Source organism: Callionymus lyra, chromosome 1 (genome assembly GCF_982586985.1).
Source record: "Callionymus lyra chromosome 1, fCalLyr1.hap1.1, whole genome shotgun sequence".
Taxonomy (NCBI): domain Eukaryota; kingdom Metazoa; phylum Chordata; class Actinopteri; order Syngnathiformes; family Callionymidae; genus Callionymus; species Callionymus lyra.
In genome coordinates this window covers 13,664,796-13,792,365 of record NC_141818.1, presented here as the reverse complement: position 1 = coordinate 13,792,365, position 127,570 = coordinate 13,664,796, and the positions used below count along the sequence as shown (strand labels likewise).

The 127,570-nt window shown below is 37.9% G+C and overlaps 6 protein-coding genes across 9 annotated transcripts; 4 read left to right on the top strand and 2 right to left on the bottom strand.

Moving 5' to 3' along the window:
• Window positions 1-6,511: 6,511 nt before the first annotated feature.
• Window positions 6,512-19,518, bottom strand: nol6 (nucleolar protein 6 (RNA-associated)). Its single transcript, XM_087794477.1, has 26 exons — window positions 19,397-19,518; window positions 19,108-19,320; window positions 18,917-19,033; window positions 18,659-18,838; window positions 18,406-18,574; window positions 17,543-17,674; window positions 17,296-17,459; window positions 17,095-17,215; window positions 16,936-16,994; window positions 16,745-16,846; window positions 16,544-16,659; window positions 16,266-16,443; window positions 15,527-15,649; window positions 14,145-14,293; window positions 13,770-13,845; window positions 13,532-13,672; window positions 13,026-13,143; window positions 12,751-12,905; window positions 12,510-12,673; window positions 11,483-11,635; window positions 11,308-11,405; window positions 11,037-11,161; window positions 8,708-8,797; window positions 8,433-8,633; window positions 6,828-6,929; window positions 6,512-6,740 (listed from the first exon to the last, which is right to left on the bottom strand). The coding sequence occupies exons 1-26, from the start codon at window positions 19,430-19,432 to the stop codon at window positions 6,591-6,593; spliced, it is 3,432 nt and encodes a 1,143-aa protein (XP_087650603.1). The 5' UTR covers window positions 19,433-19,518; the 3' UTR covers window positions 6,512-6,590.
• LOC148088117 (cocaine- and amphetamine-regulated transcript protein-like) lies at window positions 10,429-11,035 on the top strand. Its single transcript, XM_087794494.1, has 3 exons — window positions 10,429-10,593; window positions 10,668-10,751; window positions 10,831-11,035. Exons 1-3 carry the CDS (start codon window positions 10,453-10,455, stop codon window positions 10,936-10,938), a joined length of 333 nt encoding a protein of 110 aa, XP_087650620.1. The 5' UTR covers window positions 10,429-10,452; the 3' UTR covers window positions 10,939-11,035.
• An 818-nt stretch (window positions 19,519-20,336) lies between the features above and the next one.
• Window positions 20,337-21,467, bottom strand: LOC148088115 (uncharacterized). Its single transcript, XM_087779208.1, has 3 exons — window positions 21,222-21,467; window positions 20,952-21,158; window positions 20,337-20,879 (listed from the first exon to the last, which is right to left on the bottom strand). The coding sequence occupies exons 1-3, from the start codon at window positions 21,465-21,467 to the stop codon at window positions 20,337-20,339; spliced, it is 996 nt and encodes a 331-aa protein (XP_087635334.1).
• Window positions 21,468-23,008: 1,541 nt separating this feature from the next.
• wdr54 (WD repeat domain 54) lies at window positions 23,009-26,267 on the top strand. The gene is made up of 9 exons (XM_087802901.1): window positions 23,009-23,478; window positions 23,585-23,647; window positions 23,722-23,788; window positions 25,072-25,128; window positions 25,205-25,332; window positions 25,405-25,505; window positions 25,576-25,738; window positions 25,803-25,877; window positions 25,938-26,267. The coding sequence occupies exons 1-9, from the start codon at window positions 23,254-23,256 to the stop codon at window positions 26,067-26,069; spliced, it is 1,011 nt and encodes a 336-aa protein (XP_087659027.1). The 5' UTR covers window positions 23,009-23,253; the 3' UTR covers window positions 26,070-26,267.
• A 17,952-nt stretch (window positions 26,268-44,219) lies between these two features.
• On the top strand, window positions 44,220-84,199 carry rhobtb4 (Rho related BTB domain containing 4). 4 transcript variants are annotated; one of them, XM_087794456.1, is made up of 13 exons: window positions 44,220-44,292; window positions 44,716-44,795; window positions 48,605-48,696; window positions 67,309-67,510; window positions 67,660-67,763; window positions 71,301-71,486; window positions 72,107-72,917; window positions 72,987-73,206; window positions 75,052-75,170; window positions 77,208-77,358; window positions 78,015-78,103; window positions 78,181-78,286; window positions 79,040-84,199. In XM_087794456.1, exons 4-13 carry the CDS (start codon window positions 67,319-67,321, stop codon window positions 79,216-79,218), a joined length of 2,157 nt encoding a protein of 718 aa, XP_087650582.1. In that variant the 5' UTR covers window positions 44,220-44,292; window positions 44,716-44,795; window positions 48,605-48,696; window positions 67,309-67,318; the 3' UTR covers window positions 79,219-84,199. The 4 variants fall into 4 exon arrangements, with proteins under 4 accessions (XP_087650582.1, XP_087650573.1, XP_087650563.1 ...); XM_087794447.1 differs by lacking the exon at window positions 44,220-44,292 and having other exon boundaries at window positions 44,566-44,795; XM_087794437.1 differs by lacking the exons at window positions 44,220-44,292; window positions 44,716-44,795; window positions 48,605-48,696 and adding an exon at window positions 60,236-60,634.
• Window positions 84,200-94,051: 9,852 nt separating this feature from the next.
• On the top strand, window positions 94,052-127,252 carry LOC148088112 (uncharacterized). Its single transcript, XM_087794597.1, has 16 exons — window positions 94,052-94,341; window positions 115,498-115,553; window positions 115,899-116,011; window positions 116,326-116,400; window positions 120,554-120,697; window positions 120,789-120,866; window positions 120,959-121,110; window positions 121,330-121,384; window positions 122,382-122,456; window positions 122,531-122,636; window positions 123,683-124,165; window positions 124,252-124,665; window positions 125,253-125,351; window positions 125,415-125,539; window positions 126,900-126,945; window positions 127,005-127,252. Exons 1-16 carry the CDS (start codon window positions 94,247-94,249, stop codon window positions 127,139-127,141), a joined length of 2,253 nt encoding a protein of 750 aa, XP_087650723.1. The 5' UTR covers window positions 94,052-94,246; the 3' UTR covers window positions 127,142-127,252.
• The last annotated feature ends 318 nt before the right edge of the window (window positions 127,253-127,570 follow it).

Here is a 127,570-nt window from a genome sequence, read left to right as displayed (position 1 = left end):
ACTTAAAAAATGAAACAAAAACAACTTGCAGACAGAAACAGAAAAGTGTTTTTAAGAAGTATATTTAAAAATAAAAACTTAAAAGATTTATGTTCACTCATATTTATTTATTTAAAAAAAAACATACCATTGTTTTAATGGTGTAATTGTGTGAATGTCGAAACATTAACCACGTCTGAGTCTTCCACCGGCTCATTCCCACCAGTCGAGACACATCGTCCTGATTCTTCTCTGACCCGTTCTTTTGTTCTCACGTTGAAACCTCATCACTTCATATTGTGCAGGTTTCAATAGACAGGTGAGAACACGACTGCCTCCATATCAGCCCGAATCAGTGTTGCATTTCTCCTCCTTTTATTACTTTTAATGCTGGAAAATCAACTTTCTTTCCTGGACACCATGAACTGTGAATACACTCAATGTTTTATTCTTCACTAGTCTTATTCAAAAATATTCCACTGCCCTATGTTACTGAAGGAGGAGATAAACAAAACAATGCTTCTCTAAATTACAGGTGTAATAAATGTATCATCGACCCAAAAGGCCGGAGGCATCTGAATCAGCACTGACGTTACATTTACCTGCGTCAGGAATGTTGCGCAACCGTCCAACCGGACCTGTTGCACTGAAAAGTTTCTGGAAGTGACAGCTTCAGACTTGTTGATATTAAGTAGAAAAAGGTTCGAATAAGGCAATGAGTTCACTGGCGATTAAAGGAGATAAAAACATGACATTGTTATTATTAATGCACATGAGTGGTGCAGGAAAGTGGTTTCAAGTGAAAATAACCATTTTAGTTTGCATTTATTTATTTAAGTAATTACTATCTCTTAAAGTAACAATCAGGTTTTTATTTTAAGTTTTTTTTTCTTCCAATTTTGGGCTTTTTTGAGTATATATCGCCCATCGACATTATTTAAGAGAATATATATATATATTTGTAAATATTAATTTAATTTAACATATATAAAATAAAATAAAACGTTTTTTCGCAGGTTGAGTGACAAGTGTTGATGAAGGTGTGAAGTTTTGCTACGACACCTGAGACGACCCAGAGGGTTCGTCGACGTGGGGGTCACTCTCTGGTCATTGGGGTGATTGTGGGGGCGTGGCCTGCTCAGTTTCGGGTTGCTAACGTAATCAAAGGAACGTCTTGATGGGATTGAAAGTGGACTCTCCTCTTTTCTCTCACTTTCTCTATCCCTCCATCTACCCCACCTACCTTTTTTTTCTCTATCTATATCCAGCGTCTGGTTCTGCTCGAGGTTTCTGCCTTCTAAAATGAAGTTTTTTTCCTCAACACTGTTATTCGCTGGGATCTGTTTTTCTTTTTTCCAACACACTCTTACTTCAACTGTAAAGTGTCTTCAGGTAACTTTGTTATGATATAAAACTTAAATTCAAATTGAATTCAAATTTTAAAAAAGTAAAAGAAGGGATTAAAAAGGGAAACGGACGATGGTTACAGCAGAAATAATTGACTTTAGTTGAGGAACTGTTAGAAATTGGTGACATCAATTCTTTATTATTATGTAACATTTTAAAATAAAGAATATTATGTTCTGTACTTCTGTAGTTTTTATTTACATATATTTATAAATATATATATATAAAAAAAGTTTATTGTACTATTTTTTAGCTGCTTTGTTCTAATGTTTTATTATTATTATGTAATAGTTATTGTGTTTATTAATTGCAAATATGTTTGTTTTATTAATATTTAATTTTTCTTTATTGCTGTTTATTATTGTTATTGTTTGTAATATGTGTACTGTATGTCATAATTGAATGTGTTACATTTATCTTTGTACTGCTGAAACAACTCAAATGTCTTTGAATACAGTTAAATCGATCAAATAACTCTGTATAAATCAAACATTTTGAAGTAAAGCCTCTTCTGTGAGACGTGAGAGAAGATCCAGTAACTACATCTAATAAAATCCTCTCTTCAATGTTCCAGACGAGGCGATGACTGACGGCAGCTCGAAGGCGTCTCCAGAACCTGATTTAAGATTCTTTAATAAAAAAAAAGTTGCATCAAAACTTCCACGATCGTCCAGGTTAAATAAGAGGACAATTAGAAAAGACGAGGCTGCAGCACATCCTGTCAACAAACGTTTACGAGACTGTGACGTCACCACGAGACGGTCTCCCCTCACTTTCAGTGAGTCACTGCAGAGGTTTGTGGGAATTGATTTCTGTCTTTTTAGTTCTCACACTCATCACACTCATGATGGACGTCTGAGCGATTTGTGATCACAAAGAATCTCTTGGTTCATTATAACTGGATGTTTTATCTTCACTCTTGATAGATTAGATTAGATTAAAACATAGATAAATGGATAGATAAGATAAATAAGACAGACAGAGACAGAGACAGACAGACAGACAGACAGACAGACAGACAGACAGGCAAATAAATAGATAGATAAGACAGACAGAGACAGAGACAGACAGACAGACAGACAGACAGACAGACAGACAGACAGACAGACAGACAGACAGACAGACAGACAAATAAATAGATAGATAAGACAGATAAGACAGACAGATAAGACAGACAGACAGACAGACAGACAGACAGACAGATAGACAGATAGATAGATAGATAGATAGATAGATAGATAGATAGATAGATAGATAGATAGATAGATAGATAGATAGATAGATAGATAGATAGATAGATAGATAAGAAAGATAAGAAAGATTTACCTTATAATAACTCAACTGTTATCGACTAGTTACGCCATAAGTTTAATGTGAATTAAAACATGAAATAAATGTTTATTTAAAAAAAGAAAAAACATTATTTTAACAGTTTCTGATTAAACACTTATTAAATACTATTGGAAAAAAAAAAATCTCATCATCTCATATTGTGTGGGAATTTACCCGCTTGAGATCTTGGCTCACTCACGGGTTTGATCTGCTGCTTGTGATGTCTCTAAAACAAACAGGGTCTTTGTATTAGCCAGAACATGTCATCATTAATAAACGATGATATACTGCATCAATATTTAATTATGATTATATAATTTTGTTTTTTAAAAAATGTACGAAAACCTTTTAAAAAAACCTTGTGATGCTAATTCATGATTACAACGAAGTTTTGAGTGTTTCTTTGTGTTTGGTTTCCTCCTTCAGAAAATAAAGATGATGAGTTGATGAATCAAAATAGAAAAAAAAGGTCAGACAAGTTGGAACAATGCTGACACTCAATTCTGTTTAACTGAATTAAAAACGGCAAATTACATTTATTAAAAACAATAAGGATCTGAAGCTGCAATTGCCAAAAAAAACAAAAAAAAAAACGATAAAGGCGAAGAGTCTTCTTTGTTTCCTCTGACAAATCATGTTTGTTTAAACAGTAAATGTATTTAAAACATTCCTGGAATGTAACACCAGCATACATCAGTTGTTCATGCATCACATGAAGAGATAAATCACCAACTTAATTCACACGAATTCAAGTTTCCAGGGATGATTGGAAGAAGATAAAGAGACAGGATTAGACCATTTCATAGGCTCCGGAATAGAGTTGTTTTGCTTCGCTTATTTTTAGTGTTTATCAGCAAATCCTTGATACAATCTGAATCAAATATTCAGTGCGTGTCGCTCAGAGGTTTTCAGTAGAATTTTCATAACTTCGATAAACAAAGAACAGGATTGTGGGTAGGATTTCAATCTGAATTCCAAAGGTAGTACAACTTTAACATTGCTCAAATAATTCAAGGTTTGTATCATTAAGTGTTTACCTTTTGGAGCATATGTGGCGAAGACACTAGGCCCGGGGGCCAAATCAGGTCAGTCAAGTCCTTTTACATGGCCCGCTGTATTGTTGGCCTCCAATAAAGGTAGGTTAATGTTTACGTTGACATCTTGTGCTTTAGCGATGCTGGTGTTACGGAGAAAAAAGGGATACATAAGATAAATCGAGGCTCAATCAGACTTAAACTACCCGGTGGTAAAAATATACATTTTAGTTTTTCCGACAACGACTCGGACTGTGTAATTATTTCTGTACGTTGTGTGATAGAGTTCGACGCAATTCTTGTTTTGGGATCCGTAAAAAGTATATTATAGAAAATATCTCATCCCTAAGAATAAATGTAATTATATTAACATGTTTTCTTTTACATCGTTCAACCGTGAATATGCATTAAAGCAAGCTTGAACATCTTTTGTTTACTATTGGATTATAATTATTATTATCTTTAAATGTATTAATTCTATCTTAAATTTACATGTTCAAAATATCCTTGAGAATTTGTTTGTATTTATGGTTTTTAAATGTATTCAAAAAATACTTTTGTCTCAAAAATGAGCAACATTTCTTCAAACTGTTGCTCTTTACGCAGCTGATGCTATATCGAGCGCTGTCATCTTAAAAAACCAGTGTTTGGACTCAACATAAACTAAACTAAACTAAACTAAACAATGAAAGTCAGAGGCTGAAACTGATGCGTATTTACCAAACTTTCTCAAAACATGACTACGATCACTACGATTTATCTTAATTATCTTTGTGTATGTATTCCTTTTCCCGAACAAATGTATTTACTTCAACGTTAAACTTTTATTAGAAGTCTCTGTATGAATTTTAGACATCAATAATCTCTGTTCCTTATTTTGTTTTAAACATCTTTATAGAGGAATAAATGAACATTGATCTGCTTTAAGCAAAAAGAGTTTGACACACGTGGACGAGGATCTAATCCTATGTTGCCTGTATTGTCTCGATTCAAACCAAACTATTTTAACATCTTCACTAACTTGTTTAGCAAGTATTTGTTATCTGTTCATAATGACGAATCAATTTGCCAGTGTGTCAAGATTGGAACCTTCCACTCGCTCTTGTTATTGAGCAGAACACGCTTCCTCAGCTGTCAGCGGCTGCTGCTGACTCACACGTGTATTATCTCTGCCAGGAAGAATTTTTATATGTTTCATCACAACAATCCATCATCCCCTGCAGACACATGCCGAGCTGCTGATACACACCAGAAACACGCCGTTCCCTGCATTAAATACATGGTTATATGTTTATATATCAACTTGTCGACTTTGTGCAGGAACTTTTATCTTAAGGTTCGCATCCATATTCGACTAAACAAGATTTTGCATTGAAGCTTAAATTAATAATGTTTAATTAAGAAAATTTTATTCTGAGATGGAATAATAACTTAAAAAACAACATATTTAATGTCATATTTCTTATACTTTAAATCCAAATATGTCTTATCTTACCAGCACTTAAGGACACTTTGAAACTGTCATCATACTTCTTAAGACCTTTTTATTTGTTCAGGCTTTTCCTTGATTTTCTGGAACTCCTGTGTTGTTGTCAGTGTTATCTTGACCTTTAAAGTATATACTTTATTGAATATTGTTTTGATTGTTTAAGCGCTTTGTGACCTTGGTCTGGAAAAGCGCTATATAAATACAAATTACTTACTTTATTTATTTGGTGTGAGAGACGGGGACACCCTGGAAAGTCACAGCATACTTCTTTCCCCCCTTTTATCATCATATAAAAAAATAAATATATACATTTTTTACAATATCTGACCAAAAAAAAAAAAAAGAGTTAAAATGAATGAATAGAAAAAAAAATCTCACCGTAAGACTTGTTTATCTTGGTGTCAAGAGTCTCTTCCTCCTTTTTGTTTTTTTTCAAAATGAAAACCTCTCAGTAATAATCCATAAAACTCCAGTTATATAAACATTTTCTTTCGGCTTCACAGGGAACATTCAGACGGATAACAGATTCCGCATTTTGGGAAGAAAACCAGAGTACCTGGAGAAAATCGCACCCTCGGCCAACATTCTCGACTTTCAGACGACTCATCTCTCAGACTCGTTCAACCATGAGACACTTGGAGATTAAATCTGAGACGTTTCACAACATGGGAAAAGACCGAAGAAGCAGCTTCTGACCTCAAGTTGCCCAAAAATTCTCATCCGTCTCTTGAATCAGCCAAAGGTTGTGAAAGTTCATTAGAAACCCATGTTTAGTTCGAGGAAAAATAGCAAAAAATGTTAGTTCACAAAGCTGTAAACTGTAAATCATTGAAGACATTTTAATTTTCGGGATAAAAGAAAATGTGTTGTGTCTCTCGTTTTTTTAAAACATAAAAACTTTTAGGAGTACACGATGAATGACAAGAGGCTGTAGAAAAGAGAGAAGACAAAAGATAAGGTGGAGAATGCAGACCACGATAAGAGACTTACAAAAAGTGTTTGAGGGGTTTATACAGTTTCTCATACTCAAGATATGACTCACAATTCTAGAGCAACATCAACGCAGTGATAAAGAAGCATCATTCTCCTCCACCTACTCTCAAACGTGTCCCGTCTTCTTCGTAATTTCCAGAGAACTCATCTTGGTATTGAAAACTATTCAAGAGGAAGACACTTGTAAGACCATGTTGAGAGCTAAAACCACTTGTTCCGGCTGAACTACTTTGCAAAAAATAAGAAAACACTCAATTCAAACACTTGTCTTAAAAGGTTCATTTATTGACGATGGATTTATCTTCGAGTTCAAACAAAGGCTCTGAAGGTTCACTTGGATCTCAAACATACGTTCGCTACAACGACCAACTTTCCACTTTGGATTCCACGGATTTCACCAGACCCTTGCCCATGACACGGAAGTCTTCAAGAATGGCCTCCACGTTGGGAACAGTCGTCACCTCCTCTCCCGACACCTTCGCAGTCCTGGCGGACACCTGGGACGTCTGTGGGAGAAATAAAACAAACAGTGGAGCAGTGAATAATCGCTGAATCATGAGATTTCTTAACATGATTGTGAACGGAGCGGTTACCTTGAAGGGATTGGGAATAAAAGATTTTGGTTTCCACAGAACTGTGATGACTGTTCCTCCGTAGGGATCGCAGAAGAACAACGCCAGGTCACTGAAGGCCTCCTGCAAGTCAAAGGCACAGTTTCTAAATAAGAAGAAGTGAAATCAACATGATCCAGGTGTTCATTTCACTTCCTTTACTCATTTCCAGTTCGTATGTGAAATTAAACTAATAAAGACATTTAAACATGTTTCCAAAGAATAATCAAAGACAGGAAGAAAGTTCAATAATAATCTTACAGACAATATATATAGAAATACTTTTGGGACAAAGATATATTCGTAGTACTGTCGAGTACTTGACTCTGTTGTTTCAGAATTTACAGACCACCTGACTCATGGTGAAATCGCAGCTGCTTTAATTATATTCAAAATAAGTCCGAACATCAGCTTTAAATTGTGCTGGAGTCGACTGCATCCTCTCGTCCTCAGTCATCGCTAGGATCTTGCAGGAATTAATTGTTCCTATGGCTATGAGGGATATTTGGACTGTTGACATCTGGCGTCCAGATGTTGAATTACAACACAACAATAAAAAAATGTAAAAAAAACCAACGCAAACGTTATAATGTTAAATTAATATAATTTATTCATTTCACACACACTCTATTGAAGTATAAACCATGGCTGTGTCCCAAATCGCGCACTTCTGCACTTAAACTTGGTAAGTTCGTCCCAAACCGCAGTGTGCGTTTGTTTACTGCACACATATCGCACAACAGATACCGGCGTAAATGTCTACAGAAAACACTCATTTTACCACAACAACAATAATAACACGATGAAGCACAACTTAATAACTTGTTTTAGTTGGTGAAAAGTGCTGTCAAATGTCAGTGATAGGGTTCCAACGGCTGTTTTTAATCAGCGTTAAAAAGTAGTAGAAAAAGAAGCTGTCGAGTCATTTCTGTGTCAAGTGTGTAGCAGCAGTGTTTGATTTGAGACAGTAATGCATGTCGAAATGTTGCGCACTGGCCAAGGACAAGTGAATGTTGCAATATTCAAGTGAATTGACACTTTCTCACATCACTGTTGTATGAACAGCAAAGTGAAACTATTCTTGATACAATAAAGTAACAGTTCACCCAAAATTCAGTCATTTTCTACTCACTCTCATGTCAAACGGTTGGGATTATTTTCATAGTAATCCCTTCATTTTAAGAGTTATAGACAAAAATATATGTACATTTTAATGTAGTGACTGCATCCGGAAGACCGGAAGCTCCAGCTACAAACAAGCTTAAAATTTATAGACCTATTGAAGTATTTTCGTAACAATTGTAGAGGCTTCAATACAAGATGGACGTTACAGACGAGCAGTACGGACGTATTTGGATGATTTTAAGCGTCTTTTTGGACGAAGATAAAGACAAAGACATGTCACTACGAGGTTATGTTTTTTTTTAATGATATTCTAGACGGAATACTTTATATCTGAGGGTGAATGTACTATTTAATAAACAGCTAGTTAAACTGGACCAAACACGGCAGAAAGAGGGCGACGGTGAGTCGTGTTGACTCCTGAACTAAAATGACCTATATCACCGATGCCGAGACGAGACTCACCCGGAGCTCCGTCAGGTAGATGGTCACAGGGTTGTAGTCGATCACAGGCAAGGCGGTGCCAGAGTGCTCCCTGGTGTCCGAGCACACTCCTCTGCTGAAGGTGACGGTGGGAGGATCCACGGCCAGGCTGAGCAGTGGAACCTGCTTGGGGTTGAGGTGGATCAGCACGTCGTAGACCTCCAGAGGAGGACGCATGACGACCTGCGCCAAGAATTAAAAGGTTTAACAAGATGGACGAAGAAGGAACTTCTGAGAGTAGCTGGTGCTTCACTGACCCGGACGTCCTGCGTCTGATCTGCATCCATGAGCTGCTGCTCCAGCACCTTCAGACTCTCTGCAGCCACGGTCACGATACGCTGCAGCATCTGTGGAGAGGCAGACATGTTGTGTTGTTGTGTTATTTATTAGAAAGAATTAGGAATAATACATTGGCAATTCAAAATAAATTAAAAAATGTAGCTTTTAAATGGTTAAATGTAACAATGTCTGATAAGACCATTTATTTTAACGTGTTCCAAAAAGCAGAAATCTATTTAGAGATATTTTTACAAAAAAAAACGAAAGACAGTAGTGGGACGATATGCGAGAGCGTCTGCTCCCTGGTGGTCAATACGTGGTACTGACAAATTGCACTAGTCGATGCAGTTTGAAAGAATAAACGGTTAAAAAAAAAGTAACTCTGGCAAATTGATCGTAGAGAACCTAATGCAGTTAACTGTCAAGTTAAAAATGAGATCAATAAAGAACAATAGTTTAAGTGAAGACACGGTGTAAATACACACTGAAGGTCTCATTCATAAATGTGTGTGTAAAACATCAACTCTGGGAACTTAACATAATCGTGGGATCCATCAATATGAGTAGCTCTGATCTTGTTTTAGATACTAAAAAAAAAATCTACTTCCGAGTTTCTGTAAATTCAAGAATGCACTAAAATAATCTTGAACAACACACAGATGCCTTTGAAAATGGGATTTAAACATGACAAAAGACAAACTATGTTAGGGGTCCCCAACCTTTTTTGCAGTTTTAAAATCCAGCTTATGTTCATGATTGAGATTTATCCATTAAACTCAACTCAATAGATTATGAACAGCTACATGATGAAATAACAATAATAAAACACAATAATATAGGTATAGAGCTTTCCTCGATAATGCAAGCGATGCTCTCCTGTGACCTGTGTCCATATTGATCGCCTGATAGGAAAGTTATGTTGCGATGATTACGGGCTCGGTCACATCTCTGTGCTTTGACCGTCCATTTATACCTCCACAACTTAGAAGAGAACAACGTGTCTTTCTTAAACCAAATTATTTCTCTGTTCGTTGCGTGTCTAACATGTAAAGAATCTACGCAGGGATTTATTTGTGCTTTACAAAGAAGACCCTAGTATGTGCAAAATAAAGTTAAGTTATTTTATCAGGTAATTAAAAATATGTTTTCACAAAGCTAGATACACTTAAATAGTCAACACTATAAATATGAACATGACATAGTTTTAAATTAAAACACAGTATTAGCTAATATTTTCCTTCAATATAAAATAGATGAGTTTATTCCAGCACATACAAGTGTTAGACAATTGAATTAAAGAACAGAATAATTAAAAATAAAGGATTATAGTGGTTGATATTATTATAATAAAATACAAAGCAGCAGAACATATGTAGTACACGACCCTCCGTTTCTCATATGCAGGCATGACGTACAAGTAAGTCATGTTTGTGAGCGTTGTTCATCATACAGGTTTCGATTCGCAACAACTCGACAAAGATCATCATCAAAATGATGTTGCCACGTGAACTCAGCATCCACTATGAAAACACTCGCACAGAAACGTGACCCCGAACCCTAAATCAAGCCCCTGATGACGTCTCCGCACGAACGTCACACATGGGAGAAAGTTCCTGCCCTGTCCTGTCCTGAAGGTATAAAAGGTGCTGCTCGTGCTGGGGTCACTATTTTGAGGGGTGTGTGTGACGAGGAACAGGAAACTTATCTGGGTCAACGCTGCACCATGGAAAGCTGGTGCGTGTTTACGTTGTGCGCGCTACTCTGCGGGAGCTTCTTCAGCCACGCTTTCATCACAAATGAGGAATACAAAGAGAAATATTCACCGTATTTCCGGGCCACGGAGGAAAACAACGAAAAGCAACTGGTGAGAGCAACTTAGTAAAACTTTATGCGATACGATAAATGTGTATTTGACTCACAAAACTTGTGTATTTGCAGATAAACAATCTTCACGAGGTTTTGGAAAGACTTCAAAATAATCACTTTTCATCTTCCAGGAGAAAACATGGCCATCTTCCCATGGTAGGAAATAAAATTGAGACCATAATTGTGTTATAAATCTTGTAGCTGCAGCAGAACTAAAACTGTTTTCTCTTCTTAGTGTGATCCGGGGGAGCAGTGCGCACTCAGGAAAGGATCAAGAGTCGGAAAACTGTGCGACTGTTCCTATCCGAGAACATGCAACTCTTTTCTGCATCGTTGTTTGTGATTCATGTACTTTTGTAAAGAGAAATATTTTATATACGCATTTGTCGAAAATCTCTTATATTTATTTTTTCTGTAATTAAACACTTGTTTTCCACTGACCTGCACGCTTGGCTTCTTCTTAGTCCACATGGAGAGTTTTTTATCTGTAGGCGTAGCAATAAACAAGACCGGCAGAGACTCCCTGGTGCCCATGAAGTCGTTCTTGATCTCGGTGTAGTCGGCGGCTGCACGTGACAGAAGAGGGTAAACAGTCAGACTTGGCACAGAAACGTGAAACGCAGGATGCGAAAGTATGTCAGGTGTGTAAATAAAAAAACGAGGTCAGGCGGGATTTGTTTGTGCGACACCGCGGGGGGCAGGAATGTCTTGCCTGTGAGCTGGTTGTTGAGGTTGACCACCAGCGGGTTGTTCCTCCAGTCAAAGGAGGAGAGCAGATGAAGGAAACGAAGGAAGCCCACCTGAGGCGAACTGAAGGGGAGAAAAACTGCGTCAGTGGGAAAGAAATAAAAGGCGAAAAGAAAAGAGGGGTAAAAACAACTGGGTACCCGGGAGGGGTGAAAGGTGCCGGTCGGAGGAAGAGGGACGCCACCAGGAGGTCTGCGGCCTCTTCTGTCAGGTCGTCGCTGAATAGCTGAGAACCTAACCAGCGTTTGGCCAGGCGGCACGACGCCCCGAAACACAAGTGTTGCTGCTGGAGACTGAGAGGAAAAAAAAGATATATGTCAAAGACAAACAAAACTTCAATCGCAATTTCATTGGAACAGAATAAACCTGCTGTGTCGAAAATACAAACACTCTCCAAAATACTACAGTGGAACGGCCCGGGGAAAGCACATACCTCCACCAAGGAGCTTTGATGAAATCAATAAAATAGCTTGACTCAATAGTTTTTTTCGCCAAAATAAATTCTGTAATAAAAGTTGAAATGAGTTTTCCATTGTAACACGTCACGTCAGTTTTATTTTGGGGTCAAATGTGTGTGCATGAGAGGGAGGCGCAAGGGGTGAGAGTAAAAGCTAAGCATTTATCAATGATATTAACCAGGAAGTTAAATTAAACAAACAAAATGTTTAAAAAGGTCCAAACAGAGAAAAAACAACAATGCAATTAAACTAGTCCGACACTAGGGGGAGCCAAAAGCATTTCTAGAAAACACAACGGATAGGACCTTTAATATATATATATTTTTTTTTAATTAACATACCTTCACCAGTTACAAACACATAAAAAAAATAACAGTCACACGGTATTATAGTATTGTGTTCATCCTGTGATGAGGAATTCATTGTCCAACAGTTTTTCATCAAGAAACTGAAGATCAAAAATTAATTTGTTGCGGTTCATTAAATATTGGACCTGATAGGACCAGAGCTGCACTGACTAAATTTATGTTTAAGTGAGTCATCCTCGTATTCTTAACAAAGATTTAATCTGTGAATTCAGGGTTTATTATTGACATAGTTAGTTTAAACTTTCTCCGAACTACATTTTTTAATGACGAGCTGCACAGCCTTTGATATATAGTTTCAACTTCTAGTTTCACAGAAAGATCATTAGACATGATGGATGTACCCGTGCAGTGTGCTGGTGAGCAACGGCTTGTGAAGGGTCAACTTCTCTAAAGCCTGAGCCTCCTCGTTGTCTCGAGAGACCAGCAGCCCTTCAGCCGTCACACTCTCCCTCAGGACCTGGGGCTCCCGGTGATAGGCGATATGAACGCGGAATGCCAAGCCATCCTGGAGTCAAAAGATGATTTTTTTTAGAAGCAGAACATTTATTTTTTTCAGTGGGAAAAATACCCATGAACGTATACCTTCCACACGTCGACGTGGGTGGGAGTGGGCCTGCATGTCAGACTGTGGTGCTTCTTCAGCAACTCTGCCATAGTGATGTGGAACGCTGCTTTGATGTGGCGAAGGGCGAGGCGGTCGTGAGGCCACTTCCCACTCCCCTCCATGTGACAGATCACTGCGAGAAGCACAATTGGACTTGAGATGCAAGTAAACACGCTCCAGACGCGACTATATCAGCTGGTTTGTTGTTGTTGAGCAAATATATATCTTGGGAGTAATCGAGGTATTTACTGACCTGTTATTGGCTGAATGTAGACGGGGCAGGGTTTGTCCTCCTTTGGCGTCAACGATCTGGAACATTTCTCTCGATCAAAGAAAGAATAGTCCAGTTTGAGTGGTACTGGAGGGAAAACCTGGGCAAAAGTAAACAAACACAGACGATCAAAGGAAAATCGTTTCAACCAAATATGTGTAAATCCATTAATTTGATTGATTGATACATATGTGTTGAGGTATGAGCATGAACACATTTGAGAACAAGTGTGTTTTTATCAGAAACTCTTAGTGGCGTCAGTACAGAATAAAGGAATGAAATAACATAACACACAAAATAATCAATGATCAAGGTCAACTACATTTCTAGAATGAAGATATAAATGAATATTTTAGGAATTTAAAGTGTTTATTTCATCACGACTGCTCCCTCAGAAAACAGTGTATATTTTTTATATTTGTATTTCAATTAAATAACGTTAAATAAAACACATCATGTGTGTTCCATCACAGTGGAGTTGGGTCTACCTGTGTGTATCTAAGAGCAGGGTGAGCTCCTTGTACTGAGGTGATGGAGAGAGGAAGGCCCTCCAGGCCCCACAGCTTCCTGCTCAAGTCATCGTAGGACTGGACCACATGTAGACTCTCCTCTTCACCGGTGGTCGGCACCTGGTCAGGTATAAAATTTAAAAAAAGAAACAAACCTTGTTTGGTAAAACAAAAACAAATACAAATAGACGAGATAAATAAAATAAATAAAATTCACCTCAGTCTTTGACTTGATGACATCATCCACCAACCCACCAATGTAGCGAATGCTGGTCTCAGGGATTTCTGCATGGCTGGAAAGAATTTAAGTAAAAAAAAAAAGTTTCAAAAATGTCTCATATACGTCAAATTAATAATGGTTAAAGCTGCAAAGTTGTAAAACTTGTGTTTGGACATCGATGAACAATCTTTTTGATTGTTTAAGCGCTTTGTGACCCTGGTCTGGAAAAGCGCTATATAAATACAAATAACTTACTTACTTACTAATCACAGCTTCAACAAAACGCCACCTAGTGGCCTAATGCGAATACGGCATGTGCACACAAATGTTTTAAAAAGTGTGCAAGGATGATCAGATAAATAAAATACTTACAGCTGCAGAAGATGGGCGATGATTTGTTTGGGGATGAGATGTTTTTGGAACATGGTCTCGCCGCTCCACAGGACCGCCTCTGTAATGGCGCCGTCCTGGAAGCGACGAAGCTCAGACCGAGCGCCCCACAGCTGGCGGAACTTAGCCGCCTTAGAGATGGACAAGACAGAAATTAATGTTGAGGCAAAGAAAAAAAAGGTAACACACATCTATTACATCTACAGTAAATGAATAGTCAGGAAATGACTTAAATGCACAATATACTAGGGATAGACTGATAATTGGCCGGACTGATTATATGCGCCGATACTAGCATTTTGAGGCATATCGGCATCTGCTTTTTTGATAATCTGACAACTGATAAGAGATCAATTTAAAACTGTTATTTTGGCTCTGATGCACAGAGCCTCTCTGACTCCATTCACTACTCACTCAACCTTTCCCCATGCCTCTATTATATTTAATAAAAACATTCTTAAAGTAGGTATTCACTATTAATCGTTAAAAAAAATAATCACAATCTCATCATCAAGTGACAACGATTATTATTAATAAATAAAATTGTACCGCATTTCGATTGGGGACGTCACCTGCATAAAAACAAGCGCTCCCTTTCTCCCTCAACAAGTGATATCGGCGGAGATAACGAGAGCAGGTGAGAGCGTGAAGAGAAATGAAGGCGAAAAGTTGTGCAACACGTTTAAATCCTGAAATAAGTTAGTAAATAGAATTGAGGCGTAGGTCTGCCCGAGTGTCTGCGTGTGTGCTCGCTGCTGGCATGTTTGTGTGTGTTACGTCAACGTTTCTTACCTTTAACAATCACACAATTCTCATAGAACAAATGAAAATATATTGATGTGTATGACAGAGGATGTACTTATATATGACAGAGTAACAAGAGCAACTGTGCAAACATCCAAGTCATTTTATTTGTAGAGTGTGTGCAGTGAAAGGCAGAATGAGTGACCAGTGTGTGTACTTTTCTTTACTCTGCACTGAAGGTTGATTTATTATTGACTAATAAACATATGTTTACCTTACTTTTAACACGTTTTTGCAGGTTTTTTTTTAAGTATTTGTCGTGAATAAAGTTTGTCTGTTCATCATTTTATGTTTAATAAAGTGCAATAAATACTTACTGTATATTGGGGGGAAAAAAAATCGTGATCTCAATTCTAAGCAAAAAAAGATAATCGTTTTTCTCATCTTGTCCAGAATCATGTAGCCCTAGCCTGAAGCCATTTAAACAAAGTTAAATGTATGCCAATATATTAACTTTTACTGCATATGAATATCGGCTCCAAATATCGGTTATCGGCCTCCTTGACTACTAATCGGTATCGGTCCTGAAAAAAACATATCGGTCTATCTCTACTATATACCTTTGGGTTGTCAGCAGGTGGGCCTCGCTCCAGAAGGTTCGCGGACAGTTCTGGTCTCAACAACAAGCCAAACGAGAGAGGAGGTTGAGATTTGTGCTTTGGTGGTTCCCTTTCCACCGACCACTGAAAAAAGAAAGTTAGATATTAACAAATATATTTAAGAAATTTAAACCAAAGCCATATAAATAAGCCGAACATGTTCATTTGAATTACAGTAAATGCTAGAGTTATGTTCTGAAACCCTCCTTAACAACATTTATTTGAACATCCAAACTCAACATTGCATGAGGTGTCAAACCCTCTTAGTAACACTGACCTGAACAGCTACTGTAATACTTTGCCGCCCAGCCAACAAATCCCAGCAGCCAATCAATTTTGACTTAAATACAGTATTGTAGCGACCAATCAACCATCACTAAAAAGAGCATCGTTTAGAAATGCATCATGGGAGTTTAATTAAATCACAGTTTGAACTGCATGAACAAAGTAAGGAGATTACTTAAGGATGTTCCTGACATCAGCTTATTATAAAATATTTAAATCATCAGTACAGTTGCAAAGAAAATTATCTGGAAAACAGCGACACCGCAGAGGGTCAACCAAGACATGGGGAGAGATCAATGTACATTGATCACACACACAGGTTCAATTATTCCTTTGCCTCTTTTATAAGCATCAAAAACAATGTCGCAAAGGGAACTATCCCACTTGGGACACCATTTGTCGAGGTCTGGCTCACCTCAGGATCAGGGGAGAGGGAGTGCGTGAGCAGGCTGATCCTCTGACCCAGTCCTTGTTGCAGAAGTTGAAGGAGAGAAGGCAGCGCGGCGTGAACGTAGTCGCCACTCTGGTCCATTAACTCGCTCAGGAGATTCAATTTCCGGCAGCTGGACTGAAGCTTCACTGGTTCACACAGCCTAAGCAGAGGGGAAGAGAAGAGAAAAGGAAGTCCAGTTACAAATGGATGAATAAGAAACCACTTTATAAAAGTGTCTAAATGAAAAAACAAATACTTACTGGAAGACATGGTCACTTCTCCGAATCATGGGTTTAGAGGTCATGAGGAGAGCGTGAAAACCGTCCACCGTGGGGTCATCCCAGAACTGCATCGACACCGACGCCTCATGTTGTAGCTGGAGAAGAAAAAACACATTTAATTTTAATTCAGAAATGACGATCAAAAATATAAATCCTAACTGTTAAAAATCTTGTTAGTACCTGTCGGTATGTGCAGGCTGTCATGTCCGCGCACATGTTGAGGTGTCCAGAGGGGTCGACGAACACGACCTGGAATGAATTGTGAAAGTCTGCGAGTGCAGGCTGTGGAGAACAGGAAGTAGCACAGAATTATATATTAAATATGAAGATCAATAATAACAAAACATTTTTTTTTTAGCAAAACTACTCACAGCTGTGGAGTCTGGATTTCTTGCCAGGCTAATTCCATTCACCGTCAGGTCTGTGGTTGCTAAGATAAACAAAAAAATTGGATATATAATTTTTAAAAATCTACAGTAAAACAATTTTTATTCAGTTTCAGACATAGGCAAGATCTCCATTTCGCTTACCAAGAAAGTTCAAAGTGTTCCGAAGCAGCTGATAGGCCGTCATGGAGTTGCCGATTCGGTGTGTGGTCAGCAGGTATGCCAGGAGCATGGAGGCCAAGAAGCCGCTGAAACAACCAGTTCCCTGTGTAACAGTGTTTAAAGCTATGAGAAAACTTTTCAAAATTGAACCCAAACCAACAGTACTAATTATAGATTTTAAACCTTGTCAAGTTCTCGTTGATGAAGCCAAACTTTGAGCAAGGCCACGCCTTCAGGAAAGGCCGAGCACTGTGAGCTGGCAGCAGTGAGAAACTGCAGGTGAGCTCTGGGCAGCAGATCCGCCAGCAGGGTCATGTTGTAATGTGGAGTTGGAGGCTCATCGGTCTCTGTTTGATTCCAAAAAAAGCGTTGGCAAAACAGAAACTTTGTCGTTAATTAACTTCTATATATACATGTAAGCCAATCCTACCAGACATCTTGTTGGACAGCTCGGTGTACCACTCTGTCCGGATGTTATTCATCTCAGGGTGGAAGCGCCTCGGCTTGAAGAATCCAGGTGGAAGACAAACAAGGACCCGTACAGTGAAGACACTCTCTTTACCTGCAACACATGTTTCAATCAGTGACAATAAGGTAATCCTATTACAGCAATCCCTTCTCGTAGTTACCAGACCCAAATTCTTTATTCTTGATCACTGTAGTATAACTCTGCAAGTCACTCTAGTATAACTCTGCCAGTTACCATAATATTAGTTTGCAATTAATGTAGTATTACTCAGCCAGTCACTGTAGTATTACTCTGCCAGTTACCATAGTATTAGTTTGCAATCAATGTAGTATTACTCAGCAAATCTGTAGTATTACTCTGCTCGGTTTCGAAAGTGTTACTCTCCCTCAGAGTAACACTAAAAAGCTGCCCCATATTATTCTGTAATTTAAGCTAATTTTAAACCCTGTATAAGTTATTTAAGAATAAAATTGTTGCGCTTTGAACCTTTACTGACAAGTCTTGTATCCGAGTCCAACATCAAATCACCAAAACACACAAGCCCCATTGGTCAACAGCAGCTCCGCGTCACTTGCAGACATGAGATATATATATATATATATATATATATATATATATATACACACACACACATTACGAAAAAAAACCCTGTAAATTGTTATTGATTTTTCTAAAACTGTTATGATTTGATAGCTGTGCAGCAGTCTACCTGTAGACATTGACAGGCCTAGTGATAACTAAACACAGTTTTCAGCTCAGAACCTTTGCAGAAAAGTGTCAAACACAAAATTAATTAAACAGTGAAAAAAAAGGTAGTAAAGTACCTGCAGGGCTCAACAGAAGAACAGGATGAAGTCTGTTCCCATGCAGACACGAGTAGCGGACGGTTCCGATGTCAGAGGAGGATCTGAGATGCTGAGCCAGACCCGCGAGGTAGAGCGCCCTCTTCCTTGAATACCGCTGGTTCAAGAAATCCTTGGGTTGAAGGACCTCCTGAAGAAAATCATTAAAGAAAACAATAGATATCAAGTCTTCTCATTCTGCTGTCAGTATTCAAAGAAAAATCAACGGACTCACCGTCGGGATGGTGACGCCTACGTCGACCACGACTCGTGGTTTGATGCAGGTACCGAGAGGGTAGCTGCCGATGACATCGATAGAAGCCGGAGGCGCCATGTTGAACTTTCCCTTGGTGGTCTTGGGGACAAGAATGAACGGGACCTTCACTGTTCCCGACAACCATGACAGGTCGTTGATCTGATGGGGTTAGGACAGAGGAAAATAAGTTAAAACGCATTTTTGAAACACACCAGAGTTTAAATCCAACACACTTGCCTCAACTTTCGGTGATGACGGTACATTTTGAAGACATGCAGTGACCGTCTGGACGAAAAAATCAATTTGACTTTTCCTCTTGTCACTCAGCGTGACCTCCTTCAGAAGCTCCTCCATCTGCAAGACATTGACATGACTTAGCTTGGACTTACATTTACCTCAAGACAATCTCTTGTTGTGGTCCATCCTACCTGCATTTTGAGAAGGCTGCAGTGGAACAGGCTCTCTGCCTCCTTCAGCTGGTTCAGTTCCTCTGCTGTTGGAGGTTTGTACAGATCACTTCGAGACAGTTTGCTGGGGCGACCGACAGCCTCGTCAGATGGATCCTCGGATTTGCTCCTTTTGGCTTTGGTCGGTTCCTCGTTTTCATCCTCCATGTTGTCATCCGAGTCTGATGGAGTCATCTGAAGAAAACGCAGAAATAATGGATTTACAAACATCCAGCATGTTTATTTATTTATTAAAAACTATCAATCTCACCTCTGCCAGCTCCGCTTCATCCATTTTGTTTTTCATATCCAAATACGTTTAAAAAGGGGTGATATTAATACAAGTCGAAGACATTCAAACACGCGCAGACGTCCATGTATTTCTACCGCACATGTGAGTCCGGGTCAGTGAAACGTGCTTGCGAAGACAACATGACCCTGATTGGGCGAAGTGTGAAGGAAGTGAGTCGTGATTGGCTGGATCGCAAGCTGGGTCTTTCCGGTTGTTGTCAAGATAGGTTGCAGGAGCATAACTCGGACGTACACATCGACCAACTTTAAAATAAATGTAGAAAAGAAGATAAACCGTAGAGTAAATTGATATATGTATATTTTTATTTATATTTTTTATTTACATTTAAAATGAATTAATAAAAAAATAGAAATTACTTAAATAAATAAAGATAGAGCTAAATAGAGCTATATATGGTGTACGCATGCGCAGCTCTTCTCCACTGCAATGATTTATTAATTGTCTCAAGTATATTTTATACATTTTTAATGCTATAGTTTGACAATTCTGATGATGGTTCAGAGCGATAAAAGCTAAAACAGTTTGCAAAGAAAGAAAGACTATGGTGGCCCAGAAGTGCAAAACAAATTTACAAATTCTAAAGCAAAATTACACTCACCTAAAAAATGTTTACAATTTCCTGAAGATAATTACAACTACCTAAAACAAATAAAGCAACTCTTGAAACAAACAATTGACAATATCACAATAGCAATTAAATTCAGATTTCATATAATGTAATTTAACTTTGCCTGCATTTACATCATCATTAGTTTTGGAAACAGGAGGAAACAATCCTAAATCACAAAAAAAAAAAAAATTTGCTAACAAACGGTAAATAATACGACTAAGCATAGAGAGCACACAGCATATTTTACAAAATAAAGGTCACAATGTATAGTTTTAAAGTGAATTCCTTTCAACCGACGCCAGCGAGAGAGGAATGTTTCAATTGAGGTCTGCTCAGTCGTGCTGTCCGATGAGGCATCGGCGAGACACGCTTGTCTAGATCCATTGTCTCACAAGATGACGACAACTTCCCCAACCACACCGCTGCTCCATTCTTCAAGTCGATCTGTCCGGGGTGATCCTCATAAAGCACGACTCGACCACGATTCTTATCGGTTTTGTTTTTGTGTTTCTTGAAATTCATGTTTGAGTCGCTCGGATCCACAATCTTAAACTCAGGGACGATCCAGCGATGAGATAAATCCAGTTTTGGGATCACCAAACTTTTTTGATGATGGACAGATCTCACTATAGTTTTACTCTCTATATCTTTTATCTGTGTTGGCTGAGATGGACTTTGTTTGTTTTCCATGAGTTTGGGGAGAAAATGTTTCTGCTTTCGAGTCAAGTCTGGTTTGCTGGCTCGTGTCTTTTTCTCTATTTGTTTAGCATAAGTTTTCAACCGCACCGCTTTTGTTTCTCGCTGTGCTGCAGCTTCATCCTTCTCCTCTTTCTGCCAAGAAGAGACATTTTTGTTTAGGTTTTGTCAAATAATTACTTTAAAATCTAAAATACTAGTAAACACCTGCTGGTGAATCGGTGTCGGTGAATCTTCTATCACTTCCACAGGTAAACACCCTCGCGCCCAACTGTCGACGGTCGACGGTTTAGGCGTGGAGTCTTCGGTCATGGATGATACCCACGCTTCTTCGTTTTCATCCCGGCATATGAAGTTCTCCTGCACAGCCTGGATCAGGAAAGTCTTGGCCCAGTTGACCGTAAATGGGACCACCTTCATAAGACAAATCAGAGAAAATAATTGATCTTTGACCTCAGAAATGTTCTGGTGTGTTACCTTTTTTTTAAGATCGCTCTTCAAACAGCCATCCATGACTTGACTCAGTAGCTCCGACATGATCTCCCCGACCACATCCTCTGTCTCCTCTTGGATCAGTAGGTTGGACCACTGCCTTACAGTTAGCCGGCCCGGAATGATGTATTGATCTTCTGGTTCTGTGGCTGCAGGTGGGCTGATGACAGCAGAGGAGCTACGCCGACCCTGCTCGGCTTGAGGTTTGGCTGCAGATCGCAAGCGGGACATTTTTTGCTTTTGGGCTAGAGAGAATCATGAAAAATAAATTTAGCAGAGGTTTTTATTGGTAAGAATCTGGCAATCCTATTCTTATCTCCATACAGGGGCAACAATAGAATATATTGAAATACTGTAGGAACAAGGAATATTTGGCTATATATTGAGTACTTGAATCTGGTATTGCAGAATCTACAGATGCCTTGTAGAAGTCGTAACTGCTTTCATTTGATTTGAACCGAAAAAATGTAAAAAAAAAGAAACAGTTTTAAAAGTGCTTGAGTCGAATGCATCCTCTCATCCTCAGTCATCTAAGTGATCTTGCAAGATTTAATTGTTCCTTTGGCTGCGGAGAACGTAATAGCTGCTGCATGTTAATGGTAAATTATGTAATTATTTAATTTCATACACACTTTTTAAAAATGATTAACCATTGCATAATTATGATGAATATAAAATGTGATTTGAATCCACAAAAGGAGAAAAAACCACACAATGCTTTTAAATATCGAATATAGTATCTTGAAAAAAAATTGCGATGTATCGCCCTAGCAACCATATTATTAACAGAAAACAAAAGTTCCCTATTCGCTGTTGGAAGCTGTGTTTGAAAAAAACTTTTACTGTATATTAAGATAAATTTAAAAAAATTGATATCAAAACAAAAAATTAGATGAGAAAAAGATTTTGATTAGTACTGTGGATTGACATTCTGCATTCTGCCAACTGCTGTCATTTAATAAAATAAATATTGTTACTCCAACCAAGCACTTTTTTTATTCATCATTACCTCATTTAGTATTGTGTTTATTTTATTATTGTTTCATTGTTTTTTAAATTATTGTTATTATCTTTCAACACATGGACTGTGTTTCTAAATGTGTGTTTGTATGGTAATCTTTGTATTTATGAGGGGCTGCGCTAATATAAATGTTCCCAATGTGGGAAGAATAAAAGCATTTTATATGTTTTATCGTATCTTAATCAGTGAATTAACAGACTGAGAATTTATGTTGCATTTTTCCTTGGAGCAAATGCACGGAATGAAAATACCACCAAATTCCAATCGTAATATGAACTAATGGACCCTAGGAAAGAAGTGATTTAAAAAAAACAAACACTCTGTGTCAGCAGTAATTGATAATACGTTCAAGCATTGCATTGATCAAATATGTAAGTAAGTAAGTCATTTATATTTATATAGCGTTTTTCCAGACCAGGGTCACAAAGCGCTTTAACAATCAAAACAATACTCAATAAAATATATACTTAAAAGCTCAAGATAACACTGAGAATAACACAGAAGTTCCAGAAAATCAAGGTTAGCTTGCACTAAATAAAAATGTCTTACGAATAAAATATGTATAGATATATATAAAATATGCTGTTTATTCCCATTAGCTTGTTTTTTCCTCCTGTAAACTACGTGTGAAAACAAAAACAGTTCTCACCTTCAGATCACGCCTGTTGCCAGTACACCCAGCGCGGTTGCCAGGCAACCCAACACTGGCGTGACGTCAGACGCAAAGAAGACGTAGTCTCTATGGTTCCGGAGGACGCTCCGTCTTCTTCGCTGCTAACCACAGTGCACAGGTAGTTGTTTATCACGAAATAACAACGCATTTACGATAATATTTCAACGTTTAATAATTCGCACTTTAAAAACTTACTATGACGTAACATGTCGCGCGTCATCCCAGAGGTTTATCGCCACCTAGCATGTTGCTAATGCTAAACGATTAAGCTGGTGCTGCAGAACAACAAGGCGGTTTAAGCGAGTAGATCCAGGGGTTCCAAGATGTTCCACAAGGAGAAGAGCATCCAGATTAAAAACAGCGCCTCGGCGCTGTACAATAACCTGAGTGTGCTGCGCATCGCCCCGCGGCGCCTCACCTACTTCACGGTGGTCCACGCCAACGTGGTCAACATGGTCAGCGCCTCCTGGGATGGACTGGACTGTTCCCACCGACAGCTGCTGTCCAAGGAGCCCAACGTGGCCACCAGTCCCTCGCTCATCATGCAGGTCAGTCTGCAGAGACGGAGGTGCCACGAGAGATGAGGCGAAGAAGAGAGTGCAGACAGGGTGGACGGGTGATTTGTTACCAGAAGTTTGTTATGTTTTCTAACAGGCTGCGTTCTGTGGGCTGCCGTCTCGGGAGCTGCTGGTCGTCACCTCCCAAAAAGGCATACAGGTGACTTAGAAGATGATGACATATCGTTGATCTCATGATGTCGTGTTTTAATGTTTTTTTTGTTTTTTTTGTAGATGTATGAATCTGATGGTTCCATCATGGTGTACTGGCACGCCCTGGACACGCCTGAAACCCCCACAGGTGAAGAAAGTTCTTGATCTGTCCCGCCAAGTAATGTTTTGTGGCGTGCATGCAAACACTTTCCCGAAGTAGACCTTCAGAGGGATCAATAAAGTTGATCTATCTAAAGTTGATCTAACCATCTATGTAGGAACATTTTAGTCAATACAGATTGATGTAACGTTGATAGAGTAAAGTATAGAAGATGCAAGTGTTTCATAGGGATGTGTAAAAACTAAAAAAACAGATATATCGTGATATTTTCAACATGATACTTTATTGATATTTGACAGTATTGTTAGGGCTGTTAGAAAATATCAATACACGGATAATATGCAATGTATTTTTTTCATGATACTGTATCGATATTTGACACTTCGATATATATGTATATATATCTATCTCATATAAACAGTGATTACATATTACATCCTTCGCAGCTATCGGAGTAATGAAATCCTGCATAAAAACTGAGGACGGGAGGATACGGCAGACACCAGCAACTTTTTAAAGTTGATATTTGGACATATTTTCGTTTCAGTATCGTAATATATGTCAATATATTGTATCGCTGTCCCTGTATCCTGATACGTATCGCCAGATTCTTGGCATTGTTTTATTTTTACCATTTTTTTCTTTAAAAATATTTGGCTTTCAAATTATATTTATTTTTTAATCATATTAATTTTAGCTGAAGGAACAGGGAAATCGTGCAAAATCCCAGTGATGACTGAGGACAAGAGGATGCCATTGACTCCTCTGTTTGATTTTTGTGTTAAATGTAACTTCCGGTCGCTAGATGGCACTAGTAGTTTCGTCCTCCGCAGCCAAACGAACAATCACAGCGATGACTGAGGACAAGAGGATACAAACGGCACAAGCTGCTTCCAAAGCTGGTGTTTGGACATATTTGGGTTTTAAAACAAATGAAATCAGTGACTACTTCGTCAAGAGTCATGTTGTCTGTAAATCCTGCAACGCAAGAGTCAAGTACTCGAACAATACTACAAATCTTTGTTCCTATAGTATTGCAATATGTCGTATAGTTTCCCCTGAATGGTTTCTTGCCAAAATACGCCCCTTATTGCTAAGAATCAACTAAGAAACAGAGATTGTTGATGTCATCAATTAAAAGGAAACATCCAAAAGCTTACTAAGCAGAGTGTTGGGTAATATAGGACAAAACACAGATAATTATGATGGATTAAGCATCTAAGGTTAAAAACATAATATCGCAATAACAGTTGTTGAAATGAGTTGAAAATAATTTTGAAGTTAAGTCACAAACACTTGTTTGTTTGCAGCTCAGGCTGTGTTTGCTCGTGGGATCGCGGCAGCCAAGGACAACTACATATGTGTAGGTGAGTATTCAGCACCATTAGTTAGACTCACGGTTTTGCACACCGCACCCTGTTTGCAATAATCCTGCCGTTCCAGGATTGTCCACGTGTGGGATCCTAGTGTTCGATGTGCCGAGTAAAGGGAGTAACATCACGCTCTCGGAGGTCCTGGAGGAACACAAGGAGTCCATCACGGACATGGCTTCGGAGTGCTCGGGCAGCCAGGTGGAGGGATTGAACATCACTGTACGACATGGATGGGAATCAACTAAATGTATGTTTCGTCGCTCTCTTCAGGAGTGCATCGCCGATCTGGTCAGTGCCGACGATGGTGGCAACATGTGTGTGTGGAAGGCCGGAGAGGAATTCCAGCTCCTAAATAAAATCCCAGGATTTGAGTAAGAATCTTCTTCTCAACCTTTGACCTTACATCCGATTGATCTAAATCTGTACTTTCTTTCCTCCTAGTATGACCTGCTCGTCCGTCAAACTATGGAAAGGCACCGTGTTGGCCGGGTACGGAACGGGTCAGATCCGTATTTACGAGGCCGTGACGGGAATCATCCACGCTGAGATCAACGCTCACGCTCGCTGGATCTACTCTCTTGACATCGCTCCCTTTTCTGGATTAGTAAGATCTACTCAAGAAACCTTTGTTTAGTTGATACATTTTTGACTTTATATGTGTTTTTTAGCTGCTGTCTGCAGGCGAGGATTCTTTGGTCAGAGTTTGGCATCTCACGTTGACCCCGGAAACCAACTGTGTGGAGGTAAATCTTTTTAAAACTCAACTAACTTTCTTTAAAAAAACTAATTCTATCTGATTTTAGGTTGTCCATCTCCACAACGAGTGCGTGACGGACACGCAAATCTGCGGCGCCAAGTTCTGTGACGGAGACGGCTACGCCTTCGCAGTGACGGGTTATGATTTGAGCGAAATAATCCGCTTCACACAAACATAGAATCCAAATCCTCATGGTTGATAAATATTATATCATGTGTTATTTACAGAAACAGAATGTATTTCAGAGTCGGGGAAGTTAAATGTCATTGAGTTTATACAACATATGTTTATCATAAATTGTTGTTTTACGAAAATAAATGTAAATTATTGAGATTTACATGTGTATGAATGTACTTTAAATAAATAATAAAGCGTTTATGTCACAAGCGTGCACTTCCTACATATACCACTAGGGTACGCTATTGCACATTTAGTTTCTTAAACTTGATATGTCGTTGTCATGCACAACCGCTCCAGTAGAGGACGTAGAATAAACAATTAGAAGGGAAGTTCATCGTTTATTTGGGAGATTAAGTAGAAATTACTGTAATTACTGTGATTTGCAACCATCCAAATACTTTCCTTTATTTATAACCATATTTATATTAATCAGAAACAGCAATTGCTGGTGTTGAAAACACAACTCTGGATTTGTTTTTTAAATAAATAATGAAAAAATGATGGATACATTTAAAAGAAATCAGGTGAGAGGGGTCCGCGACGATCCTGCCTGCACGCTCGATGTCCTGGTAGCGTACGGTTCCTGAAGAGATGGAATCACCTTCTCAGCAGAACTGATAATCCGCTGCGGTCTGTTCTGATCTGTAGCAGTTGCAGCAGAGAACCAAACGGTGATGAAGAAGTTGATGATGAACTCAATGTCAGAGTAAAACTGCACAAGCATCAACTGTGGGAGTTGGAATTTCCTCGACTGATGCAGGAAATACCTCCACTTCTAAGCTTCTTCATGATAAGACAGATGATCATCTCCCACTTCAGATCCTCAGCTGATGGATGAACGCCACAAAATAAACACTTTATAGATAGATAGACTTTGTGTAACTAAATACTGATCTAATTGATGCGATTAATGTAGCTAATGTACATGAAAATACATCTATTAAAAACTGTGATAAAAAAAAAGGTGTAAAAATGAAAAGTTTATTTAGAGTATACATTAAAAATGTAGACAAGACCAAATGTTATATATGTAATTGAAAAATAAAGTACCATATAAAACCCCCATAAATAAAATATATATATTTGTTTCACTCTGTTAACTCAATTAAATACAGAATGAACTTGAACTTTAAACGTATCCACACGACTACACAATAGCCGCGCGTATCTTGATCCTTGAACTAACTACGACTGTTGATCCACTAAGAACATCTGCAAATATTTGTGTTTAGTAATAAACGCCAGCCTGTGTAGGATCTCTTCAGTCGGCGTGTTGCTAAATATTTGCAACCCACTGGATTCTAGATGCCCTTTTAAGAGTAAATATATATTTTCCTGTATTTGTTGTTTGCATTGCATGACTTTGGCATTGAAGGTCCAACAATGTTAACAGAGGATATACAAGTGTAGAGCAGTGGTTATGTTTCGAAACTTATATGATGAAGTCTTGAGCAAACAAGAGTGTGTTTTGTTCCGCAGTCCTGTGTTCACCCAAAACAGCCTGTGATGAAGATAAGGAAACTGCTGTTGCTTATCACAGGTCACATGACTATATTTAGTCTCCCAGTCGTCCAGGTATGGCTGTGATACCAGCGACCCTATCTCGCTAGATAAGAAGAATCAGGTCACTGAGGAACTGTGTGTGTTGTGTATGTGTGTACGAGCACGTACTAATTCCTGGAGTACTTACTCATGTAACACCCGCGGCCAATGAATAGTTGTGTAACTGAAAGTTTGGATCATCTGACGGTCTTAACAAAAAACAAAAACAGTGGCTCCAGTCAGAAAGGCTGTTCGATAACGTGCAACAGGTCGAGGCGATCGATGCTCAGCACCCATTGACTCTCGGATTACATCACCGGCATGATCACATGTTTGTTTTTGAATGGGTTCACGAGACTAAACAAAAAAACAAACATTTATTTCTTATTAGTTCTGCCTCTTGAGCCGGATCTTTAAACTCAACCCTCACACTGATGCAACTCATACTTTCTGGTTTAGTGTGATTCAATCTGGCTTCTGATCTTTTATTCAGAAGAATAACAAGACGAAAATAGACACAGAGACCTTGAATGAAAGTTACATTGAGGAAAAGAATCAGACTGAATGAAACCCAACCATTCACGCGCTGGTCGGCCGTTCACTGCACATTTATCACGACTAAAAAAAACCTTCTCAGCCTCCTCCTTAAATTCCTGCCCCTTCTGACCCGTGTGCTTTTTCAATCATTTTGTTAAACTGGAATACCACTCAAGAGACATGCTTATTTATTTAATTGCTGAAATATTTGCTGAAATACCGTGCATTGCCTGGGTCAGGTATGTAGGTTTGATTCGGGGTCTAAGGAAAAAATAAAAATGACTTATAATAGACAACAGATGGAGAAATGTCAAGAGGTATTAATGGCTGAAATGTACCTTAAAGAATCAGAAACCATGGGTCATCTTTATATATTATGTTTTATATATTGTATATGTCAGAGTACAGATTGGAATCCAGAAGGATCTGGAATCCTACTTGTACTAATACAAATTGGAATTCCTACTGCTGAACTGGGATCTGAAAATTGGAATTCAAATCTGTCCTAGGAGGATTCCAAATTCTACTAGTGAATTCCAATCTCTACTAGGAGAGATTGGAATTCTACTACTGTGTTGGGATCTGAATATTGGAATTCCAATCTGTCCTAGTAAACATTGGAATCCCCAACAGATTGGGGGTCCTCAACAGATTGGAATTCCAATCTGTACTAGTAGGATTCCAGATCCTACTGGATTCCAATCTGTACTGTGATATATACATTTCAAAATTGAAAAAAAAAATGGAAATATCCCTTTGATATATGGAATCCCTAGGATATGGAATTAGAAAAGAAAAAAAAATCTTGTTTAAATTTGATTGATTAGAGGTCCCCAACCTCTTTAATGTCAGTATTATTTTCGACGACCAACCTCCAGATGAAAAAGCCTAAAATAAAATACCATGACATAAAAAAAATCGAACTATTAAGAGAATAAAAAAATACATCACACCATAATGCTGAATCAGCAGGAGTCCTATAGGCTGCTTCTCTAAAACGAGATGCTCCCATATATTTTTTATTTTTATTTTTTATTAATTGATGATCACAAAAAAATAAAGAGAATAATAAAAAACAAAAAACCTTAAAAAAAAAGATGCCAGTATAACTCAAATTGTCTACAAAAAGAAGTTCAAAAGGTGTTTAAACAGAAGATATGTTTATTATTTGAACACACATCAAAGCCATGAGCAGAAGAAAGCAAACAAGTTTGTGTGGTACTTCTGGGTTAGACAAAAAAAACCTTCATGCTTTTGTCCATGAATCTTACTAATCAAACAAAAACGCAGCGAGCTTGTCAAGAGCTCAACACAAACCGCATTAGTATCAACCAATCCCCATTTGTAAATGTCACAATACAGGATGAACCGTCGAGGCCGGTCGCGTTTTAACTCCGTGTGTCATCAGGTGTGGTGTGCACGGAGGCATTAAAAAAAATCTCCTCCGTGTTTGTGTGTTTTCTTCATTATTCCGGTGGAGAAAGAGCAGTTTATCCCGAGCCCACCCATCCTCGTGGCAGCTGTTGGGCCTGTGCCGCTAAGCCTGCTGGGATAGATCCTCGCCATAGGGGGATGAAGAGCCTAAAGCCTCTCCAGCCTGCTGCCACTTACAGACCCAACTCGAGCGACCACGAAAACCAGCTCCAGTCAACATGGTGTATAAATAGTTTCTTCCCTTTTGATAAAGTCGCTGGATTGCACTGAGAAGCTGCTGCAGACGACAGACGATGACAACATTTAACAGACAATAATCAACAAACGTTTCATTTTTCAACAAACACATGATCTTGAGTATCACGTGGCATATTCCATTTTTCAGAAGTCATGTACGCCTCTGTTGTTTTCAACAAATATTACAATTAAAAGATGAATTAATATAAGAAATAATATGTATTTTTAAGTGGGGACCGGCCTTTATTACGATACCATTACTATTATTATGACCATGATATTGTCTTTTTTTGTACGTTTAATTTGACACTTTATCACAATTTGAAAAGTCGATTACAATGATACAATCCTTGTCCCATTTTTAGCATTAAAAATATATTTAATTTGTTCATCTTTTATTTAGTTTTGCTAACATATGATCACATTATGCCAGGATAATGCATTTTATTTCCCCCATGAAGGAAGGTAAATCCCTGGATAAACCTATGTCACAATGTCCCCTTACTTTAAAGCAAGACCCCTACATTTGTTTATAATATTTAAGTAAAAATGATGGATCTAACACAAGATTAAACGTTTTAGAAGTCTGATTTCTTACAATAAAATATATATATATAAAAAAAAGACAACATAGTATTTCTTTATTTACATTAAGACCTACTTTTATTTACTATGTGTCACTGGTTACCTAATTGGTAAGTTTGTATGGACTGGTTCAAATTTTGGACTTGAACCGTTCACCCATGAACCAAATGACCGGGTAATGGTATTGATCTGATTTATTGTTGGCACAGGGGGATGAACTGAAGCCAAAAACCAGTCCAGCTCAGCACAGACATTAAGCCTTTGCCACAGAAGAAAATAACACCCACTCATGTCCTGCTCAACAAGCCTGGCTTCCTGTCCGACTGGAACATATTTACTGACTCATTAGGAAGGATGACAAGACAAGACATGGGTCAACACGGATGATACTAAAATCGTTCAAAATCTTTGTTGGAGGTGATAAACTGTGTGTGTGTGAGCTTCTTTTATTCTTTTTCAGATTTAAGAGAGCGCAAATGTCACAATGACGGGTTCTAGTAGGCTGTGGATAATTTCTATCTTGCAGTTTTACTGCCGTGTTACCAGAAACTGCTGGGTGAAAAAAGTGTTTATTGAACCATAAATGAAACAAGAAAGCTAACACTCAAACTAGTAAGAAAGTGTTCTTCATATAAACTCACCTTGTCTATATACAGATACATCCAAAATTGCCTAGGAAAAGAAAAACTTAATGTAAAAATACTTGAATAAGTGTACTACTTTGATAAAAAAAAGAATATGGTTAAACATGTTTTTTTTAAAGGCTCAATATTATGGCCTCAGACAACTTTTTTCAAACACACCTTGAACCTTGCGCCTTACAAGAATACAAGAAAGACAGGTGGACGAGACAATGAAAAGAGTGGAACGGAAGGTTATGGAACAAGGCGAGGTTGCAAGATGGAATTCCAACCACTATGGAAGAAGTTGAATAATTTTTAGTGTCGTGCAAAGACCGTCATGATGGAAAACACGAGAAGAAATGGATATGATACAGCTTTTAATAGGTGATCAATCTGGCTGTTAAGGAATTAAATATAGATGCCCCACAAAAGCCTGGCAATAATGATATTGAGACGTGGGAGACGGCAGCGTAAATTCACTCAATGCATAAAAAAAAAACCCAGACAAAAGCTTTCATAGTTTTTAATCTTGAAGTGTTACTGCTGTGTTACAGGCACTGCTTGGAAAAAGGCATTTATTTAACTAATAATAAAAACAAATATTTACGTGTTAATATATTGTGCTTTAATGTGGACACCTGCAACATGTAGATGGTGAGGCCTTTATATATACACTTTTTTTTTTACATTTTGTATTTAGTTGGTTATATTCGAGTGAGCTGTATTGACTAAAAAGTATGGAAATTGTTCTCATAGACGGATAAACACAACAATCACATTTTCAGTGAAAAGTATTGAGGTATTGTTCTAAATGTATCGCATGTTTACCTTAAATCGTTGACAGACTATTCAGTCTGGATAAACTCAGACTACAGCTCCTTTCTAGCTCTACATGCCTGGAAATAATTTCCCAGCAGACGGACAAATGCTCTTATCAAGGTCTCTTGTGGATGTAATTTCTAAACCCACCACTAAAGAGCAATCTGAAGTGAGGACCCTGATTATTATTCCCACATCATGAGTGCAGTTAGGAATGAAAAATGATCAAACCTGTTCGTGGAGTGCAGAATGCTGAAGGCTATTTTCTATCCAATTTTATTTTTTAATCAGAAAAAAACTCACCAAGCTAGTGTTTAAAGTATTCTTTAACACCAATTGCCTCAAGATATTCGTGTGAGGTTTGGACTAGAGCTGGACCCAAGCTCTGATGCAAACAACCAAACAACAGACAAAAACAGAAAGAATTGAAAGGGTTTAATCACAATAGTTCATGCAAAAACTAAAACAAGGTTCAAGTGTCCAAAGAACAGTCCAAAGAAATCAAAGCGCACCACAAGTCGGGTCAAGGTTACTGAAAAAACAAGAGCGCAGTGATTAGAAAAAAACAACAAAACATAGGTTCAGGAACAAGAAGGACAGAAATACTAAGAACAAGAAAAAATTGAATCCACAGAGAGAATCGAGAACATGCATACCAGGGAGTGACAATTATAATCTGGCGCCTGTTGCTGCAGGAGAGGTGGCTTTAAGCTCTGCTTCAGATTGCATGACGAGCTGCAGCTGCTGTTAGAGCAACAGGCGCCGTGGTACTCAGGAAGGACAAACAAAACAAGTTTCAAAATAAAATCAGACATGACACGGAGAAGTGTTATGATATATAAATGATTTTCATACTTGTCATTTCCTACACAATGTCTTACCTTTAATTGCTTTGTTGGTGAACGTTTTACCTTTAAACGTGAGTAGATTTAAGATTACTTCTTTGCATATAACGGATATTTAAAATTTAGTTTATTAAACGGCCCATTGAGTCTTCAAAATGAATTAAACAACAAGCTTTTCAGGGTAGTGAGTGACCAAACCCTACTAACACGGCAGTAAAACAGCAAGATAAAAAAATATACCAGCTTTTCAAAACTATCATTGTGATGTTCCAGCTCTCTTAGCTTTTGAAAAAAAAAGCTCACACACAAGATAAAAGCAGCCAACATGACTTATCCCTGCTGAGTGTCCTTTCTCTCAGAGATATGACGAGAAGCTAAGTCACCCAACTTAAGAAGAAGCTAACTGGGTGGTGACCTAGTCAGAATGTCTCATGGATTCCTCCCTAGTAAGGTGTTCTAGTCTTGCATCTTCCAGTTGAACTAGGAATCGCTGGGAAAAGCTTCCGGAAGAAGGTTCTACTATCATATTATCTGATTAAATTGATACAGAATCACTAGGTTCATCAGAGGTTACAAAACTCTTGGCCCGCCTACAGAAAAATAAGTCTGTCCTCATGTTTTATCTTGATTTTTGTTTTCTTGAAAGATGAAGTTGGAGGTCTGGGAGCCGAGCCAATCCCGGATGACATTGGGACGGGTCAATCTATCGCAGAGCACTTTAGATATAACTCATAAGGATCCTTAAACAATTCCCGTCTCAGAATAAAGACGAATCTAATGTCTTTAAGTGTATCGGTGACATCACTGCGTCTGGACGGGTTTAGATTGATTAGATCGGAGTAGAATAAACATGATCAGCTTCCATCTGTGATGCCATCGTTGCCCGGGCAGTGTTTGTCTGACGCTGGTTGTGCTGACGTTACACTCTGTGTTATGTTTTTTTAATTTATTTGTGTAGTGATGGCTCTATTGGAAAGATGCTATAATTGCTAATATATTAAGGATGATTCACCTCTGTAGTCTGGAAGGCAAATCCGGAAATTGAAAATTAAGCGAATTTGGAGATGGAGATGGGGATCTATAAAAAAAACGGGGGGTGGGGGTCGGCTTAAGTGGACCAACCTGGGATTCACATGAGCGAATAAACACTTCTAATTGGCACATGGCAGAGAGCACAGGCGCGGTAGCACAAATAAGATGCATTTAGACGACCGGAATCACATCACGGGAGCAATAAGGAGTGTTGTGGAGAAGAATGATTGCGACTAGTTGAATATTATAAGATGATGAGTGTGACAGATCCTAATTAAAGTGTGTGTGATTCGATTTTTGTGTTGTCTCACTGGGAATTTGGGCCATTTTTGTTTGGTCAAATTATTTCAATCAAAGCTATGTGAATAATAACATCTGATTCTTAATGATCTTTATTCCTTTAACATTAAAGGAAAATGGAGTCGCTCGCTCTGCCTGCACTCATAAATACATTTGTCATTCAAACCTAAATAGAAGTGATGGGCCCACAAGATAACACCATCTGCTGTATAATCTCTAAGAGACTATTTTAATGAAACCTCACGTCGTTTTTTAAAGCCAAGCCGAGCTTGGAATATAATGCTTCATGAATCTTCATCGGCCCATCACTACTTTTTTAGGGCACATCATTTTTTTATTCTCTATTTTTTCAATGATAATGGTAACAAATCAGTTTACATCATAAGAACCAGATGCTTATGTAAAATGTATATACAAATAACATTGCAGTAGATTCTGATCCACAGACCTCAGAGCCCGAGTGGGAGTGTAATGTTAGATCAGATCACTGATGTAAGGAGGAGCCTGACCATGAATAGATCTGAAAGTAAGAACCAGAAATATTAAAATTGACCCTGAAAGAAACTGGAAGCAAGTGAAGAGTTTTAAGGAACGGAGAAATGTGAGTTCTTCTACTAGTGCGAGTCAGAATTCTTGCTGCAGAGTTCTGCATTAACTTCAGGCGAGATCTTGGACCTCTATTGTACTCATCAGTATGTGTCTGTTTGTACAAAACTCTCTTTTAATAAAGATATTTACATTATAAAATGTGCTTAAGCCCCGCCTAGTAAAAACGTTTTTTCTCAAGATTAAATCTTGTTTACCATAACCACTCCCACTCTACTGTGATTGGTCAAGGATCAAGGTTTGTCAACGGGCGTCATCAATCCCGGAAGTATCCACCTCCAAGGGTATCATTGTATAAAGAAAGCGGGAAGTGATTACAGCTGGCTGGAGGAGGAATGACGCCATTATAATGTCACAATGGACTACGCTCTCGTAACCTCTCGTTTGCCGAGTTTCACACAGGGGAAAACTTTATTAAGTAATACATTCAAAACATGGTCATGATAAGAGACTTACTGCATCTCATAGAGGAAGACTTCAACATTTGAAAAATGGGAGTGAGTCAGGAGAGTTGTGTTTTCACATTAGATGCATTTATAAACAAATTAAGTACCAGAAAAAAAACAGCAACTGATCACCTCACCTTCACATTCCATTAGCCACGAGAAGTTGTCGGGCAGATACTGACTAGAGCGAAACAGCGTCCGCCTGGTTTACACTTTAACCCGCTGCCTCCAATTTAATTATTAACAGTTCATCTTCCAGTGAAGTCACCCGGGCTTGAGGTTTCCATAACAGACAAGTGCGTGACATAATCAATACATGTTGTAGACAGAGAAACCCAGAGAAAGAGCCACAATGGTCCAGTCTTTACATCTCCTCAAAGCTCAGACTCAGACGTGCAGGTGATGGACACAGCTGTGAGCCACTGCTGTCTTTTTCCATTTTTGTTTTCATCGACTTTGTACTTTTCCTCTCCTCCCATCTGGCTTCCTTGTGCTCAGCACATAGCAAATATATTTGATTAAACACTAAGTGATAAATGGAGCAGAAGTTCAAACAGTGCAATCTGCTCCCTCGTCTCCTGCAAGCCCAGTGACCCCCTCAGTTCAGCGATGAACTCAAGCGACACCAACTTTGACACTTTTTTTTCGAGGAAGGCTTAGAAGTGTTATCGGAGGCCGACCCTGAGCAGAACTGGACGTCCTCTTGTTGACTCGTCATATTTGCTCAGATATGTCTGTCAGTTATGTGACATATAAGTACAGAGTGAACACAGTTTTAGTTTCTTAAATTTTGTCTTACCAGTTAGTCCAACCGTTAAACTTTATAAGCAGCAAAATTAGACTTTCCCAATGCGTTGATAAATCCAGTTTAAAATTCATTGTGTACATTTTTTTTACGCGTAAACAATGAATTGAAAAAGAATCCTTGTGAAATATGTAAATAAATTAAATATAAGTAAGTTAAGTGTAAAAAAAACTTGTATTCATACATTGCATTTATTTAAATGTAATTTTTTTTAATTTGTATTTATTAATAGTATTTTGACATTGATTTTTTTTTTTTACATTGAATTGTTTTCAAATTGAATTTTACACTGAATTTATTCATGCATTGAAAAAAAGAATAAGGCGAACAAAAATGCTTGAAATTTGAAGGTATTTCAAATTCAAAGTCGGATTTTGATGCTGCAAAAATGTAGTTTTGGAAAGTTTACACTTAAGTCTAATATAGCGCATTAAATTCATATTAACTTGTGTTATCTCATCCTTTATCAAGGATTAAATATATATGCAATATTGTTTATATTTACTGTGTAAAACTGTATATGAATAGAAAGACGGGGGCAAAGGGCAAATATATTGTCTGACTTAGATAGAACTCCAAAATCACTCAAATAATCAAGTTGGGTTGATTTGTATTAACTAGGGATGCACAAATTTTCATTCATTAAAGTGGCTCAAAAGTGCAATTTTTAGTTTTCCAAACTTTCTTCAAGATAGAACTTGGTTGAAACAGGATGTTGTGGATAAATTATTTCCGTTTTGGCCATTAATTAAAATTTCTGTGCATCCCTTATTTCAACTTTTAATGACTTAAAATATTTACATTTACAGATACTCCTGTATTTGTTTTCCCCATTTGCAATAACCAGGTTATTTTAGCTGGTGTAGTGGGAGTTAAAGCTGCTCCTGAAAATAATTTCCTGTAATGCGTGGTTTGAGTGAGATGAAGTTAAAAATGTGAGCCAAAACTAGACTTCTAACTAAAAATAAAATCCCTTTTTAACTCTCTTCGTCACACTCCCTCTTGACTTCCTGAGAAAAACGTCTCTTTAAAGTCGCATAGGTTATTCTGAAAAGGCAAAGTGACTTTTAAATCATGTGTAATTGAATGTGGTTTGTCTTCAGTTGGTCCTGGTGCAGTAGTTCTGGGTAATACATCACTGATCTGATCCAGCCTTACACCCCAGCTCGGGCTCTGAGGTCTGTGGATCAGAATCTACTGATGGTTCCTGAACACGGTTCAGGACCAGAGGAGAGAAATCCTTCCAGACTGTTGCTCCTAAGCTTTGGAACGATCTTCTTCTCTCTCTGTGTTTGATGGATCTACTGACTCCTTCAAGAAACATCTTAAGACGTTTTTATTTGTTCAGGCTTTTACTTGATTTTCTGGAACTCCTGTTGTGTTATCAGTTTTATCTTGATCTTTAAAGTACATACTTTATTGAATATTGTTTTGATTGTTTAAGCGCTTTGTGACCCTGGTCTAGAAAAGCGCTATACAAATAAAAATGACTTACTTACTTACTAATACAGCAATGTGCTGTATGAGCACAAAGAGACACATGTTTTTGTGAATTACTGATTGTCAAAACCTTTGAGGAGCTTTCGTTGGTTTGAAATGTCAATGTCATATCTTGTCAGCATCGATAGGATCATCCATAAAAGCTTTAAACATGACTTTGTTTTAACATGCTTTTGTCTGTAAACACAATAACAACCAATGACTCCAATTTTAATGTTGTTCTTTTTGGCTTTTACCATTTAGTAATATCCTTTGGCTGATGGATGGAGTGAAAGTGTAACTCTGTGTGAGTCAGTGCATCTTCTTCACAGAAAGCGACGCCCCTGGCAGGGACATCAATCAGCACCTGTCCAAGCGGATTGGGAGAGGATGAAAGTTCAGTCTTTAAGTTTTGAAATGCAGATTGATATCAAGCTCGCAAACCTCTCGCTCCCTGCCGAGCGTCATGACTTGCGTGGATAGAACCGCACGACACGACGAACGAGCGAGACCCACCTCGATTCGTGGAGAAAGCAAAAAAAAAACCCACCGGCTGTCGGGACGGAGACGGGCGAAGCTGATCCCTGTTTCCATGGCGACCGAAATGTGCTCCCCGTGCAGCGACGCCAGGCAGGATTGTTGCACGGCGGCGTCGCTGGTGACACGAGCCGCACGTGCCAGTGCCCAGCTGACAGCACTGAACGTACGCCAGAGTCTATTCATAGCACCGCGGTGACGACCATAAGGGCCTCAGGCGACGTGTGTGGGACAAAGAAGTCAGGCTCCCGAAAAGTGGCTGCAGCAACCCTTGCATGAGGATGGAATGTCACTCGGGAACTAGGTGTCCGAGAATACAATCTTCTGAGACGTTTCTCATCCTGAGCCAGACATGCACCAGACAGATGCAGGTTTTGGTCTTAGGGGACCATGAATGTATGTAAATCTCATAAATCACAGTATTTGTTGAGTCATGTCTTAAATTCAATTATATAACGATACAGTACGATATATTGTGATACTGCAGGACCAATGAATATATTTGTAGTATTGACGAATACCTGACTCTGATGCTGCATAATATACAGACTCTTGAACTGCTTTCATTTATTTTGAACCCAAAATATAGACAAACATCACCTTTAAAGGCGTCTGGAGTCGACGGTATCCTCTCGTCCTCAGTTATCGTTATTTTCATTTTACACACACTTTATTGAACTATAAGCCATAAAAGCACAATGGTAAAGAATAAAATATAAATTGAAAAGCAAAAATAAATAGATACATATTGTGCGGAAATCTGAAACATGAAGCCACGAAATCTGAGGAAGTGATGATGAAATAAAAAACTCTACATACAGCGTTGAATTGTGTAGGTTGAATCAGTGAAACCCAACCATTAACACTGGTTTAATTCCTGTTGAATAGTGTTTTATTGTAAAAACAAATGCAGCATCTGACACCATCTATAAATATGTCTATTGTTTCCAATAGCTACACATTGTTGCATGTGTTGCATTTTAGTTTCAATTGTATCCGAAATATGGATTTCAGAAACTTTTTTTCAAGTTTTCCTAACAAATTACTCTGTTACATTTCCCCTTGTTCCTTTTGACCCCAAAAACTGTGTATAACAATAACATTATCAAATGTGGCCCCAGGGAAAATTTTAATTTATGCATAAGACTGTAATTAAGCGCAGGTTTACCAGGAATATGAGCCACTAAACAAGAGAAAAAGACTAAACATTCTATATGGGAATATCATAGAGTAACCAGTGCAGGAATCCATGCTGAATCAGCATTATGTTGAGATGTATTTCCACACACTTTTTGTTGCAGTCATGCTACTTTATTTGATGCTATTTTTATCTGAAGGATGATTTGTGGTTATAATGCAGACAATTAACTGGCTTGTGGTGCAAAAGCAATATTGGGGACCCCGAACTAGCAGTTGGGGAAACAGCAATGGTCAAACCCGTGACAAGCAATGATATATACTGGGTAAAAAATTCCAAAATCAAAAAAGTCAGGGACCTGTGCTCTGTAGGTGTGAGTGTGAGCATGGATTTTTGTTTTTGCACTTCGATAGACCTATCTCGCCCTAGGAAGGTGGGATAGGCAACGTAGAAAACAAATTAATAAATGAAAAACCAAAGCATGTGCGTGTGACTTGGACCTGTAATCATTGTTATCCCCCTGAATCTTTTCTTGGATTATCTAATTCATGATGTATAATCACCTCATTAGACCATCATTGAATCAGCCACGAAGACGTCTTCGCTCCTCCTGCTCTACGAGGAGATCAATCTTGAGGTGATCCTCTCTGAACATGCCAAACATCGCTTCCCCGAGGCTGCATATGATGCGACTGTCGCCCAACAATGCGGTACAGTGGCGAGAGGACTAGAAACGTCAAGTCACTGGCTCCATTGTGTGCAAATTGTTCAAGCTCAATTGATACTTTTGTATCACGGCTTTGTCTGAGATCAGCAGAAAGAATAGCAGAGGCTGTGAGGCCAAGAGAGGCCAGTCAGCTCCCAAAGTTAGATGTCATTGTGGTCGTTCGATGGCCGTTGTCAGAGAGCATTGTGGCTCCTGACAGTGCAGTTGCTGAGTGAAATCGATCCAAATGGGACAAAGATGCGTTTTTGTGCCCTGATTTTGAATGCTGCGCTGTGTTCAGGGTGCCCACCGTGTTTGTTTGTAAAGATCCAGCAGACGTGGTTCTTTCACAGCCATGAAATCAGCAGTTTGACGAGACAGAATGGAGTCGGACAGATATGGTTTTGCCCTCATTGTTGCCGGTAACGTATTGTCAATAGCGATAGAAGAACGCGAGTCAAATGACAAAAAAGGTTTTTCAGCATTTGAGTTGAGAGAGAGAAGGCACTAGAGGGAGTGGGTCATGGTGTTGGTGACCCAGAGAGGACGTATATACGGGACGTATATTAAATTATTATATTATATTAAAAGTCTTCCACGGAAGTATCAATATTAAAATGGAATATATTGTTTAATGCATGTTTAATATACACGTAAGAGCAGGTTGTCTATGCTAATCTGACGGAGTGACTATCTTTAGAAAAGAGACCTTGACGTTACATCTTCACGGGTAATACAAAGGCTTTGTTAGGACTGAACCTCTTAGTCAAAGTCAAAGAAGACAACCAGGGATTCTCATCTCCATTTTGTTAATATGAAAAACCAGTGATGATTTTTAAAAAGAATCTCAAGATGTGGTGTATCCCAAATCGCGCACTTCTACATTTACACTTAATATTTGAATGCATCCCAATGAGCAGTGTGCAAAAATGTAGTGTGCAAGGAGCACTCAATTGGTGAACTTTTACCACAAAACAACACAACAACAATGATAACACATTGAAATAAAACTTAATAACTATTTTTAATTGGCAAAAATTGCTGTCGGCGATAGAGTTCCAACGGCTGGTTGCAAATCGGCGTTAAAAAGTAGTAGAAGAAGAAACTGTCGAGTCATTTCAGGTAAGTGTGTAGCAGCAGTGTTTGATTTGAGACAGTACTACCTGTCGAAACTTTGCGCACTAGGAAAGTACGTGCACTGTCTTACAGTGTACTATAAACCTATAGAGAAGTGGGCGATTTTGGACAAAAAATGGTGTTCATTTGTTTTTTTTGCTTTAGATATTTGCAACGAAACTATTGGTATAATAACGAAATCTTCTTTTTAAAACATTGATTTATTTCATTTTGAACGTAAAATAACACAGAGCTAAAAAGCGCACAATAAAAATAACAGACAGAGAAAGTGCAATTCACAAAAAAAGAAAACTGTCTACGGGACTTTGTTCAAGAAAATCATTAAAACAAATTCCACATTTTTTAAAAGAATATGCCAGCTTGTTCTTGGAGGACATTTCAATTCTTCTGAAGACCACATTAAAAAGTAAACACTTCTTTGTACAGAAAAAAATATTTTCAAAAATACCTTTTGCTGAAAGTTGTGACTGAGAATTTGCCAGCTGCTGTAAAAGTCTTTTGTTGTAAACCCGGTCACCATAATTGATTGTATGCAGTGTTTTCAAAAACTCTCAATAAGTCTAAAAGGTAAAGTTAAAAAAGAATAGCTGATTTAACACACACTATCTTTCTCCATTGAAGACAAGGTCCTACTGTTCAGTCATGTGTACAATGAGCCTTTGATCGCCCCACGCGACCAGGACACCCTGAAGAAATAACATTGGTTTTTAGCTTGGGAATTCCCCCAAAAAATGTCAGACGGGTTTCATGGAAAGGGCTACTGTCCTTGCAATTAAACCTTGAATAAACCATACAACGTAACGTGTCCATATAAAGGTCGTTCTTAGGTTCTGTTGGTTTCACCGCTGGCCTCTGCTTTAAGATGTTAGTCTGTTGCAGTAAGTGCACCTGAGCTATGCAGCAGGTCTGGGCAGGCTGCCGAGTTCTTGAGTTGAGCCTGATGTTTGGCTGAACATCTTAAGCAGCTGCTTTGCAAGAGTTACGTTTTTTTTTCTCCACCAGAGCAGACACGATAAAAACGATTTTTATCAGAAAACAGCAATTTCAGTTTCGAAATCGCTGACATAGGCGGTATTCGTTTTAAAATAACAGGGTTGACTTAACTTTCTAAATACAAAATATAGTTTTCTGACTTTTTCAAAATAGCAATAATGGCAAATTTCTCCAATTTAAACCCAAATAAAACTTGGGGCATTGCAAATACTTTGTGTGCAGAGATCACCAAAATAAAAGCATAATTCATACAGTTATTTTAAACATCAACACTGTCTTCCATGAGGCAAACTTCAGGCCATATATTTTAGTATCATGCATCTGATGATGTATAACTGCTCTAAATGCACACGCCGCTGATCACAATGAGCTTCTCCAGATAAGGTAAAGAGGATCCTCTATTTTTAAGTGCTTTTAAATGATATCTCGCGATCTAAGTGGTGGAATAAACGGCGCTACATAAACAGTATCACACAGAACAATCGTTGAAGCAGTAACCTGCCTCAGGGCGGTTCGTTGAGGAGCGATGGTGTCACATTCATCCACATACTTTTCAAATAGGTGGTTTTTAAAGAGCTTAAAATAGAAAAGGAAGGTGTGGTCATTTTGTGCTGTCACGCAAGATTGAGTTAGAAGATCAGCCCACAAGATGACAAGAAACCTGTTTACAAAAGATAATTATAATAATATAATAATTATGCTTAATGATATCTTTTTTAACTGGATCAAGTCACTGTGAAAAAAATGGTTTAAGACAAGAAAATAATACATTGCAATTAATAAAATCTAACATGAGTTAAACAATATTGGTCAGAATTAATATTTAATAAATATTCCTATTCCTGACTTAAATCCAGTTACAAACTTTGGCGTCACTTTAAAATGACCATCTTGTGATTGCATTATTAGGATTTAAATAACCTCTTTGATACTTTATTTGAAGGTCCACGTCTGTCACTGGGGCTACTACAAATGTGAGACATCAATCAGAACAGTTTTTCAGTTTAAGGTGAAAGAAGACACTGCAATTTGATCTTGTTGAAAACATGCAAAATGTAATTTGTTTGTAAATATATGTCTACCAGCTCCACTTTATCTCCATCTCCTTCAATTTTTACTTTTGCAATAAATCATGTTTTAGTCTGTTTTTAATCTGTCTGTTGGCTAGATAATTTAAAAGGCAATGGCCATAATAAAATTAAACTTAAGGTTTGATATTGGGACAAGGACATTTGGTGGGGTTTTAAGGGTTTGTTATTCACATGTATGGCTTTCAGCAACTGTTGCAGATGCTTACTCTTAAAAAAAATTAAGCTTTATTTATGATAACATGCAAACAATTCAGTTTTACTTGAGACACTAGTAAAAAATGTGTTAATATTGTTCATTAAAAACAGTTTAGAGGTCTCTATGCTACTATGGAGGAGAGCAAAACTGGCATCACATGGCCTTGTAAGACGGCGCAGTCACCCGTAGCTTTAATAGCTGTCATGACGACCTTCCCTGCCATGGGTGAACAGATTCAAAATCAAGGAAGTTATTTTATCGGGTTGATTGAATTTTTCCCTTTTTTTTTCTTCCAATTGTCCAGAAAGGAGTTTCTTGGTTGAGGTATTCACTGTCATAGTGTTTTTGTAATGTAATATAATTTATAATTTAGCGGATGAGAATACAACCATTTAAAGAAAACCTGAATCACGAATCTTGGTGAAAACTGAAATTTAGAAAAATATTAATAATAAGTAAAATTACTCTGTGGGTCCACGGACCAAGAGTTTGACACAAGTAAGGTATGCAATATCATAGTGCTTTTTTTGTGTCGTATAATTTATCATTTTGCTGGATAGAATACAAATATTTAAACAAAACACTGAATCAAGAATCTTTCTGAAAACTTGAATTTATAGAAAAATACTAACATTTTAAACTCTTGTTGGCCAGAAACCATTACATTGTGGGTCGATATTGGTCGCAGGGCTAAGAGTTTGTCACGTGTAAATGTATATTATAAGTATATACAAGCAAATAAAATATCAATACATTAAATCCATCCACAGAAAATCTGTTGCTTGGAATAATTTTCCATTACAGATTTGTAAATAAAACCAGGTGTAACTGTAAAGAAAAACATGTACATGACTTCCAAAGATCCCTCCATAGACGAGACCCTATGGATGAACGCAGACTCTCCTCTTTATGAATGGATGGGTGTGGCCCCCGGAGCCGCGCAGCGAGCGTGACGTCACGGCCCTCGTTTGATAGGAGCTGGCGCTGCTGCTGCTGAAGGCTGGACCGGACTCAAACAAAACCGGGCTCGACCAGTGGGATCGGCAGAGACACGGACAGAAGGGGGAGAAGAGAGAGGAGGCAGAAGAAGCAGCAAGACCACCACCACCCGCCCCCCTTTAAACTTCATTTCGGTGAGTGTCCAGTTAAGCAGATTTATTACGGTGTAATAAAGGCATTAAAGTGATCTGAGAGCTTTGTTCTGGATCTTACTTTTAAAAAAAAAATCACCGGTAGTTTTGAAAACGAGGGTCGCGACTCTCTCACTCCCGCTTTGTGACAAAACACAAAGGGACGTGGGAAAAAAAAAAAAAAAAACTCGCATCAGGACCACAGCCCGCCCCAGCAGAGGAGAGGAGGAGGAGGGTGGAGAGGGAGGACAACAACAGCCTCACAAGGTTTTTTTTTTCCAACCAGCAGCCACAGTCTTGGCTGTGAAGACATTCCTCTCGGTTTGTCTCTCGCTGATCTTGGAAAAAAAAGGCGTTAAAGGATTTTCTTTTTTTTCGGTTGTGACTCGTTCTCGACTGACAAGTTTTTTTTGTAACTTCTTATAGTTGGATGAGGAGTGCGAGAGGAAAGTGTGGAGAAAAGTTACACGGAGTTGTGCTGCATTCCTGAAGTGGACATCCTGACGGTAGGAACTTTTTTCTTTATGAAGACGCACTTTTGTGGAATGAGAAGTGTTAAAAAAACGATCATTTTCTGCTTTTTTTTAACTTCAACAACCAACATGTTTTTATAGAAACAGTTATGTAATGTGTGTGGTAGGTTTTGCAATGTTGTGATTGAGATTACATATTTTTTTTACATATATATATATTTATTTATAGCCGTGCAGACGCTTCCTGAGCTCATGGCTGTACAGCAATAAAAAAAACAAACATTGAAACTCAGCTCAGATGAACGTTTCTACATCTAAGACAGTTCAGTCAAAACAGACCTTATAAGTTCATTTTTATCATCATCTTTAACTTCTGTGGTCCTCAAACTTTTTTTGCACGGGGACAGTTTAATCCCAGCATTATTTTCATGGACCGACCTTCGGATAAAACAAAGGGTTAAGTGCGTAAAATTACATTTTCACCATAACACACAATCCACAGAAACTATGGGCTGATGACTGTGCAACAATATTTATATATATAAAGTATTTTTTAGTAAACTAGACCTAAATAGCTTCTTGACATGCAAAGAGTCACTTGCTTATATTACTTTACAGGAAAATCCAGTTTTTTTTTTTCAAAATAAAACACCTGTCAGACAGTTAATATCAACAGTTATCGGTCTGCTGTGCGGACCGGTACGGGGTTGGGGGTCCACTGGTTTACTTCCCCCTTTAACTCCAGCAATCTGTGACCACCTACCTAAAAGAGAAACATTTGCCGAATACAAAATCACTATTGAGAGCCAGTTTGGCATTCAGGTCTGGTGATGCAACAGCGCCTGGAAAACATCTGACACAGATTTAAAAGTAAAAAGGTGCACACTGTTCCTCTTCATATGCATCCATGCACTGAACTCACACCATCATCTAATACGGATTAACCCCAAAGAGCTGCGGGACCTGACAACATCCTGGAAAATGTACTGAAAGACCGTGTTGTCGGAGGTTGCTTTTAGAAATGTTACTCTCTGACATGCAACCGTCCTTCACCATCATCGTAACGCTTACGCTGATGGTCAACAGGAGAGTCATGGCCCACATAAAACACAACGTCACTTTGGATCCTCATCGTTATGCACACCTGCAGAACTTCTCAAGTGATGTCCACACCTGGAGAATACAGATGTGTGTGTCACTCAACACTCTAAGACCCTTTAACACAATCTCTACACAATAATCCCCCACACCCCATGTTCCTTGGATTTCCATTGCTTTGATCAGACTCAGCAATAACTCCCTTGAGTGCTGAGCCCCCTCCTGTTTACCCTGATAACAAATACATGTGTTAAATTGAAAATCTGGATGTTTAAAAGTTAGGTTTGCATACCAAAAAAAGCAGTGGTGAGGTCCATCATCAACAACGATGAATGACTATATAGACAGTACCTGTAGAATTGGTGCAAAGTAAATATGCTCATGCCTTTTTTTGGTGGTTAGAAGGGCAACGTTGGAACACTGTAACCTAGATAGGTCATGATATCGACATACATTAGAGGTTCACTTTTAACTAGTATCCAGTCAGCTATAAATAATCTAACTTCCTTCAGGCCACTTCAATTGACTTGGTGTGTGTCCCAAATCACGCACTTCTGCACTTGCACTTTATATTTTGAGTGCACAAGTGCGTCCCGATTAGCAGTGTGCGAGAATGTAGTGCGCAATGAGCCCTCAATTTCCAAGAAAATTGAGTGTGGATCGATGGACACAACGGTTGCCATCTTAGTGACGTAGGTGGCGCTAAACGGAAGATGTGTCACTGGCGATGTGTCTTCGGTGCAGATACCGATGTAAATGTCTCGATAAAACGCCAATTTTTATCACAAAACAACAGTAATAACACAATGAAACACAACTTAATAACTTGTTTTAATTGGCTGTCAAGTGTTCAGGGATTCAACGGCTGGTTGAAACCAGCGTTAAAAATAAAGTGTGTAGTGGCAGTGTTTGATTTCAGACAGTACTTAACTGTCTAAATTTTTAGCACTGCGCAAGTAATTGCACTGTCTTACAGTGAACTGTAAAGCAGTGCACTTAGAGAAGTGCACGATTTGAGACACAGCATTGGTGGTCTGGATGTCGCTCCTGGGCCATTAGTTTGAAAAATGCTATATTATGAGATGTAGATACACTTCTAAGATACACCAGAACTCAGGGACTCAAAGAAACGATGGGAGGCCAGAGGGTGTGGATACAGGGAGAGGAAAGACAGTGGACACTTTGGACGAGGAATGTTGGAGCTGGAGGTAGAGAGAAAAGGGAGAACAGGAAGACCACTGACGTTCTTGGAGGTGGTATATGAGGACATAAAGAGGATCAGTGTGTTAAGTAAGGATGTGCAAGACAGGTTAAGAAGAAATAGACCCACTTGTTGTGACGGTAAATGCAGAAAAAAGAAGCAATAAAATAAGTCCGTCTACAATTCAAAGCGAGTCTTTTGCAAGTACTGGACAATTAAGGTCATCATGTCTAATAACGTCAGTGCAGAATCGATGACTCAGATTTCTGCCATTTGAATTCCTTATCTTTTAATGCAAGGATGCCCATTTCAATCGCTGGCTATCTTTCACCTTTGAAATATATTGCATTTGCATGATTAAACAGTTGCCGAAACACTGAGCCCGAGATCCACATAAACCAGTTTTATAACTTGTAGCGCCTGAGACTCTTATAATTTCTAGGTCGTAAGTAAACCTTCTGTGAACTTTAGCGAGGGATCAGGCGTATGAAAACAGTAATGGTGAAGACAGTTTGGGCTTGGAGCCCAACAATTTATCTGATTTAGAGGCTGACAATTGAATTATACATGTCAAATATTATTTTACAATTTAATGACTTGTGTATATATGCATTGCTGCAAAGGAATCCAGAGTCTGTGGACAGATCCTGTTAAATGTTTTTCTGCAATGTTTACTCTGTCGCTATAGCTAGTAGGATAAAAACCCTCAACCCACCAGAGGAAAATAAAACCCTTGCATTATTCTAAATAGCCTCAAAACAGATGGGAACAGTAGTGGTCTAGTTCAGCTGACATCATTTCCTCTGTTTTTTCCCCCCGTCTTCTGTGGAATTTAAACCATTCTTTCTTCGGGGGTGAGGCAGTTCCTCTGTCTGCTCCTGCTTAAAGTTGTAGGTTAGTTCCAGGATTGTATGTGTGTGTTCCGGCATGTGTGAGTGTACAAATGGGGGGGGGGGGCTTTCCAGTATACAAACATTCCTGGCTGCTGGACTTGGTGGTTGATATATAAGACCCAGATGTATCTTCGTGAGTGCTCGGCAATATCTCAATATCGCACACGCTCAGAGAGATTTCCTGTTTTGAGATGCCGCCAAGTGTTTATCAGTTTGTTTTTATACAAGCAGGATTAGAGAGTGATACTCTGTGTAAACACAAGCCTTTGTTTTTTTAAGAACACGTGTTCAGAAAAATGTACAAAAACACTAGTTTGAGGACAAATGGTTGGTTCTGCTTCTCAGCAGCACGGCAGTGGAAATATATCTTGTTTTTCAAATAGTGGCTATGACTGATAATTTATTGAGGTGCAGAATTACTACACCTCTCTTTACTAAATGGATTTACAACATTGGTCAATTTTCCTTGTGTCTGGAAAGTCATTTATGGAATTAGTACCTTACATAATTCTCATACAAAAACATTTTTTGTAAAAATGAAACTCTCTTTACCTTTTAAAAGGTGTGACAGCTTACACAACAAGTCTTTCCACTTCATTAATAAAGTGTTAAGTAAAAGTGAAAGAAACGTCTGTGTTTTTTTTGTGCAGAGCAAACTGTTCGAGGTGGTGAGAGAAGTCTGGATGAAAAGGTGTTAACGATAAAAGACCATCGAAGAGCAGGGACAAGCGGCGATAAGAAGGTCAGTTGGACTCACAGAGCTTCGGAGCTTTGCCAGACTCTTTTTTTTTTCGCTGGGCTCGCTCCAGCGACCCGGGGTGGTGCACTGATACGGGAGAATGTTGCACAATGTCATGTTGACAGACTGTTGCCGTTGCAAGGCCAAAGGTCACGAGGTAGGGAACTGGTTGTGTCACCTTACCAAAGTTGTTTATCGTCACGGTTTACTACACTTATCATTCAGTTGATGCTATTAGCCGAAACGGATTGATGGAAAAGTTGTTTATATTTTATTGATCTGTGTCAGAAATGTATTTATCAGCAGCTGACAGCGGCTCATTACTTTTTACTTGTAAACAAGTAATAAACAAGTGTGAAATAAATAAATATTTTGTTTGTTATTAGTAGTAAAATGATCAATATCCACCCCAATCTTTTATATAATTAAAATTATTATTAGACGGTTTTTGCACACTTTTTTTTGCCTTTAAAACTTTTATATATAGAGATGTTTAGCCATCTTAAATACCTAAGACAAGGTGTAAAAGTTGTTCCTCAACGCTACAAATTCAATTTGTTTTTGGCAAACCAGTGCATATAGAAGGGTTACTACTGTGGTTTGGAGGTGCAAAACCAATTTACAAACTATTGCAACCAATCTACACTGTTTTCACTGAACTGCACTGAACTGTCTAACAAAGTTTCTGCAGAAAGACTTTGTAAATGTGTTTTCCACTTCCAAGCCACCATAGCGACGACTAATGAACCCTTTGCATATACACAAACAAGTAAAAAAAATATGTATTTTGTTGTCTTTGCTTGTGTATTTTTGCAGACTCTAATTTCTAAAACGCACCATTATTTAACACAAATAAGGAAACATCTCCGTGTTGTTGTTGTTGCTGATTTCCATACTATATCTGGATGCCAGCCGTGTAGATTCATCCCTCCATCAAAAAAGCTTCCTGTGCATCCGAGTGTATTGACGCGTGCATATTTCTGTAACCAAGCAAAGTGATATGCAATCTGATGCCGGGCTGCCTTTTCCTTAAGCATCTGCTTCTCTCGTTTGCTGTCTGTAAGTGGATCCCCGTGGATGAATTGGCCTCAGAAGTCATATGACTGAAGGATCGCCAACTAGTTCTTCAATCACTGGGCGTCCTTTAACTCCAGATGAGGTCATGTTGACCGGGTGTGGTGAGCTCATCTGGTGTCTTACAGGTCTTACAGGCCTGACCCACATGCACACCCTTGTTTTTTGTTGGGTGTCTCATAGTATGAAGAGCTAATGTATTTCACCTCCTGCACGCCTTTTCACGCCTTTCACGCCGTCACCTTTCCCCCTCCTAACTTGACAAGTCGCAAACGAGTTCAGCTTCCGTCAAATACAGATTGAATAAAAACTCAATTAGCACCTCTCAGCGCCTCCAGATGTGAGGGGATAGAAAGAGTGATACAGGAAGCGGATGCTTCTGCAACGTGCCTCTATCTAATAATGTTTAATTGAATCATTTACGCCGCATATATGCACTACATTCAAGCAACAGAAAAAAGAAACAGGCAATGCCTATGAAACACTGACCATACTTGATAAAAAACCTGAAGAAAAACACTCAGTGAGTGCATACCTCAACCAAGGGTCTAAATTTACAGGACGCTGTAAAAACATTCCAAAACTATTTTAATCGCAAAAATGAAGGCGTCCTGACCAAAAGTTTGACCCCAACTAGTAGTCCACCAGTAATTGATTACTTACTCGGTTATTATTGCTAATGTATTGTAATGTTTTGCTTTTGTGTCGCTGTGTTAAATGGCTTTAAAACTACTTATTCTTAGTGAATAGATAGATAGATAGATAGATAGATAGATAGATAGATAGATAGATAGATAGATAGATAGATAGATAGATAGATAGATAGATAGATAGATAGATAGATAGATAGATAGATAGATAGATAGATAGATAGATAGATAGATAGATAGATAGATAGATAGATAGATAGATAGATAGATAGATAGATAGATAGATAGATAGATAGATAGATAGATAGATAGATAGATAGATAGATAGATAGATAGATAGATAGATAGATAGATAGATAGATAGATAGATAGATAGATAGATAGATAGATAGATAGATAGATAGATAGATAGATAGATAGATAGATAGATAGATAGATAGATAGATAGATAGATAGATAGATAGATAGATAGATAGATAGATAGATAGATAGATAGATAGATAGATAGATAGATAGATAGATAGATAGATAGATAGATAGATAGATAGATAGATAGATAGATGGATGGATGGATGGATAGATAGATAGATAGATAGATAGATAGATAGATAGATAGATAGATAGATAGATAGATAGATAGATAGATAGATAGATAGATAGATAGATAGATAGATAGATAGATAGATAGATAGATAGATAGATAGATAGATAGATAGATAGATAGATAGATAGATAGATAGATAGATAGATAGATAGATAGATAGATAGATAGATAGATAGATAGGTAGATAGATAAAGCCATCTCATATCACAATAAAGCTAATATTTTAAACATAAATAACTTCACAATCTTCTCTGTTAACCACAGACTTTTCATTACTGGCTCCCATCCGACAGTTTTCTCCTCTCAACCGAGCTCATGTTACAGTCAAACGGCCACTTGGGAATCCGGTAAAACCGTCATAGACGATCTCATTAGAAGCAAAACAAAGTGGCCAGGGCCAGAATTTACTCGAATGTTCCTCACTTCGTGTACCACCTGTATCACCCAACCCAAAACCGAGTATGTACCAGGGAGGGGTTGACCAAGCGTGTCATCTGCTATGCTTTCATTGTTCTCCACAGTTTGGAAATCTTAATCTAAAGTTGTGCAAACACAGACATTTATATTTAGTCTGCTATTGTCATAGAAGCAGCCAAGCTGGTTGCCATTCCTGTCCAGCATATTCTGAATTTTAATCCATCATTTTGATCTTTGGGCGAGTCCTCATGTGATAGATGTTGATGGTGTAAACTCACGGAAGGTGTTTCCTTTGTAACTATTTTTATCCTAACACTGTTGCAGTCACTCACATAACAATTAACTCTAAGCTGCGAGATCTTCTCTCTCTCTCTCTCTTTTTTTTTTTCTTTTTTTTTCTAACCACGCGTCAAAATCTGACGCAATCTGACCGACACCTTCGCCTTTGCACATGCTTGGACGTGTAGACACTCACGCACACACTCTTGAGATATGATTAGACTGTTCAACATTTGGTGATCTGTCGTCATCCTGGTCGATGCTCATCTGAATTCCCCTTCTGTGGTTTTGTGAAACTGACTCACCACTTAGGAAGGCCATTTCCAGCTCTTTCATTCAGTAATAAGTAAACTTACATATAATGGTTCATTTTTAGAGTCGTGGTCGAGATCCATGAGTTCACTCACCTGGCACTACTCTTTGTAAATCTAACGTGACTTGATCAAATATAAAAGCTCAGAGTAAGCACAGACCTCTACCATGATTCGCATTGCTTCAAAGATGATTTAAAGAGTAAAGATTCACATGCAGTTTTCTGTTGGCTCAGGGCAAAAATGGAAGCTTTCATAGCGGGAATTGAACATGAGTGAATCACATATATTCTAGCAATAATTTACTTCTTCTAGTAATGTAAGCAAAAGATAAAACCCTGGAATCAGATAGCAATCCAGAACACCATTAAAATACAATTATCTTTATCTTGCTGTGATGTGGCAGTTTCCTGAAAGTTTAATTTACATTTTTACACACATTTTCATTTATTTTGGTAAAAGACAGATGAATAACCGCTTGGAATTTAAGCCTCCTTGGTGGAGGTTTTAACTTGTAAAATTTAAAGCAGACATTGTATTAAAGGGCAACTAATGTGTTGATTTAAGTGTTTCTTAAATATATGTTGGACTTTATTGTACTCTTGAGTATGTGTCTGTTTGTACAAAACTCTCTTTTCATTGAAATATTTACTATATTATACTATATTTATTAGAAAATGTGTTTAAGCCCCTCCCACTGAAAACACTTTGTTTTTCTGGAGATGAAATCTTGTATACCCTAACCACACCCACTCTGCTGTGATTGGTCAAGTGTCATCAATCCAGGAAGTCTCCACCTCCAAGGGACTCATTGTATAAACAAAGCGTTGCATCATTACAGCTGACTGGAGAAGTCAAGCCCATTATTTTGTCTTATTGGACTGTTCTCGTAACCTCTCATTTGCCGAGATTTTAGACGGGGGAAAACTTTATACAGGATGACGTCGTAATGATGATGCACTTACTGCATCTAGGAGAGGAAGACTTGGGATTTCACATCAGTTTCCATTTGATAAAAAAAGGAAATATGAAAACTGATATAACAAGCTCCTCTTTCTCCTGCTGTATTAGGCAATAACCCAACATAACCCCAGACATCTGATAATTTGCAATATACAATGACTTCTTCCATTAACACATTCTATGATATAATCAAATGCCAACAGGGAAGATAAAACATTTTAATTCTTTATGGATTACCTGCAAACGAATTTCAGTGACTGCCACATGGCCGCGGGGCTCAGGGTCTATTGCTGGCCATAGCGCAGCCGCTCAGAAATAACTGGACACGAGTATAGATTTTTCCACAACACTATTTACAGACGCCTGCTGTGTAAAGCTGCATCATGTTTGCACCCGTGTGTTGTTTAACATTGTTCCTACGATCATGACTGCTTTGACAGTGTTGTCATTTTGGCCTTGGTGTTACATTTCTTTACTTTGGTTAATAGTTTTTTAACAATAATCGCAATATACATTTAAAGATATATATTTTTATTTAATAATTATCATTGACAATTCTCACGTACTTCATACAAAATAAGAGATAAATGCACTGTAGTCCCTGAGAAATATAGTTTTATCCCACAATAGCTTTGTTTTGTTTTTGGCCACACAATGTGAGGAACTGTGACAGAGCAGACCTTTTGGATAAACAACAACTTATTTGAAGTCAACCTCAAATTGGATCTTCCTGTTATGGGTTGACGTTGTGTTGAGAAGTTTTGTTTGTCTCTAATGTTTCTGTTTTTGACTCCAGTACAAAAAGATCCTGCTTGTTTTTGATCTTATGCTTTTAGCAGATACTTGGTTTTATAAATGTAAATAGAAAGCAGATGCTTTTACAAATCTGACACTGATGAATTTAAAGTAGTTTCACTGTCAAATTTTATGACAACAACTAAATTAAAACTTTTATACCTGACTTATAACAGAAAAAGACTGAACACATGCTATTTATTTATTCACTGTTTAAGAGTCTCCTGAACGTCACAAGCATGTATGGAGAACCTATGACAGCCATCTGTTATGTGATGTCCACCTGATGCTGGATCAGTCATCAAAAACGTCCAGTCATAAAAATAGAAAAAGTTAAATAGCACCACTAAGGTCAACGAGTTTAAGCTAAGAGCCGGAGTGACCTTTGCTACACGTACGTAGCGAAGTCGATGTTCTTGTCCGTGTACACAGTGATCCGGACTGGACCGCAAGGTCCAAGTGTCCGTGCCAGACTGAAGTCCAGTGGTGTTTTATTTGGCTTCACGTTATGTTTGATCAGGCTGTTTCTGGAATTTTTTTAAAAGCACAAATGTATCTCTCTTTGCTCAGCTTCTGGCTTTTTTTTTTTTTACGGGTGTTGTTCAGATAAATATTTCATGCTTCATTTTGTTGTAGAAAATGATGGACAGGATATCATGATCATTTTGTTTGTGGTACCCAGACTTTTGACTTGGGGTTAAAGATGTCATATCCAATTGAAAATAACATATCCGGAGGATATCTATAATTCTATATATAAACATCTGACATCGTATATGTATCGCCCTGACTTTCTTATCTGCATGCATGTCACATTCTCCATTTCCTTCCAGGTATCCTATATCTTGATATCAATTTCATCCTGGTCCTTGACCTTTTCACCCTTCATCGTCTGGACTTTAATGTTCATGGATGGGCCGAGCCAATGAAACCCGCCTATTATCCACAGCGCTCACTTCACAATGTGATTAATGTAACGTTTCACTTTGTCCAGGTACATGCAGTCGTTGCCAGGCAATATCCAGGACATTCTTAATGAATCTGTAAACCTAATAAACTTTAAAGCTCTACACTATACCAAGAACCCCATAGCGACAGGAAACATAGTAAAAACAGGGGGCATAGATTGCTGGTTGTGCTACCGGTGTTGGTAGCTGCCACATGACTTTAAATGGGCAGCTACAGCGTGTAAAAGTCTTGACCATGATGAATAGACAACACTGTCTTCTTGTTTACTCCGTCGTCTTGTCGGAGCCAGACAACTCACTGGGAGACGTTTTAAATTTCTCCTAATATTATAATCGGAGGTCTGTTTTTGCTTCCCGAAAGGATCTAGAGTGTCAAACTTCCCTGTTTGCAGTTCAGTATTCAACTCTTGTGGACTCACAAAAAAATCCCAAACCTGCATCTCTTCCAGAAAAATACTCTCTCCACACTGACTCAGTCCCACGATCCACTTTACATTCCCAACAAAGTCTGCCTTCAAGAACCCATCATCGCTTGTACTGACTTGACTCGCTCGTCTAGCTGTGGATGGTTCCCGCAAACAAAAGTCCCTCTGTAAAGTGTAGAGTTCAACATTTCCACTGAATATACATGCAGGTGGAAAAGGAGTCATTAGCTTGTTATAAGATATGGTTGAGATTATCATAGATTATCATAAAGGAGAAGTTACTGAGGAGATAGTTATTGAGGCCCAACATAAGACACAACCGGACACAACAGCATAAGAGTAGGCGAAAATACTACCAATAATAATATTAATTAAAAATAAAATAACGATGTTCATTAGCATAGCTAACAGGAAGTAACAGTTACTAGCGGGCTGCTGGTTGGGGTCAACACAGGTACAATAAAAATATATATTTAAATATTTTGCAATACAGTAGGAACAAAGATATATTTGTAGTATTGTTTCGACTTGACTTCGATGACTGCTTTTCATTTGTTTTGAAACCAAAATATGTCAAAACATTAACTTAAAAGGCTCCTGGAGTCGACTGTATCCTCTCGTCCTCAGCCATAGTGGTAGATAGTCTAATTTTAACAAAATAATGAACCAACACCTGCCTGTTAATTGTAAATTTGTTGTATACATTTTTTTTTTTAAACAAATGTTGCTTAACTGTTAGCCATAAAATAACTATGCTAAATAATAAAACATGATTAGAAAACCCTAAAAAATCAGTACAGTGCTGTCGATACATTCTTGTGAAAGAGAAAATTGTGATATACCACTACATCTATATATAATAACAAACCTAGTGGTGATCATCCGCAACCTTTGAGTCTGCCTGATGAAAATTTCCCCCATAACATTGGTCCAAGGATCATTTTAGGGAGTAGAATTTTAGTCAGACTAAGGCAAATATTTAGTTGATGCAGGTGCCATCTAAATGAAGTCAGCATTTGTAAGAGTTACAGGCAGAAAAAACCCAGACATACCCTGTGGTACATAAAATGACAATCAATTGCATCAGCAAACTGTGGGAAAACTTTATGCTGATATACTTGGAGTCCATAGACAGCTGGTTCTACACAGTTGTCCAACTCTCCTAGATAAGTCTGGTAATTGGGTAAACTTTATCCCCCCCCTCAACTTCCCCCTTAAAAAGGCATCTCTGGCATCACATTCTCTACCAAAAAAAAAAAAGCTAGTCACAGTCAGCCGAAGTTACGTGACTATGTTTTAGTTTCTCCTTCTGGAATGTCTTTGACATTTGTTCCCTTTTGCTGGTTTTTCATTGCCCACATCACTGAGGCCTTTTTCTACCCATCGACCTTTGACCTATGAAGGTTCTACTCAAAGGGAAACAGACTGAAATTCCTGGAAAAAAAAGCGAGGCGATATCAAACGACTCCGTAACGCTCCTCGTGAATGCTCGTGTGTAATCGCTGAAGGTAGAATTCAATCTTTTGATACTGCGTTCAGCCCTGTGGTGCCAGAGAACTGTTTGGAAGACCCACTGGAGCTCTGACCTACTTGTGTCAGTGTACAAGGATGCATGTTTTTCATCTGGTGTGTGTCTGCGTTTGTTAGTGCTTACGGAGTGTGGGGTGTGTGTTTGCAGACGAATGGCCCGGTGGATGCAGGGAGTGTGAGAAGCTGGCTGTTTGGACAGCTTTAGAACATAGTGCTGGGGCAGGGGGTGAGCAGGACAGTTGGATATGCCGAAGAAGGCGCAGAGGTGAAAATGGGGTCACAGAGCCGCGGACAGAAAAGCAATGGGATGGCAAGGATGAGTTTCATTTTAAATTGCACCGAACGCATTAAAACGACACCCGATCGTCGACGGAGGTTAACGTGTTTGTTAACTCTGTGTAAGAAACTGTGATCTCTTATTTGTCTCACAGCTTCAGATGGAAAATACTTTCTTTAGAATCTTCCGTGTCAGTGAGTCCCATGTAACAGGTAACCATGCTGGCAGGATGAATAACTACCATTTGAATTATGGGAAACCTTGATCTGTACTTAATTATGGAACTGATCCCTGGAAGAATATTCATATCGCAGGGGTAGGAAATTACATTTCTTAAGGGGTCACTTGGCCGCTTAAAAACTCCTAAGACATGCTGTACTAAGTTTAAATAATCGTGGAAAATTGTTGTTTGTTTGTAACATTAGTTTTTTTGTGTTACTCTGACCTCATGTGCACTGCATTGATAGAGTCAAAAGGTCACATGAGGGACTTTCAGACCGCCCTAGTTATGGCAAACTTTTCACGGCTGCAGAAAACAATTGTGAAAAGAAATTCAGCAATAGAATTTTTCTTTATTGTGCAGTATGAAAGTAGCATAATAGTAGACTGTGGTTGCATTTTGAACAAATTTGACATCAGGGTGTTGTCACAGCAAAGATAATACAATGTATTATACAAGACAAGTGATCAAAATAGAACATTCCGTCTTTGAAATGCACTGTAAACAAATACATACTGATCTCAGTATATTGTTCCGCCATGGTCTCACCAGAGAGAAGAATCCGCTTGGAATGAACTTCCCACATACAACAATAAAAATGACAAACAAAAAAAACTCCTTCAGCTTTACTGTTGCTGAAAAGGGCAGACATCACATGGAGTTCTGCTTGTTTAAGAGTTCTTTCACAAGGCCATTTTGCCAACAAAGTGACTGGCTCTCCACATTTCTAAACCCCCTCAGAGGCCAGCCTGTTGAACCCGGGCTTTCTCCAACCCAATCTTTCATGCTGTTTCTTTCTGTGCATGCCAGGCGGGTCAGGGGCCGCTCTTTTCTCAGGATTTCCATCGGGAACTTGATTTCAAAAAAAAAAAGCACACGTCAGCAAATTTAAGACATCCACCTTTAAGTTGCTTTGAGGTAATTAAGTGACAGTGACCAGTAGACTTTAAACGCACAAGATTTGCAAATGAAGTCCCAATTGTCATTGTTAAAATAGCTTTGTTATTTAAAATGACAGTGCAAATGTTTGACATAATTCTTAAATGTGAATTTAACATCACACAAAAAAAATGTCCTGCAACATCTTATTTATTTTAGCTAGTTTGGGATTACGACCTCCCACTTTAAGCGCTTTGTGACCCTGGTCTTGAAAAGTCCTCTATAAATATTAATAACTTACTTACAACTAATTTAAACCATTTTTTTTTTAAATTTTCAGACAGTTCTAAAGCATTTCATTTGAACAAAAGTTACCTAATTCTTTCCAAAGAATCACTCAAAACAACTTGGCAAAAGCAAACCAAAAAAGACGGTTCATCGTAATTATTATGTCAATATTAATCACGCAAGATTTTTATCTCAATACCACAGACATGTTACTGCAGGGTGAGGCTTCTAACTCCTTTTGTCTCCAGGAAGGTTGTACCAACGTCTTCCAGTAGATGTCAGTGTTGAGTCTACTTCAGTCTGTGGGGTATACTAGGGCTTTTGTGTGTGATCTGGCTGGGGGAAAAAAAGAAGTGTTGAATGTGCCTCTGGAAAGAGACATTCCATGAGATTAAAAAAATAACAGAGTGGGCATGAAATGCCCTGAGATGATGCTAAAAGATCACGAAGTTAAATGGCAGCTGGGCAGCTTAACATTCCTGAAGTGAAGCCTCAGATGTATTATCTGCAGGGAATTGGGATAACAAGGATGAATGTTTTCCACACAAGTTCCGTTATCGGCACGGCTACTTCACACCCGGAGCGTCGAGTTCCCAATTCCTTCACAATAAGTCTGCCTCGGTTGTCTGGCATGTGTCTGGCAGCAAACAAAGGGCCGCATGCTCTGAGGGAATTTCTGAGTTAACAGGACGAGGTTTCGGAGGATATGCAGAACATTATTGGATCAGAGGCTGGAATCTTTGATGAGACCCTTGAATGCTTCTGTTAAGCTTCATTTTCAGTCATTTATGTTGCGTGGCACAACTTGATTCATAATTTAGGAATGCTTTTTAGGTAGAGTTTAGTGTGTCTTTTTTTGATTCTTCAAATAATGACAATTGGCCAAAAATGAAGGAAACACATAATATGATAATAAGTATGACATTTTTTTTAAACTGACCCAACCCAAACCTTTGGTGACCCCTGTTCTAGAAAATGTCCCAACTGTACACACATACCAAAAATGTAGAGTCATGCATTGACTTACATACATGAAGCCACATGTGGCTTTTTGACTGAACGTGTCCCTCATGAATTTATTAAAAAAACAACTATTTTATTTTGTATTTATTCATTTTTTGATGACTAGTCTCTTAATATGACTATAACGTTATTGTTTTAGACGCCTTTGTCTTCCGCTTTTGTAATTTTGTGAGTACGTATACACACTCAAAAAGTGCTTCTTTATCAGATGTTGTATAGAACCACTCAAAAGTTGTATAAAATACAGTAAAATATATAACTTTTCAAGTTTTTATTTTTAATAACTTAATGTTGCTGCTTTAGTTTGGCTTCAACTGTCACTGTAAAAAAAAGTGGCCCCTGAATACATGTAATAAACATATATATATATACATAACATATATACTGTACATTTTATATTTAAAAAGTTTTAGATTAAAGCACTAAGAAAAAAAGTAAGTAAGTAAGTATGTAAGTGAGTAATTTATATAGCGCTTTTCCAGACCAGGGTCACAAAGCGTTTAAACAATCAAAACAATACTCAATAAAATATATACTAAAAAGGTCAAGATAACACCGAGAACAGTCCCACAAAATCCAGAAAAGAAATATGCACGATTCTAGAAAAAAAAGTATAAACTCCAGAAAAATTACAAATCAAAAAAGGGAAGAAAAAAGACGTACAAACAAAGATCGTGAGGAAAATATATGTCAAAAAACGCATGATAAATAAATGAGTCCGTTAAGAGGTAAACGCCCGCTAAAACCCTGTTTCACGGAGTTCTTTGAACGCACCACGGTCTGAGCGCATCGTGACGCGTCCATTGTGGGCGTGTCCGCGAGGAAATCAGCTGGGGAAACAACAACAGAAAAAAAACTGGGGGCGGCTCAAGCTCCAACAAAAGAAAGAAAGAAAACAAAAAAAGAGCCACTTTATGTCTCCGTTTTCATTTGCAAGAGGGAGATGAAAACTCCACAAAGAAGTGTGTTAGAGACGCGGTGCTGGTTGTGTGCGGGAGGAGACGTTCAGGGGAAGTCAGAGAAGAGGATGTGAGAGGGAGCAACTCCGTCTGCGTCTGCACCTATATATACATCTATAGCTTTATTATTTTCCCCTTTTCTTTTCTTTTTTCTTTTATTTTTTAACGCAACAACGAGGTTACGAAGTCATTCGTCTTAGCCCGGTTTTTTTTGGGGGGGGAGACCGGCGGAGCGGCCAAGCGGTCTGGCATGTGGGTCAACTCCGGAACCGTCGGAAGGTAAGGGAGTCAGTCCTCCTGCACGAATACTCACATGACCCCCCATGCGAGTCTCACTTGAAAAGCCGACCCTGAACTCACCACCAACCCATCCATACACCATGGAGCATCGAGGCGGCCGTTGATGGTAATGACAGACGGGATCGATGATAATAACCGTGTCATAATAAACATGCATGTCAAGACGTCACGTATTTATAGTGCAAACTTGTTGTTGTTGTTGGTGTGTGTGTGACGCGCGCACGGTGTTGTGCTGCGGATGGGCTTGGCACATTACGCAACATTTTTTTTATTTTTTTATCAGTGCATTTTTTATTATTATCAGTGCATCATTTAGGATGAGGGTTCAAATCCAACCTGACATGACATCTAACATGTTTTTTTTTATTTTTAATTTTCTTAAATGTGCCTTCCCTCCTCGCGTGCGTTCCAAAGAACCCATGAATGGGTCAGGTGCTTGTGAATGGAGAGGCAGCACTTGAAGGGCTTTCATTGATAAACGACACCGACTGCCAGCTGTGTTTTCGTTGCAGGTGCAACGATTCACTCCCTTATAAAAAATAAATAAATAAAAATCTTCGGTTTTTTGCAGACACATGGACGCACGTAGGCATTTTTCTCAAAAACACACAGTGGCCATGACGTCACAACTATTCGTGTCACTCAGCCAGGAAGTAGTTATTTTTGGTTCCGAGTATAGATTAGTATGATATAGAACAATTTGGACCACAGTGTTTTTTTTTCTTCTGCTTACTATGCTATTTATTGTGTTGGCTTTTGACCCCATTCTTTTATATCCCCTTATTGTGTTAATCCCATGTGTAATGGGATTAACACAATAATAACCACTAAACTAATAGTAATTATAACTGTGTTACAAAGCATTGCATTGCATAAATCAAGGCTATTGTTCGACCTGGCAACACCTTCAAGACGAGCCTTTTCTTGAACGTCCTGATCTGTGCTTTCGTCTATAATGGGAAGTACACTCTGCAGTCAATTCTCTCGCTACTTCCTGTGCCTTTTGTTTATTGATTTTTTTCTGCAGACCCAACAAGGGTGATGGTGGTTTGGTTTGAGGGTATTAGCGAAGGGGATTATGTAATATTACTGTGCTGGGCTACCTGAGCCTCCGAGGGTCGGGCGACATTAAGATATCAGTTCATGCACTCACGCACATAGACACCATCTTACAGAACAACCCGTTTCCACAAAACTATGTTAATTCCAACAGATTCCAATAGATGAGGCTTCACGAAACAGTTGATGAGGTATCACGATAAAGTGTCTTTATTTTGAATATGCCACTATGGCACTCTCTGCTTTATAATCTTTGGCTGTGATCTACTGATTCAATAATAACCTGTAACTGTTTGAAACGTAGAGTTCCACCTAGTGGCCTTCCGAAAGAAACACACTGTACCATGATACCTTATAAGCTGTTTCATGAGCCCTTATCAAGCCATTGCTACTGATCAGTTCTTAGCCTACCTTTCTCAAATAAATGTTTTTTTTTCCTCCTAAATACTTATTAGAAAGTACAGCTTCAATATCGGAAGACCCATACGATTTTCCAAATAAATGGATGCCATGCATGGCTCTCAAGCAATGCTGATGCTAAATATAGTCAACGAAAATAATTTCAAGCATATCCTAAATGATATAATAACTGTTTTATCTTTTTAAAAGTATATCGCTCGCTAAAGTACCCTGGTGTTGCCCAGATACTCAACCTATAACCCATCCATTTAGCATTATATTAATCAACATAAATACAATGCATAATAACATATGGTTATGATTAACATGCATGGATGAATAATATAAATATTATTTCAATTTATATTAACCCATTTATTTAAAGTATAATAAGCTGCATGGATAATATAAATCCATATATTTAACGAAACTTCATTTTTTCATCTCATACCATGGATTGTTTTGTTTGAACTGAATTAGCTAGCTCAAATATGTTATCAAGTTACAGCCATTTAAGTCAAAAGTCCTCTTAGCAGCTTCTGGGTCATGGAGGTGATTCTGAGCCCCTAGAAGAGCTCTGTAGCCCCTGTGAGAGGGTGACCAAGCTGACTCAAGTGCCCTTTATAGATAGATATTTTTAAATCAGACACAAAAAAAGTTAAAATGTGAGCCAAACTTTTAGGTCAATTGTATTATACTGTGGACATATTAGGATCTTGTTACTGTTTAAACGTTAAACAAAAACATTTCCGGGACTCTCTACCATTAGGTTAACTTAAGTGTGGCATTTAAAAACCGGTCCAACAGAAATAAATACTTAAAATGTAAAATACTTGTTCGGATCAAATTAAGCTTAAGAACTGAAACCCATTTTTAATAATAACAATGGAAGCTGAAGCTCTTGAGGAAGGTAATCTTTTGCAATGTAGGACCATGTATTTAATCTCATTTAACATGTCAAGGGAAGTACAACACAAAACGGATAGATGGGAAAGAAGCAATGGAAAAAAAAGGAGTGACATGGTAGGTGGAAAATATGGAATGGGGGGAGGATGATGAAGGAAGATAGGGAGGATAAAGGAAATGAGGGCATTACAAAGCATTATCGCGGGGCGATAAGCGAAGAGGAGAGTGGACTCTTGTCAAGCTGCTCTCACAGACCGCTTCTTCCATTTATGTGGATGCATGCATGTCAGTGCCGGGCGGTGCGTTAACACCATCTGTGGCGAGGGAGGCCGGTACGTGTCACCATACATGTGCGTGTGTTCGAGGTCTACTGTCAGCCGTCCAAGGAAGCCGAGCCGAGGCTACAGACTCGGTTACGTAACCAGTCTGTGCCAGCTGTGCCTGTGGCAGGCAACTGTCTCCATCACGCTCACACGAAAACACACACTTGAAAGGAAACGGGACGACGTTTTTCTACACCGGGGAGGACTTTTTTAGACGTCAACAAAAAAAAAAGTAGCCCTTCCTCTCAGCTTGTGCTAGCGGTTATTGAGGTCATATGTTGGGGCGAGTTCTTTTTTTTCGAAGTGGCATTGGGAAGAACTATTACCCAGCAGGAGTGGACAAAATAAGAGGAGGAAATTGGCTATAAAGAATTTTGGGATGAGTGCTTGCTTCCAGTGGATTGTAAAAGGTGTTACATAACTGTGACGGGGGACGACGAGTGAACTGGGTCTGCAAGGGGTTGTCTGCTGAATAATGCTTCTTGAGTGCCGAAGAGAAATGACAGGAAGATGATGCTTGGGGTCTTGGGGTGTAACTTTTTTTCTGACGAAAGACTAGCTTGATATTATTAACTCAACAACCAAAGTGTTTTCGAGACGTGACGCGCTACACAAATTATGCATGAGATTCTTTGTTTGCCTGGTTGTGCAAGCTCACACTTCCACACCATGACGTCAATGACACGATACATTTTCCTTCCAGAGGAGAGAAATCTTTTCAGGCTGTTGCTCCTAAGCTTTGGAACGATCTTCCTCTCTCTTTGCGCTTGATGGAGTCTACTGACTCCTTTAAGAAACATCTTAAGACGTTTCTATTTGTTCAGGCTTTTCCTTGAATTTCTCGAACTCCTGTGTTGTTCTCAGTATTATTTTGATCTTTAAAGTATGTACTTTTTTGAGTATTGTTTTGATTGTCTAAGCGCTTTGTGACCCTGGTCTTGAAAAGCGCTATATAAATAAATATTACTTACTTACTTACTTACTTTTCTCTCATCAATAGCTAAACAACACGATCCGGAGCTTATAATCCATGCGTGTGAGTCTTTTTGTTTGAACTATTGTAACAGTTTATTTCGTGAGTAAACAAGAAGGTGTTGTCTTGCTTGCAGTTAATACAAAACTCTGCAGCAAGAATTCTGACCCGCTCTAGTAGAAGAACTCACATTTTCCTGATCCTTAAATCTCTCCATTGGCTGCCAGTTTCTTTCTGGATCCATTTCAAAATTCAAGTTCTTACTCAGAGCTATTCATGGTCAGGCTTCTCCTTACATCACTGATCCGATCCAGCCTTACACCCCAGCTCGAAATCCTTCCCAAATCCAAAGCTTTGGAATGATCTTCTGCTCCCTCTGCGTTTGATGGAGTCTACTGAGTCCTTCCAGAAGCATCTTAAGACCTTTTTGTTTGTGCAGGCTTTTGCCTAATCTTTTGGGACTCCTGTTTGTCTTATGTATTGGCTTTTAAGAGTTTTTAAATTTGTAGGTATTTTTAACTGTGTATAGTGCTTTGTGACCCTGGTCCTGAAAGGCTCTTTACAAATAACTATTACTAACTTACTTACTTATTTGCTTTAAAAAGGAAATCAAAATTATTTTTGCACACTCACATCAACACAAAGGGAATTTTTCAATTTGTAGGAGTACATAAATATCAATACGATATATCACAATTATATTCTTTCCAAGATACTCTAATACTCAAAAGCACTAAAAGGGCCACTCATTCAAGTGTGTATAGAATAAAATCATTTGTTGTTTTATTTCAAATTAACATGCAGCCATTAAGTTAAAGGAACAATGAAATCTCGGGAGATCCCAGCGATGACTGAGGACGAGAGGATACAGTCGACTCAAAGCTGATGTTTGGACTTATCTTGGTTTTAAAACAAATTAAAGCGGTTACGACTTCGTCAAGAGTCATGTGGTCTATAAATTCTGCAACGACAATACTTGTAATATCATTGTTCCTATGGTAACATATCATATCGTTGCCCCTGTATTGTAATACGCATCTCCTCTCCAGCTTCTTGACAATACATAATGCTAGTAGTTTGTATTCTATTTGAAATCTATTATTTTAAAATATATAATAAAATAAAATATCACACCACGCACATAACACAAGTCGCTCGGTTCGTTCTTGTTCAGCCCGGTCTTGTGAAACTGCTTCACAAAGAAACATTCTCACACTTCTCAGTCTGAGCAGCAACAGTGAGAACAATAAGCCTCGCCACACGACCTCTAGACGTCTGTGTGGATGCAACATGAAAACCAATGTGTTCTTTTTTTTTTTTCCTTTTTACAAACCAAAGATGCAAGCCTGAACCACAAACAGCTGGCTTATATAATGTTTATTTGCAGTATGCAAAAATGGAAGCAACATGTTATAAAACCAACATCAAAAAAAAAATTCAAAGTGTTTCTAATTTTGATAATCTTGCCTTATCTGCCTTCAAATCTCTTTTCCTGTTTCATAGGAAGTGTGTTAACATTAATAAATCTTTTGCAATGTGTCCGGTATCCGGTCTTATGTAACACGCCTGGCTTTGCACAGTACGCTATTTTTTTTAACTTCCAAATATTAGGGGATTTTATCTGCCGTGGTTTGATCCTTGCTATTTGTATTATCTATCCTCTTTCCTAATGTGTTTTAAGGTTATTTTGACTTAATCAGAGAAATTAAATAAATAAAATCAAAAAGTATATTTTTATCAGCTGAGTGAGGGATATTTCAACAATAAGCTCATTAGAGTTACTTAAGGTAATACGGGTTTAGTAACAGCCTGCTACCCTTTTTTTTGAGTTTTCCTAGAAATAGCTAGGCCCAATACCAGAAGACCTCCCTGACCCACACTCAAATATTGGCACAATACTGTAATATGTGAAACACATTTTTAAATTTTCCTAGATATAAGAAAAAGGGAGTGTATTATTAGTGTTTTATAATAGCAGGAGCTGAGGACACCGAGGCAAGGTCATGGATGAATAACGGTGTGCACACTTGGCTCATGTGTCCTCTGAATGGATGCCATTTTTAGCCGATTGTCTGAGTCAGTGCTGGACTAGAGATGCTCACGTCAATGGAATACCAAGCAGAGGTCTTTATGAATGTTTCAGAGGCTTCGCTTATGACGCCGCCGGGGCTGGTTCTTTTTTGGAAAAAAAACAAACATACTTCATATAAGATGAATCCAGGTGTATCTATCTTAAGTGGTTCACTTGTTATGCATAAGAGAAATTTATTTTTTAAATAAATTGCACGCGTTGTGACATGGTTTAAGCAGTTTACACCCAACGGATTTCGATAAGCTTTGCACAATGATGTGTGGTTTACAAAGTGAAACTACCGCTGAACCACATTCGTGTTTCGTGCAACCTTTTGGAAAGGTTAACAAGTCACACAATGGTGTCTTCTTTCTAACAAAAGTGAATTGAATAGTCACCAAATAATTTGAGGACAGCACAAAAGCAAATCCTACTCAATTTAGAGATTGTCGTCTCATGTTGGTATCAGTTCACGCGTTACATAAGGACACCATTTACCGACACTATCTAGTTACATATTAGAAACAAAAACCTGATTGTTGACAGGTCTGAACTCAGGGTTAATAATTAATCAATACACGAGGATAGCTTAAAACGTCTCCTTGAAATGTGAGTGGATAGTCCAGTGTTTTTCGTTTATTAATCTTTGTTTTTAAATAGGCTGACCGGTATAGATAAAAGTAATGTGCAAGGCGTCTCTTTTTTGTCTTCCCTCGCTCTGTACACAAATAGCTCTGCCGTCCTTCTAATCATCTGCCTGCAGACCATGTGTTCTCTAGAGTGGTTTGGCACGAGCGGGTGGTCAGGGCAGCTACAAGGGAACATTTTTTTCAAAGTGATGCTTCATGTGTGCCTTTACGAAGGTTCCCTAAACCGTCATCTTCACCACTTTTTTTTTTACTTCTCTCCTCCCTCACCTCAGGGCCCTCTCCATGGATATAGACACAGACTATGAGCGGCCCAATGTGGAAACCATTAAATGTGTGGTGGTCGGGGACAACGCGGTAGGCAAGACCAGGCTCATCTGTGCCCGGGCCTGTAATGCCACCCTCACACAGTATCAGCTGCTTGCCACCCACGTGCCAACCGTTTGGGCCATCGACCAGTACCGTGTATGCCAGGAGGTGGGCACACACACACACACACACACACACACACACACAGTCAAAAATATAATTGTATAACTCTGAAATTGCAACTGCACTTAGTGTATTCTTTGATTGTGTTAGACCAGTCCTTCCATCCTGTTCATCTCTTTGATTGTGTTTCACAGGTGCTGGAGAGGTCTCGCGATGTGGTGGATGAAGTCAGTGTGTCCCTGAGACTCTGGGACACTTTTGGGGATCATCACAAAGACAGGAGATTTGCCTATGGCAGGTACGCAGTGACACCAATAAACATAAAAAAATTACCTGTTTTTAATGAGCGTGTATACAACTAAAATATAGAAATGCCCACAAAAGTGTATAGTATAGCGATAGTAGCGGAGACAAGTTCTGTTTCATACCTCAATGAAAGAGAGTCTTTTCTTCTTTCAATAATGACACCTGTGGCCAATTAATCAATATATTATCTTAGAATTATATATTATAATTGTTTCATAAGCTTTGCTTCTACTTAAGACGTCTACTATCAAAAGAAGGATCTTCTTCTCTGTTCAATCATCACCACCTACTGCCGAAAATGAATATCGTTGTACAAGTAAACAAGCTAAAAGGACAACAAATATTTATTGAACGTACAAAAAGGGTGCAGGGTGTAAGACGATTATAGGACGACCTCGGTCTACGATATTGGCCTTCTGCTAGCTTATATGCCGCGGGTGGTACTTTGGATAGGAATTTCTGGAAATACTTATATCTAGAAATACAGATTTTTGAGATAAAATAAATTACATGTCACCTCCCGTGGGTCCGTAGAAACCCTATAAACACAGCAAGAAAATTCCTCCCTATTATTCCTATTAAAGGGAAAATGTAAATACAAATACTTCAACCAAAAAAAGGTTACAACTATTTTCTTTCAATGGCTCCTACCTAAATTTTGCAAGGACTGTCTGTTCCCTTGTGGAGCTCAATATCTTAAAATCTCTCAGAGGGGAATAATACACTCCTTGTGCAATGTCTTTGTAATATCTATGTTTAAATTGCGCAGGTAGTAACAATCCACTTGAGATCGTTGTCTCTTCATTGGAGTGTGTGTCTCCTTCATCTGTACTCGGGATGATTGGATCATCCCTCGATCCTCTTACATCCCAACTCAGAGATCAAAGCCTCTTTATTGGCATGAAACAAAAAAGCGGAAGCCGGCAAACACGAATGTTAACTATCATAATAAAAAGTGTGTCATCATGTTTGCAGCACATTTACCCCTCCGTATAGGGTTATGATACTATTATGTCTTCTTCTTCTAAGTATACTTTTATTTTACAATGTTTGTACTGTATGTAAGTTCAGCTTGTTAACCTCATCGCTCCTGTTATTTAAGTGTATTTGCACATCCTGTATTTATGTTCACTCCTTCCACACGTCCTGTGTGCTTTGTCAGCCTGCAGTCAGCTGATAGAGAAACAATGCCAGCTCAGCTGTTTTCCGCTTTGCCCAATTCCCTCGTGTCTGCACCGCCAGGCATCATTTTTCCACTCTTCACTCAGCTTCTCTCATTCATGGATCTACCGTTTTTCTTATCCTCACACCCACATCCCCCCATCGTCATGTCGAAACTTAGGCTGCACTGATCCGTACGACCAATTTTTATCTGACATTTATTGACATTATGTGATTGACATATACAAGAAAGTCTGACAACTTAAAACTAGGATTTGGAAAATAATAAAAATGTTTTGTCTCAAGTGGAGCAGATTAATTTGGGGGATTAGTTGGTCCCAGGTTTTGAAGTGTATCCTGGTGTGAGAAAGATTACATGATTGGAAATCAGATTATTTGGGACATCTCTGCTTTGTTTGTGTGTCAGTGTGCGTGTGCGCGCCTGCGTCTATTGTTACGTAATCGGGCAAGTGATGATCTTTGTGGTTAGAATTCACAATTCAGCACGTACACATGTAAAGAGAACACATTGATTATATATTTAATGCGTATCATCTGTAGCCAGTCAGTCAGTTAGAAAATTACGTGGCTGCACATTTAGAATGACTTTTAAATGAACATCTAACAAATGTTCGATGAACCTAAAGCCGGCATGCTTGCATGAATTCTCCTCCGAAGCTTTGCAAAGAAAAATCTTACATCCATAAAGAGCATGTACACATAACATGACCCTCACCAGACTAAGCCATGCCAATAATCCTTTGAGAAAGGTACTAATGAGTGTGTGTGTGTGTGTGTGTGTCTGTGTTATGTGATGTAATGCTTAGCTTGAGCTGGAAAAGGTGGAGAGAGCTTAGGTGACCTCGCATTAGGAGAAAGTAAGAAAAAAAAATGAACTATGGATTCTGTGTTTTCAAGCAGAAATCAGGAGACACCATCAATAGCACAAATAAAAATGACAATAATAAGAATATAACAAAGGAGTTCTCCATAGGGATTCATAAAGTCTACCTCATCCAATCTGATCTAAAAAGGGACACTTTTAATTTGAATTATTTTTGAAATTTCAAGATTTGTTGAATGATCTCCAGGATTCTTAATTTGGGACTAAGTGTAATAACTAGGTCAAAAACGTAATAACCCATAAATTAACTTATCCCTGATAGAAACTTACATAAAACGAAGGCACGAAAACATCTGGATCAAGGTAAACAGGTCTGTTAACGCAAGGGTTGAGAAAATAAGAGAAATTGAAATGATTTAAATAGAAATGATAACTTTAAAAATGACAAAGAATGATTTAAAAATGAAAACCAAACAAGTTACTTGTAATACATTTGGTTCAAATTTAATTCAAATTGTAAAAAATCGAATTTTCATGGGGGTTTTCTGCCCCCTTCTTCCCCCTTACCCATGACCTCATAGGATTGTCCTCCCCCCATAAAATCCTCCCTTCGGGGTCAAAAGTGTACGTGGTAATCCTCAAGCAATTCCGCGTTTTGATAGTATACACCATTAAAACCTGTCACACAAATCCCATAATAATCCCAAACAAAACAAATGTTTTTGACAGCTCAAATCTGCACAAGATCTTCCCGATCTGAAATCCTGTTTGTCGCATTATATAGTTACTCATTAATAATTTTACAACTCTGTTGCATAAGAGAAAATGTTACCCTCTGTCCAAAATCTTGCGTCGAGCCTGGATGGTTGCAGGCTACTTTTGAAGGTAAATCATTGAGACACTTGACTTCGGGCCTGTCGGCGTTATTTTACAATAACAAGCCCAATTAAACATTACAAAGGTACACGAGTGCAAACATGACACGGAGATGTAAACAGGCGGATCCTCGGTAAGCGTAACTGTCTGCCCTGCTCAAACACATCAGTTAAGGAAATTAATTTGTGTGTGTGTGTCTCAGTGTGTGTGTGTGCCGAGCTATTCTTAGCCTTCTTTTTATGATGTAGCCTCAGAGGCTTAAGGAGATTTACGAAATGGGTAGTGAGGGTGAGAGAGAGATCACCAGGCCTAGCATGGCCAGACTGCAACCTCAGAGAGAGAGACATAAACTCACTCGCCCATGCACGAATTCCCGACGACCCCAACCGACCCTCCCCTCCGGCCGTTTCCCTCCCCACTGTAGCTGCCAGTAGATGAACAAGCATCTTCCATACAGACATCACACACGTTTTAACATAATCTGACAAGATGCTCGGTGACTCAGTGCCGACCCCTTCTTTCATTCCCCTTTACGTCCCCTTCAAGACCGTCCAAGAACACATGTCACCGGTCAGCTGACGTCCTCGGGCGTGTGACAACAGCTTTAATCACTCTCTGCGGCATTAAAACATGTTCTGTTCTCTCTAGGTCTGACGTTGTGGTTCTGTGCTTCTCCCTGGCTAATCCCAACTCCCTACGCCATGTACGCACCATGTGGTTCCCCGAGATCAAGCACTTTTGTCCCCGGACACCTATCATCTTGGTTGGCTGCCAGCTGGATCTGCGCTATGCTGACCTGGATGCTGTCAATCGTGCAAGACGTCCTCTAGCCAAGTGAGAAAACCTTATTTTTTTTAGACACATGGTGCATTACTTCTACCTGATTTTACGTCCTTAAATGGATTACATCAATATATTGCACTAGGTTTTTTAAGAATTCAAAATATTGTTTATAGTGATAAACTCAATGTTATTAGCCTTCCATAACTCTCTTGCACAATACACTAGAAAAACAAGAGTAATCATGAAGTTCAATCTGCAACACATTATGGCATCCATGCAGATGGTTGGTTCCATTTCTCTGTAATGCCAACATAACAGTGTTGGCAGTGAAAGTTTTCTGATCCTGATGAACACAAAGATCACATAACGTGTGTTTACGTATTGGAAAAGAAAACTTCAAGACAGACCAGTGACATATATAGATTTCATAGATAGATAGGTAGATAGGTAGATAGATAGATAGATAGATAGATAGATAGATAGATAGATAGATAGATAGATAGATAGATAGATAGATAGATAGATAGATAGATAGATAGATAGATAGATAGATAGATAGATAGATAGATATATGCAAATGAACAAAGTGAAAGATATTACTATATACTATATTATTATAGATATTAAAATACATAGTTTTAATCAATTTCACCTTCTCTTTCATCCCACAGACCAATAAAACCGACCGACATCCTGCCTCCAGAGCGAGGCCATGAAGTGGCAAAGGAACTCGGGATCCCCTACTATGAGACCAGTATAGTCGCCCAGTTTGGCGTGAAAGATGTCTTCGACAACGCCATCCGAGCTGCTCTCATTTCCCGCCGACATCTCCAGTTCTGGAAGTCCCACCTGAAAAAAGTCCAGAGGCCTCTCCTCCAGGCCCCGTTTCTTCCCCCGCGGCCCCCACGTCCCATCGTGGGGATACCCGACCCCCCTACCACGGACGGGGAAGGCCCGGATTCCCTTTTCTGTCACCCGCTGTGTGCAGATGTTTTGTTTATTCTGCAGGATGGGCTGTCTCGTGTCTTCGCGCACAAAGTGTACCTTGCTACATCTTGCTCCAAGTTTTACGACCTGTTCACCCTTGATATCAATGGCTCATCCCTGAGTCCAGGAGGAGAGGAAAAGGACAATGTGGAAAGTGCGGAGGAGGACGAGCAAAGCCGGAGAGGGGCTAAAGAGCAGGCGGGGCGCACTAAGAGCTTGGATATTGACAAAGACGGTGCTGATGGAGGAGCTCACGGCCTGAATCGACCTCAGCTTCTCCATCATGGCTCTTTGAGGACTTCCCAGAGTGATAATGCACTTCCTTCTCGCGCTCTTTACTCTCTTGGGGGACCTGGCAGAGGAAGGGCTCTCTCAGGATGGGGAAGAGGTTTCTTGAGTGTCTGTCTGGAGCATGTGGACGACCCAATGACTGGACTTCCAAGGCTAATGACTGTGGTTGTCATGGACTCGCTCATACAGGAAGAACCGTTTCAGGTAAACGATTCAATAGTTGTCTAGCTGTGTGGAATTTCTGCTGATGCCATCTTGCTTTTCTCCGTGCAGGCTGTGCTTCAGTACCTGTATACGGGTAGTCTTGATGAGGGCCGAGGTGACCTGATGCAGGTGGCCACCATTGCTGAGCTGCTGGAAGTGTTTGACCTCAGGATGATGGTGGCCAACGTTCTGAACCGAGAGAGTTTCATGAACCAGGAGATAACAAAGGCATTTCATGTGAGGAGAGCCAACCGCATCAAGGAATGTCTCATCAAAGGAACCTTTGCTGGTAAACCTTCATACCTTTTTTTTTATATATATTTAATTTGTACCCACATTTATGTAGCTTTTAAAGAACTTTAGAAAAGTGCATTAAAACAAAACAGCTTCAGAAATGCATTTGGAGTCTGAAATGAAGAAGAATTTGATTATTTTTCATTTACTTTACTAGAATAAGAACATAACCAAGATTATCCAGAGACCATATATACCCTATAGCTAAATTTAAATCAGTCAATTGAAAAAATAGGTGCATCAAATACCGACTTCATGTGTTTGTATCTGTTTGAAACTGAAGGATTCCTCTGAAAACAATCCTGAGTTTTTCTGCGGTCTTGAATGCAAAAGACAAAAGTGTAGTTTTGTCTTTTTAACCTCAGATTATAGCTGGAATGTGGAATGGAGCCCATTGGCTCTCGCAAGCATCGGTGACCTTTCAGATGTTGTCCATGTTTGCATCTGTAAATGTTTGAATGTGAGAGACTGAACCTCCTGAGAGGACGAGTGTAAACACTGTGACATTCTTAGTTCCTGTAAATGTACACTTGAGGTACATTTGCGATACCAGTCATTGCATATCTAAAGGAATGTAAATGGCCAGTGTTGTTTTCTCTCTCTGTACTCCTAGTGTTGGTCATCAAATAACCTGATGATCTTCTGAGTCTGCTCGGGTGTCTTGTGTTTGTCTTGTGTTGCTCGGGTGTCTTGTGTTTGTCTTGTGCTTGTGTCCTTCCTCTAACCTCATGTCCTCCATCTGCATGTTTTGAAAACATAAAATGCAAGTCATCATCCTCTTATTTGCTTTTGTAATATCCTGAGACTTTATGCAATCAATCATAATTCCTATTTGCTGCCGTTAGTGTCAATATTCTATTAATAGTTTCTTTCTATTTATTTCTATTAATTTTTTATATGCGTATTTTCACATACAGTTTAATTTTCGGCTTATACTTGATTGATAGATTGATACACTATTTCAAAATCTTACATCTTAAATCTTAAATCTCCTACTACTACAATGATCAATTTTGATACATTTCATGTGATTTTCAACCTCTTATTAGGAATATTTTTAATCAATATCTACAATAACTTTTGCAACTTGTAATCTCTAAAGTTGTACTTTTTTTTCTTATGTCTTTCTATTCGTATTATAACAAAATGTAATGATAATTGCACTTTTATTATTATTATTATTATCATTTTTATTATTATACCCTCTTATATTTGATTATTGAAAACGTTATAGAAATAAAATGATATGACTGTGTCGGTCACGTGTGAAACTCAAGGCCTGGAGGCCAAATGTTTAAAATAAGATAAGGAATATATATTAAAAATGTCAACATTTATACAGAGACTTGATAAAAGAGTAAAGCTGAAGTCAAAGCAAAATAAAAGACGGATTAAGCCTTTAAGATTGACAGTATCACAATCAAACTTACACTTCCTGTCACAGACAGCCTATGACTGAAACTGATCAATTATTTTGTCCCTTTTTGTGATTGAGGTTTTTCATCTGTTCAGGTCATGATTATCTCGATTATGAAAGTAAGAACATAGCAAATCTATGTTATTTTAAACGTTGATTTACACCACAATTAATGACAATGCATTGAGTAAAAAAACAAACATTACATTGATATTTCCTGCAAATCCTACTTTACTCCACTACCTTGTGTTTTCTTTGTCCCTCTGTCTATTTATCTCTCTGTGTGTCTGCTTGTGTTTTGTGTCCGTCTGTCTTCTCTACTTTTGTCTGGATGTCTTCCTTGTCTGTCTTTCCCCCCTCTCTGTAGCCTGGGCATCTGTGGCATTCCCCGAGATGAACGCTCTTTTCCCACCCCGGTTTCAGATGTGGTGTTCTTCCTGGACGACGGCTGTCTGCCGGCCCACAAACCCCTGCTCATCTCCAGCTGCGACTGGATGGCCGCGATGTTTCGCGGGTCGTTTATGGAGAGCTACATGGAGGAGGTGAGTTTTTGAAATGAATATGATTCCTACGAGTACTTTTAACACACATTCCTCGCTTCTCACTTTAAAATGGGCTTGCATAAAGTTGCATTCAGATGAATATATGTAAAAAAAAAAGGAAGAAACTTTTCTCTCTGTAAAATATTTTCTCATTCTAAAATGCAATAATTCCATGGTTTTAAGGTGGAGAATAAATAAAAAGGATTATTGTATATAATATTATACATTAAATAAAAGGGGCCTAAAAAGTACGTAACAAAGTGCAAAGAATCACTTGAGGAAAGGGGTGTGTATCCTCTCGTACTCTGCCATCACTCGGATCTCGCAGGATTCCATTGTTTCTTTAACTGTGTAGGAGGTAATGACTGCTGCCATCTAGTGCCCGGATATTCAATTGCTCTACAAAAATGAAAAACATGTGTTGAATATTTATTATAATATATATTATTTAAAAAAATCAATACCGTGCTGTTGAATATCGCACCCTCTATTCAGGTAGAATATAAACATATATTAATTCTGACAGATATCCCATGATATGATAAAAGATTGTGAAGGTACTTTATTTCCATGGATCAGTATCTATTATTTATTATTATATAATAATTGATCTGGATTTCTTCTCGTCTTTTATTCCTTCTTAAAAAACGAACAGGTGAAATAGAGGAACGCTTTTTTTTAAAACAGGAAGGAAGTGCTTGTGTGCATGCCGTGGTCTGGTCCTTACAATAATACTTCCAAGTCCCAATGACCCGCTTAAGTATTTTCATCTCTGCCAGAGTCTCTTTCGGAGCGGAGCTAAACTAAGCAACAGGAAGTTCTCTGACTTCAGAACTAGATCCCCGGGGATTTGGTTACAGCTGCGATCAGACGGTACAGGTTACCAAGATCAAGGTCTTCTATGACAGAGAGGATATTGAATTACTGAGAACTTGAGGATTACATAATTGATTTTCTTTTTTTTTGTGTTGTAATAAAACAATCATTGCCAGAATATGCAAGTGGGTGTTCAGAAATGCTAGATTGTGTGGAGGATGAAATAAAAACATGATCCAGGTAGGATTATGAATAATAATATATTAAATATGTTATAACTGTTCTTTAAAAAAAAAAAAATCTTCAATTGAAATCTGATTCATTATTAGTTTCAATGCAGCTAAAAGCTTTAACCAAAGTGAGATAAAAAAAAGAGAAGCTGCACTTTCAGTAGTCTAAATGTGTGTGGGCTCAGAGCAGCAGATGGCAGTTTTGTTCAGTTTCTAATAGGAGAGGACCTGTTAGCAGAGCGTCACACTTTACATCTTTTGTTCACAAGGCATGTGATCCGTCTGTGTAGTCTATTTCTATGAGCATCACCTCATACGATTTGGCACATTTTCCTCTCCGTAAATAAAGTTGGACAGGTGGTGGAGATATAAACGGAAATTCCACTGTATTTCTCTTGCTATTTAGATTCCTAATTCTTCTTTATCCAATACAACATCAATAAGATGTTTTTTATACTTCCACTAGACCACCCTTGTGTCAGTGTTATCTCTTTCAGGGGAGTCTTGCTGACATTCAGTTAATTGCTCAAAAGAGGTGGGGTCTTGAAAAAGCGACGGGGGAGTTACTAGCAGTGCTCCAGCAGGGGTCAAGGTCGTCACTCCTGCCAACACTTCCTGTGGAGTGTCAGCTCACCATTATCGTCCTGACTGCTGTTCCCTTTATTATTCGTCTTCTCTTGCGTAGAAACACTGGGTGTTTTGCGACCTCTAGAGGCTCAAAAAGGCATTTCTGTAACACTGCATCTCGAGAAAATATTGTCCAATATCTATTTATCTTGATAAGCCAGTGATTATCTTATAATTCAGAGCAAGAAACAAATAAAAGGCTGCTTAATTATAAACAACATTAAACACATGTATAATAAGGATTCATGAAACACATTCTACTAGATATAAAACAAAAACAATATAAACAAATATCTTGTATACTATATTTCCTTGATTTATGAATTGGAATTGATCAAGTTGTATTGTTGTGTCCATCGTCTAGGTTTCTATTCCAAATACCACGGCAGCGTGCATGCGAGGGGTCCTGGAGTTCCTCTACTGTGGTCAGCTGACACCCAGTCGCGATCTGGAATCAATAGAACTGATTGTTCTGGCCAACCGGCTCTGCTTGCCACGACTCGTCGCCATGACTGGTACGAATAATTTACATTGTGATTTCCATAACACATGTGGAAACCATTAGCTCAAGATATCAGAACAACATTGGTCTGTTTAGCTGTTATAAAATCATGGGAAAATATTAATTTAATTTAAGAGCTGATTTATAGACATTTAAATGGTTTTCTTGATTTAACTACTTTAGTTCTCACAATATGATCAGGAGCTTATACTCCATGCGTTTGTGTTTCCCGTTTAGACTATTGTAACAGTTTATTTTTGTGTCTAAACAAGAAGGAGCTGTGTAGCCTGCAGTTAGTACAAAACTGCAGCAAGAATTCTGACATGCTCTAGTAGGAGAACTCACATGTCCATGATCCTTAAAACTCACTCGCACTTGCTGCCAGTTTCCATCAGGATACATTTTAAAAGTTTTGATTCCGACTTTATTACGGACCAGAACACAGAAAGCCTTCCAGGCTGTTGCTCCTAAGTTGTGTTTTATTGAGTCTACTGACTCCTTCAAGAAGCATCTTAAGACCTTTTTATCTGTTTAGGCCTTCCATGTTTTCCCTATTGAGCCTCTTTTACCCAGTTAGATAAAAAAAACTTTTACTTTCTGAAATCTAATGTATGTTTTTCACCAGGTGAAACCCTGAGCATTGACATTTTTAATTTGTGTGGCCTTTAGAACAACAGGCCGTGGACGAGCTGTTGCATTTGGCCGTCAAAGGAGTAGACATTGATGGGCAGGTATTGGCGTACCTGGAGCTGGCACAGGTAATGTCTCCTAACTGTTTCTAACTGCCAAATCATCATATTTGACTTTTTCTTTGTGTCTTTTTTTTTTTTTGTAGTTCCACAACGCCAAACAACTCTCAGCATGGTGTCTTCATCACATTTGCACTAACTACAACAGCATCTGCCGCAAGTTTCCCAAAGATATGAAGGTCATGTCTCCAGGTACGTCTTCTTTTTTACAAGATCTTTTTATTGTATGAGAGAAAAGTCTATAGCTATTTTCAAGTTTTAAAGAATAAATGTCATTAGATGAAACATTATTTGGATACATTTTCGAAAGGTGTTTACTTGGTGTGTGAAGGAAAATTGATACACACATGTTTTTCATTATCACTATCCTGTTGATATTCAATAATACCGTATCCTGTTGATATTCAATACTACCGTATTGTATTGATTAAATAAAAGAGTTCAATTAATATTATTATTTTGGTTTTTGCGCTTTCAAACCATATTTTATTATTATCACACTTCTTGGTTTATATTTAAATTGTGTATAAAATAAAAATAATTCGATTTTTTTTCTTCTTTTAAATGTAAAAGTAACATGCAAATATAACGAACGTTTGTTCATTTTTGAGTTGCAAATAAACTTCCGGTCTCTAGATGGCAGCAGCTTAAGTAACAATCAAATTCCGCGAGGCGATGACTGGGGACGAGAGGATACAGTCGGCTAGAGCAGCTGTTCAGGCTGATGGTTGGACATAACTTGGTTTTAAGTAAATGAAAAGCTGTACAATTTACAACGCTAGAGCCAAGTATACGATCAATACTGAAAATCGTTGTTCCAAAAGTATCGCAATACATCCCGATATATCGCATCGTTGCCTCTGTATCGTTATGCTTAGCATATCGCTACAATCTTTCCGATACACACCTCTATTATTTCCTTATACGTTTGTATTTTCTCTTCAGATAACCAGAGGCACTTCGAGAAGCAGCGGTGGCCTCCCGTCTGGTTCCTGAAGGAGGAAGACCGCTACCTGCGCTCCCAGAAGGAGCGTGAGCGTGAGGAGGAGATCTTGAGAAAGCAGCACACCAAGCGGGGCTGGTGTTTCTGGAGACACCCGTCCTCCACTCCTCACGTCTCCTGATCTTTTTTTTTCTCATTGGATAACTTCCTGGATGGAATGTCAGTGTTCCCAGACCGGTTTCTTTCTCTCGAGAGTGGGGGGGTGTACGTGCCTCTTTTTTAAATGTGGGCAACCATGAGCGTGTTTTTTTGACACCCCTTTTTTTGTGTCGGGTGTATGATTGAGTGAAGCTTTTGAGTTGAGTGCTTCCCAGTGATCTATAATGATGGCCTGCAGGTATTGCAGCCCCTCGTCCCAAAAAACCCTCACTCGGTCCCTCCACCAGCACTTCCAGTATCCCAGCGATTGGACTGGGAGCAAGGGCTTCTCTATCTCTCTCAGTCTCTTTCTTAATGACACCTCTGCCTTCACGTTTACACTGACTGTTAAGACCCGTCCGTCTGAAAAACCAGCACTGGATTCTTGAAACTTTTTTTTTTTTTTTTTTACTTAATTTATGAAATCCATTTTTATATATTTTGCGCCTTCCAGGACTTGTTTTGTAGATCCGTAATAGGTAGAGAAAAACAACCCATGTTTGTGTTTATGGGGAAATAGAGTCACATTTTAGAAACCGTTGAGTTTGTCTGTGGTTCCCCAAATCCCAGTTTTCCAACTTTCTTCTTAAACAACAAGACCCAAATTGACAAACATTTGACCAAAGATACAAAAGATATGGCCCAAAACTAAAGAGCACAATCTATAAAAGACCTCGGATGAACTATTTGCAATTGGTTAGGTACACACAGTAATAGAGTTACACCCCTATTACAACTACATTTTCAATATTTAAAAATAATATGCAATTGTTGTGAGCAAATTTATCTTCTGAAAACAAGGTGTCTTTTGTTGTTATTAAGGCTTTGACTCTTTTGGCTGATTGTTTGAGTTCAAGATAAGTCATTAAGATAAAAAATAAAACAAGTTTTCTATTCATAAATTAAGATGTAGGGAGTTTTGGGAGTAACGATGTTGACTATCTTAAAAAAAAGAGCACAAAACAAAAAATTAAATCACAGTATTGGAATCGGTCAAATTTCATCAACACATCAACAAAGATTCGGTGAAATTGCCCAATTCAACCCAACTATTTTTGACCAGCAACCAAAGATGAGAAAAGTTGTGGTTACATTCTACACATTTGTCACTCCAAAAACAACAACAACAACACAATAGTGTAAATCCAGATCGATAAAAGTGCATATCTGGGGCTTAAGACAAACTTGAATCTGCACCTCAAGGAAAGTGACCACTATAGCAAACCACGGCGATGAAAAAGACAGATCAGTTTTTCAGTATTTAAAAAAAACCATCTCTCGTACGTGACCACTACCCTCGATTGCATGGAACCACCTCAGCCAGCCTGCCTTTACACCCCTTCACAACGAGGGCCCTGGCATCGATTGACAGGACTTTTAAAGCCTGCGACTTTTTCTACGAAACTATCCATGCAGGGTGTAAACGACACGAGTCACTAATATATTTTCACTCTTCTCTGGAAACCAAAGCTGTGATTATTTTTTTCGATCTCTTTCTCTTCCTCACAAATTTATTTCTACTTCCCTGTGAGGCGTAAATCCCTCCACAAATTAAGGTGCTGATTTTCACCCAAGACAGTATGTATTTGTTTACTTGTTCAATGAATGTTTTCGCCCTCCATGCGTCAAGAGAGTCGTAATAGGTCACCCTTTTTTTTTTTAAATGAATGTGTGCGTTCATCACTTTTAAGAGTGTCGTCTTAAATCGTCACTTGTTTTGTATTCACAAGCGTTGATTGGATTTTCTCTTTGAGAGTTTCTCTGCAGTGAGTGTTCTAGATCTATTTCTGGGCAGCAGCTTTACCGTGGAAACAGCAGAGGAGCCGATTGTGCGAGTTAAAGTCATTGTCAGCGATGGAAATAGATTTTCCTTTTTAAAGTCTCACGACACCAAAGTGTGAGTTGAGCTCCTCACTCGGAAGTAGCCAAACGTATATCTTCGAGCTTGACTATGTGGATTGTTACCTGTATTAATGTAAAGTGGAAGGTTGGTTTTTAAAAAAACAACAAAAAAAAACAGGGTCGATTTAATCACTATTTTATTGAATCAAGAAATTATATTTTCCCAGAATCCTTTTTGTTCATTTTAACTGCATTTTATCTTTAAAAATATATATTATTTAATCCATTGTATTTCTTATGTCAACCTGCATTATTGGAAAGGCTTCAATATTATTAATTATTTTCTCACTTATTTGAATTATACAACTATAAAGTGTCCTAGTTCCTAGTATTGTGATCCTTAAAACCCTAAACTATAAATACTCTTTTTATATTTAAAATATGATTCTTGTTATTTTTCTTTGAATAAGCTTGTTTTTGTATAATCACCCTGATGGAATCATTTGTCACTTAAATCGCAATTTGTGCACTCATTTTCATACCCAATGTGCCTTATCAATGAAAAAAACGACCTAATTTAGTTAATAGTTAGTATCTGCAGACTGGTTCTGCAGAAAGTCTTCAAAAAGTTACTTAAAAGTTAGAAAGCGGTGGTTTAGTGCCAACCTGTTTGAGGTTAAATAAAAGACTTCTATTGTGTTCTTTTAGGGTCTCATAAGGTAAAGTTGTACTTTTTTACCTTTAAAAAAATTGTGTGGAGAAGGTTATTTGAATCACGTTGTCTTATTTTTAGTGAGTTTTAAGACTAAAAACTTTAAAGCCACTGACATTGAGAAACTTCTTAGTGACTCTCTTTTTCCTGGATGGTGTTTTCACTTACTCGGCGGCTTCTGTTTGTCATTTCTTAAGGGGTGTAAGAATGCACTTCTTTTTGTCTTTGCACTTTTTTGTACTTGGCACTTGTGTTTCTTATCTCACGATTGTACGCATGATTCTTTCACTCCTTTGAAAAACAACATTGAAATTCGGTGCCTATGCTTTAGACGGCCAAGTTGGCACTATTTGTCTTTTTCACGCTAAATCAATTTTCCAATAGTTTAGTAGCATCACTTAATATGCAAAAATTAGCACAGATGTTGTGTTAGCTGCTCGTCTTGCACAGGTTTCCTCTGGGTACTCAAAGATGTGCAATCTTCATAATGTTGCCTCTTTTGCGACCCCTGATCAGGATTAGCGTGGAAAATGCATTTAGGGATATTTACTGAGTTTTTTAAAAGCCCATTTTAACATCAGGATTAAACAGCGTGCACTTAGGAAGTTAAAAATAAAACAGCTAAGCATGTCTTCTACTGTAAATCTTCCTTATATATAGCTCTTCTTTACCATCAGGTTAAAACTTCACGTCAACTTAAAAGTGTTGAAGATTTTAGGCTGAGTACTGAATACTACTAAAAATAGAATTAATGCTTGTTTCATTCTACTGTCCAACATAATTAAACATGAGCTTCTATGTTCCAAAAAAAAAAAAAAAAAGGTTAAACAAGCTACTTTATATCTAAAAATATTCTTTAACCTGGGAAATATTGGTTAAAATACACATAAGATGATGCTTATTCCTAAATAATAAATAATGAAAAACTATTTCCCCGCCTGTCCTCGAAGAAGTTTCTTAATTATGTGTTGAACTGCTTGAGGAAATTAATGCTTTATGTATTTTTGGAACTTTTTGATTGAGATGACTTTTGCAATGATGTCTAATGATGTCTAATATGGCACCGTCCTGTTTTCCCTTCATCAAACATTGCCTTATTTGAAATACATTTGGTCACCCCTGAATGATTACACAAAATTTTCAATTATATTGTGTATTTTAAACATGAGTATACACTAAAATTAGAGCGGAAAATGAGGATTATTAGCCCAGAGGAATATGTCTGAATTGGTTAGAAAAGAAAATATAAAATATTATTTGACCAAAAGACACATCTACAGGGCAAAACTAAAAACGCCCGGATTCATTCTATCTTCCTATCTGTTCTGTTACAACACTTTTCTTCCAACCAAGCCTTCTGTTTTTTAATAACCGAGAGAACACGTTTCTGTTTCTGCCGTCTCCTCGTGCCTTTTCGGTGAAAACTCACTTCTCTTCACTCTGTCTATGCTGCCACTGAGCTCTGATTCTAGCCAAGAACTTTTGTCACGTGAGCGCAGGAATAGCAGCATTTTCACCAGTGCACATCTATTATTGTCAACGCGTTTGTATCGAGGATTTCAACACTGTTGATCCTTCTGTAGAGTTTCCAAGTGCTCGCATCAATTACAAAAATGATAAAAAATAAAAAACAACAGCGTACCAGCAGTTTTAATGTTTGTTTCCGCACTCTCTTCAGGTGCCTGCACTTTCTATTATGTAGCCTAAATGATGTTCTGGAATGAATGCCAAGGAGTTTTTTTATATATATATATATTCAGCTGTTACAATCAGCTCCAAGCAAAATCACATTTCTCTTGTAACATGGTCTCTTAACTGAACGCTGTCTGTACCTGGCATCAATTTCAAAAGTGCTGCCAAGCCCTCGGAAATCTATAACTGCTGCAAGAGTAGATGCAAGTATACAGTGTTCTATGCTTTCGTTTGAATAATTGTAACCTGTTTTTAAATCTCAACAGGACCCTCACTCACTTTATAGCTACAGAATCATTGTAATTATTACGCTGTTGTAAACAAACTAGTGGTCATTATAGATGATGGGATAAACCTCTGATATATAAATATATATTATTTGTTATTGTTATGCACTTTTTTTGTCTTTTGGACTCATTAACATTTGCCGCCCGGATGTGATGTCGCAATGCAAAAGCTGAAGAGCACACCTTTGTCACATGACTATTAAGGGCTTGTTTAAAAAAAAAACTAAAAAAAAACAACAATCAGAATGTTTTGCTGCTTTTCGCAAACGAGAAAATAATTGTTTTTGAGATACAAGTATTTGTAATATTTTTAAACCACTGTGATTTGTACAAAAGGAAAAGTTGGAGAAAAAAAAACGATCTTTTTTTTTGCCATTTCAGTATTTTGATGTTGGACATGGATTTTATTAAACTGGTTAATCTTTTACAACTGTTTTTATCTGAGTCGTTTTTTTCTTCTCTCACGGGTGAATCAAACTTTTACAACCATCGTGACCTTAAACATCCAAACGCCTTTTAGCAGCATCTACTGGACGGAATAAGAACTACAACATAATTTAAAGCTGGTACAATTATTCTAAAAAATGTAGTTTGTGGATTCATCAACTGTCAGAATTTTTATTTTATATACATTACAGAAAAATAATGAATGTTATTTAACAACCCATTGAAGAAAAGGTCAATGATTGACTAGTGTGTATGAAGGAAACATAATTGTAATATAAAATGGTTTGCACCCTTTTACCAACGTCAAATTCGACAACTTATATTTAAAATATATTTTCAGAATTTGTCATCAATCTAAAGCTGTGTCAATAACACTTGTGTATAGAGTGAAGTAGCAATAATTAGCAGAAGGATAAAAAAGGTTCTTTATTTTATGTGAGGTTTATATATTCTGTTGTAGTTAAATAAAGCAAAACTCGAGTTGTAATATTAAGACTGAATAAAAACATGTTTTTCTTTTTTTTTAATCAATAATCCAATCCATCATACATTCACATCACACCACAGTTTAATTAGATATGAAAATAAGTCATGAGAGAAGATAAGAATCCACAAAACTACACAGCAGCAGTTTGTAAAAGGGAAGACTTGCCATTCTAAAAAGGCAAAGACTACAGTATGTCCTCACATCCTATTTGACAAAAGCAATACATGTTTTTTAGTTTATAAAAGTATACAGTAGTATCAGAATTATTTTAACCTCTTGAATATTTTATCTGGAGTACAATTAATTTCATGTCTGCATTTATGTCTGCAATGCGTGCTATATGGAGTTTATAGTTATAAAACCAAAAATATATATTACCGGGCAAATACCTTTTTTTATATTTTTCTAATTGTTCTTATTTTTATTCGGCATGTATCGCACACATTTCTATAGCAAGACTTGGTCAGAATGTATCAAAACTACATTTAATGCTGCTTTAAAATTCAACCCTTTCGTTATCTCAGGGTCAAGATGACTCTTAACCCCGTCGTTTATCTTGACCCAGAGACAAACAAGGGATACCACAAACGCATTCATTTCCGCGCCTTTTCGGCTCACCTTGACCCTGAGATAACACAATGGTTAAACGGATGTCATTTTATTTATCATTTGAAAAAGTTAAAAGTTTGCCACTTTAGGCAGAGAGTAATGACTTTGTATGACAGAAAAAGCAGCCTTTTTTATTTTTTAATAATCATTATTGCGTTATCTCAGGGTCAAGATGACCCGGTGGCCTGAAAACAAAGGTTTGTTGTTCAGCTTAACCCAGAGACAACACAAGGGATACCACAAACACATTTTCTTTTTCGGGCTTTCGAGTCACTTTGGTCCAGAGACAACACAAGGGATACCACAAACACATTAGTTTTCGGGCCTTCGGGTCACTTTGACCCAGAGATAAAACAAGGAATAAGGCTGTTGTTCTTAATCTTTACAACAATCCAAAAATATATGTACAAATACTAGCTCAACCCTTTCATATGCGACCAGGACAAATAATTTGTCTTGAGTCAATAAGAAATGTATTAGTTCTAAAATCATATATATATATATATAGAAGAAAAGGGGTTTTACACCACAAATATAAAGGACCTCAATGTTAAAGCGGAGCTTTTTTTTTTATCATGAACCTGTTGGACGAGTGTGATCCTGAATAGAAGCAGCTGGTCGGTGTGATTGTTGCAGCCTTATGAAAAAAGGATGAGGAGTGTTTGGAAAAGAGCAGCTGCTTCGTTGTGAATAAAGAAGTAAGTTGCGTCAAGGTAACACACAAGCCTATAAGAGATGGGTGAGCTGAAGAAATTGGGGGTTTTAAAAAACCTGTCCCAACACATTAAAAATGGCTCAACGGCAAACGTATTTAATAATAAAAGGCATAAACCACATGATAGCGTGTATGACCAAAACACAAACTCATGTCTTTCATGATCAACTTCTCCCTTTAAGTCTCTCCTCTAATATAAAAAGACGTTGAGTCAGCAACTCTGGGTTTGTGTCACCAGGCCAACACACACACACACACACACACACACACACACACACACACACACACACATCTAATCAAGCATGTCTGCTGTGCTGCGATCGCAGAAAGCCACACAAACATGGGTGTCGCCATGGCGACGGCCCGTGATGTGGCCGACGACGTGTAACTTAAGACGGGTCGACGGAGGAAGGTGGTGGAAACGTTGGCGTCCATGTGCCGCCCGTATGCGTGTCGCTTCCAGGAACCAAACACGAGTTGAAATGCTTCTATTAAACCGTTAATGGCCGCCGGCGCGAGCCAGATTCTCTCATTAAGTGAGATTTTTTTTACGGCTTTGCGGCGGAAACGGCCCGTTTAGGTGATTACGAACGCTTAATCAGCTGGTTTATCAGCAAGCTGTGTTCGAATGGTTCCCCGCTAACCTTTACCCCGATCGCACAGCGCACACAGGCACGCGCCGACATCATCACATCTGGCTCCAATTTCCCAGAATTCCCTGGGTTAGAAGAGATTTTTTTTGGAGCAAAGGACAAACACTTGGAATTCACAATAACAATGCATTGTCTGATTGATTGACAGACGGTACACTTCTTCCAACACCAACTAGAAATACTTAATGGATCTGTCAGCACATTCCTCTCTGATCCCCCCTTCAAACTAGTGTTGATCAAAAACTCCCTTCGACAGACTTTATTAAAGGATAATACTTTTTCAACGCTGCACTTATTACAGTTTGTTCCCAAAACATATGGAAGTCCATTAGCGCCAAAATTCCGTTTTAATAAAGTGTTTGAAAATAGCGACATCCAGGGGAAAAGAAGTAAAAAATATATATGTCACAGTACAGATTGGAATCCAGTAGGATGTGGAATCCAACTAGTACATGGAATTCCATGATTCAGTCTATTTTCCAAAACATTTTGATGGAATTTCTCCTATAAGAATTGGAGATTGTCCTGGTAGAATTCCCATTTTTCGTCGGACAGATTGGAATTCCAATATTCAGATCCCAATACAGTAGTAGGATTCTATAGATTGAATCATGGAATTCCAATATGTACAATTCCAATCTCTCCTAGTAATGATTGGAATTCACTAGTAGAATCTGGAATCCTCCCAGGACGGATTGGAATTCCAATATTCAGATCCCAGTTCAGTAGTAGAATTCCTGATTGGAATTCCAATCTCTACTAGTTGGATTCCAAATTCTACTGGATTCCAATCTGTACTCTGACATATATATTGAAATGCATTTAAACATTGATAAATACACTCCTTCAAATGGCTATTGAGAAATAAATACACCCAAAACTGTGTATATAAATTAAGGAAATACATCCAATATTACTTTTTAATGAGAATACATTGTATTTTCACAAACCAAGTACCAATTAAGATCCATAACAAAGAGCATAGTTGCTGACATGACAATATTTGAAATTGAAAATATAAAAACAATATGATTTTAATTTTTAATAGGATTGATATTTATTATTTCTGTGCATTTTAGTTTCAACTCAAAATCTTAGATATAGTGCATGATCATTACAAAACGAGCTCAAAGACAAATAAAGACAAGAACAGTATATACAGTAAATATTTAGCCACATTAACTACGACCTAAAATTCGTATTGTTTCAGGCAAAGTCAAGTACTCATAAATATCCGAGTGCATTTGTTTTTCCTATTTTGTATCAGCTGTGTAGTGAAAATTGACACTTATGAGCTCATCTTGGTAAACCAACAAGTAAAATTCTCCAATATCTGATGTTAATTTTTGGGCTAATAAGTGTATGAATTGTGAATTTTGTTGGTTTGATAAAGCTGTAATATGAAATATATATCTTTATTCTTATTTTAATGTTGTTTTTGACCAGCCCGGAAAGTCTATTGGTATCATATAACCACCAAACACAACTTTACAGCAGTGTGTCAGTTCCATTTTTACAACATTAAAACAATAATCTTACCTATTGGGGCTTTAAAGGACATTTGGGCAAGCATGTGAAAACCATTTTTTGTTTTAATTAAAATGTTACGTTGATGTTTGTTACCAATCTGATCAAGACTAATATACAACAACCCTGCATATTAGGTAGTTTTCTCATTAACTTGATCAACATCTTTTTTTTTTTTTTAAATGACAGCGTCAAAGTATTTATTTAGCAGTTATTAAAGTACATAGTTGAAATATGTTTACCAAGACAAACGAGTTATTACAAATAATAATATTCATTCACCCGTGTTGACCTCCATTGTTTCCATTGTGTTATCAGGTAAAATAGCCAACATATGACTGGTTCCATTTGAAGAACATCTTTATCATCGAAACTCTTTAAATGTGGCTTTGAATCGACATGGAAAAAAAACCCATTGTTCAGAGAATCTAGGGATTGAAGCATTGAAAAATATAATTAAGTTAAATTAAAGAAAAGTTGATGTATTCATGGGACGTAAAGTTCCAACAAACCAACGGACATTTATACATATATTCAATTCTCAAAGGGGAAAATTGTGCTCCAGCCAATCGTGTAACAGTTTTAGGTCACATGGTTGACCAATGTTTCAGCACCATATGGACTTCATAAAAAAAAAAGGTTTAAACAAATTGTATCTTGTAACACAATTGGAATGCTTTGATGTTTAACACTATAAAATACCATGGATTATACATTTTAAAATTCTATTAAATTGTTCATCCAGCCACCGTACTTTCAACATGTTCCAACATTTTAACAATAAAACATTCTCCAGAAGGATCTTGGTGTTGAGTTTGTGATTTAAACCCACCGTAGAGTTTGACGGAGACGCACTGGGGAATATTCAAAGTCTCGTGGGAGGAATATTTCAAGGCTGTTGTGAAGGTGCATAGCTGAGCGCTGACCTCACCCAAAGGCCTGTTGAGAAGACACCAGATAACCACATGTCAGGGACCCGTGTGAATCCTCCTAACATTCGTGTGCGAGCTAACGGAGTGAAGTATGATCCAACAATTATGTCAGATTCTAAATGAATACTTTGGTAATAACAAAAAAAAGAAATTCATGTTTTGTCAAGTTTGACTTTTTTGATTTATAGCTGACAGTAGGGGAATAAAAGAAAAGCCCTGAAGCTACAAAACATTCAAGTATCTCACATTAAAAACATCGTAAATTCACAAGTCAGAGCGAATTTCACAGACTGTGTTTACAAGCCTCAAGATTACCACCAAACCGCTGATTCATATGCAACAGAAGACTAGTAGGAGAAGAACTAGGGAGTTAAACAAGTAAACAAGCTCATAGTTCATCTCATCAGATTTGAGTTGAATATATTCAGTATAAATTATAGTTAACAGTCGCATTTTAGTGCCGACAAAACTCTGAATTAAGGCTCGATGACTGAGTGTTGGGGTTTAAAAAACAACCCATGTCAGGGAGCCATGAGTGACAGGTGATAATTAGAGTGGGATTAAAGTAAAAACCAGGAGAAAATCCCACTTTGGCATGCACACGCACACACACACACACACACACACACACACACACACACACACACACACACACACACACACACACACACACACACACACACACACACACACACACACACACACACACACACACACACACACACACACAGTGGACGATCAATCCCACATTCAGACCCCCTCGCCACCATCACACCCTTGTACAGGAAATGCCTGAGTCCTCCAAAGTGCAGCATAACAGCACTACAGTCTTCAGACCAAAGAAAACATAAGAGGCTAAAAGAGCAGGAGGAACTCTTATAACAGGAAGTTGTAAGAATAATAGACGCATTAACATGTCATGTCTCGTGTTTCTGCAGGATTTAAGCTTTGTAAATAAAAAGATCACTAGTTAAAAGCTTGTTTTTGATTGTCTTAACCACACTGTATTGAATATAGATAGATAGATAGATAGATAGATAGATAGATAGATAGATAGATAGATAGATAGATAGATAGATAGATAGATAGATAGATAGATAGATAGATAGATAGATAGATAGATAGATAGATAGATAGATAGATAGATAGATAGATAGATTTAACAATTTCAAACACACTATTAGAAGTAACATTATATGTAGTAACAACAGACTAAGCTAATTAGCATTACATATTTGGCTAGGAGGTTAACAAGTTTAGGCACATACACTGTGAGTACTACAATATTTTATCTGATCATATTTCTTTTTGATAAGACTCTCAAGGAAACAAAACTTTAAAATAATAAAATAAAACAGAACTACTTGTGTTGCATGGTGAATGCTAACTGCTAGCTAAACAATGTTGCTACAAGTAGCTGTTTGTCTGGATGAAAACCAGTGTAATAAAATGTCAAAAATTGACTTAATAAGTAATAACTAGATAAAAGCCTATATCTATTTAGCTAACAGCTAATAATTGTAGTTTAATAAATTCTGATAGACTTCCCTTTTCACTTACTGATTGAAGCAGTGGTTTTCTAGGAAAGGTGGACATAGGAAATGCAATACAAGAGATAAAATAAAATCCTGTGTATGTGTGTACTGTGAGTTGTATTCATATTATACAATACGAATTTACGTAAAATCAAATCAAAGAGCTTGATTTGGTCATTTGAGGAGTAAAATTATAAATTAGAGCAGGCAGAAATGTTTCTAATAGTTAACAAAGATAATTCGTTTTTACTTGTTTCTTAATATTACTAGTTCAAATTTACTAGTTGTTTTTTTTTAATAATTTATTTTAATAATGAATTGTACTCTACTCCATCAAAAAAACATTTATCAAAGGTTTTTAAGTAATAATGTATGTAATATTTTTAATAAAAGGAAAAAACAACACAAAAACAAAATAATAGTTTTAGTTTGTTATTAATACAATTTAATTACAAGTTGCTGCTATTACATTTCCTGTTCCTATAGTGTTGTTGGGGTTTAACAGCCCCTGACAACAGTCACTGTAAATAATGTGGACCCTTAGGAAATGCAATTGCCATCCGATGATTTGAATCATCTGAATAATTCAGTTTTTTTTATACATGTCCTTTGGTTAAATATGTCTTTTTAACATGTACAGGTAATTGGGAGATCACCCTGGCCCACTTGTCGGCTCACTAGTGGCCATCTTGAAACTATCAGACAGCATCCAGCAACAGTAGCTTCAGCGGGGAAGTCCTGGGATTATCGGGATGTTAAGAATCCTAATTCACAAAGATAAGCTAATTAAGCAAATTGACCTTCTTTACCACCATCCAATTTCCTTCACACTGTTCACTTAATTTGCCACAGTGTCTTCCCTAATACGGCTGTAAATGGTGGTCTTCCAGAATCAGACCATCTTGACAAAGGTGAAGGTATTGTTGGCAGTGATTGCATCACTGTGACAATCCAGATTACAAGATTAATCACAGTCAGTCTTGTTTCAACAGAAGACTTTCATGCTGATTATGGCACAAATGTTTCATGAATAGTGATCTGTGTTTGATCCTGGCAGAAAATCCAAACCTGTGTGTGTTGAATTCTCTGCATCTGCCCTGGATTATCTAAGAATGGCTGTTAAGTAAATTACAGAGCTCAGGAACGTTTCCATAATCCAAGATCTTAAACCCCAACGCTTCTGACCCACAGTCAAATACCAACAAGTGTGTGTGCGTGAGTGTGTGTGTGAGTGTGTGTGTTTGCATGTCTGGCCAGAGTTTGTCCAGAGTTCACAGCCCAAGCGTTCTTGTGTGTACATGTCTGAGAATGAATGTGTGTGTGTGTAAGTGTGTGTCAGTGACGAGGGCAGCTATTGAACAGACCCCCTCTTTTAAGAAAAAAGGGCCTTATTGCTCTTTGTCATACACTGACTGTTTCAGACTCAGTTCCCATGAAATTCTCCTCCATAGTCCTGACTAAACAGTAGATAGCCTTGTTAGAGAATTTCAAAATAGGAACAAAGAAACAGTGGCAGATCCAAATTGATGCGGAAATAGAAGTGTTATAATTGTTGGGATTTACTAACAAGAATGTATTAGTACTAAATAATAACATTATAATCTCCAAAAAGTTGTTGTCAAGAAAGTTTTAGTGTAAACATTGAAACTATAATCTACCAGGAAACCACAATGGCTGGCAGTGCAACACAAAAAGATAGATCAGTCAGAAGGCATCTTCTCATACAACTTTGGATTTCGGAAGGTGGCTACTTACTATAATCCACACCGGGGTTGTGTCAACACAGATAAGTGTGGATTAATTGAAGGGTTCTTTAGGGGTACTTCTTAAGCCATGGATGTGAGGACACATTTAGAAAATACAAGAGTCCAAACCAAGACCTGGGGAGCAAATATGGCCTGTCATCTCCATTTATTCGGCCTGCAAGACATTTCTATGTACGTTGGTTTGTTAAAAAATGAAATTACTTAATCTAAAAATGATCGTGGATTTCTGAATTTTCAAAAATAAAATGGGAAAGCAGATGGAAGTGCTTTGAGGAGAAGACCAATATATTGTTTATTGTATATACAATAATTTAAACTAACTTACTTAAAATGGGAACTAGAAGTTGCTAATTAAGTTGCCTTTAAAGATAACATACAATTCTGTACATTATTATACTCTATATTATACACTAAAGTGCCTTATCTAAGCATAGCACTGCATTTATTATATGATATCAGCAAACAAACAAAAAGTTATTAATCCTATCATTTTCTTTACTGCTTATCACTAATGGCGGTCGCAGTTTCATCAGCGCGAGGCAGGGGACACCCTGGACAGGACACCAGTCCGTCTCAGGCAACACAAACCATTCACTCACACACTCATACCAACGGTTAATTTCCTCAAGTTGCCAATCAATCTCTGTATGTTTTTTGACTTTGGGAGAAAACTGGACTGCCCAGAGTAAACCCACGCAACACACAAACTCAACAAAGGAAGGTCACAAGTTGGCACCCTCTGGACCTGGAAGTGAACCGGCAACCTCCTTGCTGTGAGGGGTGCTAACCACGGCGCCGCCTTGCGCCTCCCAAAATTGACAGTAATGTATAATTAATTTTAAGTGCTTATTTATAGATAGTATGTAAAAAAAAAAATCTAATCTGAATTTTGCCTCCCACTAGTCCAAGCAGATGGTCTTATAAATCAGTGAAGGGCAATTCATTTTCCTCAGGGCAAAAATAAAGTAGAAATGTGTAATAAAGCAAGCTAAATTTGGTTAAATTGTTGAATAATAACCTAAATAGTTTTGAGAGAAATAAATACTCGCAAAAGTGACAAAATCGGATGACAAAAATCTTTCAGTGTAAACCCTATAGTCATATTTAGAGATTAGGAATGAAAAATAGAAATAGATACAACATAAAATGTGACTCTTTTGATGATCTTTGACCTCATGAGGGCCACTTAAATACAGACAAAGGATCACATGTGACCCCTTCGGTCTGTTCTAAATAGCATAATGAACCATTTATTTTAGTTTTTGCATCTTTAGAAAGCATTTTTATAATTTATATTCATAGTTTAAAGTAAATAACATAATTTATTTGTTATTATCACTGCCATTCACTGCTACTTTTACATGATCTGCACGTGTAGATATTCCCATACAAGTTTATCACATGGTTTCTCTGCCATGTTTGTTGTTCTCAAAGGTAATCAAGTGTAAAAAAGTGTAAAAAGGATGACCAGACGCGGTTTATGACCAGGGGGGACGCTGCTCTGGTGCGTCCACACTGGTGGAACTATTGTCCTTCCCCTCCTTTCTCTCTCCCTCTCTCTGTCTCCCTCTCTTCCTCCCTCTCAACAGGAGGTGGAGCTTTTTTTTTTTTTTTTTTTGGGTGCAAACTTGTGTTGCTCCGCACACAGCAGCGCAGTCTCCTCCACGCTGTGCAGCGTTTTTTGCACACTTCGGAACTAAACGAAAAAGAGCAGCTTTTTTTTTGTTGTTGCATGAACCTCCTCCGATCGGTTGAAGTCGAACAATCTCGTGGACGAAGGAGTAGAACTGCGTGGAAACTTTAAGCCATGATGAACCAGCGGACAGTCAACCTTGATACCTACAGCCTGTCGCTGCTCACAGCCAAAGAAGACATTCTCAATCCAAGAACTTCCACCAACTGGTGAGACATATTTGCGTCTTTTTTATTCCACTTTCTTTTGGTGCGCTTTTTCAGTGTGGCGCACAGGCGGTTGCGTAACTTTTTCGATTAATCCAATGAGAAAATACGCAGGAGTTCTTTGCAACTCTTTGCCTTTTTTTTTTAACCATTCGTACAAGGAGCAGAATTGGTCAAATCTCGAGTCAAAAATCGGGTCGATCTTTGCGGTGATCCGTCCGCCTGGATCATCGGTCATCATTACGCGCGCCAGGCGGTTTTCCTTGGCCGGTGTTCGGCTGCTGCGCTCCGTGACGCTGCTGTTTCGCCTCCAAGACGTCATTCTTGGGTCGAATTTCTGCTGCTGACAGGCTGCGAACTTCAAAGACTCAGCTCACTCGATAATTAATAAGTGGAAATGAATATCTAACCCCCCGCCCCATAGTTCTTTGTTTTTAAAAAATATAAATATGTCTTTTGCACCATAATATATTGGCATATGATATGAATGTACAATATCAATTTATATTAAATTAAAACAATGGTTATTCATTTGAATTCAAGTATATGCCAGAGGTCCCTTTACTTTCAATGTGTATATCAAAGAATATTCTTGGTCCCCCCCCTGTTTTTAATAGTATCATCTTTCCAATATGGTTATTGGTGAACTTTCTTATGGCAGATAAGACTGTTTTTGGTCTATTCAGGACCTTGACCAAATGGTGTTTGGGTGCCGGATTGTTAGTGATCTAGGTCAGGATATTGTCAAAGGTTTCGCCAGGACCAAAACAAACAACAACAAAAACATACACACTTACGAAAGGAACAGATTAAACAGGCACTCCCTCCAATGGTGCAACATAGCATGTGTACCCCATTAAATACTTCTGTTTCCTACTAAGAAATGTTCTATATTTAACACATTTTGTAGGTACATTGTTACTTAGTTACTATGGCTATCATTTCTAAATATATTTGTGTTCATTAAATTTGTCTATCGATGACTTTTAGACAATTGACTTTCAGTTTTAGGACTTTGCAAGTGGGATAGTTCCTCATTTGGTGTTCCCAATTTGCAACAACTATAAAACAAAAAGTCTTTCATTTAGATAGGTGTAGCTCAGAAGATTAGTCTTCTAAGTTTATCTTTTAGAGTGTTAAATGCCATCTCTGGATAAAGTTTCACTCATTCTTGTAACATGCAAATAGAGATCTCTAAGTCAATTAAGTATCACAAGTATTTTTTTACATTTCAGTAACAGTTGAATTCACAAGCAGATAAAACCGTCTTCATGTTATAACAATGTGGATATATTTAAGTCGAAATATCAAACAGACCTTACACACTTAAACATCCCATATGCAGTAACCTGACCGCCTCACACCTGGCCAGGACTATCAATCTTCTCCAGACAATACAATATTCATTTTTAACATCTGTCCTTTTAGTCTTCTTTGTGGGTACATTATATCATCTTTGCATAGACCATGCTGAAGCTTCATGGGGTATCATTGAACTCCTTTGAAGCAAATAATTGACTTCAAATGATCTTAAAATTCACATTTATTTTGGAAACATTCATGTGGTGGCCTGACCTGTTGTGGAGTCCTACTCTAGTTACATTTAGGTTAGGGTTACGGTTAGTTATTGAGGTTATGGTTATGGGTTAAGGGTTAGATTAAAGTTATGGTTAGTGTATGGATCCGGGTTGATGTAGGGTTATGGTAAATGTTATGGGTCAGGATTAGGGTTATGGGTCAGTGTTGGGGTTAGGGTTAAGGTTATGTTTCAGGACTATTGTAATGTTAGGTTTATGGGTTAGGGGTCAGGAATAGGGTTAGATTAGGGTTATGGGTCAGGTTTAAGGTTGGGGTTAAAGGTCAGAGTTAGGGTTGGGGTTATGGATCAGGGTTTGATTAGAGTAAGGGTTGTGGGTCAGGGTTAGGGTTAGGCTAGGTAATGAGCCAGGGTTAGGTTAGGGTAAGATTAGGGGTCAGGTTTACGGTTATATAAGGGTAATGATTAGGGGCGAGAGTTGGTTTAAGGTTACTCTCTTAATTATTTTTTAATTTTAAATATTAAAAAACGCTGATAATTTAAGGTAAATTAATTGTTTAAGAAGATTAGTAACTTGATGATCTTATATATGTCACAGTACAGATTGGAATCCAGTAGGATCTGGAATTATACTAGTACAGATTGGATTCCAATATTCAGATCCCAATACAGTAGTAGGATTACAATCTCTCCTAGTAGAGATTATAATTCACTAGTAGAATCTGGAATCCTCCTAGGACAGATTGGAATTCCAATATTCAGATCACAGTTCAGTAGTAGAATTCCATTCTGTACGAGTACAGAATGGAATTCCAATCTGTACTAGTAGGATTCCAGATCCTACTGGATTCCAATCTGTACTTTTACATATATATATATTTCAATGTCAATAAATGAAATTAAATGAATATATAATTGATTAATAATTGTGTAAGGTTAGGTAAGGCGTTACATCCTGTTCTCAAACTAATAAACATCTTCAATGTAAATAGGAAAAACCACTCTTTCTAATGACATAACACTGTTCTTCCTGAGGTTGGAAAATCCCAAATTTTTCCAAAGTGATTCAGTCCCAACACTTTTATATTGATGCTCAACTGATGTAATATGTTCTCCTGAGAACATCTGCAGAGTAGAACTGAAAAGAACAATCTAGATTGTGTCTGTTTCCACTCACTGCCTGTCAACAATCAGATAAACTCACACACCTACACACACTTCTCCACGCCACACGCTCGCCTGCATGGTTCACGAAAACAGACAAAAGAGAACCTTTTTTCTTTCTTTTTGAAGCCATCAGGGTAGAAATAGAAACATGATGATGTCATGCGTCTCACCGTCACGTTCCAAGTTTCCTACAGAAACTATGGAAGGGAATATTGAGAGGGTTTTTTTTTGTTTAAGTGGCCTTGATGTCTCCATGTGGTATTATCTACCGACACTGTGTCCTGAATGGGAAGTAGACTCTTTGTTTCAGCCTTTGACCACCAGAGGAGAACTTTCAAAGGGACATTCACTCATGGAAGTTCCTCTTTAGCAAATGTTAACTGCAGAGCGCCTCCGTTTTGTGTAAGATCACATTTAATACCAACAGAATCCTGCACAGTAAAAGAGAATTTCATCAGTTATACACTTTTCTGTTTTAGTTTTTGTTGATTATTAACATGCAAGTTAGATTTTATATGCAGATTTTTTGTAAAAAATGCTGACATGCTTTTATCTTAGCGTTCTTTTTTCAAATAGATACCAACCACGTTTAGGGCTTTTTTTAAGCAATACAATTAGGTTTGTTTTTGGTTCTTCACTGAAGAGCTGCTTTCCTGTCTAGGATATAACAACTTTTAAAGTCTATAATTGTTTGAATACATGTAAAACCAATCTTACTAAGTCACTTAAATCTCAGCTAAATTGTTTTTTTTTCCATCCTGAGCCATCCTTTCAACATAATGTTGTCATGATTGTTATCCAACCAAGTTTTATTTGGCAGCAGATCTGGGTGTTGGCTCCATCAAGACATCTGCGATGCATATCGCCTGAAGACACACCTTTTTTCATGGGTACATTTTTACACTGTATACTTAACAAGGTTCGCTACAGTCGTGTTCGGACTCATAAAGCAAACATCTGAATTTGTGTGGCGTTGTGTGACACATTAATGAGTGATGGTCTCTAGTTGATCGAGTGGTCACTCAAATTCAAATAATATACCAGAATATATTGTTTAAAGGTAGTTTTTGTATTCGTGTTTTCCCACATGTTATCCTATCATCACAGAAACTATGCGTCTCATAGATTTATCGCTTTTTAGATTTGCAAGGAAGTGATTTAATCTTTAAAAGCTGCAGGAAACCTTTTATGCTCACTGACGAATTAGATTATTCTTCAAAGAGGTTTTGTATCATAGTTCATTTCGATAGACTGTGGGAAGCGTATAGATCCTATCCTCTTATATCCTGCCTTTACTTGTGAACAGAGTTTTGTAAATGATAAGTGGAGGCGCCTTTATTTCAACAAAAGCCCGAGGTGTTTGTGTTGCTGCTACTTGCCAGAATTTCCACAAGCTCATGCATGATTAACCCAGACCTAAAGAGTTCCTGGGTCTAGAGTTACCTGGCAGATGAAATGCACCTGTGGGTGTGTAAGGGAACTTGAACGCTGAGACAGCTCGAGACGGTGACTTTGTTTATATAGTCTTTTTTTTTTTGTTAAATAAAGATGTACAATGACTATAGAATTAGACGGTAATTATAAGTAAGTATTACGCTTCAATCATCACGTTAACTTTCAGACGGTGGTTCCTCTACCCGTCTCTGTAATTAACCACGAAGACATGCTTGACGTGAGAGCCCCGACATATTAGAGCTGTCCGTCAACACGCTTTGTTGGAACCTTAATCTCTTTAAGTTAGAGTTGACAGTTATTTACATTGAAATTATCTAGTAGCCAGACGCAAATATATTAAGCCTTGTTACTTGTGTGCATCATATTTTACCGTTCTCATTTTGGGACTCAATTTAAGAATAATCTTTTTTTTCATCTACCCCTTATCAAGTTTTTTTTATACTTAAAGTTGGAAAAAAAAACCTTATATTTTTTACTAAAGAACTGCACACTCATTTATCTTTAGAATACATTTTACCTTATGGAAATTTGTATTTTTTTCTTTAGGGTTAAATGAAAATAATATATTTTTTTTGTTTGTTTGTTTGTTTGTTCCCTTTATCTACACTTAGTTGTTGGGGTATTTGCCAAACCCACACAATGATTACTGTTCAAGCAAAGTCATTGGCATAAATGAGTATAACTGTACGATACCTTGTAAGACTTAAAAAAAACAAAAAAAAACAAACAAACAACCCAGGTTTATTTGAGTTGCTTTTTACCTTGACCTATAATTAACAAGTGTCATGCCATCAGTCTGATGCCCATTAAAATGTTCCAAAGAACCATTCTTCAAAATAGTCTTATTTCATCTGATCGAATGAACCTCCATGCACCAGTAGGAATGTGTACCAGTACTTGGTACTTTACCCATGCTGCACCCATGCTGACATTTAAAGTTACCAGGCTGAAAAATTATACGGATTTTAGTGCCTCATTTTTGAACTGATGTCATTTTTACTGACTAAAAGACAAAAATAAGTTCCTTGAATCAGTACTTACACAGTAGCAGAGTTTCTTGGCATAAGCCCTCATACACACACAATTAAGTCCCAAAATAAAACTGACAGAGCAACAGTATGGAATGAAACCTATATAATACCAATCTCTATGCGGCAGCCTAACCCCCATTACAGTTACACTAGTTATGTCTATATTGTTACCCAATTGAAGTCAAGTGAAATATTGTACACTTAAGTTATTCGAGGTGACGCACATGAGTTACAGTACGTCCACAGGGATTCTGAACTCGCCCTTAAAGATTGGGTGTGGATCTTGGCCATGCAGCGAAGCTCAGCAGAAAGACAATTGAAGTGTCAAGGGAATCCTGGAGAGCCAATATTGATTGTATATCTCAGTTTCCTTGGGAACATTCCTTCAGAAAACTGAAGGAACGTTTGGCAAACAAACCCTAAAACATTTGGACATTATCTAGACCGTGATCTAAACCTCTGGACTCCAACTTTTTAACTAGAAAAGCATTAAGACAATATATTGCTATGTCAATGAGGTCATTTCTTATGATTTTGTTATAACCAGACCAACCAATTTATTCAACAAAACAATATTTTGTTTAGTTTGGCACCCAAGCAGTAAGCGTGGAAGCTACACCACAACTTCCCATGTTGACTTTACAACACTGGCAATACAAGTTTCTGAATCTGATTCTGATGTTTGCATTATATGAATTATGGAATCTTTAGGACTTCCCCAAAATCCATTCTATTTGAACTTATTTCTATCAAAATTCCTCGAAAATCAATCAATAACCTCTTGAGTTACTCTGTTTACAAACAAACAGTAGTAGATAAATGTCTTGTGATCTGTGTTTGGTTATTCTATTGGTTTAAACTGACCAACAAAATCTCAGGGAAGCTGTTATAATGTTACGCTTTGATACCTAGGACGTGGTGCCACGTGATTAAAACTGGTTGAAGTCTGTGGGTGGCAGGATCCGCGATGATGACGCTGACAGTCGTAATGGTTGTTAAATGTCTCCCTATTTACGATGATTTAAGCGGTAATCGCCTAAAAGCTACCCTCCTCGGCCGTAAACACTGTTTAGATCTTCGGAGATCTGAGATGAAGGTGTGGGGTAATAGCAGCTCCCAGACTTGATGAGACATGACTCCACCACACTGTATGTCGCCCTCTGTAGTTTCGAACGTACAGCCACTGGTTTCACGACCGCACAGAGACATCATTTTGGGGTTTAGGTGGTAATTGAAGACAAAAATAGTTGGTCATAAAAGGTTAGTGATTCTTATCTTCGGTGTCACGCCACCACAAAAGGAACATGAACCATGTCAACACATTGGATATATTGTCAGGAACTCCGTGACCTTTTTCTCAGATATTACGGTTTGTTTTGTTAAGATAAAAGTTCACCTTTCATAAGTTAAAGAAACAAGACTTCCAATTGTTTCCACTGGTCTGTCTTTTTTCGTGCCGACACAGACAAATAATCGTTTCCGTCTGCTGTTTATGATAAAGGGACTCGATTACTTCAGTCTTAATGAAGGCTTTAAAAATAGATGAGGGGTCTGTTTACAAATTGGCCCCCACTGCGGCTCCAGAATAAAACAAAACTAGGAGACTATCTAAAGAAGGCTTTAAGGGGCTACACAGTGCAGACTTGGATTGGACAAAGATAATTTAAGACATCCTCTGTGAGACTTAAAGGGCGACTAATGTGTTGATTTAAATGTGTCTTAAATAAATCTTGGACATCTATTGTATCATAAGTATGTCTCTGTCTGTACGAAACTCTTTCCATTTAAATATTTACATTAAAAAATGTGTTAAAGCCCTGCCCACTGAAAAAGCTTGTTTTTCTGGAGATTAATTTGACATAACCATGCCCACTCTTCTGGTAATAGGCAAAGATTGAGGTTTGTCACCGTGCGTCATCAATCCCTGAAGTCTCCGCCTCCAAGGGACTTGTTATATAAACAAAGCAGGGGTGATTGTAGTTGGCTGGAGAAGCACTGAACCCCATTATAACATCATAATGAACTCTCGTTCGCTGGGATTCCAGACAAATGGAAAACTTTATAAAGTTATAACTTCAAAACATTGTCATGACGATTTAAAAGTGTCTCATCATGTGCCTTTTAAAAAAAACCTGTTCTCAGACACTACCTCTCTCTCTGGCTATGATTTCAGTGACTCATGGAAACCTTTTCTGCTTAATTTTCCCACACTGAACTCATCTGCATAGATCAGCCATGTTTGCCTCCGGGTCCGATGGTCTCGCCATGATGACGCAAGATCACCATGGAAGTGATTGTAAAATTCCAAGGGGGAACAATTAGGGACAATCCTGGGCTGGGAACCCCAAACTCCTGGTTTGTGTGTTCGTTTGCTGGTGGTAGTTTTGGGTTAAGGGTGGAGGAGGGTAGTCTGGGACAGGGGGTTTGTTGTCATGGCGACAATGGTGGGAAAACCTACTTTGTTTGTTAAAGTGAGAGAATAGCGAGAGATAATGGAACGAGCTTAAGGAGGAATGATATGGAAAGAGAGAAGAGCTATTGTGGCGTAAATTTGATATTTTTTAGGGAAGTTAAAAAGCTTTGCAAATGTTTGAAGATAAGATGATGTTTTGTTTAGGGAATTGCATAATAACCAGGGCGGGAGGAAATTCGTGTGTATTTTCTGTGGGACAACATGTTCAGGAAATGCCTAAGGAATCCCAGCAGAGGATGAATTTAGACCATTTATCCACACTCTTTCCTCCCGTCCACATGTGAAAAGAGGTTGAACAGACTTGCGACAATCCCCCTTGATTTTATTCTAAGGGACACTCGGACACCCCGAAAATCCACATACTCTTTTGCACCCTTGGAAACCTTCACTGCTCTCTCTATTGTTAAATGTTCTCCTTTTAGATTCCATGTTAATAGTCAGATGTGTCTCCTGTTGTGTTTCATCATCCTGCTCAAAAAGAATGTTCTTCACCCCTTTATGTGCCTCATCAGTTTGACAGGAAAACCTCCTGAAGAAAATCCATGAACAGTTTTGATGGTGATTTCAGTGTTTAGGCCTGAATTCTGTTGTTCAAACTCAAGTTTATATCCATTAATATCTTAATTTGTACAACATTTTGCCACTTTTTCTTCCTGTTACAGAGGTTGCTTTGGTTATTTTGATGCCATCTTGCTTGATTACATTCTTACACCAAGCTTTACACAAGTAACAGGCCAAGCAGGTTAAGTTTCTATTTCTATTTCTGACTTAACTAGACGGACTGGATGCCTCCCGTTTTATTAATCATTTATAATAGCTTTTTTTTTTAGTTCTTTGTGCCAAAGGGCATGTTGGTACTGCCCATGAGAGGATTTATGAGCATGTTGTTAGATTGTTTGTTAAAAAATACCAACCAAATGTCACAAAAGGATAAACATAATATGCATCAGATCATTGGCTTAGAAATGAATTCAATTCTATTCTATTCAATTCTAAGTGTCTTATCAAAACAAAGATATCTCAAGACACTTTACAGTTTACGTAAAACTATATTAGAGAAAAGAAACTGTACAATGAGTGAATCACAGCGTGGCAGTGGCAAGTAAAAACTTCCTTTTAGAAGGCAGAAACCTTGAACAGAACTAGACTCAGTGTTGACAGCCTTAACAAAGTGTCTTTTTAAAAATTTAGTTTTTTTGGGGGTAATTTTTTTAATTAACAAAACATCACGTGTATTTTATTGCTACATGATATTACATTTATTCATTCACAGGCACCATATTCACATAAAAAGATCATATAAATAAAAAGTAGAACAAATGTTCTCTTTATTTTCGACCTGCTTGATATTTTGCATCTGTTAAATAGAAGAGTAGCAGATTCTTAAGAACTGATCTATAGAACTGGAGGATCATTTACTCTCTTAAATGTATTAAGGCATTGATAAATAAATATATATATATAAAGAAATGTATCGTTTTTGACAGAATGGATCACTTGAAAATACATGCAGTTCTAGTTATTTACATGTTGCCTGCGACCTTTAGTTTCCACAAACACGTATTCTTTAGTCTAAAATAGTAAATAAAATACTAAAAGTCGAGACATAAGAAAAAACAAGCATTATATGATTATTCAAACCAAGCAATGTGCACTTGAAGGTTTAAAGGATCATTGTTTCAAACCAAATAACTCAATAGCACTAAGACTAAGACAACAAAAAAGTTATTTTTAAAAACAGTACTGTCAAGAATTAGATTAGAAGAAATTGAATTCAAATTAAAGCACAAATTATTGCTGTAATAATTTAATCTTGTTTAATCCATCCCAAAACCAAGAAGATCGATCCTGACTGAAGTGTTCGTTGTCCGTGTGTTTGTTTCCTGTAGGCACTTCCTCTTGGCTGTAAATTGTCTCTAGGTGTGACTCTGTGTAACCGATTGTCTGGTTGGAAAATAGTAAATAAAGAGACTTTTGTTGACAGTATTTGTAAATAAGGAGAACATAATCAGACATTCCATGATTATTATTTGTTAGTACAAACCCACCTGCATCCTCTGCCATCAGCGTCTGAATGTGATTCACCCGACAGAGGAGTCTAGACGGCTTCCTTAACTCGAGAAGTTATCTGTTACAATTTGATCATCCAAACAACTTCTATATGAAGCAGCGATGGTGTCCAGAGACCATATTTGGTCCAACATGACATCAAACTGTTTACATTATTGTCGGTTTAATCTGATAACCTCGGCCGGAAACTCACTAACAGACGTGTTTTGTTCACCCCCTCTTCTTTACAGTTTTCTCGAAACAGAGGAGGCTGTTTTTCCTTCATTAGTCTTTGGCAGCGACTTCTCTTAGCGTCTCATATTCTTAAAGTCTCCGGCTCAGCCCCCCCAAACCCACCCGCATCCCTCTTCTTAACATTCCTGTTGCTCCCTCCCACTAGCCTTCGCTGCTCCATCCCACGTTGCCTGTCATTGTAATATCTACATTCTCAAACATCTGTCATTTTCTGCTGGCCATTAACCTTCGTGCCTCGGGGGCCCAAATACTTGCAAGAGTCTCAGGAGAGTTTTTTTCAGAGTCCTCCACCCAAGTTTGAAGATTATCACTCCGATGGCGAGCGTGGGACGTTCCACATATGGGCCGAATCAAATCCATTATGTGCAATTAACAACCGCGATGACGGAGAGACCAACAAGAGAATAAAAAGAATGGGATGGAATGAATAAATTGAAACCTAACCAAGAATCGTGTGCACAAATTTGAATGTAATCTCTTTTATAAAGGCACTTTTAAAGTAAATAATTCAAGCAATTTGAGTGTCAATAAATCATTGATCCTTAAAGTATTTGCAAATATAGAAAATCGCTACAGAAAGTACATTCAAATGTACATTTTAAACCTATAAAAGCCTACAAACATATTAACCACAATGATGAAATTTGATACATAGATTAAAGGAATATAATGTTTTTTTGTTTGTATGTCTTTAGCATGGAGTTAAGGTAATCTGTGCAAATCACAGACTGTCTTGAGTCTGGTCCTCTGACAGTGAAGTCATCATGGTTCTGACTGAAGGCTGCAAATGTAGCATCTCAAAGATGTCAGAGGGAGACAACGATTTTTTCACGTTTTAAAAATATTTAAGAAAACCTGTAAGACTAACAGGAAGCCAGTGCAACTTGCTGATATGATCAACGCGCCTGGTTCATTTCCCCACTCAATCATCCTTTTGTTTGGGTTGTGACATCACTTTTCTTCTGGTACTCACATCATTGGATACACAAGGTTTTCTAAGGACACTTGACATTACAACAGTATTATGAAATTCAACTTATTTCACTGCTCTTTAAGATTGATTTTCCCCTTGTAAGCTAATAGTACTATTTTTTTATTCTATTTATTTTTCTCTAAATTTGTGGATGCAAAATCCATTGTCAATATTAAGGGCTTATTATCGTATAATAAATAAATTGAAATGGAATATATAGAAATATCAATGGTCAAAACAGAAAATAGACTAACATAGACTTTACAACTTATAAAAGCCAAGACTACAGCCATTGACCATTACTTTGTTTGTATTCAAATGTACTGTAGTGCCAAAGGTGTTTACAAATGTAAATGTAATACTTTTATTCTGGTCTTAACAAATAAATGTGTATTTGTACATTTGCAAAACTAAAAAAAAATGTTTTTAAAATGAGACACGCATTTGTAGATCAGCATTTAGACGCTTTGCCCGCTTACTTCTGTGGCGTAGCATCGAGTGGTTGTGACTGTATTGGGTCGGTGGGATATTTGTGGATTTCTTCAGAATAATATAAACCCCTACAATATAAGCCCATACAATCACAACTTCTTATTCAAACCTTCAGCTGATGTATGCAGTTATCTTCTTCCCATCAGAGTCATTCTGATCTTCTGAGTCTCAGACCGACGATTAAAGAAGAGCGTCATCAGCAAAAAGCTTTTCATTTGAAAGTCTTTCTTCCCAGACTTTTGCCTCAAGACAATATCCACCCACGATCGCTGAATACACTTTGTTATTGTTTTCCATAGTCTGGTCACATATTGGGCAAATTAAGCTTCCATGCGTCGTGTGTGTTTTTACTCGGTGGGTTACTTGGTGACTCTCAGACTTCGTCTTTGTCTCGTAAATTCCAGTTAACTCTGGGGTGGGCTTCATGAAATTATTTCCTATTATTATTCTTTCCATGACTGTATTTTTCCATAATTGTTTGATAATTTACGAAAACAAAATGCCTAGGGATGGTTCTTGTTTATTGTTTGTGAAAATGTTGTTCAAATAATACTTTTGTGTTTATCATAGTAAAGGACATGTATGATTGTCTGGTTACAATTGTTCTGTCCTTATTTTAAAATGGTTGGAAAACATCAATTATTGATACATGTTTAATATAAAGTAAATAGTTTTTCATGGAAACCAAGTACTGGCAGTAGCGTTGTAGTTCTTGGGACCAGTCTCAAGTCCGGTCTTGAAGCGAGTCATTTTTCCAAAGATATGCGTGAAGCAAACTTTAGCACGCCTCCCTTCTGCCCTCATCACATAGATCAATTGACACCACAGAACATACTAAAAATGTGATGCTAACATCCTACAACTCTTTAAAATGTATTGTGTATATTTGAGTGTACTACGCTACTATTGGCTTCTATCTTCGTCTTGTCTTTGTCTGGTCACTTTCCAGTCTTGGTTGTTGTTAGAGCCATGTAACACTTTGTATTTGGGGTACGTGTTTGGAAGCCCAGTAGGGGGCCTTTTTGTACCATTTAGGTAAAGAAGGATTGGTGACAGGTGTACTGAGAACCGTACAGTTTTTGGCTATAGCTCCAAAAACGACGTGGTCCTTCCAATGAAAATAAAATCGTAGAGAACTAATCTAAGCCACTAAGGGGCCGTTGAACTGGTATATAGTGTCCTTAATATGACGTAGACAATCTCTTTTGTCATTGAAACATGGTCGAGAACATACATTTACTTAACATAAAACAAGAAATGATTAAATCTAATCTAAAACATATACAACATTTTAAATTGGGTTTATTTACATAGTTTATGGTTATATTTTTGCAAATAATCCTATGATGCTAGTTGTGCATTAAAATCAATTATAAGAATTTTACACTCAACTAACCCAATACATTCATTTTCTACCGCTTTATCCCTTATCGGGTCGCGAGCTTATCCCAGTTTCATTGAGCGAGAGGCAGAGGACACCCTGGACAGGATGCGAGTCTGTCGCACACAAAGTCAAAACTATTCTCACTTTCATTTGCAAAAACGACCATACTACATTTAATTAAACCCAACTTTGTCCAACTTTTTATTTTTCAGTGTATATCATTTTGGATGTGGTTATATCTTTTATGTTATGTGACTTTGTGACTCAAAAGAGAGGTTTTTAAAAGTTGTACCCTCGATAGATTAAAAGAAAAGCTGCAACTGATTATTAAAAGATTGTAAAATAAAATAATGGAACAGACAATAAAGATACAAGATTCTTTTAATTCAAAACACATCTGGAAAAAGGGTTTGCATGTTCAAAACTCATGAAAAAAAACTTTTTCTGCTGCAGTTTTTTTTGGGGTCTTGTTTAGTCTTTCTTCATTTTTAGACATTTATTCGTTAGTCACCCACCTCCGAGGTGTCACGGCCGATAGATTAATGGGTCTGGTTCGGCCACATGGCCTGCTTAGGTGAAATTGCTGAACAATGTGAGTCAGTGGGGGGAGTTGGAATCTCGGCGTCTGGTTGGACCACTTTTGCCCATGTTTGGAAGGAAGGAAACGAGCCCTGTGTGCCGAGGGGGGGGGGGCGTCTCTGAGCTCACCTCCCCGACAGACGTTTTTTGGGGTATAGACCTAAAATAGCACAGACCTCAGGTCAACTCTGGCCCTGGGGTTTAGACGCTGTAAAACAAGAGACATTTTAAAGGTGAGTACATGGTTGTTGTGGTATGTTTATTACACGCACTTGCCAATTGTCCACAACATGCGCACTATTAAGAAAACAACAAGATGGTTTTAGGCAATCATGGGAGCTAAACTTGGTATGAGGGTCCGATTTATTGTCTCACATATTTCTCTTTATGGGAAGTTTTGAAAAGCATGCACAACCGCTCTTCGTTCTCCCCTGCTGACACAGATGGAATGTAAAAATAATGTAGGATATTGCGAAATATTGCTCTTGAAACCACTGACTAGTAAACTTAAAAGGCAAGAAATGTGAAATGTGGATTAGGGTTTTCACCATAATAGCAAACTTGGTAGTCAATATTCTTATTGATACTGTAGAGATGAAAAAAATTACTTTAAAAGGCAAGTTTGTTTTTTATTCACATCAAAAGTACTGGTAATATTCAATAAATAACCTATTTAATGATAAGATGTTGACAAAAAATATTTCGCTTTTAACTTGCAACTATCTTAACAATTGCAAACCAACTGCACTGGGATCATGTTCAAAGCTTTAGGTATCATATTATCTTTGTTTTTACAAAGGGCAACAGCAGAGTTGGCTGTAATTTCTACGTTTTAGTTGCAGGTCGACTCCTCTCTGCTTCAGTTTAGATCCTGGAGGAGATTTAGTTGTCATGACGCGCTAGACGAAGAGAAAATTTGCCTTTCAAATGTCAATTTATACTTCAAGACTCATGTCCTCACCTCCGTGCCAGCTGTAGCATCGTTAACCTGTGGGTTCATGACAGAAATATGATGATTAAACTATTAATTTCTCAAAAAGTATACATTGAAATTTGTCATATTTTGTGGTATAGTAGTCTTCATCTTCTAGAGGAGATCTATGGCTGTCATTGAACGTAACTTAAATATCGATTTATCGATCACCATTTACCTGTTGTCTTTGAAATTGCCATAAATTTAAAGCTAAAATATTATTTAATTTCACACAAATTAGACAACAAAATAATATCATATGTTGCTGGTAAAAGTCCACATCCTCTAAAAGCTGTCAATAATTGAATTAAATAAATAAAGACATCCTGAGAACATGCAAAGATGGAAGCAGGGTCATCCACTCCTTCAGAAAATTAAAAATATATATTATGAATGACTTCTATCAATAAAAAATACAGAGCACAACTAAACTCTTTAAAATGATTGTAGTGAGAGCTACTAAGATTCTTTATTTTGAGTTATGAGAATATCAAATACAATTTCTTGTTAATGCCACATCGGTAACTCATTCACTACTTTCATTAACCAACAAATCATCAACAGAGCTTCCTTGGAGGTCGTCTTCTGTGTTTAGAGGATTAATTCTCCTAAAACATCTTAAGATACTTTATATTATAAAGTTATGAAGAAAAAGAGGCTTTTGTCTCTGCTACTCATCACATCTGTTTCTGTTATGATCCTCTTGAAATGGTAGAGTGTGCGTGTTTGAAATGATTAAAAGTCTCTCTCTGTCCAAAGTCAACCTCCAGGATTGTTTCTGGCTCCTAACACAGCTCAGCACACATTAGTGTTGCTGTAGACAGACTTTATATGTTCAGTGGCATTCATGTTTTTATTGGTTTCCCTCCACAATGGCTGATTGCTATAATGGTTTAACTATGTTTGTTAAGAGCATTATGCAATCTTACATTTATTGCTTTACTACACACACTTTATGTGACTTAATCATTTTTGCATGATGGCTGTGAGTGGTTATTATGTTACATTACATTTAAAGCATTTTTCATTTAATTTCAATTTTTCAAATTTACTACACACCTTTTTTATGTTGGTTTTAAAACTACAAAATCAATGCTTTTATTAATATTAACCATACATTTAATTCATAGATGAAGACTGTATTTTCATTTTTTTTAAAGATTTTACAATTAATATTTTGTTTGTTTTTCTACATTTCCTATATTATATAAATGATGTGTAGTGACTTGCATCTTCTGAGCTCTATGGAATCTCAAGGTTTTATAGTTGTTGGATTTTGGCAGATTTCATTCAAACTATTGAACCATTTTTTCATTTAGTTTTCATTGAAATTGTCTAAATTACTTATACGATGGCTCAGGAACACATCATGGAATGCCGGGACAAAAAAATAAGAATTCACATTGATTCCCGATATAGAGCGCTTTTTTTTTAGTGCTTTTCTGCTAATAGTTTCCATCAAATTGTACCTTTTTGTGTTGGAAATGTAGCAAATGCTGATGAGTTTCATGATCTATTAAGCCGGAAACAAAAGTTTAGTAACAAGCAGACAAACAATGCAGATGGAAGAGTCTAAATTCTGAAAACCAAAGTGCACAGCTAAACGAGGAAATAAACAGGGAAGGAAAAGAAAACACAGAGGTCAAAACCCTGGTGAATAAATCATTGCAAAAACAAAAAACAAAAACGGGTTCAACAGGAATATCCAAAGAGACCTTCAAACTTATTCAACCCCCACTGCAAATAAGGTTTATTTGCAAAATGTACAAATGAGCAACTATTTGCAATAAAAATAAATCAAAGAAGAATTCAAATGGCTCAACACAACTAATATTACAAGCGGTTTTTCCAAATTCAACACAAAATGCCACTTTTAATGACCACTGCAGTTTCTAAATTATTCAACCCCCTGAAAAAAAATCCTCATGAGTACATATTTGCAATAACTCCCCTGATGAAATCAAAAATGGTCTTCATTATTTGCATCAAGTGTGCTTGAATAACTAGACTGTTAATGGTGATGTTGTATTGTATGTTAGAAATATGGCCAAGTCAAGAGAATTGTCCACAATGTTCAGAGGAGATCATTGCCTCACATAAACAAGGAAAAGCTTACAAAAACATAGCAAGGGCACTGAATGTTCCTTGAGATACAGTTTGAATTACATTTTGCAAGTTTAAAGTGAAAGGAACCATGGCTACACTACCTGGACGTGGCAGAAAAATTAAGTTATCAATGGCTGCTACCAGAGTCCTGAGTAGGCAGGTGGTTAAAAGACTTGCAGAAAGACTTGGTGGCAGCAGGCCCTGAGGTTTCAGTGTCCACAGTAAGGCGAACACTAAACGCTGAAGGGCTCCATGCCCGAATTCCAAGACGTACACCACTACTGACCCGGAGGCACAAGAAAAGTCGGCTCCAATTTGCTAAACACTATATTGAAAAGCCAAAGAGCTTTTGGGATTCTGCTCTGTGGTGCGATGAAACAAAACCGGAACTTTCCGGGCCTATGGATCAGCGTCTGGTCCGGAGGAGGAAGAATGAGGCATATGCGGAGAAGAACACCCTGCCTACAGTGAAGCATGGTGGTGGAGCAGTGATGCGTGTAGAGGGCAAGATGGATTCCACCAAGTATAAGGAATTCCTGGGAGAAAATGTCATGCTGTCTGTGAGGAAGAAGAAGCTTGCACATTATTGTACCTTCCAACAGGTCAATGATCCCAAGCATACCTCAAAGTCCACCAAGGCTTAGTTTCAGAAGAAGTCCTGGAAGATATTAGAGTGGCCATCAAAGTCGCCTGACTTGAACCCCAATAAAAATCTATGGTGGGATTTAAAAAGTGCGGTTGCAGCACGAAAACGCAAGAACATTAGTGAACTGGAAGCCTTTGCCCATGAGGAATGGGTGCTCTACTAAGTATTAAAGTTGCTTGTCATGAAGGGGTTGAATCATTTTAGAACTGCTGTAAAAATTAGATTTTGAGTTGTATTTGGAGAAATCACTTGTAATATTAATTGTGTTGAGCTATCTAAGTTGCTCATGCTTGATTTGTTTATTGCAAACAGTTGCCAATTTCTGAATTTTGCCAATAAACCTTGTTTGCAGGGGGGTCTGAATAATTTTGATTGCAACTGTAAGAGTGGTGTCTCAAATCGCATACTTGCGTACTTAAACTTAGTATTTTTAGTGAATAAGTGCGTCTCAATTCTCAGTATTTGAAATGTAGTGTACCAGCCAGGCTCACTAAATTGGCGTACTTAAAACGCCCACAAAACTGAGTATGGATCGATGGACACTTTCTACCATAAACAGCCGCATCTTAGTGGCGTTGATGTTGTAAGTAGAAGTTACGTCATATATATATATATATAATGTATATATGCATATACTTACAGGTGCATTTACAGCCAGCAGTATGAGGATGACACGTCTTCAGTGCTGATACCGACGTAAATATCTTGTGAATATTTCGTTTCTTATATTTCTTGATCCAAACTTGCAAAACATGCTGCCAGCAGGTGTCGCCAATAGTGTTCCTACAGCTGGTAGTAGAAGAAGAAGCTGTCGCGACATTTCCAGTGTTTGATTTGAGACATACTATCTGTCGAGAATTTGCGTACTAGTTAGTATGTACACTATCCTGATGCATACTAACCGCCAGTGAACTAAAAGGATGAGTGATTGGATACATCTTTTCATTTATGAAATTGTGTTCAAAGAACGTCCTAAAATCCTCCTTAATGAAAACTAGTACGCTGTTGGATTCTATCGATTCTTCTGAAAGTGTGTACTTTTTTTTAAAGCCATGTTATTCTTTTAATAAATATATGGAAGAAAAAAATGCACAAAGAAAACCGTTATCAGGAAAGTAGATAATTTCATTTTTACATATGAGCAGCTAATGCTATTCATTTCAGCGCAGTTGAGCTTTTGTTCATGTTCATCACGGAGGTGCGTTCTTCTCAAATGTCTCATTCTACAAGATGAGGTCATGGCTGGCGAGGTTCGGAGGTGGGCTGGAGAACAGAGATGAGTCTGTTTTTCTCATCAGCCTACAGATCCCTGAAGAAGCCTACACGTGCAAAGTATTCAAGCAGTGTTGTGCTGCGCTGGATGTTTATTGCTCTTCATGAAAAATAAAAAAGCAGAAACAAAACTTTTATTTTTCAGTTTCATTTCCCACAAAACATATGGACTTTGTTTCATGAGAGAGTCCGCTATTTGAAGTTGGACATTTTTCACTCTCCTTTAAAGTCAAGGATATTTGGGAAAATACTTCTACCTTTGATTTTCTACTAACAAATGTGTCATGAATTTCTATTTCTTCTGTGATTCCCGACGGAAACAAAGAGGCGTCCACGACACAACGCGACCTTGTGTGCGAGCCGCTTCCCAGTGGGCGGAGAATTTGCACATGCAATTAAAACTCCTTCGGAGAAACGGTGACCTTTGACCCCGGCTGCTTGTGACCGACGGCCGGTTGGAATTCCTTGAAAGGCAGAGTCGGGGGTTCTTTAAAGCTCTGGACGTTTTTTAAAGCGTTAATGCCTCAGTCGAGTCAGATGTTGTTTTTATACATGGGGCGGTCAGACTGACCACTTAAGCTGATGTGTTTTTGCTGGAGTTTTGCTAGAATGTTTCCCTCTTTAAGGACGTGGCTTAAGTGAAAACATTTTTTTTTTTAAGATGATAAGCTGCATCACACACACAGAGCAAACAACATTACACAATAACACCAGACATTTGTTTGTCTCTGGATGTTGTAAACCAGAGAGTTTACTTGTGTGTCTCAAACATTCCAGACAAACATCTTCCCCAGTTTGAAAGTGGACTTTTGTCTCTTAAAAAAAAAAAACAACACATCTGTATCCACAGTCAGGCACGAGAAGACGACTGACCTTTGGCAGCTGGTAATAGCGGTTCATGGCCTCATAGTCTCTCAACCCAACTCCAGATGGCACTGACGCAACACATCGACCACCAGGAGTCGAGCGTTTATATGCAGACATGCAGAAACATGATGTGCTCGTCTCAGATGTTTTTTTCAATTGTTGTATTGGAATTTTCTTTTGAATAAATCTGAAAATCTTTTAGATGGATGGATAAACTTGATTGATTCTTCTGGAGAACTCCTTTGGGAAATTGTTTTCCAGCAACACAGACGATAGATTCATAAAAAGAACAAGAACAAAGGGCAATAAAAAGAACAAAAAGACAGAAATCAATAAAGTATAAAGAACATAAATCAAAGAAAATGATACAAAAATGAACATGGAATCAAATCATCTTTTAACTCCACTCCTGCCCCCAAACTCAGAATTATACAATCCAATTGCACGAGGAACGAATAAGTCCCTGAGTCTATTAGTGTTGCATCTGGGGAGGAGCGATCGTGCACTCCATCTGCTTCTTAGTATGAGGTTAAGGTTAAGTCCTTTCAAGGTTTCTGCCTCCTAGAGGCAGTTTTTCCTTGCCACAGTGATGTTGTTATCATAAGGTCTTGGCAGGGAACTAGAGCTGCACTGGTAACATTGAGCAAGTTTAAACCAACAATGCAAATAAAAAACCATGAATCCATAGATGAAATCTTTGTAAATAATACAAATATTACTGATTTATACACATGTAAATGCAGGCTGTGCAGCTCTGGTCCTATTAGGTCCAATATTTGATGAAACACAACGACAACTAAGCTTAAATTTGTTATCAATACCTCAACACAAGATGGTGGTTAAGGTTAATGACATCAATAGACAATGAATGTTTAATAATGGTTGTATTATTCATTTTATAAAAGCTTACTTGAAAAGGAAAGTACATGATGTTAAGAGTTTTACGGTGACCCAAGTTTTTAAATATTTAGATCCACAAATCCTATAAAAAGCAGTGGTCCCCAACTACTAGGCCGGAGTCCTGTTAGTGGTCGGTAGGAATTGGTAACAATTTGTATTGAATATTAATTTCTTATGGGTTTTTATGGTCAAAAATGTATTTATTATAAAGGATTTATTTCCTCTGTCACTCTTGACACATTAAAAGCCTTTATTCAGGTCGGGTTCACTCAAGGGCTTCTGCTGAGTCAGCGTTATGAGAGGTATTCATGCACTTGTTGTTCAATCACAACATTTTAGTTTTGCCGTGTTTACACATTGTGTCAGGTCCTTGAAAATAATGGATACCCTTAACTGTTGCGCGGCGCAAAACTCATCTTTGCCTGCTGTGTATTGTTTTAGTGAATTCCATAATGCTTTAATCATGTTTTATTTAACGACTCAAATGCAATTGATGACCTTTATAAAGTTGGATTCTTAATTCATCAAATATCAAATGGATGCCTGAGGTTAGCTACCGTCTGACACGACCAATTTAGATTTGATCTGTCACTTCCTGACGAGCCAGAAATGATGATCCGTCCTGAAGTGATCTCATGAAAACACTTATGGTTACCATAGGAACCTGAAGTTTGACGGACAGAAAGGTGTGGTCGGACTGGTTTTCACCTGCAAAAAAGATGCAGCGCCGATTTCACATGCATAAGTCATCGCTGGAGCAAAACACCATGAATGAAACGTATTGTGTTGTAGGCACAGCCTGGGAAGGCCTGTGGGTGAGAAAGGGAGAAGGGTGAAAAGGTTTGTCAAGGCAGCTCATTAGCAGCTCCATGAACAACCTGTTTAGTCATGTCAGGTTTTTGTTTTGTTTTTTTTAAATGTGCGTAACTCTATAGTATAGTAGGAATATTCATTCTTATATTATATTATTATTTAATTATTTTTTTTTGTGTCTTCACAGGGCTTTATTCACATATGATGGAGTCTCCAATAAACTTAAACTGGCGGATTCTGGAGGTACGTGATCAAAAATACTAACAATTACAATTTTAAATGTAAATATTGATTCCCATTGGTTTTCACATCTAGTTTTTATTTCAAGTCATCACTTCCAAAGTTTTAATATATATATAAAATGTATTAACCTTAATTAATGAATCCATAAATAGTTTAAATTCCTTAATTTCAAACTTGTTTTATTTATTAGATTATTTTAAATAAAAACATTTTGCATGATAGTGAATTAAAGCACTCTTGACCATCATTCTCCCTTAAAATAATATCTCTACGCCTGAACCAGACCCTCGTGTAAATTTTGATCATTTAAATATATTAAGATATTCTGTGGTCATATTTCAACAGTGGGTGGAATCACAGAATTGGCGGGAAAGTTCCACATTTCCAAACCACAATATGGACTTTGCCGAGTGGGGAAGACGGAGAAAGGAGACCCTCAGATTGCGCTGATCATCTGGGTGAGTGCCTTTAAACTAAACTAAAAAAAGTACACTTATATTTCAAGTGACAGTTGATGATCTGAGATAATCCATTTTACAAAATGCTGAAAATGAGATACACCCAAAAGCTTTAAGAGTAACCAGTGACAGAATAAGTCTTCAATTGTTGAAATAATAACAGTAAAACAAGAGTGGCAGCTTTTTGTTTGAGTTAAATTCTTGAGTTAACATCTCAGACATTCGCTTAAAACTGCCAACATTGGGACCATTATTCAACGTATGACGCAACAAGATGATGGATACGATTGTTTATTTCCTGTGTTTGTTCTCAGGTTGGAGAGAATGTGGATGAATTCCGCAGAACAGAGTGTGCCAGCCACATTCCTGCCATCAGACAGTTCTTCAAGGTGGGTTCATCAAGGATGGTCTGCACACGCTCACCAGTCAAAACATGATCTCATACTGTTGGTTCTGGACACATATTTGCTAGAATTTATGGCCTTCTTGCATTAGCGTGCTATTGTTTTTGAGAACTTCCTGTCTTGAGCCTACTTCCTGTTTGTGTGTGGGTGGGTGTCATCGCCAGATTGGAAACGAGAGAAGATGGCAAGCTATTTAAAAAAATAAAATAATAATAAAGTCTTCATTGTTCAAAGATGCAGGGAAGAGTTGTGACGCGAAGGAACGCAATACAAAATGTAATGGCATAAATGACCACAGGGTGTCAGAGATGTCAAGAAATAAAAACACTCTTACCACTACAAATATAGCAATGAGTGACTATTTTGCAAGTTAGATTTTCAATTCTACTTATTGTGAGTTAAAAAATATAAAGGGAAAAAACAATAAAACAAGCATCTCGGAGAACTCATTGTGAATGAATAGACCAAATTAGATGATATATTTAAACATAAAACTATTGTAAACCTCCCTTATAATAGGGGTGTGTGGAATGCAAAAACTTGCAACAATACAATATATTGTGATATGTTACAGTACTATCGGAAAAACAAATGAATTGAAGTATTGTCTGAGTACTTGACTCCGACATTGCAGAATTCTTTGCGATGTCGTAACTACTTTCATTTGTTTTAAAATGAAAATAGGTCCAAACATCAGCTTTAAAAGCTGCTGGAGTCAACTGTATCCTCTTGTCCTCAGTCATCGCTGGGATCTTGTGGGATTTCTTTGTTCCTTTAGCTTTGGAAGAAGCAATTACTGCTGCCATCTAGCGGCCAGACGTTTAATTGCAACACAAAAATGTAGTTTTAAAGTAAACTTTATTGAAATATAAACCATAAAAGAACTATGACAAAATTTAAACATCTCATATATATACGGTATCGTGAAAAAAATGATCACAATATTTAAGTGTAGCAATGTATTCTTACAACCCTATTTTTATTATTCAACTTTGCTGTCAATTACGTTTTACTTGTAGTCTTTTTTGAGCTGGTGTGGTAGAACTTTTCTCAATGACAACTATAACTAGTATTGTCAAAGATGTGAACCAACATTAGCATTCTTATTAAAATAAAATAATTTTATGATTTTGTTTGCTACTCTCATCAACTCATTCCCTCTCAGTGAACTCATCCCCACAATTGTCTCATTAAGCAGATTTTTACAATCATCATGCTTCAAATAGATAATTAATATCATTATGATTATATATAACATGTTATATACTTAATACTATGGTATTATCTAGACAGCTTTTACTAGGTATTACCTTCGATAGGTCTATAGTCAAGTTGTATCTGTGTGTTTCCTGAACTAGACGAAAAATCTGCAAAGATACAAAAAAAAAACTATTAAATCGTATGCGAGTTGCTGAGGTTCATGAAATCTTTCAGCTGTTAATATGGAATGTTTCTCTCTAAGCAGAGACAGATGTGTCGAGCGAACATTAAACCAGAGTTTTGTTGATGCAGGAACAACACTGATATACACGCAGAGCTTCACTTTAAACTGTCACACAATCGATAAAATTTGATTTACAGAAGAGGAGTTTCAATATAAAAGCATCTCCCGGCCAACAGCAGATCATTTTTTAATATTTTTGTGACGTTTATTGAACATTGGAAGCGAAGTCTGGGGTTTTTGTGAGCTGTTGTGTGGAATCCAATCACTCTCAAGAGTGTTGTGCGCTCGTACAAGTTGATCCCATTTTTGGCCTTTTTACTGTTGTTTGCTTCAGTTTCTGTCTCAGAAAAGCACAATTGCAAGGATCTTGTTTTTTTTTCTCTGTGGGTTACAACATAACAAGGCCACAGCAGCCCTGACTTGATTTCACTGATTGCTCATGGGCATCGGCCAAGTGGTTTCTGACTCAGACGCCACGACTTGAATCGACAGTTCGAACACCAACAGCTAGTCATCATTGCTTACCACGTTTAATTTGTTTATATTTTTGTGTTCTATTTTGAAATGTACCATTCGTTGTGTGCATAGATACAAGGTAAAATACTGGGCCATTTAAAAAACAACATTATATTGTTGTATATTTGAGCTTGAACGAAGCTATATAAATCAATTTTTGTTTAAATATTATTTGCACTTCAAACCAAAGCTGTTCTCATGTGGGCCAGTGATGTCAGAGCATTAATATTGCTGAAATATAACCTTTTGTAACCAATGAAACATCATTTGAACCTTGTTTTATCTCTGGGTCAAGGTGACCCGAAGGCCCCAAAACAAATGTGTTTGTGGTATCCCTTGTGTTGTCTCCGGGTCAAGGTGAACGGCTTCTATGGCTTCCGTAAATACATATGCATTGGTGGGTCATCTTGACCCATTTTCAAACACCATAACAAACTCGTATTTTTTTTCCCCCCAATTTGTTCCCACTATGATGTTGGTTTAGCATCACCAGGATACGGTTTCCCGAAGCATCCGTGTTGTTTGCGCTGCGGCGTGTCCTGGCTAGCTTTTTAGGGGCTTTTGTCAGGGCGAGTCTGACGAGGGCGTGTTACATACTGTACACGTTCAGAGGTTATGAAAAGCTTACATGTGAATGAAGTGCTGATGGTTCAGTGGTTAAACAAATCTAGTTGAATAAAGAGTGGCTTAAAAGCTACAAGGTGTGCGTTTATATCCGTCTACGGTCATTGACAAATAACATTACGACTTCGATGTGTAAACCTAGGGACATATTTCAACCTTCATTTTGAGCGGATTGTTGACTTTTCGAACCACGCCGAGCCCTCCAGGAGCAGAGATCTGTCACTTTGATTGACACTTGAGAGCAGAAGCTTTAGGTCGACTTCCCTCCAATATAAACACTGAAAAACAGCTTGCAAAATAAGTTTACTGAAAGTTAAACATGGCTCCCTCCACTGTCGTGAAAACCGAAGTGTCTCCGGCCCCACTGAGGTTGCCTTGTTTTGCCTGTTCTATATGAACAAAATATATTGGAGAAAGGATTTTATTGTTAAAATTTCTGCATGAAATCTGAAAAACTTTCAATTCTTCACGATCAATAGAAATGCAACAATAGACCACTGCGACTGTGTCCAAATTAAAAACACGTTTATTTAACATAATTAAAAAAGAACTATGTTCAAAATGAAATCAATAATCACAGAAAAAAATCTGTAAAAATATAACACATTTTTGAAAGATCTAACGCATTTCCTTAAAGTGGAACCATATCAACAATTCTGTTAGAAGATGTACTAAACAAACAAATAAAATGTGTTGCTGGACTTTAAGCTGATCATTTATTAGGTTACGTTTATTTAATAATACCAAATAAGTTTGTTTTTCTTGCAAAAAAAAATACATTTTTTTCAAATGTAAACATATTGCTGCTTTAAAAAAAAGGATCTTCACTTATTCAGAATTGTTATTGCCAGTGTTGTAGACACTACATATAATTTGTTTGTTGTGGCAGTACAGCATAATACTTGAAATGGAATACATTGATTTACTCTTTCATCTTTATATTTGTCACTTTAATTGTTCTCTGGTATCTACAAATCACTTAAACAGTAAAAAAAAAAAGAGAGTGATTGACAAGCCTGGAAAAGCAGAAAAGAAATAAAATACTTCATGCAACAAGGAAATGCACAGAATACACGCAGAATAAAATCTTCCCAGAGCATGTGGATGGCGAGCAAACAAGAGGAGACGCTTGAGTTGCTTCTTTTCTGCAGAGCTGGTGATTGTTCGATGAGTCTCAGCTGCGAGCCAGGAGACCACGCCCAGGTTCTGAACCAGGGGGAAAAACAATCCATGAAAAATGGGACATGGATGAGAATTTATAAAGTATTTTTCCAACAATACTTGGCCAATATCTTTCCACTGAAATAATATTGTTTATTTTATTAAGATTTTAATGTTGTAACCAGTATTTTTTCTCAAACTGGAGATAATAATAATAAGATTATTATTTGATAATATTTGCCTTTAAATAGTCATAAAAAAGAGAACATTTCGCCCAGTGAGTCGGCAGTGACAGGCTCCAGTGATATGGATGTAACTCTGCACCGTACCCTTGCAGAACCTGCTGAACATCTGTTCAGTTCACAGACCTCACAGTACACCCCTGTATTCCAGGAAGCACTGGTGGTTATAAACGCAGAAAAGATGGATGAAGTGACGGAGGACAAGATAACCACTGAGCTCAGCAAGACTCAGGCACAAGCTCCCTCCCAGTGGGTGAGGAGAAACTCCAGGTCGGCAGAGAAGGAAGACTTGGTGGTGAGACACACTGCAATACCTCGTTTAAACTGTAGAGGGCGGCAAAGTATTGCACACTTTGATATGTTTTGTTTTATCTTTTTTTATACAGGGAACAAACTACAGGAAGACAAACGCAGCGTTCGAGATGAGACGAATAAACAGAGATTCCTTCTGGGCACGTGCAGAGGTAATATTAGAAACTGATAAGTTTTCTTTTTACATCATATTTTTTCAATTGTTTGCAACATAAATTGATTGTTCTGACTGATGCTCTTTCAGCGTGAGGAAGAGCAAAGAAAGGAGGAAGAGCGAAGGAGGGCGGCGGAGGAGAGGCGGCGTCTGGAAAAAGAGAGAGTGCTGAAGGAGAAGATGGACTCGGATGAGCGCGACAGGAAGATGAACGAAAAGCTGCAGATGATCGAGGAGCAGAGGTCGGAGCAGCCACTCCAGTTCTAAAATAAACACTTGTTGAAAATGTAAACCGTTTTGTTGAGAGAGGGATGTGCTGGTGATCAAAGAGAGCACCAGGAGAAGACTCTTGATGCAAGTGTGGACTTAAACACACTAATCAATTTATTATTGTTAGTTCTTGGTGAAGATTTTTTGGAAAAAAAGCAAAAATAATTCTCACCGTCCATCGTTCTTTTCAGGCGGAAACAAGAGGAGCAAGAAGAAGAAATGAGACAAAAGGAGAAAGTTAAATGGGTAGGTACATAGTTTTGTCCAACTTTCTTAACGCTTCTTGTTCATTTTAAAAAGGCCTAATGTGTTTCTAGCTCTCTCTAGTGGCAGAGTGGTGTGACTGCAGTTTCAGTAGTGGATGTCATGTCTAGATAGATAGATAGATAGATACTTTATTCATCTCCTTAGAGAAATGCACGGTTCAGCAGCTCCAGAAAATGTTACAAAGAGATAGAACACAGCCTAGACACAGTCTACTTCGTTGTTACAAATTTCCTGCTGTGTGTTTACAAAGTGAGACAAAAGGATCTTGTTCCTTTTTTCTTTTTTTTTTTGACAAAAAGTCTCATAGTACTTCAAATGAAAACACTGTCTCTTCATCGAGTCGTGACTGTTCAAAGGAAACCATTATTACAGATTTTTTTCAAAATATAATACTAAAATGTTGTTAATGGCTGGTGCAAGTTAAGATTAATTTGGACAAATATAATTATAAGAAATAAAATAGCACAAATCTTTACGTTCTTACATTAATAGCTATCACCTGCAAAAAACGGTGCTCTCAGGCATTTAGTATTATCCCTCCCAACCCGACTTCTAACCCTAACTTTAACTTTAATCCTACCCCTAACTCCAACTCTAACCCTAACCCTAACCCTACCTCTAACCCTTACCCTAACCCTAACCCTAACCCTAACCCTAACCCTAACCCTGACCCTAACCTTAACTATAACCCTAACCATAATCCTAACCCTACCTCCAACCCTACCCCTAACTCTAACCCTAACCCTACCCCTAACCCTAACCCTACCTCTAACCCTACCTCTAAACCTAACCCTAACCCTACCTCTAACCCTAACAATAACCCTAACTCAAACCTGAAACCTACCTCTAACCCTAACCCTGAACTGAATAGTGGTGTATAAGAAGTCTTTGTTTTTATGATTATTACAGGTCTAAAGGAGAAATACAAAATAAATACAAGCACTTACAAGGACATTTTTTTGATGTGTGTGTGCAGGAGGAGCAGCAGAAGGAGCATGAGGAAGTCATGAGGGCTCGTTTAAGAAGAAGCGAGTCAATTGAAAAAGCGGCAGTAAGTCAAAAACTCAACAGGTTAAACATATTTTTTTGTGTGTTATGGAAACATGTGATGTTGGATCTACTCAGGAAGCAGCAGTATTAGTGTCCCAGCGCTCCATCAACCCCCGAGAGTTCTTCAGACAGTTGTCCTCCACATCACAAAGTCCGACCAGTCCTGGATCGTCCCGCAGTGGTACGTGACAACACTCTCCAGTATAGACATCTCAGCGTTTAGTTGAAGGTGTGTTAAAGTAGGGGGAGATGTTCTTCAAAGCTTTGTGCACAAGCTGCTTCAAAAGTCCTTAGATCAGGGGTTGGCATATACATTTCCTCGGGTTCCTCCTTATTTTCTGTAAATGTTTTACAGAGCCGTCAAGTCAAAAAAGGGAGGGACAGAAAAGAACTGAATATTATCGAATATTATCTAATTTTAGTCTTAATTTGATTAAGCCATGTTTTATTTATTGAATTAATTTTCAATGTGATTAGAAATAATTATTTTTTACCAATTTCCTAGTTGTGCGTATTGGCAATAATCAGGCGTTACGATACATATCACGAAACGGTACAATATTTTGTGATACTGTAAGTACAAGAATGTATTTCAAGTACTGTCCAGTACTTGACTCTGTTGCAGAATTTATACAGTAGATCACATAACATTTTTTTAACGTAAATTAAAAATCAGTTTATTTTATTTCAAACACAATTTTAACCATACAAGTACTAAGCTAAAAAATAAAATAAGATATAAAACAAAAAACAAGGTGTGCTGTTGAATATTGATACAGTATCATGAAAAAACAACATTTTTAAATATCTTTTAACATCCAAAATGTTTCCTATATTTTATCAATTTGCGATAAAATAGATCAAATGTTAAAAAAGTAATCTAATAATGAAATTATAATGATATATACATTTTTATTTAAGAAAATATGACATGAAACCAGAAAAAGGACAAATTAAATGAAGAAAAAAGAAGAAGTTTTACTAATTGTAATCTAGTTAGTTTTATCTTATTAGTTTGGTGGTCTTGAGTAGAAGGAGGAGAGAGTGGGAAAAATAAGTCAAAATGGAATCATTTCGAAAAGGCTGGATGATGTTTTCACAGTTTTAAAGCTGACTAAAATGTTGCGTTGTTGTCAAAAACTTTTTTTGGGGGGGATTTTATCCCAAAGAAGTTATTAACTAGTTAGTGGTGAAATAAATAACATAATAAAGCATCTCTCCTGACAGGTCGGCCATTCAGACGATACCAGCGAAGTCTCACGGACACAGCTTTCATCTTCTCCAAAGCAGAAGAAAGCACCTCGCCCCTCAGCTCCCCCCTGATGTCCCCCTTCTCCCGGGCTCCGGGCTCCCCGTTCCACCGTGCAATGTCCCCCCCTGCCAGCCCGGATTTCCGCCCCGTCACCTCCCCACAAAGACCCCGCGTCCCACCCTCGCCGCCCCCATCTCCAGCGCGTCCCGCCCCTCCTTCAGTTTCAGAACCGGCTCCAGTAGAACCGGCGACCGTGGAACCCTCCGCACCCCCCGTCCCCCAGAATCTCCTGAACTCGTTGTCGACTAGTTTAGCCCCGAACGTCTCGTCTCCGTCGGCGCCGGCGGCTTCGCCTTCCTCGCCTCCGAACACCCCGACCGAGCCGCAGTCGTGCGGCTTTGACTTCCAGGCGTGTCCGTCCCCGCCGGCGTCTCTTCCTGAGACATCAGCAGAAACAGGTTTGGACCTTCTTTTATGTTTATTATATGGTTATTATATTATTATAGTACTCGTTGTTAAAGTTATGCCTGCTTTATCGCCACAGATTTCCACCAAAGAGTCGTGCATGAGCTGGTCTCAGACACAGGATACATAGCCCGTGCTGTCTTGGTGGAGGAGGACGAAGAAGAAGAAGAAGAAGAAGAAGAAGAGAAAGAAGAAGAGAAAGACACGGAAAAAGATGAAAGAGAAGCAAAGACCGATGTCTTCACTTTAGAAAAGGCCGAGGCCGTCGTGGCAGACGACGACGAGGAGGACAAGAATGTACTTACGAACGAGGAGGAAGAGAAGGAGAAGGAGGAGGAAGAGGAGGTTGAGATAAAGGTGGAAGAAGAAGAAGAAGAGGATGCATCAGAGGAGGAGATACAGGTGGATGAAGAGGAGGAAGAGTTGAGCGAAAAGCTGGAGATCAATCACATCCCGACTCTGATTTCTACGACAGAGGAAGATTTGATCACAGGTGAGGCTTTTTTTTAAACTTTTGCTGAGAAATAATATTTAACTGTTGGGAATAATGATTTCTCCCATGATGCAGTGCAACAATTGAAGCCTGACTCAAGTTTGAAAGGATTGTTAATGGCTCCCCCCAGTGTCAGATCAGTGTCACTGCAATGTTTGGGAACCTCTGGCGCACGTTTTTTTTGTTTGTTTAAAAAACAAGATGGAGGTTTTTTTTTGTCGGTTTTTGTTTTGTTTTGTTCCTGATAACTCATGACTTCAGATGAAACCACTACTTTTGTGGTCATGTGACTCGCAAAGACTTTCCAGACATACAAATAGTTACGTAGAAAATATCATCAAGTTAAGACTCTTCAAAATTTTACCCATAATTGTAGAAATAATGAAATATTTTTAAATGTTACCTACTGTTGATTTAACCCTTGCATTATCGCAGGGTCAAGTTGACCCAAACGACCTCCATGGCTTCCAGAAATAGACATACAGTAGTGATTGTTCACCTTGACCCTAGAGACAACACACAAATTAAAGAAGTATATGTATAAAAAAATAACTGAATGTTATACACATCTCTAACTGTACCTCCAGAGGCAGAAGCTATTTGTCAGAAGATCATCCACGAGGCTGTGGCTCTGTCCACAAACGGAGTCACTAACGGAGACGACGCGCATAAAAAAAATGGTCTAGGTTTGTCTACCGCGCCTGAACGTGTTCTTGATAAGTCTTTCACGAGTGATGATCCGTTTACAGAACGATCCTTGAGTCTGTCGGATACTGAGACCGGCTCGCCGGAGTTGGCCGTGTGCTGGGATCGTCGTGAGACGGTGGACCCGGAGGAGGATGAGGAGCAGGAGATTACAGAAAATGGAGATGAGGTGCTTCAACCGTCTAATTGAATCAGTTCTTGTCTATTGTGAAGTTAAACTTTGTTCACGTAGTCTATGTTCAGTTACTAAAGACATGTAGAATGTGTGATGTCAATCTTCTCTGGCCTCTTAATCCGTGGTGCAGAACTTTTAAAAACAGTCGGAAGGAAAACCGCAAACACATTTCTGAATTCTTATGTTCAAGTTTTAGCTTCTGTACTGCATTATTAGGCTTGAACCATTTATCTAAACCTACACTGGCTTTTTGTATCTTCAATTCGTTTTTAATTCTCCTTTATAAATTCATACTAACTAAAACGTATGTTTTTACCCATCAAAAGTGTTTAAATAAATTATATTTCATACATATTTTTTTAGCATTTAAAAAAACAATGATAGCAATAAGCTAGCTAGAGTAGGAGTTGCAAAAAGTATTAAAGAAAATGTTTAAAATTGCAGATTTTAAAATACTTTAAAATACTTTACAATTAAAAGCATTTTTTATGACAGCATGAACAGGATGTATTTCAGATTTTGGAAATCATAAAACTAATTAAATTTTTTTGTATGAATGATTGTTTGTAAAAGATTTCTTATCGATAAAATTCAATACATTATTCAGCATTATAAAAATTGTTGATCGTGATTAGCTGCAATGGAAGCAGGTGTAGTTTTTAGTTTAGAATTTGGAAATCACAAGTAAAAATGAAGAAAAGAAAATAGTTTGTTTAACCGTTGTGTTATCTCAGGGTCAAGGTGACCAGGAAACAAATGTGTTTGAGGTATCCCTTGTGTTGTCTCTGGGTCAATTCCATAAATACATATGCAGTGGTGGAGGTTGTTTACCTTGACCCAGGGACAGCACAAGGGATACCACAAAAACATTTGTTTCTGGTTTTCCTTGGCCATGAGGCAACACTAAACTATTTACATTTGAAAACTAGATAGACATTTTCTGCTAGGACAGCAGGTGTAGGTTGTATTGCAGAATTTGGAAATCACAAGGACATCTTTTTTAGAAAGAAGTTTGTATAACATTTTTTATTGAATACACTTTAACAGCTTTTTTAGCTTTTGAAAAACGGTTAATGGCAATAAGCAGGGTGGAAGGTGGAGGTTGTATTCCAGAAATTAGAAATAACAAAAATTTTAATTAAAATAAATAAAAAATGCAAATTTCAGAAAATTATAATAGACATTAAATCCTTTTGTTGAATCTGAAAAATCGTTGATAGCAATTAGCTGGCTAAGGTTGAAGGTGGAGGTTGTATGCCAGACACATAAGAAAAGAAAATCAAAATTTGATAAAGTACTTTGTATGTTTTTTGTGAAGTTCCCATTTATTAAAAGAAAATTCTCACTTTCTCAGGTGGAGCACCAGATATGTGTCCGAGCTTTATACGACTACAAAGCAGGTAAGAATACTCTTCCACCTTCCATTTGCCGAGAAAAACAAGTTTTTTTCCCCTTACAGAGGATGAAACGGAGATCTCGTTCGAGCCCGGTGACATCATCACGGATGTGGAGACGGTGGACAAAGCCTGGTGGAGAGGGTGGAGCAAAGATGGACGTCAAGGCTTGTTTCCTTCCAATTACGTGGAGACCATCTAAGCAGTGTTCCACAAACACACACTCTCAGGGACACCATCTTCCCTCGCACTCTTACCTTCATCCTCCCACTCGGTATCTCTAGTTTGTACAGAGCAGAAGAAAAAAAAACAACTATTTTTTTTTTATTTTGAAGTTGTAGAAAGCAAAAAAAAAAAACAACAACAATCTCACAAGTATGCAGATTTTCCTGGATGAAATAGTTGTTGCCTTTCCCCCGGACCAAAATAACTTATTCTATCTGAAGATACTGTAGCGGGAGGGAGAGGAAGGAAATCAACAAAAAAAGCAAATGACAAACTTTCTTTTCATATAAGAAAAAACACCGATTTTTTTTTTTTTTTTCCTCTTTAATTTTGATCTCATACAGATGTCTTTTGATTCCACGTATAATAAGCATTCCTTCCTGCTCTTTGTGTGTCTTGTGATGCG

Bases quoted from the DNA above. Each gene is read 5' to 3' on its own strand.
- LOC148088117 (XM_087794494.1), top strand. From the start codon at position 10,453: ATGGAAAGCTGGTGCGTGTTTACGTTGTGCGCGCTACTCTGCGGGAGC. The intron at 10,594-10,667 runs GTGAGAGCAACT...GTGTATTTGCAG, and splicing joins AAAACAACGAAAAGCAACTG to ATAAACAATCTTCACGAGGT. The intron at 10,752-10,830 runs GTAGGAAATAAA...TTCTCTTCTTAG, and splicing joins AACATGGCCATCTTCCCATG to TGTGATCCGGGGGAGCAGTG.
- nol6 (XM_087794477.1), bottom strand. From the start codon at position 19,432: ATGAAAAACAAAATGGATGAAGCGGAGCTGGCAGAG. The intron at 19,321-19,396 runs GTGAGATTGATA...CGTTTTCTTCAG, and splicing joins ATGAAGCGGAGCTGGCAGAG to ATGACTCCATCAGACTCGGA. The intron at 11,162-11,307 runs GCAAGACATTCC...TGTCACGTGCAG, and splicing joins CCTCAACAACCAGCTCACAG to CCGCCGACTACACCGAGATC.
- LOC148088115 (XM_087779208.1), bottom strand. From the start codon at position 21,467: ATGTCCCGCTTGCGATCTGCAGCCAAACCTCAAGCCGAGCAGGGTCGG. The intron at 21,159-21,221 runs GTAACACACCAG...TGTCTTATGAAG, and splicing joins AGAGCGATCTTAAAAAAAAG to GTGGTCCCATTTACGGTCAA. The intron at 20,880-20,951 runs GTGTTTACTAGT...TCTTCTTGGCAG, and splicing joins CGACACCGATTCACCAGCAG to AAAGAGGAGAAGGATGAAGC.
- wdr54 (XM_087802901.1), top strand. From the start codon at position 23,254: ATGTTCCACAAGGAGAAGAGCATCCAGATTAAAAACAGCGCCTCGGCG. The intron at 25,739-25,802 runs GTAAGATCTACT...TGTGTTTTTTAG, and splicing joins TCGCTCCCTTTTCTGGATTA to CTGCTGTCTGCAGGCGAGGA. The intron at 25,878-25,937 runs GTAAATCTTTTT...ATCTGATTTTAG, and splicing joins CGGAAACCAACTGTGTGGAG to GTTGTCCATCTCCACAACGA.
- rhobtb4 (XM_087794437.1), top strand. From the start codon at position 60,606: ATGTGGGTCAACTCCGGAACCGTCGGAAG. The intron at 73,207-75,051 runs GTAAACCTTCAT...CCCCGGTTTCAG, and splicing joins CATCAAAGGAACCTTTGCTG to ATGTGGTGTTCTTCCTGGAC. The intron at 78,104-78,180 runs GTAATGTCTCCT...TTTTTTTTGTAG, and splicing joins CGTACCTGGAGCTGGCACAG to TTCCACAACGCCAAACAACT.
- LOC148088112 (XM_087794597.1), top strand. From the start codon at position 94,247: ATGATGAACCAGCGGACAGTCAACCTTGATACCTACAGCCTGTCGCTG. The intron at 115,554-115,898 runs GTACGTGATCAA...ATATTTCAACAG, and splicing joins TAAACTGGCGGATTCTGGAG to TGGGTGGAATCACAGAATTG. The intron at 124,666-125,252 runs GTGAGGCTTTTT...CTGTACCTCCAG, and splicing joins AGAGGAAGATTTGATCACAG to AGGCAGAAGCTATTTGTCAG.